This window comes from Equus caballus, chromosome 2 (assembly GCF_041296265.1).
Source record: "Equus caballus isolate H_3958 breed thoroughbred chromosome 2, TB-T2T, whole genome shotgun sequence".
NCBI lineage: Eukaryota > Metazoa > Chordata > Mammalia > Perissodactyla > Equidae > Equus > Equus caballus.
The window spans coordinates 58,919,593-59,063,771 of record NC_091685.1 but is presented as its reverse complement, the minus strand read 5'-3'; the positions used below and the strand labels follow the sequence as shown (position 1 = coordinate 59,063,771).

The window sequence follows — 144,179 nt, the reverse complement described above, 5'->3', positions numbered from 1 at the left end:
ACATGAAATAAAACTGCTTCTGGGGTTGGGGGGCTTATGGACAGGTATGGAGAAAAAGACATTTGCCAGATAAATAGCTGCATACTAGATACCAGAGGATGTGTTAACTTGCTGAAGAAATAAAAACACATCTGGTACAGCATCTGCAATTGAAGTCACCACCTGGTGAAGCTCACGATAATCCACTTTTATTCTCCAAGATACATCTGTCTTCCACACAGGCCAAATAGGAGAGTTGAACGGGGATGTGGTGGAAATCATTTCCCTTGCATCTTTCAAGTCCTTGATGGTGGCACTAATCTCTGCAGTCCTTCCAGGGATGCAGAATTGCTTTTGATTTACTATTTTCCTAGATGGTATAGACTACTACACTCCTAGGCTAAAAGGTACTAATCTCACGGGACCACCATCGTATATGCGGTCCATCATTGACCAAAACCTCATTAGGCAGTGCATGACTGTATACATAAAATTTACTCTATTGGTGTACATATATATTTACACACACATACAGTGGACCCTTCATATTTATGGGTTTTGCATCCACAGATTCAACCAACTGTAGATGAAAATTTCGAATCTTCAGTTAGTTGAATCCACAGATACAAAACCCATGGATACAGAGGGCTTACTATATTCATTGTTCTACGCCATTTTATATAAGGGTGATAAACAAGTGGAAAGCAATAGGATATATTAGCCATTGAGCATGCATTGTATATCTACTTTAAGTATTCACTGTGTCCCAAAGATAAGAACAAATAGCCTCAAGATAAAGATGCAACTTTCCCCGCACTGGCATTTCCTTAAGGATAAACATCTCTACCTAAGAAGGAATTGATTGCTGCGCCCAACCTGCTGTGTCCACCAAGACAGCAGACCTACTCCCTGCTGTGTGAATAGCTGTGCTGTGCCAGCTGGCAATCTCATGACTATTGTAAAAACGGACATTCCTATCACATGTGATGTGTGCTCTTTGTTCCAAGACGGTGTATAACCACTCTGTATATCCCACTTCTTTGGTGCCCTTCCTTCCATAGGGAAGGAAGGCCCCGGGCGAGGCTAGCCCTCAGATCTGGCTCATAATAAACTCATCCCAATTTTGATGTATAGGTTGGTTATGGATTATTTGTGTTGAGAAGCAACTTGGGCATCTGTGGATTTTGGTATTCTCAAGTGTTCCTGGAACCAATCCCCTGTAGATACTGAAGGATGACATATGTATATGCATATATATATGTATTTTACAGGAATTGACTCACACAATTATAAAAGCCAAGAAGTCCCACAATCTGACATCTGCAAGCTGGATAACCAGAAAAGCCAGTGGTGTGATTCAGTCTAAATTCAAAGGCTTGAGAATCATGGGAGTCTATGGTGTAAGTTTCAGTGGGTGTTCAAAGGCCTGAGAACTAGGAGTGTTGATCTCTGAGGCCAGAGAGATGGATGTTTAGGCTCCATCAAGCAGAGAAAGCAAATTCTCCCTTTCTTGGCCTTTTTGTTCTATTCAGGCTCTCAACAGATTGGATGACACCCTCCACATTGGTGAGGGTGATTTTTACTCGGACTACTGATTCAGATGCTAATCTTGTCCAGAAACACCCTCAAAGACAAACCCAGAGATAATGTTTTATCAGCTAACTGGGCATCCCTTAGCCCAGTCAAGTTGATACGTAAAATTAAATATCACGGGGGTAAACAATTTTGAAGAAAAGTGATCATTTCAACCAAGACTTTGTGACAATGGAAGAAAAAATTCTAAAGAGAATGAAAAAAGGAGATATTAAAGAAAACAATGAGGTGGTATGGCGACATCAATAGAAAGCTGAGATTTTCAAAAGGACACAGGAGAGAGATGAAAGACATGCTGAAGATATTTTTCTGTCTACCTTAATCTGGAGAAGGAGTTGAGGACCCCCTGCCACTAGAAGGGCAGAAGGGGAGTGAGGCCACTCTTTCAGGATTCTTTAGTGCAAGAAAGAACCAAGATGATGAATACTGCCCTAGAAAACGTCGAAACCATCAAAACCACCCCATGACATCAGATGAAAGAGACCAAGTTCAGGGACAGCTCTCAACCATTAATATGCTGCCAGTGATAAGGAAAATATTCCCCCTAATTGGCGTCTATAATGCTGGCCAACAGGATAAAGGAGAAACTTGAGAATCTATAATCAGAGGAGCTTAATTTTGAAGCTGCAAAGTGTGAAACACAATTAAGAGAAAATCCAGTCTCTAGACAACAGAAACAAATTGCGGCTCACTCGGAACAGCAGATTTCACTAACACCGGGTCACGCTAGGTTAAGGTTAGTGCCAGAAAGCAACAGGTTACAGTTCAGGTGGGGGAGGGCAAGATATCCAAGGAAACCTCTGATAACAACTGCTTAAAATGCTGTACATAATCAGTTTCCCTTTCTTAATTGCCAGTAGAATTATGAATGTATGTTTCTAAAAGGTATTTTGTATTTAGATGCAATATAAAGAGAATTTGACTAAGCAGTCTTAGGATTCCAAATTTACAACGTGTAAGTGAATAATTGATATTTTAAGTTTCAAAATATTATGAAATTAATATACAATTATAAGTTCAGAGATCTTTAGAGAAAAATTAATTTATTAGATTATAAAATCTACTTAAGAATTTGGGAAGGTTTGTCAGAAAATCAAAGTACTTGAAATATATTAAAATCATAAATGTACGTCCACATAGTTTTTAAAACTTTAATGAACTAAGTTTATATGAGTTGCCAAATATTAATCAAATGCTTCTTAAATAATGATTTTCTAAACTCCTAAACAGCAAAAGAAGGGGTGAGGTCAGCTAGATAGTGGTACAGAGAGCCCCAGATCCTCCTTCCCCAGTGGAGACACCAATTGAACAACAGTACATGGACTAACTCCTTTGTGAGAAATTCAAAAACCAGTTAAGAGGCAATTGCACCCTAGGTGAGTGTGAAACCAGTCACATCAAAGCTGGTAGGAAAATTCATGGAATTCACTCACCACAGTCCCTCCCACCAGCACAGTGCAGTGGAGTTGAGAGGAAACTCCCAGCTCCCAGCTTCTTCCTGAGGAGGAAACAAGAACAGTGGACTGTACATCCAATGTTCAGACATTTTGAGGGGCTGCGGGAGGAACTGACTTCTGCCTTCCCTGAATCTCAGTGATGAACAGAAAGGGTTCCAAGCTGGGGGCCAGTGAGAATGAAAGTGACATTCTGCACTAGCATGAACTTACTCGCCATAGTCCCTCCTCTTGGCTCAACCTGGAACAAGCGGGAGAAAACCCCTAACTCCCAGCTTCTCCCTGTGGTGGGAAAGAGTTGGAGCATGTGTCCAACATTCTGGCTCTTCAGCACGCTGCCTGAGGGACCAGTCTCTTTCTCAGAAGTCTGAAGCATTGCTGGGACCTGGCATAGTCTAGAAACCTGGGGATCACTGAGAACAAGAGAGAGGTGGGAGACTTGCGGCAGCTCCAGACAACCTGCAGTACCATAGACCGACATGAGGGGGAGCAAGAGATTACAAGTTCCTGAAAGAAGGAATCAGCAAACGCCTCAAATTGGGAATTTACACACATAAGTTCAGAGAACACACATCCGCAGAAAAGGCTCACGAGGCCCCTGTAATCTCTAGGCAAGCTGATTGGTGAAGGTCTTTCCTGGTATTGAAACCAGTCCATACAGATTGTGAGAGGTGGCTTTTTTTTCAAATACGCAGATCCCGAAACAAAGTTATAATGCACATGAACACATAAGAAAATATGTCCCTTTAAAGGAACAAAATAAACCTCCAAAAACTAACTCTAAAGAAATGAGGGTATATGAATTATCTGACAAGTAATTCAAAATAACCTTCATAAAAATGCTCAAAAAGCTCAGGAAAACAATGCATGAACAAAAATGAGAATGTAAACAAAGAAAGAGAAAATATAAACAAGAGCCAACCAGAAATTTGGAGCTGAAGAGCATAATAACTGAACTTAGAAATTCACTAGAGAGGTTTAATATCAGACTTGGTCAAACAGAAGAAAGAATCAGTGGACTTGAAGCCAGATTACTGGAAATTATCCAGTTGTAGAAGCAAAAGGAATGACAAAGAGTGAAGAAAGCCTAATGGACTTAAGAGACACCATTAAATAGAACAATACAGTATCCCCCTGTATCCGTGGTTTCACTTCCTGTGGTTTCAGTTACCCATAGTCAACTGTGATCTGAAAATATTAAATGGAAAATTCCAGAAATAAACAATTCATAAGTTTTAAGTTGCACACCATTCTGAGTAGCATGATAAAATCTTCTGCCATCCGCTTTGTCCTGCCCAGGACATAAATCATCCCTTTGTCCAGCATCTCCATGATGCATATGTTACCCACCTGTTAGTCACTTAGTAGTCATCTCAGTTATCAGATTGACTGTGTGGTTGCAGTGCTTGTGTTCAAGTAACCCTTATTTTACTTAATAATGGCCCCAAAGTGCCATTAATCTTTTACTATGTCTAATTTATAAATTAAACTTTATCATAGGTATGTATGTATAGGAAAAGAACATGGTATATACAGGGTTCAGTACTATCCATGGTTTCAGGTGTCCACTGGGAGTCTTGGAATATATCCTCTGTGGATAACGGGGGACTATTATATATATATTATGGGCGTCCAGAAGAAGAAGAGAGAGAAAAAGAGGCAGAAAGCATATTTAAAGAAATAGTGGCCAAAAACATCCTTAAAGTTAAGGAAGGAAATGTACATCCAGTTTCAAGATGTCCAGTGGATTCCAAGGATGAACCAGGAGTCCACATCCAGACACATTATAATCAAATTGTCAAAGACAAAGAGATAATTTTGAAAGCAGCAAAAAGAAAGCCACTTGACAAATACCAGGGAGTCTCCATAAGATTATCAAAGGGTTTCTCAACAGGAGCCTTGCAGGCCAGAAGGGAGTAGGATGATATATTCAAAGTGCTGGAAGAAAAAAACTGCCAACCAAGAATAAAATACCTGGCAAAACTATCCTTCAAAAATGAAGGAGAAATAAAGACTTTTACAGATAAACAAAAGCTGAGGAAGTGCATCACCACTACACCTGCCTTAAAATAAATGCTAAAGAGGGGCCTTCAAGATAAAATAAGAGGATGGTAGATAGCAACATGAAAGCATATGGAGCTATAAAGCTTCCTGGTAAAGGTAAACATATAAACAAATACAGAATACAGTATTATAGCAATGGTGGGGCATAAATCACTTTTAATTCTGGTACAGGTTAAAACTACTAAAAAATAACTATAATGATAAAAGTATATTAATAGATATACAATATAAAAAGATAGAAATTGTGGGGCCAGCCCAGTGGCATAGTCATTAAGTTCACACACTCTACTTCAGTAGCCTGGGGTTCACAGGTTCGGATCCTGGGCGTGGACCTAGCACTGTTCATCAAGCCATGCTGTGGCAGCATCCCACATAAAACAGAGAAAGATTGTCACAGATGTTAGCTCAGCAAAAATCTTCCTCAAGCGAAAAGAGGAGGATTGGCAACAGATGTTAGCTCAGGGCCAATCTTCCTCACACACACATAAATATACATATGTATATAAATTGTGATATCAATTAAATAAAGTGTGGTGGGAGGAGGGAAAGTAAAAGAGTAGTTTTTGTATGTAATTAAGCTGTTATCAGCTTAAAATAAATTGTTATAACTATAAGATATTTCATATAAGCACAATGGTAACCATGAAGAAAATATTTATAGAAGATATAAAAAGAAAAGAAAAAGGAATCAAAAAATATCACTACAAAGAAATCAACACAAACACAAAGAAGACAGCTAGAGAGGAAAAGAGGGACAAAAAAGCTACAAAAACAGACATAAAACAGTTAAGAAAATGGCAATAGTAAGTCCTTCTCTATCAGTAATTACCCTAAAGGGAAATAGATTAAACCCTTCAATCAAAAGACATAAAGTGGCTGAAAGGATTTAAAAAAAATGAGATACAACTATATACTGTCTACACGAGACTCACTTAAGATTAAAGGACACACACAGGCTGAGAGTGAAAAGATGGAAAAGGATATTTCATGTGGATGGTAACAAAAGAGAGCAGGAGTGGCCATACTTATATCAGACAAAATAGACTTTAAGTCAAAAACTGTCAGAAGAGACCAAGAAAGACACTTTATAATATAATTCACCAAGAAAATAAAATAATTATAAATATATAGGCACCTAACATCAGGGCACCCAAAAATATAAAGCAAACATTGACAGAACTGAAGTGAGAAATTCACAGTAATATTACTAGGAGATTTCAATAACCCACTTTTAGCAGTGGGGAGAACATCCAGACAGAAAGAAAATCAATGAGGAAACTGAAGACTTGAATACCACCACAGACCACCTGGACCTAACAGACATTACAGAACATTCTATCCAGCAGCAGCAGAATGTAAGTTCTTCTTTAGCACACACAGAATACTCGTAATGATAAATCACATGCTAGCTCATAAAACAAGTCTTAACAAATTTAGGAAGATTGAAATCTTACCAAATATCTTTTCTGACCACAATAGAATGAAATTGAAAATCAATAGCAGAAGATAAACTGGAAAATTCACAAATATATATGGAAATTGAACAACACACACCTGAACAACCAAAGAGTCAAAGAAGAAATCAAAGGGGAAATTAGAAAATATCTTGAGACAAATGAAAACGAAAACACAACATACCAAAACTTATGGGATGCAGCAAAAGCAGCACTAAGAGGGACGTTTATAGTGGTAAAAACCTTCATTAAAAAGGGAGAGAGATCTCAACAACATAACTTCAAGGAGCTAGAAAATAAAAAAGAACAAACTAAGTCCAAAGTTAACAGAAGGAAGGAAATAATAAAGATTAGATATAAACAAAATAGAGAATAGGAAAACAATTTAAAAAATCAATGGAACTAAGAGTTGAGTTTTTAAAAGAGAAATACAATTCACAGATCTTTAACTAGGCTAATAAAGGAAAAATAGAAAAAGAATAAATAATAAGGAAATGCAAAAGGAGACACTGAATGTTTGTGTCCCCCCAGAATTCATTATGTTAAATTGAAATGCTCAACGTGATGGTATTTAGAAGTGGGGCCTCTGGGAGGTGATTAGGTCATGAGGGCTCCACCCTCAAAATGAGATTTGTGCCCTTATAAAAGAAACCTCAGTGAGCTCCCTGATCCCTTACACCATGTGACGACACAGCAAAAAAACAGCCTTCCAAGAACCAGGAAGTAGGCTCTCACCAGACGTCATATCTGCTGGCACCTCAATCTTGGGCTTCCCAGACTCCAGAACTGTGAAAAATAAATTTCTGTCATTTATAAGCCACCCAGTCTCTGGTATTTTTGTTATAGCAGCCATGACAGACTAAGACACATTACAACTGATGCCACAGAAATAAAAAGGATCATAAGAGATTACTATGGACAATTATATGCCAACAAATTGGATACTCCAAAAAAAATGGATTAAATCTTAGAAATAAACAACCTACCAAGACTAAGCTAAGGAGAGAGAGAAAATGTAAACAAACCTATAACCAGTAAGGGTATTAAATCAGTATGCAAAAACTTCCCAACAAAGAAAGTCCAGGACCAAATGACTTCACTGGAGAATTCTACTAAGCATTTAATGAATAATTAATACCAGGTCTTCTCAAACCTATCTAAAAACATGAAGAGGAGGGGACACTTCCTAATTCATTTTATGAGGCCAGCATTACCTTGATGCCATAGCCAGACAAAGACACTACAAGAAAAGAAAACTACAAGCCAGTATTACTGATAAGTATAGATGCAAAAATTCTCAACAAAATGCTAACAATCAGGATTCAACAGTACATTAAGCGATCATACACTATTACCAAGTGGGATACATCCCTAGGCTACAAAGATGATTCAACATACGAAAAAAAAAATAACAGAAAAAAGGATTAAAATCTCATAATCATCTCATAGATACAGAAAAACCATTTGACAACATTCAACACACTTTCATGATAAAAATTTCAATGAACTAAGAATAGAAGAAAATTACCTCAATATAATAAATCTGTATTTAAAAAGCACAGAGCTATCATTATACTCAGCAGGGAAAAGCTGAAAGCTTTTCCTCTAAGATCGAGAACAAGGCAAAAATGTCCACCCTCACCACTTCTATTCAACGTAGTACTGGAAGTCCTAGCCAGAGCAATTAAGCAAGAAAAAGAGAAGTAAAAAGTATCCAAATTGGAAAGGAAGAAGTAAAATTATGTCTGTTTCCAGATTACATATCTTATATGTAGAAAACTCTAAAGACCCCCAAAATAACTGTTAAACTTACAAATGAATTCAATAAAGTCGTGAGATACAGAATCAGCATACAAAAATCAGTTGCATTTCTAAACACTAACAATATAATATCTGGAAATAAAATTAAGAAAAAAATTTACAATAGCATTAAAAAAAAATAACAGAGAGTAAAAACTTAACTAAGCAAGTAAAAGATTTGTACACTGAAAACTGCAAAACACTAATGAAAGAAATTAAAGATGATACAAACAAATGGAAAGACATCCATGTTCATGGGTTGGAAGATTTGATATTGTCAAAATGCCCATAGTATCCAAAACAGTATAAAGACTTAATGCAATTCCTATCAAAATCCCAATAGCATTTTTGAAGACTAGAAAAAACAATCCTAAAATTCATATGGATCCATAAAGGAAAAATGACCCCAAACAGTCAAAACAATCTTGAGAAAGAAGAACAAACCTAGAGGCATCACACTTCCTGACTTCAAAACATGGTACAAGTCTACAGTAATCAAAACAGTATGACACTGGCATAAAGACAGTCATATAGACCCATGGAACAGAATAGAGAGCCCAGAAATAAACCATACATATATGGTCAAATCATCTTCTACAAAGATGCCAAGTCTACACGAAGAGAAAGGGATAATCTCTTCCAAAAATGGTGTTGGAGAAACTGGATAGGTTAGGCTATTTTCTACAACATCCTTTCTCACTTTACACAGGCTCTTGGAGAATACCATCCTTGTCCATGGGGAAATCTCACCTTTGACCATGGTTTTATCATATATATGAAATTGCCTTTCAAATATATAGCTCCCAATTTACTGTTTTTCTGAATTCCAGACCTTTCAGTTCCCGCTGGTTTTCTTCATTCTCATTCATGTTCTACAATAAAGCTTAAACTTCAAATATCCCAAACTCAACTCATTGTACTCTCAGAAACATGATCCTCTTTCCTAGCTAATATAACAATATCAACATCTCCACATATGCTCAAAGGAGAAACTTGAAAACCAACCATGGCTACATCTTTTCCTTGCTCACAAAACCCACCCTATCACCAAATCTCTGGTTACTTTCTAAATTTTTCTTTAATTTCTCTATTTGCTCTTTCCTCAACTTTTTTACTACAAAATTAATTATTTTGGATTCAGATGTTCTATAAATCTCCTGAAATTCTACATAAAATATGTTTAAATCTGTATGCTTTCTCTCTTTTTATTTTATTCTGTTGTATTTCAAACATATAAAAATGTGCGATATGTGCAATATTTGGCAAAGGATCCAGAGATGCTACCAGATTGTAAAATGGCTCAATGATCTCAAAAAGGTAAGAGCCACCTACTTAGGGCAATCCAATGTCCAAACTTTATTTTCACACAACTCTCAATAAAATAATTTGAGTATACACACAAATATATATTTATTCATAAAGTATGCATAAAGTTCATCTCATCTGTACATTCAATATTACAAAAGCTTAAGTTCTTAATTTAAAAATAAAACATTAATAAAAACATCAGTTCTAATATGTTCTTTTCTTATGCTAGGAGACCAGGGTTAGTATCTTGGAGATCCCGACCTAGATAAAACATTCAAATCTAACTATCCCACTTTTTTCAGAGTTATCTTTTTACTCCCTTCAATGTTTGCTTAAATTGTTAATGTCTACAAGACAAATTAATACTCCTTATTGTCGCATATAAAACTGCCCTGAGATCTCTAAACCAGCTTCCTAGCTTTATCCCTTTCCCATTTTCCCTTTGCACTTTCTCTTTTACTCACCTGTGCTCTAAATACACTGAGAATTCTCACCCAGCTGTGATTTTGTACATGCTACTCTGGCTGCTTAAAAATATCCCTCTTGGGGACAGCCCATGGCTGAGTGGTTAAAGTTCCACGTGTTCCACTTTGGTGGCCCAGGGTTTGCAGGTTCAAATCCTGGGTGTGGACATACTCCACTTATCAGCCATGCTGTGGAGGTGTCCCATATATAAAATAGAGGAAGACTGGCACAGATGTTAGATTAGGGATAATCTTCCTCAAGCAAAAAAAGAAGAATGTTGGCAACAGATGTTCACTCAAGGCAAATCTTCCTCACCAAAAAAAAAAAAAAAAAAAATTTAAAAATTTTACTCTTGCCCTCAAAGGGTGCTGTATATTAAAGTGTTCAAGCACACAGGCTCTGGGAACAGACCACAGAAATTCCAACTCAGCTTTACCAGTTGCTAGCTAGTGATGGGCTAGTTTCTAACCTCTCATTGCCTCATCTATAAAATGGGGATAGAAACAGTACTTTAGTTAGTAGAATTAATTAGAACTGTGCTTGGAATAGAGTCATTAGAATACTAGAATATTCTAACACTAGAATTTGTACACTATAACTATGTACATTAGTTAGCAGTCCTTCTCTTTAAGGCCCAGTTAAATGTGCTTTCTTCTGTGAAGACTTTCTTGACTGTTCTAGCTGAATTAGCATCCCTCAGGCTCCCTAACCTTTCATGGGACTGTTTTCACCTATGCCTTCTCTTAGGCTACGCTCAACTTAGTGGTTATTTTGTTTATTTCCTTCACTAATATGTAAGTTTCTTGAGGGCAGAAACCATGTGTTGCTTATTATTTTTGTGTTTTGGCTCCTTCGCAGTGGACAGCAGAGAATGTTTATCACCTGCGTGTCCTCACCAGCTGAGACTGCCGTCCTGAGGGACATAATGGACACATCCCTCACCAACCCCATCACTCTACCTGTGGTTATGTGCATTTTCTGAGATGTGATATGACAACTCAAGGAGACATATCAGAATTCTCCTGAGTGAAAGTGATGTTATTTAAAGACAACCCTGAAGTCATTTCAACCGATCAGAAGATATTAATGCTTCATCAACTGTCCAAGGAAGGAAGGAAGGGAGGGAGGGAAGGGAGTGGGAGGGAGGAAAGGAGGGAGTAGAGAGAAAGAGAAAAGCAGGAAGGCAGAAAGAGAGAGAGAGAAAGGAAAAGAGAGAGGGAGGAAGGGAGGAGGGAGAGAGGAAAAAGGAAAGGAGAGGAGAGAGAAGGAGAAGCAGGAAGGCAGGAAGGAAGGAAAGAAAAAAAGAAAAAAGAGAAAGAAATAAAGCAAGAAAAGACAAAAAAGCAAGAAAGAGAGAGAGAGAAAGAAAAAAGAAAGAAAAAGAAAGAAAGAAAAAGTTATTTGCATTAGAAGAAACTGAGATTCAAAAAAATGATTTGTTCAAGTTTATGGAGAGCTAGAAAAAAGTAGTCTGGATTCAAACAAAGATCTGACTCCTAAGCTAGTGTTCTTGCCACACCACTCTGCCTCAGAAGTAAAGACCTCTAGTGATGTATCTTAGGGCCTGTTGCCTTTCAATAAGTTCTTGCCTAAAAAAGGAAAAAAAATATCATTCATGTTTCAGTCATTTGTATACGTACCTCAAATCCTCACAACAATGTTATAAATGAGATGATCTTCATTTAAGAAACGAGGAGGCTGTGGCTTGCAGCAGTCAAGCTGGTCTAAAGTTATACACTGGAAAGTGCAAGGCCGGGTTTGGGGTCTTCTGAGTCTGGTCCTCACTCCCCTGCACTCCTGAGGCCTCTGGCCCTTCCTATTTAGTTGTTTGGCCTGTTTGACAGTGTTGCCTGCTGTCTTAGTCTACTCTGTCTGCCATAATAAAATACCATAGACTGAGCAGCTTAAACAACACACACTGATTTCTCACAGTTCTGGAGCCTGGGAAGACCAAGATCAAGGTGCTGACAGATTCGGGGGGGGGAGGGCACGGGGTGGGGGCCTGCTTCCTAGCTTGTGGATAGCTGCCTTCTTGCCATATGCTCACATGGCCTTTCCTCAGCCTGCGAGTGGAGAGAGGGAGGTTTGTTGTCTCTTCCTCTTCTCATAAGGGCACTAATCCCATCATGAAGGTCCCACTCCCATGACCTCATCTAAACCTAATTCCCTCCCAAAGGCCCCACCTCCAAATACCATCACACTGAGGGTTAGGGCTTCAATGTATGAATTGAGGGGGAGGGGACACAAACCTTCAGTCCCTAACACCTGCTCTCTATATCAACTTGTCAGATCTTGGTCAAAGATTCTAACCATCTCCAAGTTCCCAGCTTCTCCTCAAAGCTAGAAAGCAGGAGTGGTGCTGATCATCAGCCCATAAAAACTCTCTATCCATCTCATGCCCCTTTGACTAAACCAAGTGTAATGATGATTTTATAGATTTCTTTCCATTTCTATGTGCTAGTACATTTTATTAATACACATATCCAATAGATTCTTAGACTGTTAGTGCTGGAGGTGAGCTTAAAGAACGGAGAAATCAACACCTTCATTTTTACAATGAGGAGACTGGAGCTCAGGGAGATCCAAGAACTTACTTGACTAGTTTATTTAGTTGGTTTATTTCTCCCATAGCATGTATTATCAAATGAAATCATATCATTTCTGCATGTTTTCTATTACTTATCAAGCTCATAAAATAGCCTCAATGAAGGCAAAATTTTTCCTCTCTTGTCTTCTCTCCTGAGAAGATTATCTCCATGAGAACACGGACTTTTGTCACTGTTATGCCCTCCAAACTGACATCAAATATTTGTTTTTATTTTTTCAAATGTACCCTCAACTTAAATAACAAGGTTTTTTGGAGAGAAGAAAAACTGTATTAAGTATAGACATATATTTGAGACCAGCAATAGCAAACATGCGTTCATATAAATAAATATAAACTGCTTTTTCTCATGTCCAAAAGCTTGTGTCTAAATGTTTTTCACATTCAGAGATTAAAGTCTCTTGAATATTTTTGCCTTTCAGTGGGCATGTGGATCATCAGACCTATAATCATGACTTTGATCTCTTAATTACTCTTGATCAACAATGTAATTTCATGATGTACAAAGAATTCTGGAATTTTCCCCTATTTTCTATTTGGTTATTTTTTTTCTTTTGTATCTCCCAAAATTCATTCAGAAACACCTGACAGAAAGCTTGTTGCTATTTTGAATCTCATATCATCACCTCCTTGTTTTGTTTGTTTGCATTTTTTGCGTATTCCATGGGTCTAATCTAAGAGACTTCGCGGTTTCTACATGACTTTTCTGTATTCATAATAACTTGCTTTAAGATACTGCCACATAAGTCTATCTTTTCATAAATATTTCTTTAGCGGGTGAATAAAGGCAAGAAGAATTGAACTGTAATTCCTAATTCAACTTCTATCCCCACCAGATAATGCTGAAGTGCATCTGAGAGCATAAGCTCATATAGCAGTGATGGGTCTTATTAAATTGCTTTGTGTTCTGTGCTTTATATGTCATAATACCTCAGATAAGATTATAATAAAGATTTTATTAATATTAATAAAGAAACCTAAGGGGTAAGCTTGTTGCTAAAGCCCTAAGGAATCTTAATGCCAATCAATGACAAGATGGGAAACTCACAAACTCCCAACAAGTTTATTTATCTTAATTCTTTCATTCTGAGGACTCATACTAAAGTAATGGCATATCTCAGATTCTACTGACCATTGGTAACCTCCCCAGCCAAAAAACATTGTGGAATCAATAAATGTTTAAGGAAAGAAAGAAGAGGTAAAGAAAGGAAGTTGGGAAAGCAAATTTCAGCAAAGAAATGTGTTTATTAAACATTCATGTTTATTTTATTGAAATTTATCATTGCCTATAATTGATTACTTTTAAGGTTTCTAGCATTTGTACCATATCCAAATCATAAGCTTAACCCAAAACCCACACATTCCAGTATAGTATGAATAAAGAATATAAGCACAGTGGGAGGCAGAGACAGACACGTGAGAGGGCAGGAAACCAGGAAAATGTGATGATGGACGCATGTGTCACACCAGTACCCACGCCATCTCTCAAAAAGTTTGGCTTAAATCAAGTTGTTTTAGGAAAGCATTCCTTAGAGATATTTGTCTTCAGTTATTAATTGCCTCACATGGGCACTGTCAGGCCATCAGTAACTCCCAAATCTAATTTCAGATGAGTAGGCAAAGGGAAAGTATTTCAATGTCATCCAATTTCGAAATGAAAGGTGGTTTCCTGGGTCTTGACTACAAACACAAGTGTGCCTTTTGTGAACTGCTATCACACAAGGGACATCAAAAGATTCAAGATGCTGCAAAACATAGATTTTATGAGCAGAGACTTTGACTTCTTGTAAGTGCACATTATTAAAGCTCTGTTTCACTTTCTGAGAGGATTTAAAGTGCCATGGTATACTTCTTCCCTTTACATCATTTTGGGGAAAAAATCACCTCTGTCCAGGTAACCAGCTAGTTTGCTGAAGGATGGAAGTAAACAATACCTAACATTCAAAAGTAAAAATATATTGACTATTGTCAGTTAAGTGGAGAGAAGCTATTAGAAAGGAACTGAGGGGGCTGCAGCCAGGCTGTGACAGAGGAAGGCAAATACACCAGCCTGTCATTTTGACATCAATTGACTAATTTGCTCCAGGTTTTCTTGAGGTTTCTTTTAGTGTATTTATAACCACAAAAGCATTTATTTTGGTCCCAAGATAAAAAGCCTTTTATGCAATGCCGCATATTTCTAAGGTAACAATGTTTCCATTGTCAAAACTGCCATCAGAAGGGGGGCAGGCAGGGAATACTGCCTACCTCATTTATTTTGTTGGCATCAGCTTTACCAAAGCACTGGTTTGGAACTTAACCTAATTTTTACTGCACAGTTTCTAGTTGAAAGAGGGGAAAAATGCTTTTCAAGTGATTTCATCTTTTCTGATATCATGAAGAAGGAAAATATCTTAGACACCAATGTCCTAGGACATTCTATTCTCTAACCTGGTACCCAGAACTTGTGCATGCTGGATTAGACACAAGGGAAGAGGCAGATGTCCAAAAGATAAATGAATCCAGATGTTTTTCCTGCTCTTTATTAATGCTGTGCTCCAGCTGTTCCATCTTTACACTGGTAAAGTCTCAATCAGCACAAAGGTGAAATAGCCGAAGGTAGAGGTGTTCTGGAACACTACAGGGCCAAAATAATATTTTCTACAAAATTTAAGATATATCAAAACTGGGGCCAGAAATGTCTACATACTGACAGTTTTCAAAAGAAGCAGTTGCTGAGACTTAGCCTCCCATTGGAAAACAACACAACAGTCTCATGACTCTACTGGCCAATGGGCAAATCCCCAATTGTCCTCAATTAAGACTGTCCCTAAGAAAATACCAGAAGAGAGATAGAGTGCAAATATGTGGGGTTTTTTTAAGCCTTTCTCTCTCACACACAAATGAAGTAGACCACAAGAATGAACAAAGTTTAACAATAGCAAAACAAATTAAAAGTAGTACCAGCCTTCAGTTTGCTGGAAGCTACATGCAGCTCAATGATGACAAGTAAGATGTTCATTCTTAGTCTAAAAAATGTTTTCCTGGGAAGCTGGAGGGCATGGCTCAGTGGTCTGAACATCTGGTTTGATGTACCTAGACTCCTTGGAGCCATGGGCTGGCGTCCTGGTGGGATTTACTTACTTAACTCTTTATCTTTAGCAGAACCAAACAGAATTCCCAACTCTTTAATGTGTGGTTCTCAGGAAGTTTTGGGAAAGATGTACCCACCCTGCCTCAGCTTGAAGACAAAGGAATTCAAAGGATTAAACTTGACACTTCAGCCCCAAGTTACTTTCTTTCTCTTGTTTACTGCCACTGGAATACCATATTTTTTGTTTATGTAGGGTCTTTCATTTAAAGATTTCAAAGTACTCACTGACATGGTCTGATGGCAGAAAAGAGTAATGTTCATGTTTTAAGGATGAGAAAAATGAGACTCCAGTATCCCACAGTAAGTCAAAGAAAAGGCAATAATGAAATCTGTTCCTTACATTGGAATGGACAGTCATTTTATATGAGAGAGTTTTCTGGGCAGAGGGCAAAGGTCAGATCAATGTGCATCTTAGATCATAAATAAAGAATTCAGTACAAGTGATATCCCCTGTAAGGACACTGATCAATCTGAAACGAAAGAAATTTAATAGCTTCTTTGAGCCTTAGTTATTTAATCTTCAAACTGACAGAAATAATGCCCACCTATCCAGGTCCATGTAAGAATAAAATGAGATAACATCTGAGAATGTGCTTAACACCTGATGGGTGATGCAGATATGTCACTCTCTCTTTCATTCTGACCCACAAGGATGGCATTATAAAGAAAGCCTTTAACAACTTTCTATCCCCACAAGAGGTATGGAAGAGAGTACTCTTTAAAAGTCTTAATGTCTGAACCAAATAATCTGGAAATGGCAAGCCAGCAGAACTTCCTTCGCTGGTGTTGTTCTCTTTAATGCAGTATCCCACCCATTCACTTCCCCACTCCTTTACACATTCACTGTACATTGAGGTGCTTGTTATGTGGTAGGCACTGGGGACACCAAAAGCAATGAGTCAGACCCACACAAGTTGTCTAAGAGTCTAGTGGAGAAAGACAGACGTGTACACAAATAGTTAAGATGCAGAAAGATGAATGACACAACAAACCATCTCAACAACTATTTAAAGACAGCCAGTGTGTGATATAATTCCTTTTATTTCCCAGGATATTCTGCAAATATCAACTGTTCAGGAATATTTTTTTCTGTACTCAGGTATCACTAATACTGACTATTAGCATATAATCTCCCCTACCTGCTACACAATTGTTATCCTCATCCATCGCAGAGTGTTGCTGAAAGAATTGTTATTTTATATAAACCACTCAGCACAGTGCCTGAACATCTAAAGCACTCACTAATGCTCTTATTATTATTATTATAATTATCATAGTAATATCATAGTCAGATCATTACTAGAATGCCATCATCAAGGATAGGAAAATGGCATCTCCCAACAATCCTAAAAATGGGGCAAGGTCACTGGTGATGAGGATGCAGGCAAAGTTCAGTCTCATGTATACGATCAAAAGGAGTCCTCAGATAACCCATAGATGCTTGATTTACTCAATCTCCCTTCCAGCCCCAAGGAACAAGAGTCTGAAATAGAGCTGTAGTAAAAGGTAAATTAAATAAACAGTCACCTTAAAAGCATTTCAAAGGACCTCCTAACAAATACCTCCTATTATACCTATTACAGGTTCTTGAAATTCCTTTAGCAGGAAACTCAGCTTGCCTATCCTTGGAGAAATCATACATTTCTCTAAAGCACTGGTCTTCAACCAGAAGGATATTTTCTCCTTCCCCCTCAGGAGGTATTTGCAGTATCTGGAGACATCTTTGATTGTCACAACAGGGTAAGAAGGAGTGGCGAGAATAGGAGTGCTGCTGGTATCTAACAGGTAAAGGCTAGAGCTGCTTCTAAACATCCTACTATGCACAGGATAAACCCCACAACAGAATTATCTGGTCCAAAATATCAGTAGTGCCAAAGTTGAGAAATCTTGACGTCAAGGAACATATTGTTATTTAGACTGCCTTAGCAAGGCATCCCATTCATTATCCTTTTCACCTCATTTCAAACTATGATGTAAATGATTGAGCTACACCTTCCTTAAACAAAGCGATGATGGCTGAAGAAAGAGTAATGAGAAACGAGGCATTTACTCTGTAAGGAAGAGGAAGAAAAGAATCTAACAGATGTAAGATTTTCCTATTCTATATTTTATTCAAGGGCAGTCTCAATGCCTTTCCTTGCTACAAACATTTTTTTAAAAAACGATGTGGAAGATACTCATATGAGGTGCTCCATAAATTGCCGATGTATGATTAATTTCAATTGTAAATCTGGCTTGCATTCTCTCATGACCCTGAGGAAGATCAAACCAGACTTTTGAAGATTCAAGAGTTTAGCAAACGATTTAACAAAATATTTTGAGCACCTGTTATATGTCAGACAACGTTCTGGATACTTGAAATACATCAGTGAATGGAACAAAGATACCCATCCTTGAGGGGCTCACATTTAACCAAATTTTGAGTAACGTTCAAGAAATACTTCAACTGGAATGTGTCTACATGTGGCAATATATTTTTCCTACCTATTTATCTCTCTCAATTAAAAAAGAAAAATTAGTTTTAAGAGAGCTTTTATCTACATTAGAAATGAATAGATTTCCAAGGCAACAAAGCAAAATAGATTGTAGTAGCAAGCCAGTCTTTAGCAGATTGTTGTTTAAGAAATTAAGGCTTATCGTGTGTAAGAAACCAATACAAGGAAGACATCCAAGCCTGGATACGTTTCTCTGGTCCAGGTGAAAATGGAGATGGAAGACTGAAAGATCAGTTCTATGACTTGCCCTGTTTAGGAGGAAGGCTTCCGCAAGAAGACACTGATCGCTTTTGGAATACCCGCCATGATTGTGTTCATAACCAGGTGTTTAGGCATTTAGTTTGGGTCTGCATTACACTTCGAAGCACAGGGCTGTTTACCCTGAATTCTCCCTGATAAGCTTTAGTGATAGCACTTAATCACTCCTCCACTAGTCCCAGTCTTAGAAGACTAATGACAGCTTGAATTTGTCCTATTTCTGCACTCTTAAAGCCTAGAAAATATGCAGACAGATAAACGTTACCAGCTCGACAGCTCTGCTAAAGGTCTGTCCCCTCAGAGGTAGCAACAGCTCTGGGAGGTTTTGCTGGGTCCTCCTTCCCCTGTATTTTTCTTACAGGTTTTTGTTCATCCAAATATTGCTACTTTGAATAACAGAGTTATTTTCATGTCTCCCAGCCTCCCCATGACTTGTAGGAAGAGACTGTGTTCAAAACATCTTTCCTAGGCAGCACCTAGAATAATATCAGGTTTCCAAAAGTGTTAGGCGAGTAAAGTGAATGGATGGATTCATGAGTACTTGGATGGAGTGTGGGGATGGCAGTTCAGGAACTCTCACAAACCCTAGGAAAGTAGAAACAAAGTATTACAGAGCTTTTTGAACATTTACTTCAGGCGGAAATCTAAAGAAAGCACCTCTCGCCTCACACCCCTCACCTTCCTTATCCTGTTAAACATTAACTGGAATTAAGACCCTTTTCTTTCTTCTGCTTCTAAAAGCTAGATCCTTAATATATTTACAAATAAATATTTATTTGTTGAACTCATAAGGTGCGTGGAATTCCATGAGGAGAAGCAAAAAGGATTTGTATTAGAACCTGAAAATAAGACCCTCACCACTGAGGCATATGGCACCTCTGCTTCTGTTTGCTGACTTCCCACAGAGATGTCACAGATCAGTAGCCCCAGGGACACCTGGAGCCACCAGCGACAACAAGCCTTTAAATTCCTTTTGGTTCTGGAACTTGGTCTGGGAGGCAAGTTCAGCAAAGCATGCCACATGTGTATACTAACATTTATGCAGGCCGATTTCTGCCTTACAGTTCACCTTTGTATTTAATTATTATATTCACTTTGCAAACTAAAGAAACAGAATGATGAGGCCAATGTTAAAGGCTGCTTATAAATCGTTAAAAAAAAAAGAAAAGAGATGAGGTGACATCTTGGACCTTCTGCCTCACAATAAGCTTCATGGTACAATTTGTGAATTCTAAGGCTAATACCCAGGAGCTCTAGATACCTCTGTGACTATGTAAAATAGCTTCAAGAGGCCATCACTCAAGCCATGGAAGTTGCTGGCTTCTGTCCCATTTTGCAGCGTTCCTACCCATGCAGAACATCCATCAGGCATCTTCAAGTTTGAATTCCACAATATCTTCCAGCAAGGATTCAGAGTGTGCTATGCACTTTAAGACCCCGACATGAGGAATCCATGAAGTTAAAACAAACCAAATGCTCTACATTTTATTATGATTTAATATTTGGCTCTGAGAGGTCAAGTCCAAATTGTAGCCTTTCTTTAGGGGAGTCCAGGATTTAACTTCTACCAAATATACCCATGATGGTGAAAGTCTTCAGTGAACAGAATAGGCTGAAGGAAAATTGGATTGAGCAGTTAGATCTTGAAATTAGGAGTATCAGTGAGAGGTCAGAGAAAGTCGGAGAAATAATTTAAAGTATTGAGTGAAGGCAGTGGTTAAACATTCTTTTTTTTCACTTTTGTGGTTTGGGTAGTGGTTTTTGGATGGCAGATCACTATATAAGTGATCATGAATCAATTCAGTGGTGCACCAGCATTTCTCTAATGAAACAGACAACTTTGAAAAATGGTTCGCATGTGTGTGGTTATGGGTCACAATATAAAATGCATTTCTAGGGCCAGCCCTGGTGGTCTAGTGGTTGAGTTCGATGAGCTCCGCTTTGGCAGCCTGAATTTGGTTCCTGGGTGTGGACCTACACTACTCTGTTAGTGGCCATGCTGTGCTGGTCCACATACTAAAAGAATAAATAGAGGAAGATTGGCACAGATGTTAGCTCAGGGTGAATCTGCCTCAGGTAAAAAAAAAAGTGTTTCTATAAAATGTTTGAAGCCCAATGACCTAGAGGAATGCTTACTGTGTCATTATAAGGTGGCAGAGGCTTTTTAAACTTTGCTTGAATTTTTTTCAAACGAGCAAACATTATCATCACCTGGTCTAGATTAGTTCAGCACCTCCCTCCAAAGGAGTCAACTAGTTCAATGACTAGGTCTCTATTCTGCAGGACTGGGCAGTTGCCATATGAGTGTTTGCCATATGCCAAAGAGTGTTGCCATATGGCGTTAGCAAGTATCTTAAACTTCCTGAGCCTCAGTTTCCTCATCTATAAAATTGGGAATACTATTACCCACTTCACGGAGTGCTAAAGTAATAACTAATGACAAATAAAAGCATTTGATACAGTTCCTGATATGGAGTAAGACATAAATGTTTCCTTTCCTTCCAGCTTTCATTCAGGGAAAAAGACACCTTCTTTCACTCCCTGTTCTCCTGTAAAGAGACGGGGTCACCTCTCACACGCTGCCCAGAGTTGGGACGCTGTGACATTGTCAAGAGATTTTCTGCTGTCAAGTTAATGAAGGATTACGCCCGCCCCCTCTCCCTGGTCAGCACAGCTTGCTTGGAAAAATCAGAAAATTTCTAAGAGCACTAAGCGAGAATCAGCTCTGTATAAAAGCAATTTTCTTCAGTTTTATGAGTGAGGGCAGCTGTAAATCACTCAACCCATTTGCATTTATACTGCTTTAAAAAGGGGGTGGTAATGGGGAGACGGGAGAGGTATTTACCCAATAAGAAATGTTACCTTGAAAAACAAGAGACGATGTTTCCAAAATCACCCCCCTGTTTGGCCAATGATGGGCTGTTTGTGCCAGGAGAGTAGGAGTGAGGGGTAAGAAGAGGTTACATCAAACTCTGTTTCATGGAGTAAACCTCAAAATTGGAATACCTGTTCTTAGAATTAATATCTAATCATTAGCTTTACTTGATTTTTCTTTGCAAACGGAGAAAAAAAAGTTTATTTACGATAGCTTAATTGTTTTGTAATGCCTGACACATAAAACCAAATGGAACACTCACAGTGTTACTGATGGACCTCTTGGCTTTTACCATCTCAATGACATTTACTTTATCCCTGAGCAATTTTAGATAAGCTAAGCCAGCAGCTGGGGAGACCCCAGCTGTAACTAAGCCTGATGTCCTTGCTTCATCTAAGAGAAAGCCCAAGGGGCCGCATGCAAGCATCCAAATAGAAAGAAAATATTTTCTGCTACCAAGGACAGATAATCTGAGCTATGTTAAACCCAGTCTCTGTGGAATTCCTGCTTGAACATTCCTTGCTTGGAGGTAAACCGAGGTCGCTCGGAGAATGTCACAGGAAATTGATTGAGAAGAGTCTTCCATTTTCAGCAATTATTTTACCCCAGAAATAAATGCATGCAGTCAGTAAAGAGAGCGCAAGAGGCCTAGGAGGGCAGGCTTGGCCTGTGCCGGTGGTCGGTGCTGTGATATGACCACAATTGGTGCCCCATCAGGATTGCTTCTCCAATAGTAGAATGTTTCCTCTTCTTCGGAAACGTGGGGAATCATCAGATACATCAAAAATGAAAACATATTTTAAGTTTAGGTGAAGGGAGGGAACGATTGTTTGGAAAAGTAGATAGAGTCCAACACCAGACCTCCTTATCTTTCCAGACTCATCTTCTGTACATTGAGGGAACACGACAATCACAGCCATTTCACCACTTGTGTATGAATGTTAATTTTCAACTATAAGTTTAGACTTCTCTTTGCTTTAAAACAAGTTCCTCAAATAAACATTTTATAGTTTTAATATTCACTGTCTTTTTTGAGCCACCCATTAATTCTTGCTAGTCAAATTCAGTTCTACCTATCCACCTCTCCACCTCTCCACCTATCTATCTATCTGTCTGTCTGTCTGTCTATCTATTCATCTATCTGTCTGTTTATCTATCATCTATCATCTTTATAAGTCTGAATCTTTCCCACTCTCTCTTTGATCTCTTGAACTCCCTTTTGCACTTCTCTTTGATCTTGGCTTCTTATTTATATAATATTAACTTGTTACTGCATGATCTTACCACTTCTACCACGTTATTCAACTGTAAAATGATGTCATAAAACATTACACTTCTGGTTTTTCTTCTACTCCCCAAACCATTCCATTTGTTTTCTTCCTTAACTACCTCCTTGTTTTCAGTATATCCCTTTTCTTCATCCTTCATATCCAAAGCTAAATCTAATGAAAATTAATGTCCTAAAATTTTTCCAAATGCCATTCCTTCTGTCTGGACTGTCCCCTTCTTCCTCTAAAGACTTGGAGACTAGAATTCAAACTTGTTCCTTAAGATTCAGTTCAAGGATTGTGACATTTAAAAACTATAAACAGTTAAATTTGATTCTTTTGTCATGTGAGGGGTAAAATAATGATATTTTTAGGTATATACTACCTAAATACATTTCTGGGGAAAATCCTTGAATACGTGTCCCAAAGAAGCAAAACTGAATCTGATCCACACTTCAGGAAGGGCGAGGATGTGCTATGGCAGCAACAACAGGAAGTTGCAAAGGGGTAAAATTGAGCGTAAATCTAAACAATTGCTGACGATGGCTGTGAAATTAACTGCTATTATTAGAAAAAAGTTATTCAAATAGAAGTGGGAAGTATAAAACACGGGTAATAATAACAATAGCAACCTGAAGCTAAAATTTCAGATTATTTCTGCAAAAACATATATATTTTGAGAAAAGAATGGGAGAAAAGCAAAGGAAATTAAAAGAGACTAAAATCTTATGTTCGAAAAGGGAAGGCTATTAATACTATAATTCTTCATTTTGATAGATAATTCAAATAGGTCTGTCAAAATTTGAAGTGTAACTATTACTAGAATATACATGAGATGTATAGTTTCCAAACAACTTAAGGAACAGAGAAGAAACAAAATGTATTTAACTTACTAGTAAGGAAAGGGGGAGTGGGAGAGGACATTAAATTTTAGAAGCACAACATACAAAGTAAAACGAAATAATATCCCCTGAAAAGAACCAAGCAGATCAGAAGTTATAATGAATGTGACTAAGTACAACTTACCTACTAAAAATCAAGAACATTCTATTAGGTAAAAAAAATAGCTTGTCATTATTTCCCAAGAAAATATATAAAACAGAATGACATAGAAAGGTTAAAAATGAAATCTGGAAAAAGCGTATCAGTAATATGAAATAAAAAGAAATTAAAAAATGGTAATATTAACACTAGCTCAATATCCAGCTCAAAGAACATTTCAATCCACATATAAAAAAACACAAATGGCCAAGAAATTTGAAAATATTCTCAACCTCCCATGTTTTAAGAAATTCAAAAGAAAGTGGTGAAGACATGCAACTTTTCATATATCAGATTGGTGAAGGTGTGTTTGAGAATGTTCAGTGTTTGCCAATAAGGAAACAGGCCCACTCAAACATTGTTTTAGTGACTATAAACTGAAACAGAGTTTGCAATTTGGCAGTAGCTTCAACATTTTTTACAGGTATACTTGGACCCAGCAGTTTTGCTTCTAGGAATTCACCTTACAGATAAAATTACACAACAGTGCAAAGGTCTATTTGCAAGGATATCCTCTGCCACATTTTTATAGGAGCAAAAACCTAGAAAGAATGTATATGTTCATCAAGAGGGGGCGAAATAGGCACATTTTTGTATCTCCCTACAATAAAATCTTAGAAAACACTTTAAAAGAGTGGATTATATCTGTATGTACTGATATACAAAAAGTTAAAGATATATATGGGGTGAGAACAGTTAAATTTTGTAACAATTTATAATGAAATTCCATTTGCAATTTTAAGGGGAAAATACAGATTTTTATCTATTGTGACTATCTTTCTTGATTAGGGAAACATATATAGTCATATCTGATTTATTTTTTCAATCATCAAACCTCAAATGTCCTACAAGGTGAAAATCCAGTATCTTCCTGAAAGTCTTTTCACTTTCCTAACTTTAAATTCTATAACAAAATCTGGGAAGTCTTTCTCAAGCCCACTTCAAATACCAGGCTGAGTAAGGGGACTGGAAAGTCTGAACGACTGATCAGCGTCATGACTTTTGTCCCTGCCAAAGGGTCTTGCTCTTAAACATCGACCTCTACCCAGTCTGATGATTGTTTTTCCACTGCTGCATTTGTGCCCTGGCTGGTTCAGATGTCTCCAAGTATAGAGTGGCAGCTGCCTTGTCTTTCAAGGTTGCCTACCAGTTTGTGTGCACTCACATGATCAGCTCTTACCTCCAAATCAGAACACTTCCCCTGCACAGTGTTTCAAGAGGGTTCCAGACTCAGCCACAGGTGGTATGAGAAAGCGCTCCCCATCCCTTCTGTCAATCCAGGCTGTGCTGTGGAGTGCTGGTCACCAATCCAGAGGACCCCACACGCTGGCCACCTCCTTGCCAGTGAGCAGCCTCGAAAGTTCTTGGTGTCCTGTGATTCCAACAAATCTGAGTGGGACCATCTCAAGTTATCTGAGACGTTATAACAACATTGGGCTACAAAAAGGAAGGGGTTAGAAGTCTGGCCTTTCCTTCCATATATTAATTTAACAATATTCCGACCAGCACCTTTGCACACCCTTCCACCAGGGCAATGGGTCACTTACATTTATGTAACTAATGTAGCCCACCTGAATGATATTTCCTGTAAATAAAAAAAAAGGTCTCCCAAGTGTCACATTGTCCTTATCACCACATATAGAAGAGGCTAGCACACATACACACATACACGTGCACCTTTATCATAAATGTGAGTCTATTTCTTGACTCTCTTTAGTTCTGTCACAGTTTATTACTGTGATGATTCCACATTGCTTTAATTATTACAGCTTTATGATATGCTGACATAAGGTACATTCATTCATATTTTGATGTTGTTTTCACATACACTTGCCTTCTTTGTCCATTTTATCTTTTTTGTAGAACTTTAAAAACCTGCTTATTGAGCTTAATGAAATATCCTCCTAGGGACTTTAACTTCATGTTGCATTGAGTTTTTAAAATAATTTTGCAAGAATTGGCATCTTTACAATATTGAGTCATTCTGTCCAAGAACTTGGTGCCTCTCTCAGTCTTTACGTTGCCCTGCAGTACAGTTTTACTGTAGTCTTCGTATACAGCTTGTACATTTCCTGTTCAGGATTTTGTAGTTCTGTTACTATTATGAATGGGACTGTTTATGCCATTATTTTTTCTACTTGATTGTAAATATTGATTAGGAAAGCTGTTGATCTTTGTACATAGATATTCTAACCAGCTACTTTACTATTCTCTTTTACTCTAATAGTAGTTAAATTTGACTTTCTTGAATTTTCTAGGCAGACATGTTGCCTGTTTATGATGAAAATTTGTCTTATTGCCGTTGCCTATAGTTTTTATTTGATTGCTCTCATCTTGCTACATTGGCTATGAGCTCCAATACACTAAACAATATTGGATATAGTGGTCATTCTTGTCTTATTTTTGACTGTTTCAGTTACAAATGTGTTCAGCCAAGAATAATTCAACTAAAGTTTCCCTCCCCATGAATAGTTAGGAGTTCACAGGCTGCTGGTATGGTACACCTTCTCAAGAAACGTGCCACAGTGAGGGACGCTCTTTATCTTTCCTGCATCTTCCTTAGCCTGTTGGGTTTTCCTTAGCCTCACTATTTATGGGTCGCAAATTGGTTCCTTCCCATGAGCAAGGCAAAATGAGGAGGGGCGATTAGGCACAGTCTGGTACCTCCTTCTATAAAGAAAGCAAAAGAAGCTTTCTCAGATTGCACAGAGGGCTTCCACATACCCCTGAGTGGACTGAACTCTGCTGTACGACCACCTCCATAAGCAAGAGAGGCTTAGAAAATGAATATTTAACTGGGCATGTGGGTCCCCAGAAAAGGCACCCATGTTTTGTCAGCAAGGAAGAAGGGAGGAATGGATAATGGGGAGAAAACCAACAGTGTCTGCCATACTCACTTTCTAAAGGATGTGTCTGACGTTTCAGAAATTATTAGGATGTGTGTTGTAATTTTCTGATAGAGAGTTTTATCAGCCTCAGGAAGCTGTTTTCTACTCTTAGCTTGATGAGGTCTTTTAAAATCAGGAAAGAATGTTAAATGTTATCAAAACTCTTGTGGCATCTGTTGAAAAGATAATATAATGTGTTTGTTTTTTCAATTAATATGTTAATTTAGAGTAATAGACTCCAATTGTTGAATCATTCTTGCAATCCTGAGATAAACAACGCTTGAAATGTGGTTATTCTGTTAAAACAATACTGTATTTAATTTGAAAATACCATACACATATTTTTTGCATTAATGCTTACAAGTGAAATTGATCTATAGTTGTCTTTATGCTATCCTTGTCCACTTATTTTCTTGAGGATTCTGTAACTGCATACAAGGAGTTAGAGAACTTCTTGTCTTTTTCAGTTTGAAGAGTTCAAATAGAATTAGTCATCCCTTCAAGACTGGGTAGGATTCTTTTCAACAATATAGGCTTGTCGCTTTATTAAGGCAACATCTATAATTATGTATTCTGTTTTCCCTTGACTATTAATATCTTCAGGTTTTCTGTTCTTATTGAAACAGTGGTTAATTTTCTAGCTTGTTGAGTGATACATGCTATCTTCAATATTTTGTTAAAACTTGTTATTTTGTTATATTTTGTTATGTATATTTTGGTAAACATGTATATTTTGTTAAAAATATACAGTTTAAAATATACAGTTAAAAACTTGACTGTCAGTATTACTTTAGCAGTTTCGATGTTTTGCTCACATTTTCATTCCTTCACAAACAGATTGTCATTTCAACATTGATTTCTTCTTTAATTTGAGTTATTTAAAAGAATTTTTTAGAAAATATTCATGTGAATAGTAGGGGACATTTTTAATTTATTTTTGTTGTTGTTCTTGTTATCCCAATAGTGGATGCTTGCTGCTTTGTGCTACCCAGCATTCAGCCACCCCTCTAATGTTGAGGTAAACCTGTGTTGGCTGAGTCTCCGTGGAGACTCCAGAGAGGAGAGTGGCAGCAAGATTCCGGTGTCAGATGATACAAGGGCACGAGATGACAGGGGACTGGACCTTTGCTGTGATTTCTGATGTTGGGCCTGGCCTTCCTGCATCTTGCTTGGTTCTCCTGTCTACAGTCAATTCTGTAGGCTCCCTACAACCCTTTCAATACCTTTTGTTGTTGCTTAAAAGAGCCATAGTTAGTTCTGTTGCTTGCAACCAAGAAGAACTGTTACTGGTAATTTATGCTTTCTTACTTTAGAGCTAAAAAATGTTGTGCATAAAAGTTCTGTTTTATGGAAATTTATGGATATTTTTTCTTTGATACCTAATACACAAATTTTGCTAATAGTCCATTTTTGCTAATTCCCAGTTTATTAGATACAACATTTTATGTATCAAAGTTGTTTCTTACATAATTCAAGTCTTTTTTTTTTTTTTTCTATTTGGTTCATTAGCTTCTGAGATAAGTGGGTTTAAGTTTTAAATTGTTGTTATAAATCTGGTCAGGTCACAACCATTTTATTGGTAGACTCCCAAATGTTGGTATCTGTAGGTGTTTCTCTTGGGTCAGATTCTCCAGAGAAGACTTTTCCAATCCTTTGCCAAGAGAGAGATAAGCCCGGCTGCCAACATACTAGCTGAAGAGTATCAAAAGATGGCCAAGAACATCCCCACCAAATGTGTATTTTCTCTTGAAGTACACTCTTCTCAACTGCTTTGTATACAATGCTTAACCTCTGGCCTAAGACACGGTGTTCCAACCTCTCCATAGAAACAAGCCTCTGTCTTCTGAATTGTTGCGGAAGGTGGGCAAGTAGTTGTTCGGGGCAGTGGGAGGGGTGCTAGGGTTTAACTAATCCTTACACAGACTTCCAACACCCAGATTTCAGTTAAGTCCCTTGCTCCTTCCTGCCCAGGTAACCTATTACCTTTCTAGGGTTCTGTGATTCCTGACTTTGCTTCTCATTTGCATTTCTTCTATAAGCCCTTAGCTTTCAGCTTTCAAAAATATGCTAAACAGGTCCCACTCATCCAGCCGCTTTTCTTTGTTCCAAATTTGCTGATATCTCTGGTCCACAGTCTCCTTCTCAGCTCTCTTTTTCCATGTAGAGATTATATAGATATTCATAATATATTTATATTCTTGTGTATCTATATATAATTGATTTTTTAAAGTAAGTTTTTATTAGAGAATAAAGATATTCCTTTGATTTCTTTCCCTCTCCTTTTTATCTTATTTTGTAGTGATAGAGGTACTATTATTTTCTCTTTCTATCTTTTTCTCTTTTCTAATTTATATAGCTTTTTCCCTGAAGGTCAGGCAGGTCTGGGAATGAGATGAGGAAGCGAGGTGCCCCTGGCACAAAATATAAGGAGGTACTTGCTTCCAAGTACCGACCCTGCATTTTCATGACCCAGGTAGTGAATGCCTTCTCTAATACTGTATCCCAGATGCCTCACTTTCCTTACCCTAGTGCTGACTCTGCTGAAGGCATTCCCTTGTTTGCACTGCATTCAAAGATAGAACTCAAACAGAAAGTCACAGCATTCTTGGCCTCAGGAGTCAACAGATAGAATTTGGGGATGCCAGATGGCTGGAAATTAATAGAGGAAGTTCCAGAATGAAAGGAGTCACAGAAGGGGACTTAGGAAATTTGTGTATAAACTTCTCTCTAGTTATTTGCTGATCCCTGAACTCCAGTGCATGAGACTCCAAGGAGCCTAGTACAAGTCTCAGCATCCATCAGAGGGTGATAACAGAATCCAAATTCTCTAGAAGTGTTCTACAATATGGAATCTAACATAGTCTATAATCTTTAGGTAAAGTATTTTTAGATTCACAAAGAAACTTTAAAACATGACCTATGATGAAGAAAAAAATAGTTATTAAGAACGAAAGTACAAATGTCCCAGATACCCCAGATTGAGTTAACAAATAAGGACTTTAAAGTAACAATGACAAATATATTAAAGAATATTATCCAAAAAAAAGGATTTAATGGCAAAAAGGTGGAGAATTTCAAAAGAGATACAGAAAGAATTTCATATATTGAAACTATATTTCTTATATTGAAACTATCAGTAAAAACCAATGAATATCCTAAAACCAAAAAATACAATAACTGAAATGAAACATTTGTTGGCTGATGATGGTAACATCAAACTGGACACAACAGGAGAGAAGACCAGTGAACTGGAAAATAAGTCAATAGGAAATTTACAAATTAAAGCACGGTAAAAATTTTTTTTTGAAAAAGAATGAAGAGTATTTCAATGACAAGTGGACAGAGTTAAGTTGTCTAATACAGTCGAGCATCACTTAACAACAAGGAGACATTCTGAGAAATGCATTGTTAGGAGATGTCACCATTGTGTGAACAGTGTAGAGTATATATATACAAACCTAGACGGTATAGCCTACTACACACCTAGGCTACATGGTACTGATCTTATGGAGCCGCCATTGTATATGCAGTCCATTGTTGACCAAAACATTGTTATGCGGTGCATGACTGTACACGTGTAATAGTAATCTCAGACGGAGAGGGGAAAGGTAATGGGGAATAAGAAATACTTGAAGAAATAAATGTTGGTTGAAATTTTTCCAAAATTCATCAAAAACAGAATCTTACAGATACAAGAAGTTCAAGCAGGATAATCACATCTACACAAAAACCCATACTTAGGTATGCTGTACTTGAACTACTAAAAACCAACAATAAAGGGAAAATCTTAAAAGAGTCTGAGGAACGAAGCACATTACATTTAGAAAAACAATGATGGCAAAAGCCGGCTTCTCGGAAATGATGGAGGCCAAAAGACAATGAAAAAATATTTTTAAAGTCCGGAAAGAAGAGAACTGTCAACCTAGGATTCTATATCCAAGAGAAAAATACCTCAAAAATGAAGGCAAAATAAAGTTATTTTCAGATAAACAAAGCTTAGAGAATTTGTCTTTCACAGCTCTACACTACAATGTGCTAAAGCGAGTTTTTCAGACAAAGGTGAAATGATGGGGCCGTCTGGTGGCGCAGCGGTTAAGTGCACACATTCCCCTTCTTGGCAGCCTGGGGTTCGCCGGTTCAGATCCCGGGTGCGGACATGGCACCACTTGGCACGCCATGCTGTGGTAGGTGTCCCACATATAAAGTAGAGGAAGATGGGCACGGATGTGAGCTCAGGGCCGGGCTTCCTCAGCAAAAAGAGGAGGACTGGTGGTAGTTAGCTCAGGGCTAATCTTCCTCAGAAAAAAAAAAAGGTGAAATGATAGCAGATGGAAGTTTAAATCTATAGGAAGAAATAAAGAGCAGTTAAAATGGTAAATATGTGAAAAAACATAAAAGACTCACTTTCTTTCCTTTCTTAAATTCTTTAAAAGTCAATTGACTTTTTGAAGCAAAAAATAATGGCAACATATTATAGGGTTTATAACAGATAGCAGTAAAATGTATGACAATAATAGCGCAAAAGATGGGAGGGGTATAAATGGAAACACACTCTTGTAAAACTCTTACATTATAAGTGAAATAATGCTGTATTGATTCAAGGTAGACAGTGGTAAATTAGGATGCATTTTATAATCTCTAGAGTAAATACCAAAAAACACAAAATTTACATAGAGGTCCTAGGGAAATCAGAAAATCACCCTGGAACCCAAGGTGTCAGCCAGCAATGCTCTTAACAGCAGTGTTGTCCTCCCAAGCCACTAGCCCAGGACTCTCCCATCCAAATAATAGGCACTGACCTAAGCTTTTCTCCCATGTTAGAGAGGCTACAGAAAAAAGCATGTATAAGTAAAGAGGTAGAGATATATGAAGCACGTAACCATCTTATTTCAGTCATTCTGTGAATGATATCTAGCTCATGTTCTGATGGCCCTCTGTGATCTGCATAATTGTGTTACCCTGTGGTGGGTATGTAATTTCTGGAGGCAACTGGGAGAATCAAAGAAGTTTTGGACACTGCTGCAGTGGTGTATGTGGACCATTCAGGTCTACCCAGAGTAAGTTTGCTCTGCTGGGCCAGCTTGCATGTCTTGGTGATTAACCAGTTATATTCAACCTCATACAAGGCAGTAGTATCTAGGCACCTTCTGCACATATGCTTTGTGCAGCAATACATAGAAGGTATCACGGTAAACTTCTAATGTGCCTTAACCAACTGGCTCCCAGATAGAAAGGACCAGGGAAGCTAGTGAACACAGTTTTTAGTTTAGGGATTCTTATGCACCCAGAGAGAGGTTACAATGAAAGCTATGGTCTAGAAAAGAGTGCTCTTTGTTGTAGAATGGAGTGGCACTGAAATTAGTTACAGCTACCTTAAGTTAACCTTAGGAACCATTACAGATGCATGGTCTGTCAAAGATCAATGAATTAAGGAGTCTAACTATTGCAGGTTCTATATAGGTCCATAATTAAGATTGTATGTGTGAATTTTAACATTTGTGGATTAAAACATGAAAATATGGGTCAAGGAGGGGAAAGAAATGAACATTTTATCTATTTCAAATTATACCCATGGTGACTAAAGCCAGAAAAGGAAAGTGAAATTCTCTTTTCCTCCTCTCTCCCTCCCACCTAGAAAGCATTGTCTGACCCCTACTCCCAAGACAAAGCACTCCTGCTTGCCCATTATGGAACAGAGTAAATATTCGGATGCTGGTCATTTGTAGCTGTCATTGGCAGTTATCAACCGTAAAAAATAAACCAGTTCCCAAACTGCATTCCCTAACTGGGGGCTTTTGATTTTGGCCTTCTCAGGAATAGTAACCAGAACCCTAACCTGAATTTATATGTCATCTTCCTTGAGAAAAATTTTATAAAACTTCCTTTTATATGTGATATTGGAGTCAGCAGTATATCTTAGAAAGAGCACTAAAGGAAATGAAAAACAAAGTCTGAAAATATGGATTACAGCTCCATACCTCTGCCTTTACCTGTGTGAGTTTGGGCTATTCCCTCCATTTTCCTGAACATCCATTTTCTTATCTGTAAAATGAGAGATTTTCATTTAAGCAGAGACTGTTAAGTCCTTTTATTACATATATTCCTTGGAAACTTTCATAAAATTGATAGATTAACCTCCTCAACAGAATAATGCACAAAGCTGAACAAACGTTTCTCCTCTCACATTTTTCCATTTTCCATTTTGGCACCTTCCAGGACCCAGCTAACAATAAGATTTTTTTTTTTTTTATAATTTAATCCCCCGGCTGATAAGGAAACTTGTGTCTGATTGTTTTGAGATACTTCATCCGGAGACCAGGCCTCCTATGTCTTTCCTTTCATACTCCTCTACACACAGGACCTGAAGATCCCCCTGTCCTCTCCAGCAGGTGAAATCCCAAAGCACACAAGGAGGCAAGACCTTTGAAGAAAGGGAAGAGGTCAAAAGACCAAGTGACTGTGTGGAAGGAGAAATAGGAAGCAAGTAAGGAGATCACTATTGAAGAGATACGTCCATACGGGGTGCCCCAGATATCTGAAGAGAGAGCCCTTCCCTTTGTGGATAAGGAACAGACTCACCAATTTCTGCCCACTCTTTGGACTCCATATGAGTTGAACTACATCATTTGAACATGAATGAAAGACTTAGTCTGACATGAATCTGCTCTTCTGCTCTCCAGGAGATCCCTAGATTCCTGTGAGGAAGATGGAGATTCAAAGAGAGTTCCTCATGAGACAAGCCACCTCCTCGCCCCACATGGCATACATTGGCAAAATTTATATTTAATTTCAGAGGTTCACAAACCCCTAATATCCATCCACAGCTCCTGGGATAAGAACGTTTAAATTAGATAAGAACTAAGTTCCTTCCTTTGCTGATATCTGGAGTCTATACCTATCTTTGCATATACCTTTTTGAAGTAGAGAAGTTATGTTTTATATTGGAGAAAATAAAAACACAGAGACAAGGGGCCTGGCCTCATGGCATAGTGGTTAAGTTTGGTGTACTCTGCTTTGGTGGCCCGAGTTCACAGGTTCAGATCCCAGACATGGGCCTACACCATGCTGCGTGTGGCCACGCTGTGGTGGTGACCCACATACAAAATAAAGGAAGATTGGCACAGATGTTAGCTCAGGGCTAATCTTCCTCAGCAAAAAAAAAACAAAAAACAAAAAAACCCACAGAGACAAAATAACTCTGCTTAATTGCACAGATTATCAGTGAAGAACCATTCCTAGTGGTAGGTCTCTCTCGTCCTCACTCCTGGAAATAAGTCTGACACTTCTGGAAGAGAATGAAGAAAATAAATGGGGATTCATATTGGACAGAATTTACCCAACTAGAATTCAACCAAAGAAGCAATGAATTGATTATTCAGTAAAAGTTCCAGATGATAGTCAAGGTTTTTTCCAAGTAGATCAACAACTCCAGGCACCAGAAACTTCACTAAGGTGCCTAACCTCTCTCCCTGCATGACCCTGCACATTTTATCAATGCCCATGTGTTCCAAGGTCAATATTCTCCTCATGAATTAACTAAATTTCATGCTGAAGGATTTCAAATGCAACAAAAGTTGATCCGCTGAAAAGATGAAAGAGTTGCTTAACAGCTGTGATAAAGGAAATTAAAACAATTGAATACTCTCTCTGTTGGGAATTAAACTATTTTCACTAAGACCCACACATACCAGTGCACTGGAAGAGCTGACAACAAACAAATTGAAATGAATGATGACAAAGCAAAACCACTCTTACATTTGGAACTTATAAAAATGGCAAAATACCTTCAGAAAGAAGCTAATTTTCATTTTTAAAAGTCTTACTTCTCTCTTGAAGCAAATCTATCACTCTAAAAATACCTATAAAACTCCTCAGCAGACTTTTTGGCATAGAAACACAATAATTTTGTAATGTCAATAGTATTAATTTGTATAGGTTTACTGGAAACTTTTCATAAAATATAGTCAAAAGTCAAAATAAAACTTGTGGAATAACTGATTAGTCATCATGGCTCATTGGATTGGACATATGTATCAGGCAGGGTCCTACTTCACCAAAAATGCTAATTGAGGAGAGTTTAAAAAAGGAGTTATTTACAACGTAAATTAGTAGTGTTCTCCAGAGAAATAGAATCAATCAGGTGTGTACAGAGAGAGAGAGAAGGAGAGAGATTCATTATAAGGAATTGGCTCATGCAATTCTGGAGGCTGAGAAGTCTCAAGATCTGTAGTCAGCAAACTGGAGACCCAGTATAACCAACATGTAGTTCCAGTCCTAGTCCAAAGTCCTGAGAACCAGGAGGGCCAATGGTATAACTTCCAATCTGAAAGCCAGAAGGAATCTAAGAGGTGATGTTTCAGTATAAGTCTGAAGACTGCAAAGGACTGATGTCCTAGCTCAAGCTATCAGGCAGGAGGAGTCTTATTCAGCCTTTTTGCTCTATTCAGGTCTTCAATTGATTGGATAAGGCCCCCCACATTAGGGAGGGCACTCTGCTTTACTCAGTCTACTGGCTCAAATGTTAATCTCATCCAGAAACATCCTCACAGACATACCCAGTATAATGTTTGACCAAGTGTCTGGGAACTCCATAGTCCAGTCAAGTTGACTCATAAAATTAACCATTAAGAAAGATATTGACTGAGTTTAAGAAAACGATGTCCCTAAGGCTAGAAACAGTATCCCTATCCTGGGCTGGCAAGAGCCAAGAGCCACTACAACCTTTACGCCTGGAAGAGAGAGTCCTTAGCACATCCCGGAAAGTGTAGAGGTTGCCCAAAGATGGAAACCATTGGTAGGAGGAAGTAGTGGAATAAATAGCCTAGAGATCAGCTTCCCCCATTATAGAACAGAACAGAAAAGAGTGGATACTGAACATGGATGAGCAAAAGAAAAACATCCAGGATAATATTATCTTTAAAATCAGGGAAAACAATGAAAAGTATAAAATCATGGCCTACAGCTATAGTCATGCATGCATGCTAGAATCCACTTGGTAGCTTGTGTGGTCTGTGAATTGTATCAATATAGCTGCCATCAAACAAAATACAAATACTGAGGTGCCACCTACACCTATCAAATAAGAACCTCTAAGGCTTGCTCTCAGGCGTGAATATATTTTTAAGTTTCTCCAAGTAATTCTTTCCCATACAACCAACTTAAGATACTTCCTTGAAGGATGTTTGTTTACATCTTTCATCTAGTTATTTTGAAATCATATTCCTGTTTCCAAAATAACCTGTAAGAATTATTTTTTTCAAAGATAAAGTGTTTATAAGATGCTTAAAACTCATCTGACTTTTATTTTCACTGAGGTGGCTACACTGATGATTGATGATCCTGTATGTACAGACAGTCCTAGTTATACCAGCCTAAAATACATGATGGTAGATATAGTGCATCTACATACTTTCTCCATTGTAACGATACTTCCAGTACAGCAGGAAAGAACTTCCCTAGAGTAGGAAACCAGATCAGAAATCAGTGGTCACATTCAGGGAAAGTTTCTCAATCCCATCATTTACCTTAGAGTCTTTTACCCTAAAATGACATCTCCTGTTAATTCCTTCCTGGATCTTGTCTTTTTTATTAAATCTTTTTGGAGGCTGCAATTTCATCTTAGAGCTTCTAAGAAGTGAGACATTTTGAGAATGTGCTCTGCGCACACGTGACGATAAGAGTTATAATGAGAGGATAAACAGAAGAGTACATTTAATATACAGAGAGATGGGTGCTTTATATGTACTATCCCATTAAATCCTTACAACTATCCTATATTATAGGCATCATTATGTTACTTTTAAGATGATAGATTTGTGAGATTAAGTGACTTGCCAGGGATCACATAGTTATTAATTGGCCAAAACCAGGTTTTAATTATTCCAGAGACTGTAGTCTTTTGGCTACCTTATACCTCTGTCCATTAAGTCAGAAGCTGCAGAGAAGGCTGCATCAGCCACTGACACAATCTTTAGGATCTGGGAACCATTTTTCAACATCTCCACACCGATTAGACTTGTTTACAAAATCTGTAAGGAGTGACAGGCAGGAAAGTTTTGTGTTTGGGGCGCAATTGATTTTAAAATGGGTTTCATGAATTACTCACACTGGGGAACACGGCATCAAGGCACAGAAAACTCCATCTACTGGGGTTATGGCTCGGCACATATCCCCCAGCTGAAAAGGTCGAGGAGATCTTAAGTGTCAGGAGGAATGGCAAATCCATGCAACATGGTGGGGTCAACAGGTGACAAGAAAAACAATGAAAGGGGAAATTAGCATAAAGTGCATCATCTCAGTGCAGGTAAGTAAACATTTACAGAATACTAATAATCCTTTCAAGTGCATGGTCATTTGACATTTTTATCATTATTGAGAAGTGACCATTTTGAAGAACACATTGATCATTGCCTCTTTGAAATCCTGCAGCACATGCAGTTATAATACAAATATAAGTTTGTAATATTTATCTTGAGGAATAGTCAATGATACAAGAAAGATAAGGACTCTAAAAATAGATAAATTTGCTCTGAGTCATGGGGCTTCCATGTCTTTGCTGTGTGACCTTCAAAAAATTACTTGATCTTTCTAAGTTTTTTCATCTGAAAGATAGTTATAGTTAAAAAACAACACTTACATACTGTGTATTATGTGCCAGGAGCTCTTTTAGGTGCTTTGCATGGATTAATTCATGCAATGTTCATAATAACCTTATAAGGTAGATCCCATTATTACTCTTACAAGTAACAGAGTCAGGGTTGAAATATAGGCAATCTCCTCCAAAGCCCAGCTCTTCACTGCTCTCCGACACTGGCTACCTAAATGCCTATACTATTTGGTTTGTGTAATTGTTAAGTAAGATAATATGCTTTAAATGACTAATGATGATCCACAATGATCAACAAAGGTGAGTTCCTTTGGCAAAAGTTTGGTTGTTTTCCCTGCCCCATGCCCACCTCATCCCACACGGAAAGAGAAGTAGTGTTGCTGTGGATTAATTAATTTCAAGGACAATCATTGGAGTTTATTTTCTAAAATAAGACCACTGTGGAGGGTATATAAGTAAGTCCATTTTAGGGGGAAATCACACTTTTTCTTGCTGGTTGACATAGTATGGGGTAGCCTTTTTTTATCGTTGAAGAAGTTGACCGAATAAAATAGCTTTGAGTCTGCCTGTCTCTACATTGTACTATGTTTCATAGCACATCAAACGACCAAAACAAAACCGAAAGAATCTGCCAACTTCTAGTTCAAAATGGCATCTCTTTAGTAAGCCCTGGTAAGACTTCTAATTCTTCACACTAATAGCAGAAAGATAAAAATAGATTAAAAATCACTGCAACAACAAAAGAGAAAGCTGATAATGCTCACTGGAGGCAGTAAAAAAGCAGATTTAATGCTGTAGAAAAATTGAAGCAATGATGTGGAGTCAAATTTATGAAATTCTGAAAGGAAATTGAGAGATCAAAAGGTAAAAGAAAGTGAGGGAAATGGTAGAAAAAAAGACATATTCAGTGGTCGAAAATATCAGTGCTGCTGGATGATATGCAGTCAGTTCTCCTTATTTGTGGTAGCTGTTTTCTATAAAGTCGCTCCAAACACTGAACTAGTGAATATTGAACTATTGCTCCCAGGAGAAACACAGGGTTATGCTCCTGTGAGCCTCTGTCACAACATTTCATCAACCAATCAACACATAACCTTTTTTTATGTGTATTTCTGTTTAAAGACACCCTTTTAATATATATATATACATATATATATATATAGTTGATTAATTAACCTTGAACTGAAAGCCAACAGCACTATAATTCACAACTGAAGGAAGCTTACCTAATACACATTTTCTCTACAAGGCACATCACAGTCTTCTTGCATTTAGGAACGCTAAGCAGCACTTTCAGCACTGTGCTTGGGAGCCATTTTAAACATGGAAGTCACCAACAAAAAGAACAAAAATGTAAAAACACGTGGCACTAAATGCAGTGTGAAAAGGACATTCCTTTACAGTATGAGAGTAGACAAGAAGGCAGAGTTCTCAGCTGAGAACTTACATGTCATGGGGAACTGAAATTTTTTCATGCTTTGTGCATGTGGATGTCCGTAAATGACTGCAGGGGTGTCACGAGTATTGATTTCCGGGTTAAAAATAAGTGTTAGCAAGTAGGCAAATGCCCAAATACAGAATCTGTGAATCATGAGGACTGACTCTATAAGAATGTGTGGATCTTAAGTAACAATGAAAGACATAATAGAGTGAAACTTACTCAAGCAAAGCATTACTGTGTGAAATTGAGAAAACTTACTACATTCCACATGAAATCAAAGAAGACACTGTGCAACACATTCTGGCAAAATATATGAGCTACAGTCATGTAAGGAGCATCCAAAACAGAAATAAAGATAGATTGGCATGAATACACAAAATGCTAAGAAAAAGTACCCCCAACAAGATAATGGGCAGATTGCATCAATAGTGTTCACAAGAAGAAAAATAGGTCATCAAGAAGCACAAGGTGATTCAAACTCAATAGTAATCAGGGAAGGCAAATTTGGTGCTCACAAAATTATCAGTTTCGAATTAATATCAAACATCAGCAAGGCTCTGGAGAAATAAGCATTCCAATAATTTTTTGGTTGGAGGGTCAATAAGAACAATAGTTTTGGTGGGTAATTTAAGGATATGAATTAAAAAACACAAAACCTTTTGAGCTAACAACATTTTTTACAGATTCCTACCATGAATGAGCATATATCTACAAAGATATTCATCAAATTGTTGTTTACAATGAAAAAGTAGAAATTGTGTAAATGCCCAACATTGAATTAGAATACCAAATAGAATTAGAAATAGAATCATAAGATAAAATGTTACATAACCATGGAAATGATATTGTACAGCATTCATATATAAATATATCCTAAATGAAAATATACTGAAATTACACCCAGCAAAACTGTGAACATATGTATGTGCACTGCATACTGATCTATAGGTATACCAATATAAACCAGAATACCAGTATAAACAAATATGCACAAAAACATTGCTTCCTAGAGTGGATACATACCGTGAATACACATATCAAAATGTTAACAGTGATTATTTCTCAAATGTGGGTAACAAATGATTATTTTCTTCTTAATGTAATTTCTGTATTTTCCAAATGTCCTGAAGTAAATGTGTGCTACTTTTTAAATCAAGAGGAGATGTGTTTTAAAAGAGGGTCAGTCATACAGAAAAATCATTCGGATTTTTCAAGAAAAAATTGGACTGAGGTGACGCGGCTCAAACTTCAGCCTCCTGTGTAAAATTATCACTTTTGTTTTTAGGTCTTCCTTCAACTTCCCTGTGTGCTGTTAAGAACAGCACCAAGCCAAACTCTCCCAAGACAAAGTTCAAATGTTGAACCATTCTCAAATCAGTCAGATCTGCCCATGTGCCACAGAAAATGGTGCTACCAGAGCTACAAATGTGCTCATACCTTCTCAGGTCTCCTGCCATTCTTAGCTGATTTTAAGACTCCAAACACACTGTTTGTTGGGATGTTGTAATTGATGTGGAACAAGGCACAGCCTGTAGCATCTACAAATACTGTCAAATCCAAATTGAGCAGCTTATGTTCAAGTCTTTGTGGGGCTAGGGGCCCGAAGGTGTATCTTTGGGAGTAAATGGGAGGAGTTGCATTAGGGAAAGGAAGAGGGTGTGCAAAGTTATCCTTGGTAGGAAGATTAGATTCATGCTCATCAGATTTACATGCACATGTATACAGGCACATTGTTATATGTGACAGATCAAGAAAATGGAAGCTTTGAGTAACAGGTAATTATCGCTTCAAAGAAAGTTGCTCAAAAAACCGAAAAAATTGAATTTGAATGTCGATCTGCAACCTTAGGCAACAAGGACTTAAAAGTGTGCATGTGTGTGTATTAAACCTTAATTTTCCTAGAGTGGAGCAATATAGACTCTGAGAAACGGCTGGGCACTTGTTTCTAGGAAGTCACAAAGAGGCGAAGAGCAGTCCTGTTTCTGCTGGAACAGTAAAGAAGGAAGGGGCTAATAGCCAGGGAAATAGGCCAGACTGTGGATATCAAACCCAAAAAAAGCACAAACACATGTCACCCTGAAAATAGTACTGGCTGGACAAATAGTGGACTGGACCAGCCTGTTGAGAAAGAAATTGCTGACAACATTTTAATCCTCTTCAACTATGTGACTTCTGCCATGATTGTAAAACCCACAACAAAGGGAAAGAGGCTTACTCCCCGTGGGAGAGAGGCTGTGCAAAGAAGTTCACCCCGGAGAAATTTGTGCTACTGGACGGACATTATCATCTATTATTCTTCTATAGGCCTAAGAAGTTACCCCTCCCATCTAACTAGAATTCAAGATTTTCATAATAGAAAGGCCCCTTGGATTGTTCAGTTGTGAACAGAAATAGATGCCCCTGTCTGGTCCAAGGAGCCTGATGACTAGTCCCACTTTTAACTCTGTGCCCGTTTAATTCGGCACGATGCTATCACCCTTCCCCAGAGGAGGTAAGCTACTCTACTGCAGGCTAATTACTTGTGACTCAGAAAACTTGAAATCCACAGGCTCTGCTAGAAAAGGGAAGACAAGGTGAGCCCCAAACCCTATAGAGGGATGTCCTTGGCCAGATGATTCCTGACAAGTGTTTATCAATAATCTCTAACGTAAGGAGGAAGGAGATGCACATTTTACAGCAGCTTTGTATTAAAGTGCTTATCGAGAAGACATGAAGCTTTTAATTCAAAGTGGATGAAAACTCATCTCTACAACAATAGAGAATGAGAGATTAATAAAATGCAAACTTCCTGGATCACCCTAAGCTTTTGGCCTATTCTTTTCATTCAGACATTCCTATAGCAACTTCTCCACCAAATCGCATTTTCACTTGGGCAGAAGTAGAATAGATAGGGAAGTGTTCCTATTTAGGAGGGAAAATTCATTTTAAGTAATCATATAGCATTACAAAGATGAGTAACGCATTCATCAGAAGGAGATAAGCCCATCACAGGGAACAAAGTAGAACTAGCCATCTACTTGGGATTATTCAGAGCATCTGTCATGCCTGTGTGACCCAGAGCGTGGGGTGCCACCTGAATGCATGTTATATCCATTATGGAACCCGGCAGGGAGGTTTCCTTTCTTTCTTCTATTCACTCTTCTAGCAGTCATGATAGTAGGCTGCAATTTAGCCTTCTGCGACTCTTTATTACATTTACAGGTATTATGTACTCACAAGGGAAGTTGGATTAGGTAGTTGACGTTCAAATCGATAAAAAGCCACTTTTGCATTTTTTATGGACGCAACATATACAAGAAAAGAGTTTGGCATTCTCAACACTGCTTCCAATTGCCAGGTTAATTGTTTTTCAATGTCATGGCTGCTATACTGTCCCAAATTTTTAAAAATCATCATGTATTACATACTTTTCAGAATATTGATTTTTCCAACCAACTTTGAGGAAAATATATGTCTTCAGATTCTTGCCTTATCCTTACCCGTATATGCCCTTATTGGGGTAGTTTTCAGTCTCAAGATTAATTCACAGCAACAGATCTCTCTCTGGTTTCAGTCTTTCTCTTTCCCAGCCAGAATTATCCTGACTGCCCTGAAGAGAGGCACCGTGACAAAAGCATGGGTACACGGCTGTGTTGGAGGGCAGCGTAAATCTTTCCACGGGTTTCCATGGCTGATTCACGGATAGCCACGATTCACTGGTTAACATGCTCCCCAAAATTACAATTTTGAAATATGTAGGGAACTAGGGATTGAGAAGGGAGCATTGGAAAGTGGGAAAAGACTGTATACTTTCTTTCTCTTATATTATCATTGAGCTCACTTGATAATTTCTTTATAACAATTTTATTCATGTGGATTTCTAAACAACAGCCTATGGTATTTCTAACATTAAATCCAAACCCTTAAAAGTTAGCCTCAGAACCTACTAACTCCCACCGCTTTTTAATTTGTTTTGAAAATATAACTATAATGTAGCAGGGGAAAAGCAGTTTTTGGCCATCATTCACAATCTGATCTTCTCAACTAAATTATTTTACTTTTTCATATTTTCTTCCAGACTCACACCAACTTATGCCATATATATACATACACATATACATGCACACACACATACACACACATAGAATATTCTAACAATAAATCAAATGATTCATATGCTTTTATATAACTGCATAATTCATATGAAAATATTATATGTACATTATGGACATCCACATATGTAATTTATATTTCTTCATTATTACAAATATGAACATTACCCATGTGTTCATTTAGTGTTTGATACATGGCTATTTATCTATCAATTATTTCTCTCATTACTATGATCACAATTGCCACTCATTTTGGCTTAATCACCCAAACTTTCTAAACCTCAATTTCTTCCCCGAGAAAAAAAATCTGAATAATAACCTGCTTCACTGGAATATCAGGAACCCTTTAGAGACTCAATGTGAAAATGCACTGTGAAGAGATAAACCCTTTGAAATGCAAGGTGCTGTGGTCATGGCCATTATGTCTGTCTTGTACCACTCCTCCTCAGTGAGACCTTTCCTCTCCAGGTGAGGTATTTCTGCCATGTCCTCACCGTCCATCAAGCTGTATTTCTTACCTCAAGACCCAGCTGACAATTCAGACTCCACCAGAGGCTTTTGAAATGCATTCTACTCCACACTGTCTAAAATTTCAGACTATATCTTCTGAATGCCTGTGTGTTTGCGGGAAAAGTTTGATGAAAAAGGGCTAAATTCTCATCTTTTCTAGTGAAAAGCCAAAATACAATGCCTAAAACTAAAAAACAAAAATAAAAATCCTTAATTAACATTATAAACATCTTATTCAAGACATATACTTTGGTACAAAGTGAAAAAGCTAAAAGAATTGAAAGCAGTTGCCTATGAGGAGTGGGAGGTGGAAGGAGGTAGGGCAGAGGAAACCTTTGCTTTTGTAATCTTTGTAGAACTATTTGACTCCTTAACCCATATGCATATGTAATTTTTATAAAAATGCAAACTTTAAAAAAAAGGTTACGTTGGAAAAAGGTTTATAAAATATCTTGCAGAATGCCTGCTACATGGCTCATGCTTAATCAAAATTTTATCATGTTTCATACGAGAGACAGAGCTGTATTTAAAGAAGAAACCAAAACTAAAAACAGGAGCATTTGCTCTGACTCCTAATTGCTCTCCTTGCTTAATGATCGATTTGCCCTTCTTGATCATGGCCTGTGTCCCAGTAACCTGACCCCGTCAACTAATCCTAACACATTAGCTCAGAAGGAAGTGCCTGTTCAAACTTCTTTTAGCGACAATGCTCTGGAATCCCATCATTCCATGGCTTTCAAGCCTATCCATACTCTGATGAATGGCCTAATTTATAACTCCAACCTCGAACCCTGCTCAAAGCCCCAGATGTATGTAACCTGCACTCTAGGGCTCCACTTGGAGGTCTTGGAAGCTCAAATTCAATGTTATTCAGGCTGAGCTATGGTTCAAACACACCTGCTTCAGTGTAACTGAGTTGGTAAATGGCTTCACCACAAACCCAGCTGCTGTTCAAGCTGGAAAGCTGAGACTCAACCTTGACTACTCCCTCTCCATCATTTCTCACACCCAATTCAGAACCCAAGCCATGTGGATCCTGACTTCAAATATATCTCAAAACTGTACACTGCTCTCCATCACTCTGTCACCAAATTAGTCTACCTCAGTTACAGGAGCTTTCTAGGTCTCCTTGCTTGGATAGTTTGCTCTTCTTGAACACATTTCCACACAGCAGGCAAAGTGATCTTTGTAAACATAATCTGATCAGTTTATTCCCTTGATTAAACTCTTCCATGGGTCCCCACTTTGCTTAGGTCCATGAGGGCTCCGTAACCAAGAACTGACTGCTTCTCTTCATCAGTACCATTCTCCCTCATATTCATTGTGTGCTGCCATACTGGCCTCATTTCAGCTTCTCAGATGCACCAAGTTGTTTCCCCACTTGAGGGACTTTGCACACGAGACTACCATTGACTAAAACACTCATCTATGTTCTACAGCTAGCCAACTCCTACTTACTCTTTAGGTTCCAGTTCAAATGTCCTTCCTTAAAAAGTCTTCCTCCGATGCACTAATATAAACTAACATTTATCACACTTTTTACTTTCATATTGATCGTATATTTGTATAATATATATATATATAGTGTGAACATTTGTTGATTGACTCTTCTTCTAAACTATGTCTGGGAAGTCAGGGACCATGTCAATTTTGCCATTCACTTTACCCCAGGGCTGGCACATGGTAGGTGCCCAAGCACTATTTTAAAGCATCTTCTATAAAAGGTCAATTCATTAAAGAATTATAAAGTTAAATAGACTGCAAGGAACTAGCCCATGGACAATCTGTGGGGCTCTCACTGAAAAAAGCCCTTGGAAAGTGGTTCTTCCCACCCAACCTTCCAAACTCCACAGGTTGAGGGCACAGCAGGATTCTTGACAACTTATGCAAACTCAGCTCGGGAACGCCAGACCTGCTTCTTCCTTTGGCTCCACTCTCAAATAATATGAACATTTTCTTATTAAAAAGGAAAAGAGCATCTAAGGTATTTTATTCTGAATATTTGTTCAGTGAAGAGAAGTTTACACAGCTTGTGGAGAATTATTCAGCAGGAAATTAAACCTCCGTAATTCTGAATTTTCACTTTGCTTTCAATTGGCAAAGCTTCCTGGCAAACCACACTCCCCTTTAGAACATTCGTAATACCACATCCGCCACCAAAATGTGCTTTCTGGGGCAAATCACAAAACGGGTTAGACAGGACAACTCTCTGGAGGTCTGAGACATAGACAGGCTATGAGCACACAAGGGCATTCAGATGTGTCAGTAGTTAATACCTAAGTTTTGCATAGTAATTTGAAGTTTGCAAAGGACTTATATAAAATAATGGATTATCAGAGAAAGCTCTCTTGTGTTATCTATGTGAATATACTCTCTAATTTGAGCCTCCCAACAATTTTATGAGACTGATCTTATAACTCTATTTTACTGATCAGACAACTGAGCAGCTTGGAGAGGTTTAAACGACTTGCCTAAGGTCACACAACTAGTGCCCTAAATGCAGAACTCAAAATTAGAGCTTTCAACAAATATTTTTTATTATCCTGTGGTGCTTCTCTTCAGCAGGAATCTGATTACTTGGCTGTTTCATTTAGAGAAGAGAATTGACTTCACCTAAAAACACACAGCTGTAATAGAGAGTGGGTTTGTATGTTAAACAAACAAACAAACAAATAAATAACTTAATCCTTTCTATACTGAGGACAGCCAAATGGATATTTGTTTTTTTAATTTGCTCCACTTAACAAAGAAAAGGTAACTTTTTTTTTTAATCTCGACTAGACTAGAAGATTTTAGAGGCTTTTGTATAGGGAATAATTGGATAATTATTTGCCTCATTTCATTATGTGTAAGACTCCATAGATTGTTTCACTCATCATTATTTTTATGCCCTTAGAAAGAAAAAAATACCATGCCGATTAAAGTAGGATACACCAACTGTAAAATGAACCCCAATTTCAAAAATGTTTTTAAAAATTCTAAATGTGCATTTAGAATCTATGAAATATATAAGATAATTTAGATCAGTATGGTAGGGAAATTATTGTCCCTTAGATATCTCTTTAGAAATTTATTTCTTTTTTGTTTCTTCTACTAAAATCTTAATTTAAGCCTTCATCATTGTAGGGGAGGAGGACATTTCCTCTACCTTCTCTGAGTTCTTCTGGCCAGGGAACGAATTAAATTCACATGAGACAGAACAGCAGGAGAAAATTAAACAAAGCTTTATAACATGTATACATGGGAGAGGCTCAGGCAAACTGAGCAACTCACCAAAATGGCTGAAGCCCCCACCTTAAATACCCTATTCAGCTAAAGACAAAGGAGGATGTTGGGGGTGGGGGGAGTCAGTTACAGGAGGTTACCAGACAAGCACAATAAACAAATGCAGATTTAAGTCCTTGCCTTCCCCATTGATTAAGAGTTTCTAGAGATAAAGTCATCCCCCCTTCTTCCTGGTACAGAGAGGGAGACAACTTTACAGATGGAGATTTCCTTTATAATGTAAATGTTTCCCAACAAAGGGCAAGCAAACTCTGCTCCTCAGAGTTGCTGTTATTAAAAGTAACCAGTCCCAAACAATCCTCATGCTGAAGAGACATATCTTGGGGTGGCCAATTCCAGGCCCCCACATCATCTTTTGCCTGGACTATTAATATGCAAAACCTATTGTTTTTACCACCCCACTTCTCCTCCTTCCAATCCATCCTCAGTAATGCTGTCAGAATAATTTTTTAAAAATACAGCTCTGGGGGGCTGGCCCCATGGCTGAGTGGTTAAGTTCGCGTGCTCTGCTGCAGGCGGCCCAGTGTTTCGTTGGTTCGAATCCTGGGCGCGGACATGGCACTGCTCATCAGACCACGCTGAGGCAGCGTCCCACATGCCACAACTAGAAGAACCCACAACGAAGAATACACAACCATGTACCGGGGGGCTTTGGGGAGAAAAAGGAAAAAATAAAATCTTTAAAAAAAAAGAAATACAGCTCTGGCAATGACTTCCACAAATTAAAGACTTTCACTGATTTCCTACATACAAGATTAAATCCAAACTCCTTGAATGAGCATAAGGTACTTTACAACTGGTCCCAAACTACCTCTGTAGCTTCATCTCTCTTCACATTTTAATATGTACTTTACCCACACACTTAGCTTCTCACCAGTCTCCATTCACACCAAATCTATAGAAGTGAACATTCTGTTTTCTCTCTCAGTAACACCATTAATCTCCTTCTTTGTTGGTAAACTATTGTGCCTACTTCAAGACTCAGATCAAGTGGAATATCCTTTATAAAGCATTCTCTACCCACTTTCAGGCAGCTAGAAGAGCTGTACCCAGGAACTGGTAATCATTTAGCCCAAGTCAGTCCTTTTACAGATGAGGAAAAAGAGGCTCAAGCAGGTAAAGTATTTTGCACAGTATTATACAGCAAGTTAATGACAATATTAGCACAGGAATTCACGGTTTCTCACTCCCAGTTCACTTTTTCCTGTACTTACATGGACATAAATGAAAGAATAAAGGAAAGTAAAACCTAAGACCATGCTGGGTCAGCAGATCTCCATAGTTCCTCTCCTGCAAGCCTATCTGGAACTACCTAGACCACCAGGAGGCAAAATGATGTTCTGAGAAGTCAATCGCAAGTAGATTCCAATCTCTGTGCCCTTCCTTGGGTTACTTTACCCCTCAGAATAATAATACCTACCTAACAAAACATTGAGAGGATTAAATGAAATTTGTGTATTTCAAAGGCCTATCACAGCACCTAGCACAATTAAGGCTCAATCAATGTTATCTCCTTTACCAATTTCCTACTAGATGGTTGTTTGTAGGTTAAATCCATTGTTAAACCACCAATGTAGTTAAGGAATATTTTATTTACTACATCTTAAAAAACACACATGTTTATATAATACACACATGTGCCCACTTTAAGAATGGAGTGAGTGGCACTGCCACCAAATGTCAGAGCTTTTGGTTATTGACCCCCAGCTGAACATGGATCAATTGGGCAAATAAAAGGAACCAAACAAGTCGACAATTACAAATATCAACACACACACCCAGAAATAAAGAGAGAGATCAAAGGCAGACCATAGCTACCCAGGAGAGACACCAAGAAGATTCGCATTGGGGTAGCAAGATCAAGGCCCCCAGAAGACCTTTTCAGGACTTCCAGCCATATCTGGAGAGAAATCAAAGGCTGAATCCTTGGCTATTGCGTTTCAAAATAAATAAAGACTCCTCTACTTCCTTCGCAAAAGATCAGCCAAGCTAAATTTATGTTCTAGAATATTACCCTGGGAGCTGTCCCTGGACGAAATCATTTTAACCCTAATACTGCTCTTTGTTTTGCATCCAAGTATTCTGCCTTTGCCCACACAGCCATTAGCAGACAAATTAGAAAAGCATCCAATCAAAAGATATTTATAGAGCAAAATGATGCAAAGTGCTGTACTAGGGGAAGTGCCAGTCTCCAGAAATTATTGAAGCATCTCTCTTAAAGTATTCTAAACTTCCTCTAATATTAGTTCCTTCTTTAGGGTTAAGCACTACCTTCTTTCTTTTGAAGGTCTCCCTTTAAGTGTCAAAATTCTTGGTGTGAGGCTAAAATATTAGACTGACAAAATCTTTCCAGAGGGGAAGAATGACTGACATATGAGAGCATAAGACTGGGAAGAAGTCAGGAAACATTAAAACAGAAGAGGAAAGAAAGGTAGAAGGAGAACCAAGAAGTCTTCCTACTTCAGTGTAGTTATATATTGTGTGATATAGAGCCAATTAAAAATAGATTTTATCTGTATGCTAACTTCTTTTAATTCATCATGGCTCTTTGGAGCTCTGTGCTGAGGATTGTGAGCCCATTTCTGGACAAGGGAGGAGAGTAGGACTGGTGGTTCACGTAATGGGTATTTTCTACCCTTGAGCACAGCATTGGAGCTCAAGTATCTAGATCTGAATCCAGGCTCTGCCACTTACAAGTTCTGTGATCCTGTGCACATCACCGGCATTCAAGTTCTTTATCTATGAAACAAAAGTTGAAACAATAATTACCCTATAATTGACTAGGGTACAGTTGCAAAATATTTAGCCTGTGGCTAAATTAAGTAGAAATAATTTGTTATCAGGTATTAAATGGCTTACAAAATCATAGGAAATCTGGAAGAGCCAACTCTAGGATGGCTTCCTGGAATACTTCCCAGTGCCCAGCATCACACTGCCTCTGCCATGTTGGCAGAAGAGCTGTCACCAAGAGTGCAAGAAGGTGCCACATTAGGAAACTGCTGACTGAAAAGCCACCATGCCTGTGCCACAGCCCAATCAAGCAAAATGAATGTCTACTCATTGCTCTTTCCTCTACTTAACTCAGTTCTGAATCAGTCTCCCAGGAGTACCTCTGATTGTGAGAATCAAAATCACATGCAGCTCTCTAGCTGCAAGGGAGTGTAAGACCCTGAGGTTTTGGGCTTCCAGCATGTCTAGTTTAGGAGGGCCCCTTCAGGACTCTGCCACCTTACACCAGCTGCTGAGATTACTGGTGGCTGGCATCTTTCTGCTAAGTCTTTCTCTGGGAATTGCCGTCAATTGAAGAGAGCTACCACATGCAAGATCAGGCTCACTCCCAGGGGCACACTGCATGTAATTACTGATCCACTTGAGGGTATGAGGAACCAGACCCTTTGCCTCAAGGCAGGATATCTTTGAAGGTCATCCCAGCTCCAGAGATCTTCATGGAATTGATGGAGTCCTTTGTTGTGACTGCCTTAGAGTTCAACTCCTTTCTCCGCTCAATCCTATGCTGTTTATTTCCCACAGCTATTGGTCTGGTGGTCATTCCCTGATATAAACTTCCTACGTACAAGTATTCACCTCAGAATCTGTTTCCTGAGGAATCTGACCTGAGACAGACACATTAGAAGTAGGTGGAACATTGAGGTTGAGCAAGCCAACCCTCAATATTCACCACAGCTTTTATGAGTAATGAAACTATATAATTTATATGAAAAAAATCCCTAGGATCTCACACAGTGCCTGAGCCAGAGTGAGCCCATAGATGTCTGCTTAATGATCATATGATATAGCTAGCATTTATCGAGCACTTCCTACACTTCCAGATACTATTCTAAGTTCTTTGTATGAACTTATTTAATCCTCATAATAAGCTTGTGAAGTAGGTACTATCATTATTTATTTTACAAGTGAGGTAAATAAGATACAAAGAGGTTAATTTCAATGTTAAACAAATTGCACGTGGCAGAGGTAGGATCTTAACGCACATAGTCTAATTCTAGAGTTTTTAGTCTTGACCACTTTTCTGTCTCAATGTTAAATTTGCAGCCAATGAAATCTTTCACCCACACACAAAAGTCTCTGCTTTGATACTTCAAAAATGTGGTGGGATTAGGACAAGGGGACTAAGAGCTTTTTGCTGGGGCCTGTGGTAGGCTAAATAATACCCCCCTTAAAATGCTTGTGTGTGAATCCCTAGAACCTGTGATTATGTTACATTACATGGCAAGGGGACTTTGCAGATGGGATCAAGTGGAGCATGTCGAGATGAGGAAGTTATCCCGGATTACCCAGGTGAGCCTTAAATGTAATCACACGTGTCCTTGAAGGGGAGAGGCAGAGGGAGATCCCCTACATAGGAGAAAGTAATGTAATGGGAGAAGCAGAGATTGGAAGGACACAGCCACAGGGCAAGGAAGGATGGCAGCGACCGGAAGCTGGAAGAAACAAAGAAAGGATTTTCTCCTGGAGCCTTGGGAAGGAAGCAACTTGCTGACATCTTGACTTTCACTCTGTAAGACTCACTTCAGACTCCTGGTCTCCAGAAATGTAAGAGAATAAATAGATTTGTTTTAAGCCAGTAGATTTGTGTTAATTTGTTTCAATAGCAGCAAGAAAATAGTACAGAGACATACAAAATTATATTGTATAGTACGGTATTTGGATAGTACGTATTTGCAGTATTATGTGGAAGCACCCACTGGAGGATCAGGAGTTCGATCTGCCTAGCCGGTATAGGTTCACAGGTAGAATCTAACGAACTCTGAAATACTGGCCTTGGACTTGGACTCTTCCACCATGTACTTCAACTACGTGGGACAGTCGCCAGGTGGGGAGTGAGATTCAGAGATATAATAAATGTGTACTTTGTCATCAGTATTAATAGGTAAAGCTTCTCTTCCCAAAATTTAATTTCTGGAAGTTATAAATTGCACAAAGACCAGGTCAACTAGTAAATAATACATAATAAGGCTCATACTTAATTTTCAGAGCAGCTTTTTGTGTGTTCCATTGACAAGTGGCCTTACACATAGTCAAAACGAGAAGCAGAGTTGAGACTCACGGACCCAAACATGAGAGAGACAAGACCAGCTCCCATCTGCTAATCATTTGTCAGAGGGTAAGAGAAGGGGAAGGAGGCCCCCCATCCAAAGGCCATTAGAACGTTTCTTTGAAAACAGAAAATGCATTCCAAATTTAGAGAGCCTTGCTTCATCTCAGCATTCTTAGCCCCTGAGCCAGCCTCCTTAAATCCTTTCTGGAACAAAGTGGATATGCAGAAATAAATATAAGAAATAGCTCCCTTAACCTCACTGTCTGGTTATAAACAGGCTTGGCAACAGCTATGGTGTGAGTCAGGAAGCTGCAAGACTGGTCAGTTTCTGAGTAATCCTAAATCACCATCTCAAGGAAAACTGTAAGAAGAGACGACTATGAACAAGGTGATCTCGGCAGTGCTTCTCAAACTGCCTGTGGTGAGAGAACAGGTTTTTAAAATTTCCAATCCATCATGGTCTAACCCCCTTGTAAAATATAATCAAAATGAATTACTAGAAAAGTGAAATGGAGAAAAGACACAAAATGCAAGCCAAATTTATTTTACTTATCACATACAAGAAACATAAAATTGCTTTTTCAAAATGTTATCAAAGTTTCTGAAAGATTACTCAGTTTCTGTACTTATTCTGTCACCAACCAGTAACAAACAGTTCTAGGCTGGGCATCGGTCCACAGAACACACTTTGAGAAGTGCTGGACTATACCACCACTCTCTAGGTTGAAAATTTAAGTTGAGTTATTGCTGGACTAAATGTGCAAGATGCCATTCTCTAGTGTCAGTTACACTTCCAGGGAACTTCAGTCAAGTGTGTCTGACTTGAACTTATTCTGCTAGTTCTCAGCAGTCTCGCATACAGCATTTTTCTTAATAATTGGAACATTTCCATACATTGTAAATAAAGACGTTTACTATTTCTAGAATTTTAAATTACCTTGCCTTCATTCTTGCATTCATTCTTAACTTCATCTTGAACTCCTGGAATATGGAAACTGTGGAAAACTGAAATAATAATGATTGAAACAATTTAGAATTGTAGGGTAATAAGGCAATTTTGTGAAAAGCAAGTGGAACTAACTTTCTCAAAGACCTTTGCACCAAGAAAATTCCATTCCCCAATTGTTCCACAAAAGATAGCATGAAGACTGAGATTCACCTGCAGGCTTGCTTAAAAGGCATATGCAGGGACACCACCACAACGCCGCTGATTCAGAAGCATTTTAGTGAAACCTAAGAATTCACATTTTAAATGAAGCAACCCATCTAATTTTTAATGATTAAGAACTAATACATTAGTTAACAAAAGTACATTTGCAGCACAAAATTATTCTCTTACTTCTAATAAAAGGCCATTAAAAATTCTCTTTTTTCATTTTTACATTCTTTTAGAGCATCATAACTACTTAGTTATTAGATAACATCGTGTTATCTGTGTACTTAGTATGTACTTCAATCGGATGTCTTACATCTTGTCTTCTTTCAATTAAGGTAGCTTGAAATATTTTGAAAATAAACACTTTTTCATTTTTTTGTAATCTCTTTTACAGAAATTGGCAGGAAAAATGTGAGATACACATCAGGAGAAGAGGTGTAACGACTGGTTTAAGGAAAATGACACTTGTCCTAGAATAGCCAGAAATCACTTGGGATTCGTTTAGTTCTGGCTTAGTGGGAGAACTGATCAAATGAATCTAGAAACTGAGTTATCAGCACTGAGTTGGTTCTGAAAATTCAGTGTGATGGGAGCATTAAGTCACAGTACAATTTCATCCTACCTTGCTGAGATCCTGTGATCAAAAGGGCATGTCTTTATGTTGACATAGCAGACTCTGAATTCATTTGACTCTATTGGGAAATACTGAGGTTTGTTTTTGTTTTTGTTGTACCCTTTCCTTGCTTCAGAACAAAATGATTACATAAGAATTACATCTTTGAGATCAAGATGGCATGAACCAGGACCAAAAAAGAGAATACTTAAAGCCTCCATTTTTTGAATGACTGTTATGTATCAAATATTTTATGTACATTATTTTGTTTAATCTTCACAACTCTGCAAAGAGGGTGTTAGGATCTCCATTTTATAAACAGAGAAATGGAAGATCAATGAGGGTAAGGAGCAAATCTGAAATTCCACAGCAAGTCAGAGACAGAGTCAGAATTGAAACCAGCTCTACTTTACTCCAAAGTCTGTGCTGGGTCCATAACATAGTGAGGACTCCTAAGCGAGATGGGTTTTACTAGTATTCCTTTGCCTCAGCAGTGCTTACTCATACATAGATTTAGGAGCCTACTGATTATTACCTATGCTCTATCCAGAATTATACTGCCTAGATATAAAAGAGCTTAGATACAATCACAAGAGCTGGGGTACCAGGGAAATCAACATAGCGTATTTGTACAAGAGCTCAACCAACCATCTGTTTAGGCACCAGAGAGCCCAATAAACATATCTGACATTCAGCTACTTAGCCTGATTCCATAATGGCGGTTCCCTATAGTTCTCACTAATTGAAAGAGACCTGGTAGAAAGAAGGCTTTCTAAGTCAATGAGATTGTTTCTGGATTTTCACCAGTAGAATCATCTATTTCATGAGGCCAGAAAAATCCTGAGATATAGGTCAGTGGCACTATCTCAAAGCATAGAGCTGTGCAGTTGGGCAAAAAAGAATCATCTAATACTTCTTATTTTTTCCTTGACTAAATTCAAAGGCAAGCTTCAGGACACGAATTGAGTGAGTTCCTTGAGTATCAAATGCATTAATAAGACAGTGCTCACATATGCAAAACCTAAACTGCCCTTAAAACTTTATTCTGCCTTAGACTTTTGCATTGCCTACCCTACAAAGATATGCCTCTTGTCTCTCAGGGGTCAAGCAAGAGAAATGGAATGGACCGGCACAACTTGACTTCCTTTAGACAAGACTTGGCAATGAATACTTCTTTAGGCCACAGGTAATCCTAAACATTTTACTACCAAATATCTCTTTTCTTGTTTTCCCCCCAGAATGCGAAAGTCCATCAAACTGCATTTAATAAACCAGTTTTCAATTCCTTATGAATAAGATAGGACAGCCAATCAGAGTTTAGTCAGAGTAAAGAACTGTTGCCTTAGATAGCCCGCATGCAAGGAAATAAACATTTTTCCACTGGGCTCCTTGGAAAAGTGGAGTGGCTCTCTGTCCCCAACTCTCCCATCATCATCTATTACCTGCCTCAGCATGCAAGGGAAACAGCATCAGACGATAAGTCATTATGTTCCATATCATCTTTCCCTCTTTTTCTTGGCCAATAGAAAGCCCAGAAAAAGCCCATGTTGTGCTCAAATGCTATAGTTTTCCTCAATTAGGAGATTTTATGGTATTATTTTTCAATTAGTTTTGGAGGCTTTTCCTCTTTAGGAAAGCAATACATTAAATGCAATGTGATATTCTGGCTTAGATCCTGAGATAGAATATTAGTTAATAAACTGGTGAAATCCAAATAGAATCTGTAGCTTAGTTAATAGTAATGTATACGCATGTTAATATTTTAGTTTTAACAAATGTAGCACCGCTATATAATATGTTAATATTAAGAGAAACTAGGTGAAGGGTATATGGGAACTCTACTTTCTTTGCAAATTTTCTGTAATTCTAAAGTTATTCCAAACTAAAAAGTTTATTTAAAAAATGCATAATTACTTTAGAAAATACAGATAAGTAGAAACGTGAAGAAGTAATAGCTCAAAGATGACCTGCCAAAATTTTGGCACTTCCAGATATTTTTATATGAAGAGATATCTTTAATTCATGTTCCACATATTATCTTCAACTATGTTTTTTACTTAATAGTATGTGGTGAGTATACTTGCATGTCAAATATTAATGTAGAACATTTATCCCTTCAACGTTCAATCATATTAACTGCGTATTTCCTACAAAATATCTACATGGTGTTGCATTGCTCAGATCTATCTTAATTTTTTGGAACATTTGTAGAATTGAAATTTGAAACAATTGTAGATTTTTTATATCGTTATTTTTAATTACTTAAAAATATGCCATGGGAGGACAAATTTCTGTTTACAGTTATAATTTTATTATCTTAAAAATTCCCATGAAATTATGCTTTGGGTTAACAGGTATGCCCATTTTGCAAAGAAGTATGAGAACGCCAATTTTTCTATATCCTTTCCCACATCAAGTATAATTATTTTATATGAGATAATTTAAAAATATTTTTCAATTCAACAGGCAAAAAATGGTATATCATGCTTTTAACTCAGTTTTCTTGACAATATACTGAGGTTAGACATATGTTAGTATGTTTACTATCCATTTGTACATCTTCTTCTGAATTTGCTGGCTTAACTTTTTCCACTTGTATTACTGGGGTGTTTACCATTTTGATTATTGACTTGTAAGATGTATATGTATATATATATCATGTTAGCCCTTTGTCTAACACATATGTGACAAATATTTCCCACAAAATTTTATTTGCAAATTTATTTTCTCCTTTACGCTTTCTGCCCTTACCATGCGTAAAAAAAATCCTAACCCACATCAAAAATACATTTACACATATTCACGCAAAGGCACAATTTTTTTTTTCTGATCGTATTTTGTGGGAATTTTTTACATATATGTCTTTAATTCTTCCATCTGGAACCTATCCAAATGAATAAGGAGCAGGGACATCCCAAAGGGATAAACCAGCATTAATTTGAAATGTCACCTTTGATAACATTAAATTCTTATATATACTTATGTGTGTTTCTTAACTTTCCATTGTGTCTCCACTGATACATTTGTTGCAATAATTATTGTAGGTGGATAGAAGGTTTTAATACCTTCTAGCAGTACTTTCTGTACTTCATTCTTTATCAAAGTGCAAGGCCCTATTTTCATAACTTTGAAGTCTCTAGATGAGGGTTAGAAGCGTTTTATCAAGTTTCAACAAATCTTATGGAATTCTGCTGAGAATTGACGAATGAATACATCAATAAGAACAGGCTGGACATCTTTACAATTTGAATCTTCCTGTCTAAGATGAGAATATGAATCTCACTCCATTTTTTCCCAAATCTCTATTAACGTCCTCAGTAAAGCTACATATTTTGCTTTATATGATTCCTAACCCATTTTAAAATCTTTTCTTATTGGTGTGAATTGGACCTTTATCCATTCTATTGACAACTATTTCTACTCTTGTCCTCATGCGGTCTTCTGTCACCACAGCAGCAGCAAGAGTGATCTTTCTGTAAAAGAAATTCAAATCATGTCGCTTGAAGCAGCTGTACTCAACCCTCACTGTACGTTAGAGCCACGAGGAGCATTTAAAAATCCGCATGCTCAGGCCTTACTCTGAACCAACTAAATCAGAATCTCTGGGTGTGGGAGTAAGGCACCATTCTTTTAAAAGCCCCCCACATTCTACCAATGTGCAGCCAACCTTTGTCCCCCGAGTAAAAGCCAAAGTCTTATCTGGAACAGTGCTGTGTAAACTTTAATGTCTGAGAATTGTCTGGGGACCTTGTTAAAGTGCAGATTGTGATTCAATAGGTCAAGGTAAGACCTGAGATCGTGCATTTCTCACATGCGATCGTGGAGGCTGATGCTGCTGGTCCTCACATTGCACCTGAGTAGCACAAGGCCCCCTGTGTTCTGGTTCCCTGCTATTTGTCTAACTTCCCCTACTGCTCTACCACTTATGCACTCTACTTCCGCACTTCTTACCATTCCACATGCAAGCCAGCCACACACACACTCCTCTCCATTCTCAGCATTTGCACTGGTTGTTCTCCCCACCAAAAAATTCCCTTTCTCCAGGGCCAGCTGGGTGGTGGAGGGGCTAAGTTCACGTGCTGTGCTTCAGTGGCCTGGTTTCACTGGTTCAGATCCCAGGCACGGACCTACGCACTGCTCATCAAGCTATGCTGTGGCAGGCATCCCACATATAAAGTAGAGGAAGATGGGCACGGATGTTAGCTTAGGGCCTGTCTTCCTCAGCAAAAAGAGGAGGATTGACAGTGGACGTTAACTCAGGGCTAATCTTCCTCAAAAAAAAAAAAATTCCTTTACTCCAGCTGCTGCTGGTTACCAAGCACCACTGAGGAGGTGAATGGATCCCAGGCCCTTTCCATCTCTTACCATCAGGAATCTGTGCACCAGTTAATTGTGGTGCTTACTATTCAAAATTGACTATATATTCATTAGTGAATTTCATCTGTCTTTCTCTTCGTCATTCTTACCTCTGCCAAAATAGTGTCTGTATTATAATGATTTGGTAAAATAAACAGATTAAGTACACGGACATTGTGTCTTCCTTAATGTTTTGAAAAAATTATAAAATTTTCTGGACTCAACACCATTCTGGAACAAATTAAATTTCTTCTATAAATTAAAGGTCTTTTCCTCATCTGCTGGTGTAATGGATGGCCCTCTCTCTCAGATCTAACAGTGGGAGTGTAGATTGACTGACCAAGTCGCTAAGCCCATCCTCAGTATCTAGCAAGCTTATACACTGTGCACTTCTGCTTCTTGATAAGCTTATATGTCACTTTAGTTTTCAAAAATTGGAGCTGGAATTTCTCACTACCCTGTCCTTTTACACATCTCACTCTCTACGACCTCTTCTCTCTGTTAAGACTTCCCTTAACATTTGTGTTTACCTAATATTTCGCGCCTACAATAGTTGGGGTGAAAAAAAGAAAATATTGGGGTTTCCTGAGGGTTCCGCACCCCGGTAAGGCATTGTCCTATTTAGTAGCATCTGCTTAATAGACTTGGCTAAAATGCATATCTCGAATGCCTATTAGGATTTAAACAATGGTGTTGGGAAAACAAAGAATCAACAGGGGTCAGTAAACTTGCTTTCCAGTTAAAAAGTACATTTTAGGTAAAATGACCAATGATCTCATCTGTGAATTTTAATCATAAGCATAAATGCCTGTGGTTGCTAAATACCCTTGAACATAGAGAAAACAATTAACTGTCACTTGAGCCTAATAAGGAAAGCTAAAATCACCAACAGGTTTCTGGAATGCTCAGCTCTGCTCGTCTCTCTAACGTGACTGAGAGGTCTGTGTCTCACGCGCCACACGTCGGGGCTGTGAGCAACAAAGCTTCAGAGACAGAATCCGTGTAAGTTTAAGCATAGCGATTCTCCCTAGAAGCTCATGGCATGAAAGAATTTAGAAATTCTCTTTTTCCTGTCCCAAGGTCCACACTGCCCCCAACCCTCTCCTCTGTGCCAACAGACCAGGCATATTCTTTCTCCACCAAAAGATCTGTAAACATTGAGTCATCTGTATGGATAACTTTCCTTACATGTCGTTTTATTTTTTTAACCAGAAAAAAGTAAAACCACAATTTAAACTAGTAGCAGCAGCCCAAAATTAATGAAAAACTGAAGAAGAAAAACTAGAATTTGAGAAAATCTGCGGTGACAAATCACCCCACACAGAGTGGAGATGAAGGGGAGAGGATGTTATGAGGAATTACAAACAGAGGTAAGAACTATTTTTAAGAGAACCTTATGAAACACCTTATAATTCATTTCAATTGCCTCTAATTTTAGATAAGAAGTCAATATGAGATCCATGGCACTTTGGTCAGAAAATTGTGTGGGAATTAGGTCCAGTGAATCTGGACATGTTCCGTCCTTAATTTAGGAAATAATTAAAGATGTGGACACCCACACACACACATTTGATCATATAACTGCCATCATAATAGAACATCATAGCCAAAATAATGAAAGCATTTATTCTGGTCTACTGGGTGTTTGGAGAATAAATATACACAATAGCTGTGCAGGGCCCTGTGGCTCAGGGGAAACAGAAAGTAGTAAAGAAAGCATTTCCGCCTACTGGCAGTAAGAGAGATCAGTGTCTGATTTGCAACCCACGTCCCCAACAACATCCTGAGATGGAGAATTACTCTACCCCTTTCCATTCCGCAAGGCCTTCTCAGAATGAATGCATTAGGTTGCATCCATTAAATTGTTTTCAATTTCACTAACAACAACAAAACTTTTCCATGAAGGGCAAGATAGCAAATAATTTAGGCTTTATGGGCCACATGGTCTCCATTGCGACTGCTCTGCTCTGGATTGTAACTGGACAGAAGCCAGGAAGAATGTGTAAATGAATGAGGATGGCTGTGTTCCAATAAACTTTATAGACACTGAATTTAAATTTCATATAATGTTTTGTGTCACAAAATATGCTTCTCCCTTTTTTTAACCATTTGAAAATGTAGGAGTTGTTCTTAGCTCATGTGTCCATACAAAAATAGGTGGCAGGCAGGATTTGGCTCATAGGACCATAATATGCTGACCCATTCTCTAGCAATACTCAAAATTTATCACATTAACAACTGCCAAGCCACTTAGCAAAATGCAATTCCTCCTTATCATTTTTCAGTGTCATTAAAGCAAAGAGGGGATGAGGGAAGAAGAAGAGAGAAAGAAAAAGAAGAGAGAGAGAGAAAGAAAGAGACATAAAAAGAAGGAAGGAAGAATAAGGGAGAGAAGAGAGGAAGAGAGAGGAAGGGAAGGGAAGGGAAGAGAAGAAAGAGCAGGAGAGAGGAAGGGGGAAAACTCCAGAGAGCAGGAAAGTTGCTCATATTTCTCCTCAGCCAAGAAACCTAAAGTCTTAATCTTGGTCATGGGAACGTGTCCTGGTTTTGATCACTGGTTGTACTTCTCTTATATGCTGGTAGATGAATGTAATCTACTCTTCTTTGTGGTCTTGGTATTAAAAAATTGCACTTATATTTGCCATTCCAATTGAAATGCTCACTGCCTCCTGAAAGCTACTGGCCTTCTGCAGAGTGAAATGATCTGAGATAACTGGCATGGCGTGACAACTTGGTTCATATGTCAGTTCTGCTGACTACTAGCTGGATTATCCTGAGTAAGGTAGTTAATCTCTAGATAGTTTTCTCATCTTTAAAATGAGATAGTGATGCTCAAAACAATCCATCTAGCCATACTGGGGTGGAGCTGCTGAATCGTGGCCCTGTTAATGCTCTAACTTAAAAAATTGTAGGAAAATTTAAATGAGAGTTACATAAGTAAAATTTCTAGAAGAGCAGAGTTGCTTAATAAATTAGGACCATCGTTATTGTCCTTTTAAAGGTACATGTAAAAATCTGACATTTTACAAGCAAGAGTACAATAGAAGTATGATTCCTGTAACCAGAAAGTTAGAGACTGAATACTGTTCAGATCAAGTGTTGCTAAGCTAATAGACAAGTAGGTGAAACTCCTATTTCTTAAAACAGTGTTAATGTTATTAATGGTGCTTCCAGAGATGGGGAAGTAAATTACATGGAGCCATATTGGTGGGTCATTTTCATGAGACATGCAGAGGAGGGAGGAAATATCAATGCCTGCCAATTGCTTTGGATTTATATCAAAATTGGCATGAAAGTCTTATTTGAAAAGAAAAAAGAAATAATATCAAATAAATTTGTGGTTTTAAGAGAGAATAAGAGCAAAGACAATCTTGTTCGTTTTCCTGGAAGCTTAATAACTAATTTGGCTCTTGGTTTGTATTAGAAAAAAAGCACTAGTTAAACACAAGGTAGTTCGTATCTGTGAGTCATAGGAAGTTCTGTAGTACAGGAAAATTATATCATGTAATTTTATGATCTACTGGGCAGTAATTCACTTAATAAAGACACAGATGTATACTTTGCCACATAGAAAAAAGTTTCAAGTGTTCCCATCATAACTTAGAAAGTTTTTAGATTTTAGTTCTTCTGGACTGTTTCTCCTTTATTCCTACAGCAAATTTAACTTTTATAGGATAAAAAAATAAACTTTATGGAAAAACCACTTTACTTAGTTACCAAAATCTGTAGCCACTTCCTAGAGCTATAATCCAAGCCAGAGAAGCATATCAAGAGGGGGATAAAGGTTTTTAACAACTTGGAAAACATCTTGGATATAAGTATTTCAGTTCAAATAAAGGTAACATCTAAGTGTACCATTTGGGAAGAAAAGTAGTGTCATTTTTTACTAAAAATCATAAACCAAACTAAAACATCTAGTAAAAAATATTAAAGATACTGTATGGTAACTCTAATTCCTTAGGATAGATAATATATTCCTCAGGGAATAAAAACACATTTACTCAGCATTACTTTGTAATATCAATAACGATAAAAATGTGGGCAATTAAACCTACATGGCCACAACTTGCATATTCACCTATGGCATGTAAAGAGCTTGGAAATTGTCACTCTCATCTTTACAACAATTAAAAGGTGAACAAACTGAAAATCAATGTTTTTTCTTGGATGCACAAGACAACTTTTATGGCAAACTGCCACCATGAAATCTGACGAGACAGGCAACTGCAGACAACTACAGCGGGTATCTGCTTACGCTGAGCAGAAGTCTCCGGAGCCATGAACTGGTAGGAGCACTTAAATGACAACTTTGATGAATTCCTGGAAGCTAAATGTAGACTAGCACGAATGAAAGAAACTCCTGGAAGCCACAGTCTCATGGGAGTGCTGCACTTTCCTGGGCTTTTTTTTTCTTTCTTTCTTTCCAGAAAACACACAAGGCTGTCACTGTGAACATCCAAAGAAGATGGCTCTGTCAGGGGTCAGGAAAGAATAAACGTTGCAAAATACACCCAGGGCCTTCTCCATAACAAGGTCTACCCTCCAGAAGAAAAGACTTTACCAGAGCCTTATCCCATGTGGAGTAAGGCCATTTCTCTGACTCAAGCCCTCCGAAGCCCCCTGTCTAACCTAAAGAGGGGAAAGCTAAGACATTTTTGAAGGTCATTGCCCAAGGAGACAAGCCCATTAAAAGACTGAGTTTTAATCAAAAGACTGTGGAATGCTTGACCTCCTCCATATCTTACAGAATACCAACAGGTCTCTAATGTAATACAGTGGAGCACAGCTCAAAGAGCACTAAGAGATGGTCTGTAACTCAGAAAGAGTTCTTAGGGAGGCCCAAACAAAAGAAGGGAGATATAATCAAGGACACTACAGGAATTTGAAACCTCTGGCAGCTACAGCTATAGAAAATATCAAACACAATGCAGCCCCTACCCAGATTAACATACGAGAACACAATAGAGGCCTATTTACCTCAATTTCTATTACTCAATAAATTGTTGGTTTTCAACAAAAATTTAGAAGGCATGCTAAAAAGCAAGAAAAAAAACCAGTCTGAAGAGACAACCCATGCATCAAAATCAGATTCAGATAAGACTCAGATCTTGGAATTATAAGACAGGGAATTTAAGATACCTCTGATAAAAACAGACAGCCTGTGAGAATTGACAAATAACAGAGAAAGAAACTCTAAGAAGAATAAGAGGAAATACTAGATGTCACAAAAACTCTACCTAAATGAAGAATGCCTTTGATGAGCTTATTGGTAGACTGGACACAGCAGAAGAAAGAATCAATGAGCTTAAAGATAGGTCAATAAAAGCTTCCCAAAAACAAATGTAAAGAGAAAAAAAATGAATAAAAAAAAGAAAAGAATATCCAAGATCTAAATAAATGGAGAAATATTCCATGTTCATAGACTAATAGACTCTATTATTAAGATGTCAATTTTTCTCAACTTGATCTATAGATTCCACACAATCTCAATCCTAGAAAACTATATTTTAGATATCAAAAAATTTATTTTAGGGGCCGGTCCCGTGGCCAAGTGGTTAAGTTCATGCACTCCGCTTTCAGCAGCCCAGGGTTTCGCTGGTTCGGATCCTGGGCGCAGACATGGCACTGCTCATCAGGCCACGTTGAGGTGGTGTCCCACATGCCGCAACGAGAAGAACCCACAACTAAAAATACACAACTATGTGCTTCGGGGGATTGGGGGAGAAAAAAAAAAGCAAGGAAAATAAAAGAAGACTGGCAACAGTTGTTAGCTCAGGTGCCAATCTTTAAAAGAAAAATTTCATTTTAAAGTTTATATGAAAGGCAAAATGTGTAGAATAACCAACACAATTCTGAAAAAGAACAGAATTGAAGGATACACGCTATACTATTTCAATGGTTACTATAAAGCTACAATAATAAAGGCAGTGTGGTATTGGCAGAAGAAGAGACAGATAATCAAAGAAACAGAATAGAAAGAGAAGAAACAAGCCCACGCAAATATAGTTAAGTAATCTTTGACAAAGCTGCAATGGCAATTCAACGGAGAAAAGATGACCTTTCAATGAAGGCTGCTGGAACAATTGAATATCCATATACAAAATTGTTTTAAAAAAGAAACATAGATAAGGACCTTACGCGTTTCACAGAAATTAACTCAAATGGATCATAGGCTAAATGCAAAACTCAAAACCATAAAACTTCTAGAAAAAAACTAAGTGGCCCTGAGTTTGGTGATTGTTAAGGTACAAAGCAAGAAGCATGATCCAAGAAAGAAGAAATTGATAGGTTGGACTTTATTAAAATTAGAACATCTGCTCTGTGAAATACAATGTTAAGAGAATAAAAATACAAACCACCAACTGGGACAAAAAATATTTTCAAAACACATATCTGATTAAATACTTGTAGCCAAAATATGCAAAGAACTGTTAAATTTAACAATAAGAAAATAAACAACCCAATTAAAAAATGGACAAAAGATCTGAACAGGCATCTTAACAAAGAAAATATACAGATGGCAAGTAAGTATGTTAAAGATGCTGAATGTCATTTTTCATTAGGAAGTGCAAATTAAAACAGCATATCTCTTAGAATGGTTAAATTTTAAAAATACCAATTTCCGGCAAAGTGTGGAGCACAGGGAATCTCATTCATTGCTGGTGGAAATGCAGAACGGTACAGCCAATTTGGAAGTCAGTTTAGTAGTTTCTTACAGAGGAAACCATAGTCTTATCAAATAACCCAGCAATTGCACTAAAATATATTTACCCAACTGATTTAAAAACTTATACTTACCTGAAAACCTCCACATGCATGTTTACAGCAGCTTTATTCATAATTGCCCCAAAGGAGAAGCAGCTAATCCATTCTTCAGTAAGTGGATAAATAAACAAACTGTAGTGAATCTATATAATGGAATATTATTCAGTAATCAAATGTAGGTTTTATTAGTATTCAAGTATGGCAAGGCCAACAGATTAGCAGATGACTGCCATCGGAAAGATAGCTTGTTATACAGATCTCAAGAGGAAGGGTCATGGCACACCACTCAGGGCCAGGTGGGGAAGCAGCAGGGTCAGTCAGGAGGCAGAGGAAGTGAGGGGCAAATGTGAGCAAGAGCCTTTATTGTGGTTTTTGAAGGAAGGATGAGCAAGCCAGGGTAAGTAGATTAAATAGTTGGAGGATAAGCTAATTTGAATATTTTCAGCAGGCTCTGGGGTGTAAGCCTGTCCCTTGTTGTCTGGGACCTGGTCCTGGTACCAGGTTAGGGCAAGGAGATAGTGGCCTGAATGTGAGAGCCCAACAAGGAAGGTGGTTGAGGGTATGGGTTCTGGATTGGTTAGTTTGCATATGAAATGCATGCTCATAGGCGATTTGTTTTCTATCTCTAGGAAATAGCTAACCCTTGGAGGGGCACTCCCGCCAGAATCAGCAAGCTTCCAAGATGCCAAAGTATCACATATGGAAACTAGGAAACATGGCTATTAAAATATGAAGCCATGCAAAATCATGGATGACTCTTAAATACACATCGCTAAGTCAAAGGAATCAGCCTGAGAAAGCTGTATGATTAAATGACACGACATTCTGGACAAGGCAAACTATAGAGATGGTTAACAGATAAGTGGTTATCAGAAGTCTCTGAATAAGTGAAACAAGGGATTTTTTCGTGACAGTGAAACTATTCTGTCTGATGCTGTAACTGTGGAGACATGACACTAGGCACCCAAATTTATTGAAATTTACAGCACAAAGAATAAACCTTAATGTATATAAAAATTTTAAAATTATTCAACATGTTGAGGAATCCTAGGGTGGAAAGCAGACTATGACAAAAGAATCTAAATTTTCACAATGTATGAAATAATTCCATCCTTCATTGAAGAGAGTAAGGAGGAAAAATGCTCACCTAAGTAATTGTAAGACTAAAGCAAAAGAAAGTGTACATAAGCACTGCACTAAAGTTGATAGCATTGTGTACCACAGAAATACGGGTTAGCAATCCTGAAACCACTATACATATGTTAGTTTACTCAAGCTTCCATAACAAAATCCTACAGACTGGGTGGCCTAAACAACAGAAAGTCATTCCTCGTGGTTTTGGAGGCTACAAGTCCAAGACCAAGGTGCTGTCAGGGTTGGTTTCTATTAAAGCCTCTCTTGGAGCCATCTCATTGTATCCTCATGTGGCTTCTTCTCTGTCTGTGTCATGGAGAAAGAGATCTCTGATGTCTCTCCCTCTTCTTATAAGGACCTATCCTATTAGATTAGGGCCCACCTGTATCACTTCTTTTAACCTGGATTATCTCCTTAAAGGCCCTATTCCCAAATACAGTCACATTGGGGGTTAGAGTTTCCACATGTGAGTTTTGGGGGGACAAAAACATTCAGTCCATAACCCATATATGGTGGAATAGAATAATTGGGTAAATGTATGACACATGGTGCAAGTAAGGTTTCTTTTATTTGGAGTGGGAGCTAGGGAAGAAAGCTAAAATGATCTATGTGGTAATGGTTTCAGAATTCATTAATATGAACTCATATGTGGGTTGATACAGATGTAGATGGTTACATATAGAAATATTTATGAATATGTGTATAGACACAGTTTAGTTAACACACACATATTTTCTTGCTCTGTCAGCTGGGAGGGCCTAGAGACAATGACACTACAGAACCATTGAGGACACCTAACACCCAGATCTTGACTTCTAATACCATTCTCCAATAAAAGGAACCAAAGCCTTGGAGAAATGCCTGATTCTAGGAGTAAGGCAGGAAACATGCAAGATGAGCCAAGAGCTCTCGCGGTGAGGAAGTACTCAAAAAACCCACAGTGATTGTCGTACGTCAAAGGAACCTAGAGGTCAACTGAAAGAGCTCCTAAGGGCCAAAGATGGAACAATTTGAACAACAAAATATAGTATTGTATTATAACCCAAAGTACAAAGTAAAGAATCATGAACACATAGTTATCCCAATGAAATACTGAAGGAATAAATAAACAAATGGGGAGAAGAGAGAAATCTCTCATGCAGACAGAATTCCAAATAATTATGTAGATCCTCCACCTTCAGGAGGGGAGCATAACTCCACACTCTGTGTGTGCTCTGCATAGTGACTTCCTTCCCAAGAGTGCAGTATGGAAAGAGGGTAAAAGAGTAACTTTACAGTGGAGAAACCTGACAAACACGACCTCAGCCAGATGATCAAGGTTAACGTTGACAGTGATAAGTCAAGCTGATGGATGTACTCTTGAGAAGATGTGATGAGGACGGCATTTTACCCCTATGGTCTTCCTCCCAAGAGCACATCGTCCCAACCTACTTATGAGAAAGATACCAGACAAATTCCAGTTGGAGGACATTTTACCAAATACCTGAGCAGCATACCTCAGAACTTTCAAGGTCATCAAAAACAAACTCTGAAATACTGTCACAGCCAACAGGAGCCTAGGAAACATGACAACTAAATGTAATGTGGTATCCTGGATGAGATCCTGGAATAGAAAAAGGATATTAGGTAGAAAACTAAGGAAACATAAAAAAAATGGACATTAGTTAAGAATAATGTATCAATGTTGGTTCACTAATTTTGACAAATGTACCATACTAATGGAAGATATTAATAATAGAGGAAACTATATGTGGGGTATACGAGAATTCTCTGTACTGTCTTTTCTGCAAATCTAAAACTATTCTAAAAATGAAGTTTATTTGAAATATATATAAATGGCTAGTCACACGCATTCTGTATAATGGATACAAATTACAATTTAAAGAAAAACTGAATAATTTCTTTGGGTACCTAAGGGTATCAGGGTTTATTTATATAAACTATGTTCTATATTTAATCCATATCTTCTACCTATTCATAAAATATGAGCATTTGTCTCATTTATTGGCTCATTCTTTGTTCAAGGATTAATTCAACAAATTTATCAGACTGACAACATGCCCAAGGTTTAGGAGGACTATACAGATTCAACTGCTCTCTTTGTTGTTAGTCTTCATCTTAAAAAATGCTCTAAGGTTTTTTAGTTGCTAGAAAATGCAAACATCATTGAAAATAATAAAAGAATAACTCTCAAAATGATCAGAAAAAGTAACATGAGTATGTCATGGGCAAGTTAAAAGCTGACTAGCTATTTTTCTTAAGGCTTCATAGGTATCCATAACCTGCTGAATTTTTAAAAATCCAGTTTTGTCCAGCAGCCTAAGCTCAGAAGATTTTTTATTTGCCGGCATGCTGAGTGGGGCACAGAATAAGAAAAGGCTGTACAGCATGCCCCGGCTGTCAAGCAAACTGCTCTGTCAGTCAGGCTGTATCATCCAGCAGATATGATGGTACTTGAAATGTCTGAGTAGATGGGCATGCTGCGAAGAGACTCTGACAGGAATCTCTAAGTGAATCATAGTGCAGATCTGTAGGATTTGGGAGTAACGATATGCAATCCTCTATTAATAATTTTTTTTTTGAGAAACAGTTTCTGGCTTACTACTGGACCCTGGTAGAGACTGAATGCTTAATCATGGGCCATTAAGTTACCACATGCCTTGAGCTCCCCATCGTTTATTGGGGCTGTCTGGCCTACGAAGCCAAAAAGTTAACTCTGAACAGTAGCATTCTATAATCAGATGAAAGTGATGTAAAAGAAGAAATTTAAGCATATCTTGAAAGCGTAAGGAGAGATGGCCAGAGATACCTGATTTACAGTTTAGCTGGATAATCAGGAACTTTGAGAGAACAAGATTGGAAAATCGGCCATAGGATATCTTGGGAACAGGTGTGTGGAGAGAATATCCCAAGTGGGCAGAGTATAGAGACATTTGTTTTCCATATGAAGGGTCACCAAAGAATGCCCTCAACAGAGGAGGACCTTAATAAGCAGGTGGATAAAACTATCCTCTTTTATGGACATTGATCCAACCACTACTTTCCTTGCCTAGTAGGCTGATAAACAAAGTGGTTATGGCAGCATCATGTAGATTATTCATGTACTTAGCAAAGTGGATTTCCACTCACTGTGAGGGTTAATTTTATGTGTCAACTTGACTATCACAGGGTGCTCAGACATTTGGCTGAATGTTATTTCTGGGTGTGTCTGTGAAGACACATCTGGATGAAATTAGCATTTGAATTGGTGAACTGAGTAAAGCAGATAGCTCTCCCTAGTATGAGTGTGCATCATTCAATTCATTCAGGGCATAAATAGAACAAAAAGGTGGAAGAAGGAAGAATTTGGCCCCTCCTACCTGATTGTACTACTTGGGACATCAACCTTCTCCTGTCCTCTTTGCTCCTGGTTCTCAGGCCATTAGACTCAGACAATTACACTATGTATTGCCCTGGATCCCTGGCTTGCAGACAGCAGATAGTAAGACTTCTCAGTCTCCGCAATTGCGTGACAAATTCCTTATAATAAATCCCTTAGTATACAGATATCCTATTAGTTCTGTTTCTCTGGAGAATTCTAACTAATACACTCACCAAGGCTCATCTAGGGACAGTGCCCAACTTGCCAACAGCAGAGACCAACAATATCCTCCAATATTGCATTCCCAGAGAGGATTAGCTGGCTACTTGGGAGCCAGCTACCAGGCTGATTACATTGGACCAATTCCATCACAGAAGAGCAGCGCTTTGTTCTCACTAGAAGGTAGACACTTACTCTGAACATAGATTTGCCTTCCTTCCTGCAGCACTTTTGCCAAAACTACCATCCATGAACTTATAAAACACCGTATTCACTTATAAACACTATACTCTTGATAGCATAGCTACTGAGCAAAGAGATAATTTTACAATAAGTGAAGTGTGGCAATGGACCCATACACGTGACATTCACTGGACTTACAATGTTTCCATCACTCTGAAAGTCTGATAGAAGAGTAGAATAGCCTTTTGAAGACTCAGTTCACAGTGCCAGCTGGGTGACAACATCTTATAGGAATGGGATAATGCCACTAAAATGTGATCTATGCTCTAAATCACTGGCCAATTCGTGGTGCTATTTTGGTGCTATTTCTCCTATTGCCAAGATCCATGGATATGGGAATCAACAGGTGGAAAGGAGAAACTACTACTTCAAAGATCTACCCATGAACAAAATATATGCTTCCCATTCTAATGATTTTGAGTTTTTCTAGATGAGAGGTCTTCATTACCAAAGAAGGAGTGATTCCATCAGGAGACACAGCAACAGTTCTGTTAAACAGAAAGTTGAAACTAGCACCTGGACACTTTGGACTCTTCATTCCAGCGAGTAAACAGGCAAAGAAGGAGGTTACTATCCTGGTCGAAGTCATTGATTTTAACTCAAGGGGAAGTTGAGTGCTACAACATAACAGGAATACTGAGGAGTATCTTCTGTAAAACATCCCCTTGATAGTACTTCCATATGCTATGATTAAAATCAATGGAAACTATAGCAATCCAATAGAGGCAAGACTGATGGCCCTGACACTTCAGCAATAAAGACTAAAGTCCCCCACCAGTAAGGAACTACAGCCAACTGAGTTTCTTGCTGAGGGCAAAATGGTTAGCGGAAAAAGAAAGTTATAAATACCAGTTATAACTACATGATCCATTACAGAAATGAGAACTGCAATAATTGTGATATTTCTTTTTTATTTTAATGTGAATATAGTTGTGTATATATTAACCAATTCTTTTTTCTTCCTCTCCTCTATTTTCCCAACATCTAATATATGTAAATAGTAGTTAGTTTAAACATAAGAAATAAAACTATTTGATATCAAATAAAGGAATAGAATTCAGAAAAGAGATGAACATAAAGGTGGATAAAAGAATTTTGCATCCTTTCTTGGGGACAAGGTTAGTGTGTTTTCAGTTATATAGGAGATAGTTGCATCATGTTACGTGAAAGCATAATTTTTCTGTTGTCTTTATTTTACAGTTAAATATGGTTAAAATAAGTGTGTATGGGTACCAATTTGACAAATGGTAGCTTTGTAATGTATCAAATTAGCTTAACTAGACCTGTATTTCTCAGAATTCCATCCGTATATGGCTCTGGGTAAGGAGTGGCCAATATTTACACAGGATTTGGAAAGTAGAAGTGAAGCCACAGTCATTTTGTTACACTCTGAAGGTTGGCCGTGAGAGGTCTGATGCTGCTACAGCTCATATACACTGTCAGTGATAGACATTGTCATGGATCGCCTTATTGGTATGGGGCAGCACCTGAATCCACAGCTACTCTTGATCCTGATAGATCTTCTGTTGCTCCAAGTCCTGCAACAAGAACATGCACAGCCCAAGGCAACAGGTGCCAGCTTCTTCTGTAGGTCATCCATGAGAACAGCACCAAGCTATGAGAGACAGACACAGGTTTCAGTTTGTTCTTATGGTCCTCTCTGGTTCCAGTTTTCCTTGCTCTTCTGCATGTACAGCTCTTCTTCCCACCTCTCAGTCTGGTTGACCCACAGTGGTTCCAAGACCAACCCAGACTCAGAGATGCCAGCATTGCATAGACTCCTCCACCAGCTCTCACCATTGCATAAGGTCTAAACCTTATAATAAGTCTCTTACCCTTTATCACTCATAGTTCTACTTCTCTGAATAAACCCTAACATTACATCTTACTCTTCAGTCTGAAAAGAGGAAGGTAATAATCAAATACCAAAAAAAATTTTAAAAATATATGTATAGAATGAATGTGAATTTAACTATTATAAAATGACATGTTCATCCTCCCTTTTTCATAGCTTAGAAATAAAATTTTAATCACTTTTTTCTTAATACGGCTCTTGTTAAAACCACATGACATGCTGGACACTTCCAGCCAAAAGGAGAGAGCAAGCTGGAACTAGTTTTAGGTGAAACTAGGACACTTTACTAGGAAAGAAGGATTGTCCCCATCCAGGAAAAGATCATCAGTCCAAATTAACCAAACATGAATCTTATCTGGAATAAGCATCTGTTGGGCTCATTGAAGGGATTGGTCCATGATTGGGCAACAAAGGTTGCTGGTAATCTGGCAACATCAATAACACATCAGCAGATGCTTTAATTGTAAATTAAGGAGGCCCATCTTGTCTAGATATGGAGAAGAATCAACCTCTTTTGTGCCTATTAGTTGCAAGACTTCAAAAATGGCCATATCTTATTTATCTTTGTATTCTAGAGCCTAGTTCTGTGCCAACAATGTAGTAGGTACTTAGTTATATTGTTGAATGAAAACAGTAAATGAATGGTCTCCACCAGCCAGGATAGGGAAGGCAGGAATTGACAATGTTAAAGGTTATTGGTATAAATACCTGCTATCAAGCAGGGTGACTTAAAATGTTTCTTTTTTCTTTTTGGTGAGGAAGATTGGCCCTGAGCTACATGTGTTGCCAATCTTCCTCTTTTTGCTTGAGGAATATTATCCCTGAGCTAACATCCATGCCAGTCTTCCTCTATTTTGTATGTGGGACTCCACCACAGCATGGCTTGATGAGCAATGTGTATGTCCATGCCCAGGATCTGAACCTGCAAACCCGGGGCCACCATAGCAGAGTGAGTGAACTTAATCACTAGGCCACCAGGCTGGCTGCAAAATGTGTTTCTTAGATAATGTAAGTGATATCATTCTCTCTCAATATATATTTTTCCATAATATAGATATTTGCATATAAATATATGGATAACTTTTATATTTATGAAACTTTTATGCTTATGAAACTTAAAGATGTCAGTAAGATCTCTTCTAGCTCTAGATATCTAGATATCTAGCTTTCTCTCCCTCTCTCTTTCTTTATACACACACATACACATTCATGTCTATCTCTATCTCTCTTTATGTATATATACATACATATAGATAGTATGACTATCTCTATATATATATATTTATGTGGACATAGATGTATATATATAGAAAGAGAGAAAGAGAAGATCTCAGAGAATAGGTGTTTAAAGCTACATAAGATCTTATTAATATTTATTAATTCAACCCTTCTATAAGATAGATGAAAGTCTTAACTTTTCACAGGAAATTGTTACCATCAAAACACAATTTAAGCCAAAAATACAAAATATAAAGATATAAAAGGAATAAAGACAATAATTATGAGGAAAATTAGATATTCAGGTAGCACTCTCTTTTTTCTTTTGGCGTGAGCACTCAGAGTCAACTTCTGGCTGCCTCACCTCCTCATCTGCAGGCCTGGTTCTGGTTAGTTTCTAAGCCAACCTCAAACTGGAAAGAGACTGCATCAGCAATAGCCACTGAAAGTGGTCTCACTCTCATAAAATGGTATCTAACATGCCTGGGGAGTTTTGTTCATATACTCGCATTCTTCCCTTCCCTCAGTCCCACTGTATCTACATGACTAGCCTTTCCCTAACCATAGCCCCATGGAGCTAGTCCAATCTTGTATATTTTGCTTTAGGCTTCCTGACTCCAGCTTACTCACTCTTGACACCCTTCCTCCCCATACCTCCAGTTGCTGACCATCTGACTTCAGATGTCCCAGGGGAGATATGGACTCCAGTGCTAGTCCCACCCTGCCAGATTAAGCCATCTCAAATATCGAGGCCTGCTGATACTGTGCAGTTTGCCTGTCCGCTTAGCATTGGTTTTCCTAATTGCACCTGTAGTGCCAGCAGCATGGCTTGGTCTGTTTCTTCTCTCTTCAATCTGATGATACACTCCCCAGCATGCATCCCATCTGAGTGTGATGTGAGGAATGACATCTACCGGATACATTTCAGGAGGTTATTAAGGAAGAAAAGTCAAAATGGATGAATGCTAAATCTGATTCACAATAGTGATTTACGTGTTTTTTTGATGGAAAGACTCCATCTCTCAAAGTGGACTTTAATTCAGATGTTGCTGCCCCACAGCCCCCAGCAACCAGTCTGGAAGAACTTGGCTTATCCTTGTACCCCTAAATTTATACTGCGCCAGAGTTTCAAAGACATATGCGAACTTAAACATCTTGATGTGTTCTCCATGAGAAACTATTCTCAAATGTCCTAATATCCTCATATAAATTCTGTCATAAGCCTAATGCAATTGGCTTTCTCATTACTATGCCTCAGGAGGAGGCAGGCTAACTTAATCTAATGTGCCCAAAAGAAGAAAAATAAGTAAGGGGGGAAAGCGGGAAAAGGGAGCACAGTAGTTCATAATCTGACAACAGAAAAAATTATCTGAAACCAGTCCTGCAATTATTGGGCGATCCCTTCCTACTAAGTCAACATCTGCCTGTTTTAGATGACTAGTAATTAAATAAGAACAAATCTCTCGCATGCCACGAGGGCACTAAAAATGATAATTAGTCCTCTCGGGGTAAGTATAATTGAAAATATTTTTTCCAAAGACCCAAAAAGTAGAATATTAAAATTTATATTTAAAAAGTGCTACTTCCAAAACACATTTAGATGAGTCAAGTAAAGTAAAATAATGATTTGCTCCATAATATCAAGAAAGGAAGAAGAAAATTGGTAGCTAAGGAAGAAAATAGCATCATGTCCTTTTCTGTCAGTAAATTGCAAATAATGAGTAATCAGTCAAAATAGAAATATCCTGGTACATTGTGTGACAAAGGCTTCCAGTATTAGAACTAATGTATTCACTAGGAAGTCATTACAGGGCTTGCTAATTGCTCTATTTGGCTCCTGAACATTTCACCTATATCCCTGATACCAGAGATAATAAGTACAGTTAATTATTTACATGTCTGTATTCCCAACCAGAAATTAACACTGACAAAGACAGAAGACACGTAATAATCATCCCCGTATGCTCAGTACTTAGTGCAGTGTCTACCAAGTAACAAGCACTCAATACATGTTGATTGACTCAGTAAAGTGCTTAGCTGATACAACGGCTGAAATGTCTCAGAATATGTAACCCCAGAAGGTTTTGAACTTGCTCAGAATCGCTGGTTCTATATTCTCCTTGAGGTGTGGACACTCCCCATCCACTTCCTTCCAAGTCATGTCTAGGCTGAAAAAACAAAGGGATGCAAAAATGAGGGCCAAGAGAATCAGAACTATAAATAACAGAAGAGGGTAATCCACATTTACAAGTATCAAAAAATCTTACCACATATAGTACAAATGGGATCAAACTGAAAGCAAGAGCCCCATCACAGCTTTGTTCTGTCATCCAGCTAAGGACATCCTGCTCTTTGTCTGCCCAGACCGTCTAACTTCCTGCATCCCTGTGTGTGCAACCCCATATTGCAATGTCAACCCGACTTGTCTTCTTGTCTCTCTCTTAGTTTTCTTCCCCTTGCCACTCTTTTATTTTAATTTGGAAATATTATAAGTTCTGAGCTGTGCCAAAACCCTCTCAGCCTCTCTCTTCAGCCTAAAATTAGGATCTGACAAGAAAATACTCCTTTAGAAAATCAGGGAGAATATAATGAGATACGTTTCTTAATCAAAATTCTTTAATATGACTAGAAAATGTAAGCATCAAGAGTACTTTCAGCAGAATAAGTTTCAAGATGGGCTTGTGGGAAAAGGTGAGAGGTGAAAGCAAAGCAGACAACTTTCCACTTAACGTTTAGAAGTTTTTATAAGCTCAGAGGAAATAATGTTAAAGATTTATAAACTTTAAAAGTATAAACTTTAGTTTAACTTTAGTTTAACAAATGCCATAGTGAATAATGACTTCCAAAGTCTCGACTTGTAAGTAAAATATACATGAAGGAACTCAGATGAGTAAAATCTATTTTTTAAAGGTTAGAATCCATTCCCTTGTCATCCTGGTAGACAGAGAATATTGATATCATTGAGACTTTGTAATTAAAAAGTACTTAAGGAAGTGACTTCTGTTCCCAGGTATGATGGAGTAACAGGGACCAGATTCATAGACCAGCCTTTAAAAACAGACAAAATTTAGGACATAGCAGTTTACAGATATTGGACAACAGGTGAAATCATGACAATGATTCCCTAAGAGTCCAACTGCTAAACCAAACTAAAAGGGTCGTTTGATAACCGCATCTTACTGCCTGGAGAGAGTCTGCAGCACCATGTGGATGAACCCAAGCAGCCGCCTAAGTTGAAGAAGCAGAAGTCAGGTTTCAAGGATGCTCTTCTCAAATTCATGAGGCAGGCTAGTAGAGAGGAGAGAGTGAGCATCAGAGATCATCAGAGGGTTTCCCTCGAGACGTTTTTACTGAGTACTGATCTTTCAGGCATGTAAAATAACTACTAGGGCTTGGGAAGAAAGCAATAGAATGGAGCAGGGAGAATGATCTGTAGAATTCCCAAAAGGATGGGAGTAGTTCATGTTCCCAACAGCCATAATGGAAAGATCTCCTGACACATAGTATTGTGTAGAACAGGAGCCAGCAAAATGAAGCCATGGGCCAAATGTGGCCTGCTACCTGTTTTTTTGTAAATCAAATGTTATTAGAACACAGCCATGCTAACTTATTTACATATTGTCTATGGCTGCCTTTGTGTTACAATGGTAGAATTAAATAGTTGAAACATACACCATTTGGTCCACAAAGTATAAAATATTTACCCTCTGGCCCTTGAGAAAAAAATATTTGCCAACTTTTGGAGTAGAGTCCTCAGAAGTGTATTGCCTCAGTAGTCAGGCCGAGTAAGATCTAAACTAAAAGCTATTCTTGATCAGCATAACAAAGCTTAAAAACAAACATCTAAGTCCCAGAACCATGTCCCAGAACATAGATCAAAAATATCCAAAGAAATAAAAGAAAATTTAGAATCCAAAGACTTAAAATTCACAATCCCTGGAATACAATTACACTTTACCAACCATGAAAACCAGCAGAAAAATACGGCGAATAACAAGGAAAAAAGTCAATCAGTGGGGACAGATCCAGAAAGAACACAAACAATAGAATTAGAGGATGTCAAAATAGCTGTTTTAAATATAACTCAATATGTTCAAGAAGGTGTAGGAAAGCATGAGCATGATAAAAAGATTAATGGAAGATTTAAAAAGACACAAATTGAACTTCTACAAATGAAAATATAAAGTCTGACATGCAAAGCACTCAAATAATAAATTAGAAATTGCAGAAGAAAAAAATTATGAACTTAGAGACAGCAAGAGAAGCTATCTAAAATGAAACACAGAGATAAAAAGACTGAAAAATAAAGAGAGAACTGTGAGCTATGGGCAATATCAAGCAGTGTAACAAATATGTAATTGGCATCCTAGAAGAAAAGGATAGAAAAAATTTTTTGAAGAAATAATTGCTGAAATTTTCCAAATTTGAAGGCAACTATAACCCCACAGAACCAAGAAGCTCAAAAAAACCCCAACCTGGGGCCAACTCAGTGGCATAGTGGTTAAGTTCACATGCTCCGCTTCAGTGGCCTGGGGTTTGCTGGTTCAGATCCCAGGCATGAACCTACACACTGCATATCAAGCCATGTGGTGGCAGGCATCCTATATATAAAGTAGAGGAAGATGGGTACCCATGTTAGCTCAGGACAGACCTTCCTCAGCAAAAAGAGGAGGATTTGTGGTAGATGTTAGCTCAGGGCTAATCTTCCTCAAAAAACAAAACCCCAAACAGAAAAAAACATGAAGAAACCACAAGAACGCACATCATAACCCAGTTGTTGCCAAACAATGATAGAGAGAAAAATCTCAAAAGCAGTGATGGAAAAAAGGCATTATATGTAAAACAACCAGGGTAAGAATGCTGGCAGACTCCTAAGCAGAAACAACACAAGCCAGAAGACAGTGAAGCAACGTGGCTAAGGTGCTAGAAAACAAATTCAACCTAGAATGCTTTATCCAGAAAAGTATTTTACTATCTTATAATATGCATGGAGAGGTATACCATTATTAAAATAAGACCATTGTAAGTTAAAGATTATATGTATTTGTAAACCCTAGACGAAAAAAAAGCAATAAGGGGAAAAAAAATAAAGTCCTGAAAAAATATTCAATTGATGCAAAAGAAAGCAGAAAAGGAAAATGAAAAAGGACTAAAGAACAGATGGGACAAATACAAATAGCAAGATGGTAGATTTAAAGCCAGCATATAAACAATCCCATTAAATGCAAATGATGTAAACATACCAATAAAAATGCAGAGTTAGACAAAGTAGATGAAAAAGGATGACAAAACTATATTCTATCTATAAGAAACTGACATTAAATATAAAGACACATACAAGTTGAAATATAAAAATGTATATCATGCATATACACACACGTGCACACACACACACGTACACACAAACAGGAGTAGCTACATTAATATCTGGAAAAGAATGTTCAGAGCAAAAAAAAAAAAAAAAATTACCAAGGACAAATATATTGTTGTGTAATGATAAAGGGACCATTCAGTTAATCAAGAAAAGATAAGTATCCTAAAAATTTTTCACTTACTGACATGGCTTCAAAATACATCAACAAAACCTGAAAGTACTAAAAGAAAGAAGTATTGTTTTAATCCACAACTACTGCTGGGGATTTCAAATTCCCTCTGTCAATAATTGATAGAAAGAAATATGGGAAAGGTCAGGAAATTTATAGAAAGCTTGAACAGTACTATGAAGCAACTTGGCTTAATTGATGTTTACGGAACATTCCGCCTTCCAAAGCCAGAAGAACGCACATTCTTTAAAAGAGCACCTGGAATATTTTCCAAGATAGACCATATTCTGGGTCATAAAGCAAGTCTTGATAAATGCAAAATTTTGTTATTATAATTTTACAAATATAATTGAACATCATAGAATTAAATTAGAATCCACAACAAAAAGAAATCTGAAAAATATTCATATATTTGGAAACTTAATGCTCTACTTCTAAATAAAACATGGGTCAAAGAAATTACCACAAGGGAAATTAGAAAATATTGTAAACTGAACAAAAAGAAACACACAACATCAAAATCTGTCAGATCAACATAAAGCAACGTTTAGAGAGAAATTTGTAAACATTAAATACTTATGTTAGAAAACTTGAATAGATTAAAACCAATGACCTAGGTTTTCATGTAATAAATTGGAATAAGAATAGCAAATTAACCCAATGCAAACAGAAGGAAGAAAATAATAAAGATTAAGCAGAAATCAATAAAATTGCAAAGGTAAAACAACAGAGAAAACTCATGAAACTAAAAGCTGAGTTTTTTCAAAGATCCAAAAAATATCAACCTCTAGTCAGATTGACCAAAAAAAAAAAGGCATGAATTACTAATATCAGAAATAAAAAAGTAACTCACTACTGATCTCACAGACGTTATAAGGATAATAAGGGCATTCTACACACAACTTTATGACCATAAACTCTCCAACTTAAACGAAATGGACCAATTCCTTGAAAGAAAAACTACCAAATCTCCTTCTAGAAGAAATAATTAAATTAAATAGTCCATAAATCTATTAAGTTAGTCTATAAACCTATTAAAACCATTGAATGCGTAGTTTACAACATTCCACAAAAGAAAACTACAGAGTCAAATATCTTCACTGACAAACTCTACCTAATCATTAAAAGAGCTATAATGCCAATTCTATACTTACATTTCTATGCCCTTTTATCTTTAGGTAAAGTAAGGACAACTTAAGTAATATATTAAGGGAGTTATTACAAATGACCAAGAGATTGCAGACATCAGCAAGATGGCAAAATAGGTGGTTCCCGACTGCAGTCCCCCACACAGGAGGAGCAACTAGCAATTAACCATAGACACAATGCCTTTGTGAGGATCCTAAAACCCAGAGGTGAGGCAGAAGAATGCCCTGGAATGCAAAACCAAGAAAACAAAATAAGAAGGGTAAGAGAAACAGTTTCACTTTGACTGCATCACCCCTCCCCCCAGGCAAGTATAGCACCACACCAACTGGGTCTCATTGGGCCTACAATTTCTCTAGTGAGAAAAGGAAAACAAAGGTGAACATCTAGCTTCTCCAGAATTCTGAGATGTTTCCCAGGAGGCCCCATTAGATATTGCATCCTGGGAGTCAGTGGGGGAATCAGCTAAAGGTGGAAAGGGCAAGGGGCTCACAGCAACCAGCACATAGACCTCTGCAGATTGTGTTCCTGCTAGCAGTAGTGCCTGAGTCGAGATCTCAACCAGCAGCTTTGCTCATCTGCAGAGCTGAGTCAGTGGACCCATCTGGCTGAAGAGCTTGATTGACAGTACAGCTTGATTTGGGTCTCCAGATGGCAGGACATCCTCACCATGGAGCCTATTCTAGAACCCCACCTGGACAGGGAAGCAAATCACTGCTTCCACCCAATGCTAAGCATATCCTCCAGCCTGCCAAATCAAGAAGCCTAGCTATGGACATCAGCAAGCTGCAGAGCACATCCTACCACCTACCAGCAAAGGGAAGCAAGTCAGCAGCCCCACACAACTGCTGAGAAAGGTTGAAAGAAAAAACCACTTCCTCAAGTGAGCAGGTACTAACAATACAAGGATCACAAAGAATTGGGTAAATGTGACACCACCAAAGGAAGCTAATAAAAGTCCAATAACAAACCCTAAAGAAATGGAGATCTATGAACTATCTAACAAAGAATTCAGAATAATCCTCTTAAAGAAATTCAGTGAACTACATTAGACACAGATTGACAATGAAACAAAATTAGGAAAACAATGCATGAAAAATGTGAGCTCAACAAAGAAATGCAAGCCATTAAAAAAACAACAACAACAAAACAGAAATCCCAGAGCTAAAGAACACAATTACAGAGCTAAAGAAGTCAATAGAAAGCTTCAACATCAGACTCAACCAAACAGAAGAAAGAATCGGTGAATTCAAAGATAAGTCATTTACAATTATCCAGTCAGAGGAGAACAAAGAAAAAGGAATGAAAAAGAGTAAAGAAAGCCCCTATAAATTATGAATACATTAAAAGAAACAATCATACATTATTGGAGTCCCAGAAGGAAAAGAGAGGGAGTAATGGAAAAAAATGCATTTAGGTATACAATGGCTGAGAACTTCCCCAAACTGGGAAAGGGTCTGGATATCCAAGATCATGACTCTCAGATGCCCAAAAAGTTTCAACCTTGAAAGATCTTCTCCACGTCACCTTATAATAAAACTGTCTAAAATCAAAGACAGAGAGAGAATTTTGAAAGCAGTAAGAGAAAAAAAGTTATCCCATTAAAATAGACTATTATAACTATAACATGTTTTATGTAGGTCTCATGACATCTCAAAGCAAAAATCCATAGTAGATTCATGAATGTAAAGAGAAAAACCTCAAACCATACCATTGGGAAAAATGATCAATTTACTAAGGAAGACAACAAGAGAGGAAGAAAGGAAGACAGAAACTACAAAACAGTCAGAAAACAATCAATAACATGGCATTATTAAGTCCTGTCGGGGGTTGGAATTGGCCACCCCAAAATGTGTCTCTTTGGCAAAAGGATTATTTTGGGCTGGTTACTTTTAAAAACTGCAGACATGAGAGAAGCCCTGAAAAGTAGAATTTAATCCTTTGTAAGAGATACTTACATTTGTAAGGGAAATCTCCATCTGTAAAGGTATCTCCCTTTCTGTACCAGGAAGAAGGGGGGATGACCTTATCTCTAGAAACTCTTATCAGTTTGGAAGGCAAGGACTTAAATCTACATAATAACCCTACTCTTATTTACTGTGCTTTTCTGCTAATCTCCCGTAAATGACTTCCCCCACCTCAACATCCTCCTTTGTTTGTAGCTGAAGATGGTGTTTAAGGTGAAAGCCTCCACCATTTTGATGAGTTGTTGCTCAGTTTGCCTGAGTCTCTTCCATGTATACATGTTGTAAAGCTTTGTTTGATTTTCTCCTGTTATTCTGTCTCGTCAAGTTAATTCACAGTTCAACCAGAAGGACCTAGAGTGGGTAGAGTGAATGTCTTCCTCCTCTACAGTCCTTACCTATCAATAATTACTTTAAATATGAATGGATTAAGTTTTCCAATCAAAAGATATAGAGTGGCTGAATGGATTTTTTAAAAAAAGACATAACTGTATGCTGCCCACAAGAGACTCACTTTGGCTTTAGGACACACATAGTCTGCATGTGTGCAAAGTGAAGGGATGGGAAAAGATATTTCATGAAAATGGAACAAAAAAAGAGAGAAGGGGTAACTATACTTATATTAAACAAATGAGATTTTAAGTCAAAAGGTCATTATGTAATGATAAAGTGGTCAATTCATGATGAAGATGTAACAAATGTAAATATATAAATATTTAGCATCAGAGCCACTAAATATATTAAGCAAATACTAACAGATTTGAAGGAAGAAATACACAACAATACAATAATAGTAGGGGACTTCAAAAGCCCCCTTTTAACAATGGATAGATTATCCAGAACATCAATGTGAAAATGTAGGACTTGACTTTAGACCAAATGGACCTAACAGACATATACAGAACATTCCATTCAATGGCAGAATACACACTCTTCTCAGGAAAGCACAGAACATTCTCCAGGACAGATCATATGTTAGGTCATGAAACAAGTCTTAATAAATTTAGGAAGACTGAAATTACACCAAGTATCTTTTTCAACCACAATGGTATGAAAGTAGAAATCAATAACAGGAGGAAAGTTGGAAAATTCACAAATATGTGGAAATTAACCATCATACTCCTGAACAACCAATGAGTCAAAAAAAAAAAAAATCAAAGGGAAAAATTTAAAATATCATGAAACAAACTAAAATGATACACTATTTACCAAAATGTAAGTAGTTGGATGCAGGAAAAGCACTTCTAAGAGGGATGTTGATAGCGATAAATGCCTACATTAATAAAAAAGAAAAATATCAAATAAACAACCTAATATTATACCTCAAGAAACTGGAAAAAGAAGCAAAAATTGAGCGCAAAGATAGCAGAAGGAAGGAAATAACAAAGATCAGAGCAGAAATTAATGAATTAGAGACCAGAAAAACAACAGAAAAGATGGAAAAAATTAAGAGCCAGCTTTTTAGAAAAAAAGTACACCAATGTTTCGCTGGACCAACTAAAGGAAATAATGAGAGAGGAGTTAAATAAAATCATAAATGAAAAAGGAGACATCTTAACTGATACCACTGAAAGACAAAAGTTCATAGAAGACTGCTATGAACAATTTTATGCCAACAAATTGGATGATCCAGAAGGAATGGATAAACTTCTAGAAACATACAACCCACCAACACTAAATCAGGAAGAAATAGAATATTTGAACAGACCAATAATTAGTAAGGATATTGAATCAGTAATTAAAAATCTCCCAACAAAGAAAAGCCCAGGATCAGATGGTTTCCTTGGTGAATTCTAGCAAACATTTAAAGAATTAACTCCAATTCGTCTCAAATTTTCCGAAAAATTGAAGACGAAAGAACATTCACAAACTCATTTTATGAGTCCATCATTACCCTGATACCAAAGCCAGATAAGGACACTATAAGGAAAGAAAACTACAGGCCAATATCTCTGATGAATATACATACAAAAATTCTCAACAAAATAGTAGCAAACTGAATTCAACAGTACATTGAAAGGATTATACACTGTGATCAAACCAGATTTATCATGGAACACAACGATGATTCAACATACACAAATCAAAAATCTGGCACATCATATTAACAGAATAAAAGATAAAAATCATATGATCATCTCAATAGATATCCAAAATAATTTGACAAAATACAACATCCTTTCAAGATAAAAACTCTCAACAAATTGAGAATAGAAGGAATGTACCTCAACATAATGAAGGCCATATATGACACACCTCAGCTAACATCATACTCGATGGTGAAAGGTTGAAAGCTTTTCCTCTAAGATCAAGAACAAGATAAGAGTGCCCACTCTCACCACTCCTATTCAAAAATAGTACTGGAATTCCTAGCCAGAGCAATTAGTCAAGAAAAAGAATAAAAAGGCATCCAAATCAAAAAGGAAGAAGTAAAACTGTCTTTGTGTGCAAATAATATGATTGTATATAGAAAAAATCCTAAAAACTCTACGAAAAAACTAAAAATTGTTAGAATTACAACAAATTTAATAAAGTGGCAGTATTCAAAATCTGCATGCAAAATTAGAAATAAGCTCCATTTCTATACACTAAAAATGAACTATCTGAAAAAGAGATAAAGAAAACAATCCCATTAAAATTAACATTGAAAACAATAAAATACTTAGGAATAAATTTAACCAAGGAGATGAAAGATGTGTACCTGGAAACTGTAAGACTTTGATGAAAGAAATTGAAGAAGACACAAATAAATGAAAAGGTATCTCATGCTCAGGAATGGATCAGGAAAATTAACATGTTTTAAATGTCCGTGCCACCTAAAGCCATTTATAGATTCAATGCAATCCTTATCAAAGTTCCAATGGTATTTTTCACAGAAATAGAGAAACAATCCTAAAATTTGTATAGAACCACGAAAGATCCTGAATAGCCAAAGCAATTCTAAGAAAGAAGAACAAAGCCAGAGGCATCATACTTCCTGATTTCAAACTATACTACAAAGCTATAGTGATCAAAACAGTATTATACTGGCATAAAAAAAAGAAACTTAGACAAAGTAACATAATCAAGAGCCCAGAAATAAACCCTCATGTATACAGCAAACTAATATTTGATAAAAGAGCCAAGAACACTCAATGTTGAAATGATAATCTCTTCAACAGATGGTTTTGGGAAAACTGGATAATCAAATGCAGAAAAAAGAAATTGAACCCTTATCTTACACCACTCACAAAATTAACTCAAAACGGATTGAAAACTTAAACACAAGACCTAAAACTGCTAAACTCATAGAAGAAAACATAGGGAAGAAGCTCCTTGACACTGGTCTTGGCAATGATTTTTGGATGCAACACCAAAAGCACAGTCAACAAAAGCAAAAATATAGTAGGATTACATCAAATAAAAAGCTTCTGTACAGCATAGAAAAAATCAACAAAATGAAAAGGCAACTGACAGAATGAGAGAAAATATTTGGAAACCATATATCAGATTATCCAGAATACATAAGGAAGTCATACAACTCAACAGCAAAAAAACACAAAATTCAATTAAAAAATAAACAGAGGACAAGAATAGATATTTTTCCAAAGAAGATATGCAGATGACCAATAGATACATGAAAAGGTGCTCAACAACTCTGGTCATCAGGGAAAAGCAAATCAAAACCACAAGGAGATAGCACCTCACACTCATTAGAATAGCTATTATCAAAAAGACAAGACGTAACAAGTGCTGCTGTGGATGTGGAGAAAACGGGACCCTTGTGCACTGTTGGTGGGAATGCAAACTGATGCAGCTACTGTGGAAAACAATATGAAGGTTCCCCAAAAATTAAAAATAGAACTACCATATGATCCAGAAATCCCACTTCTGGGTATATATTCGAAGGAAATGAAATCCCCATCTCAAAGAGATCTGCATCACTATATTCACTGCAGCATTAGTCACAATAGCCAAGAAACAGAAACAACTTAAGTGTCCATTGATGGGTGAATGGGTGAATGGATAAAGATAATGTGAGATAATGTATACATGTGCATATGTATATTTATGTGTGTGTATGTGTATATACACACAATGGAATACACAATGGAATATTACTCAGCCTTGAGAAAGAAGGAAATCCTGCCTTTTGCAACAACATGGATGAATAGAGGACATTACGCTAAATGAAATAAATCAGAGAAATATATGTATATATATAGTGTGATCTCACTTATACGTAGAATCTAAAAAACTCAAACTCATAACACAGAGTAGACTAGTGGTTGCCAGGGGCTGGGGGGTGGCAAAAAAGGGAAGATGTTGGTCAAAGGATACAAACTTCCAGCTATAAGATGAATAAATTCTAGGGATCTAATGTACAGCATGCAATATAGTTAACAATATTGTTTTGTATACTTGAAAGTTGCTAAGAGAGTAGCTCTGAAGTATTCGCAACATAAAAATGAAATGGTAATTATGGGAGGCGATGGACGTGTTCACTAACTTAATTGTCATAATCATTTCACAGTGTATACATGTATCAAATCATCACAGTGTACACCTTAAACTTTCACAATGTTATATGTCCATCGTATCTAAATAAAGCCAAAGAAAGAAGAATGGCCAAAAGTGGAATGCATAAAATAAAATTAAAGTTTTAAGAGAGTTTACTGAAAAATCTAAATCTCTATTCTATGCTGTCTGGATGACACAAAAATCTCCACTGGGCATGTGCACAGGCAGATATATGAAACTCCTGCCTAAAGAGCTCCACATCACGGCTATCATTCAATTCTTCCTTCCTTTAGAAAGTGGGAATAGAAGGTGGTGGGAGACAGTGGTATGGAACCTCCAAGAAGAAAGTTTGAAAAACACTCTTTTTAAGTCCTAAAACCTTTCACAAACAAGCCTCCTCTCAGGTCCAGGAGTATTTTAGAAACTTCAGCCTCAGCTACAAGAGAAATCTAAGACTTTGTCATGCTCCTAATATACGGAATAGCTGCCATAGTCAGTGGAAGATTTTTCTTCACTAGATTTCCACTTTAGAGTCCCTACCTGTCACTGAAGATCCCTGTTGGGCCTTGAGATCTGTCTTCATTTCCAGCTGGGTTGAATATTGCTTAGACTCCCTACCAAGCTGTCTTATCAGTGCCTTTCTCCAGAAGCTGTTTTTAACTTCTCCCTGATGCTGCTCCCAGCATTCTAAGTACCTGGAAACAAATGCTGCCATCTATGCAATTAAAAGTATTGCTAATACCATAAGTGTCTCATTGTCATATATCCCACGTTAGATATAAAAGCCAGAATAAAAAAAAAAAAATTCGTCATGATTTGTTGTTGACTCTCTTGGACAAAGAGACATAACATTTGAAGGCCAGTCTTATATCTTTATAAATGTTTCTACCCCTTCTCTACCTAATCATTCTTTTCTTCTCCTCCCATTGACCAATATTAAGCTTCTATAATAGTTTAAGGTTAAGATTATTTATATGTGGAGTGCTCTGTTGACCTCTCCTTTCTCTGATCCCAGATAGTCACCAACTGCCTTCTGACCTGATTATAGTTTTACAAGTATGATTGTGGTGGAGAAAATGTTTCTCTGACTATAAAGTAGTCATTTAGCTTCCTGGTCTAAAATAAATCCATCCAGAAGGGTCTGGATAACATAACATGTTGAACATAATGGTTCTAGAGTTTAGAAATCATAAAACCAAGTCTTGCAGTACAGAGACCATTTCTAAAGAGCTAGCCTACGCTGTGACCTTTTACATTACCAGTTCTGGCTCATTATGCTAATCTTGAAGGGACCATTTTCCTAAGCAGAGGAAAATGCAGTCCAAGGATAAAGGCACATTAGCGTACCGATCAAATTCCTTTGCTGCTCACTATGAGATACCCCAAATTACTGCCCGGAGGCAAAAGATTTCTGATAGAGCTTGAGAACAGAGCCACTAGTGTTGAAATTTTCCATTGAGTTCTTCCCTTATTATATGGGTAACTTTACACATTGCACTACAGTTTGTTGCACAGAAGTGTGTATTGTAATCTAGGGACTTTTATTTGTCAACACAATGCTAGGCATCCTGCCAAAAATGATTCTCTGCTCAAAGAAAGCCTCCTGGCTGATCACTAACAGGGAGAAAAAAATCTATGCAGAAAAATAAGTATTTTGATATTTGTGACACTCAGTCCCGTGATAATATGATGTGACTATATGAAGAAGTAGGTAAATGGATGGGCTAACCTCAAGATTGCCATTATCTCTCTGTCCTCCAAATGTTGTGATTTTGCTACGCGAGTTTTGACAATTCAATAAGGGATAAGACTACATAGATATTGGCCGAGAATAACCAATAACTCTGCTCACTACTTAATTTTATTCTAAGGACAACCCAGATTCATCTCTCAATAGTTAATTTTCAGGGTGGGCATAGAATATAAAGGAGAGCTCTGAATTCTAGACCTCTTCCCCAGCCCATGTTAACCTTAACCATGGTCAGTCAGAGGACCCTGTCATTGACTTCAAATGCTAGCTTTCACTAAACCAAACATTTGAGGAGATGGGCACTGTCCCAGGGCCAACACATGTAAAGTGTTTGATCCTGGGACTAAGGCTAGCATAACAACAGCTCACAGAGCAAAAATGTTCTCTGGCATAATGTTAAGGAAAAACTACTTCCAGGCATCAGATAGTGGCTAGAATGGATTTTGCTGTTGTTGTTGTCCTAAGAATTCTGGCTACTTAAGAAATCTCAAAAAGATGGTGACAGTGTTCATATCTAAAGTGATCACAGTAAAAAGCAAAAGCATTGTTTCACCATATTTTCTCATATTACTGTAACATAGCACATTCTGGCTGAAACGAAGAATAATGTTGCAAATTGTGCTTTTCTCATCTGAAAAATGGGAGCAATAACATCACCTATGGTTGTTCTGAGGATCCTGTGAAGAAAATATGCATAAACGCAGCTGCCACTCCATCTAGCATCTACTATAAGCTCTTTTTCCTTTCAAATTAGGAGAGACACAGTTCATTTCAATGAATGTTGTATTTTTGCCTTATTTCACTCTCTGCTGTTACCCTAGTTTCTCAAGCTCCGTTTTCTGACCTTCCACCAGAAAGCTTAGCCTCTCCCAAGTTCCCAGAGCATCCTCATGTCCCCTCAGGTACGCCATCACTGCAGGCTCCAGTTCATTGAATTAGGGTTTAGTCTTAGCCTCCATGGCAAGTTCCTATTCTAAGCTACTGGAATATAATAAATAATAATGTCTATTCATTCCTTTCCTATTTGAGAACCACAGTCCTTTCTGGTTCCTATCAGCGTCTGCCCCTATCACCTTGTGTACTCGAGTTCTCCCTCACTCTCAATACCAGCTTGGTGTCTAAGCCCCAGCTATCCAAGGGCTTATACCTTCTCCTTCTGTCCATTTTAAATTGTTTTCATAAAAGTCAAAGAGGAGAAAAGAGACACCTTAAAGAGTTTTGATACTTGATCCTGGCCCCAGACCAAGGAGGATAACTTTTCTTCATACCCTTATTCAGCCTCATTGATCTGAAGTCCACACCAGATAACTGAGGCGTGAGGCCAAGGAGAAAAGAGGCTGGATTCAGGACTTGGTGGGGATGGTGAAAGAGGGGAGCACATGGCTGAAGAGACTGGGGTCCATGGAGGAAGGGAATTCCACAGATGAGAGGCTTCGTCTCTGGAGAGAAGGTGACCTGTTGATGAGGAGTAGATGGGATAGAACACAGCAATTCCCCACCCAAAGTGTACTCTGTATGGATTGCCAAAGGCAAATTGAGCCAGGAAAAAAGAATGGTTTGCATTACCCTTCTGGATAGCATGTAGAGATGGATTTACCTTGAAGCTGATGAAAATAAGCTCCACTTACACCGTCCTTTCTAAGCCTTGCTTTCTTTTATTCCATGGAGATGGGGAGGAAGTAGCAGTCACAGCTTGTCACCAGAGGCAGCTGGGTCACCCTCTGTGCCCTGATAGTGTTCCTGGCCACCAGTACCAGCTCCACGTCCTCTCTACTTCCACCAACAAGCTGTCTCTGATGGACTTCAGCAAGTGACCAGACCTTATATTTTACCCCTCAGAGGAATTGCTGGACAGAGTTGCTGCTCTGTTCCCTGCCAGGAAACACTAAATTGCAGCTTCACACCATCTTGACCCACAGAACAGACTCTGAGCAGGTGGGGGAGAGGGAAAAGGATTAGAGTGGAAACTGACCAGTGTGAACCAGCTTCTGTGGCAAGAATCATGCTCAGGGATGTAAACAGGCTGAAGTGCTCCCAGGGTTTGTCTCTGAGTAAGAAACTTGGATGAAAGTTGCAGAGGTTGTTTGGCCAATAATAAACTATAAAGCTGAAATAAACTTTTCTAACCTATCAACTAGAAAAAATGAATTCTGACCAATCACGCTAGAGAAAACACTAAATTATCTTTCTATCTTCCTGTAGAAAAGATACATTACAAAACCCATTTTCTAATGGTCAATGGTATTCACAGATATGGCTACAAAGGCATATAGTTGAGTACAATAGTGCTGAAGAAATAACTCTACAGTCCCTGTAGGAATTAACAAATTCTAAACCAGTGTCATTTTACAGTTCTTGTAGTTTTTCTTAAAAAGTACCAAAAGAGTAAAGAGGGAGACAAAGACAGAGACAGAGAGAGATGGAGACAGAGACAGAGAGAAGGAAACATCATTGGCATGGATTGAAGGTTAATAATCTAAGTCCTAGTTTCCCTACAAGCTATGTGAACTACAGCAAGTCTTTCGACCCCTCTGAGCCTCCATTTTAACAATTTCGAAATCAGATAACAATCATCTTACCTATAACTTGTCATCCAAATACAGCCATTATCATTCTTTGAAACAGCCCATGTGAAACTATAACAAAACAATCTTTTTCCCGTTTTGCTAGCTCACATGACGTGTGTACAAGGCCAGCTGTGTCTAAAAAGGGAAGCTTAGACATGGATTTTGTACCTGGCATGCTGCTCCCCCCAACAAAACTCTGAGCGTTATTAGTAAAGATAAAGGGAGGATTGATGTCAGGTTAGGACCTAGCAGCCTCTGTCTCATGTACACACTGAGGGAAATAAAAGATAAATAAATCAGGGGCCGGCCCGGTGGCACAGCAGTTAAGTGTGCACGTTCCTCATCAGTGGCCCGGGGTTCACCAGTTCGGATACCGGCTGCAGACATGGCACTGCTTGACAAGCCATGCTGTGGCAGGCATCCCACATATAAAATAGAGGAAGATGGGTGTGGATGTTAGCTCAGGGCCAGTATTCCTCAGCAAAAAGAGGAGGATTGGCAGTAGTTAGCTCAGGGCTAATCTTCCTCAAAAAAAAAAAAAAAGATAAATCAGTTTTGTTGTTTTATTGAAGCGAAAAGGAAAATGTTCATGAAGCTAGTGTTTCTCATTCTAGTTCTTATGTCCATTAAACTGTATGTAAGCAAATTTACATAAGCAGACAAGTAAGTAACATAATATAGTGGAAACAATAAGTTTGTCCAGGAAAGGGAATATCCAGAATATTTGTCAATTGCTGTGTGATTTTGGACAAGTCAGCTAACTTCTGACCTACAGTTTTCTTAACTGTAAGATATGAGTAGAACCATCAATCATACTAATTTTACAAAGCTATTATTACATGAAATTAGGTATGTGAAAGTGATTTATAAACTGTGCAGTTTGATAGACATGTTAAAGAACGTCACAGGCATTCAGTATAAGGAGATATTGCTGTTAGCTAGAACCACCAGGAAGAGCAGAGGGTTGTAGAGTTGAGCTTAGAAATGACGGCATTGAGGAAAGCTGTATTACACAGTGCTTAAGAGCAGTTTTAGGGATCTCCGAGACCTGAGTTTCAATTCCAGCTTTGCCATTTATTGGCTGTGTAATAGTGAGCAAGCTGCTTAATCAATCTAATTTGCCATTTCTTTATCTATACATTACATAAAACATAGACTATCTCATATTATTGTCTAAATTGAGTGAATTAAGATGGATAAAACTCTTAGCAAGAGACTGGCATATTGCAGGGCTCAGAAAATGAGAGCCGCCGTGATGATGATAATGATGACGATGACGATGATGATGATGATGATGATGGTGAGGCACATACATGTAAATTCATGCAGAAAAGAAAAGGAGCACATTTTCCATCCTCCAACTCCAAGAGAAATAAGTTCTCAAGGGCAAAATATTAATATTGAGTGCCATGGACAGAAGTATATATGATTTTACTCTGCTCAACCAAAAATCTTGGTCATTCTACTCTATATAGGAAAGGACAGGTAAATTGTTAGAATATCGATTTGCTCCTAGTATCTTCGCTCTTAGTTAGAAAGTAGAACGCATATCTTTGTGCTGCTCTAGGCTTTCTTCCATATGTTGTCCACATATATACATATACACACACACATTTATTCCACAAGTATTTTTAGAGCAACCTCTATGAGCCAAGCACTACGCTAGGGATACAGAATTCAACAAGACAGACACTGTTTCTGTTCCCACAGGGCTTGTAGTCTAACTGGAAAGTCATAAAATTAAACAACTAAATACAATAAAATGCACTGGGGCTGTCCTTGTGGCTGAGTGGTTAAAGTTCCATGCGCTACTCTTCTGTGGCCCGGGTTCGCAGGTTCTGATCCTGGGCATGAACCTACTCCGCTCATCAGCCATGCTGTGGTGGCATCCCACATACAAAATAGAGAAAGACTGGCACAGATGTTAGCTCAGGGCTAATCTTCCTCAAGCAAAAAAAGAGGAAGATTGGCAATGGATATTCATTCAGGGCTAATCTTCCTCCTCAAAAAAAAAAAAAATGCAGTAAGCATCAGAACAGAAGAAGTTCATGGTACTATGGGGACATACAGCAGAGGTATTTTATTGTTTTACAGAGGGGCAAAAAGATCTCCTTGAAGTAATAAAGTCTATGCATATTCTTGAAGTTAGGTAGAAAGACAGAGGAAGCATTTTCTTGGAAGAGAAAATAGCATATATGAAGGTGTCTCAAGTGAGAGAGCATGGTATGTTGGAATAGTGAAGGGAGTATGGAGAAACAAAAAAGAGAAAGAACACGAGATCTTCTCAGGAATGTTAAGGTTTCATTTTTTCCTAAAGACAATAGAAACCATGGAAGCTTTTTTTTGGTTTTTGAGGAAGATTAGCCCTAAGTTAACATGTGCTGCCAATCCTCCTCTTTTTGCTGAGGAAGACTGGCCCTGAGCTAACATCCATGTTGATCTTCCTCTACTTCATATGTGGGACGCCTACCACAGCATGGCGTGCGAAGCGGTGCCATGTCCGCAGCTGGGATCCGAAACAGCGAACCCTGCGCAGCCGAAGCAGAATGTGTGAACTTAACCACTGTGCCACTGGGCCGGCCCCCATGGAAGCATTTTTCAAGAGGAGGAATGACATTATCAGAGCTACAATTATGATCACTCCTATTGATGCCTCTTCCACTTTGTAAATATCAAAAGGTTTACAGATTGTAGTTCCCAACTTGTGACACTCTCCTAATCAAAATCCTTCAGGAGCTCCCTACCTCCCCACCATGCACTGAAGAAAATCCACCTCCTTGCTTATATTCAAGGCCTTTCACTATCCGGAATACCTTTCAAGAGCTATCTCCCTCTACTCCTTTTCATGCATTCTATAATGCAACCTATCCTTTCCAAAAGTCAGCCTGGGCTTTCCTATGTTATCTTTGATCTTATTATTCACCCAGACTAGGAGATTCTTCCACCTTGTTTTCATTTGCCTGTGTCATTCAGAGTCCCATTCAAATATCTTCTTCCCTCTAAAGTCTTCAAAGATTCCCTGAGGTGGTATTACTCTCTTTCCACAGAACTTCTTCAATACTGCTTTAGTCTTTTCTCTCTTCCTACTAAATATTTAAATTATATATGTTTATGTCATATATATTTTAATTTCAAATATAAAGCATTTGATAGAAAAGATAAACTTTATTATTTTTTACGTCTTCTGCAGGTTTAAGGCCTGTTCCTGGACTACTATGGAAGCACCATTAATTAGTGAATGGGTGGGTGAATGCCAGCTTTACCACTAGAACAAGGGAAGGTGTCCATTTCAGAGCTATAAATGGCTTTGCAATTTAGGATTTCACTTTCCCAGAACCTTGTAATCAAGTTTCTGTATTGCGAAATGTCACAAAATTCTTGAATTTATGTCTATTCTTAGAATATTTACAAGTTAATAAGATAATAAAGGAAGAATAAGCCTCAGAGGTTGGATTATTGCGAGAAGCAACTGAGAAAGTTGAAGCACTTTGAAAAGCACTAAGTGCTATATAACTATGAAAATTTGGTATACATTTAAAGAATATTTTAACATCATTTCTTACATTGAGTATTGGATACCTGGTAAGGGTACCTGTAAACAGATTTATGCAATAGGTCTGTTTCAGATAAATCACTTGTACATCTTTCTGTTCCTATTAATTATACTACTTACAAATTGAGCCTTAGTATAATGAAAAGAACAGGAGACTTTGAGTCAGTAAAATTGATGTGAATAACGAATTTATGAATTACTTCTTACTTATACAATGTTGGGCAAGTTATTAAACTCTCTGGGCCTCAATTTTCCCATAATGAGGATGATAAACCCACCACTTCATATTGTAATAAGAACTAAGTGAGATGATGACTATAACGGTGCTTTTGTAAATGGCAGCATATTTGCAAATTTAAGTTTATTATTTCTATTGATCTATTGAAGGTCACAATATAAATAAATGATATTACAAATATTTTATCAAAAGTAGAAAATATCTCCCCTAATCTGTCTATTGTGTAAAACAAAGTCTTCATCTTCTTTGAAGATGAAAATCACTTTTGGCATGCCTGGAATGGATTTAAGATCAGGATGGGCAAAACTTAAGGTAAATAGTAGGCTGAAATGTTTCTTAATAAGAAAAGTAGAAAGTATATTTACACCAGGGACACCAAATCAATCTCTCTCTGGTAGATTTCAATCTAACCATAAAATTTCCATGAATATTACATTCTAGTCAAAGCTCTATTGCATATTCCAACTTCTGCTCAATATTCCGATTTTAGAGAGCCAACATAAACAAATTAGTTGTGATATATTTATTTATTCTATAGATATTTATTGAAAACCAGCATGGGCCCCCTCAAGTATAGAGGCTTGAGAAACAATGATAAGGTGTGATTCTTCCTCTTAAGAATCTTGCAAATACAAAAATATATAATACAATTTTCCAAGTGTCAAAATAAAGGCCTGTATGGAGTGTTATAAGAGTATGAAGATGTAATGACATCAGCAACATGATAGAGTGAGCTGTTCCCTTTGTTTCTCCCCTTATGAATTACAACTAAATGGACATTCCTTGACCACTGGAGGATACCCAAACAGCACAACAGGATGCTGGAGAGAACTACACAGCTATAGATCTTAAGGCAGATGAACAAGATCCCCAGGAAGCAGTGGAGATAGGTGAGTGCAACCCTCTCCATCCTCAGCAGCAGGGAGCCAGATCAGAGAGCTTACACAGTAGCTGGCACAACTCTAAGAGGAGGCAGGGACAACAGACACTTAATTAAAACATAAAAGATAAAGGGGAAATAAGCATAAAAAATAATAATAAACATTTCAATTTAGTCACAAACTCACAATACAAAACGGAATAATTTGTGACAACAATAACTCAGAAGGGGAAGAGGAATGGGGTGGAACCTGTTTAGGTCAATGGAGGTAAGAAGCTATCAGAAAAAGGACTATCTTATCTACAAGATCTTTTATACAAATCTCATGGTAACCACTAAAAAAAAAATTAGAGCAGAACCAAAATTCATAAATAAAGAGAAAACTGAGAAAACCATCACAGAAAACCACCAAACTGAAATGGCAGTCAGAAATACGAGGGAAGAGAAACAATGGAAATATAGAACAACTGGAAAACAAGAAATAAAATGGCAGTAGTAACCCTTCACATATCAATAATCACTCTAAATGTAAATGGATTGAATTCTCCAATCAAAAGAGACAGAGTAGCTGGATGGATTAAAAAACAAGACCCAACAATATGCTGCCTCCAGGAAACACATTTCTGCTTTAAAGACAAACATAGGCTCAGAGTGAAGGAATGGAAGACAATACTTCAAGCAAATGGCAAACAAAAGAAAGCAGTTGTTGCCATACTTACATCAGACAAAGCAGACTTCAAGATAAAAAGGACAATGAGAGACAAAGAGGGGTAGTATATAATGTCAAAAGGGACATTCCACCAAAAGGACATAACACTTAAGAATATATATGCACCTAACACAGGACAGCCAAAGTATATACAGCAGCTATTAAAAGTCTTAAACGGAGACATTAACAACAACACAATAATAATAGGGTACCTCAACACCCACTTACACCAATGGATAGATCATCCAGAGAGAAAGTCAATAAGGAAATAGTGGATTCAAATGAAGCAACAGATCAGATCAGATTGACTTAATAGAAATATACAGAACATTCCACCCAAAAACAACAGAATACACATTCTTCTCAAGTGCACATGGAACATTCTCAAAGATAGACTATATGTTGGGAAACAAGGCAAGCATCAATAAATTTAAGAAGATTGAAATCATATCAAGCATCTTTTCCAACCACAGTGCTATGAAACTAGAAATCAACTACAAGAAAGAAGCTAGGAAAGTCACAAATATGTGGCGACTAAACAACATGCTACTGAGCAACCCAGGATCAATGAAGAAATCAAAGGAGAAATAAAAAAACACCAGGAGACAAATGAAAATGAAAATACATCATGCCAACTCATATGGGACACAGCAAAAGTGGTTCTAAGAGGGAAATTTATAGCAATACAGCTCAATAAACAAGAAAAATCTCAAATAAGCAATCTTAAACTACACCAAATAGAACTAGAAAAAAAAGAACAAAGCCCAAAGTCAGCATAAGGATGGAAATTATAAAAATTAGAGCAGAAATAAATGAAATAGAGGCTAAAAAAACAGTAGAAAGGATCAATAAAACTAACAGTGGCTTCACTGAGAAGATAAACAAAATTGACCAACCCATATGGCAACAAACTGGACAACCTAGAAGAAATGAATAAATTCTCAGACTCATACAACCTCCCAAAACTGAACCAAGAAGAAATAGAGAATCTGAATAGAGCAATCACAAGTAAAAAGATTGAAATAATAGTCAAAAACCTCCCAAAAAACAAGAGTCCAAGGCCAGATGACTTCTCTAGAAAATTCTACCAAACATTCAAAGAAGATTTAATACCTATGCTTCTCAAACTACTCCAAAAAATTGAAGAAGATGGAACACTTCCTCGCTCATTCTATGAGGCCAACATTACCCTGATACCAAAACCAGACAAGGACAACACGAAGAAGGAAAATTACAGACCAATATTGCTGATGAACACAGATGCAAAAATCCTCAACAAGATAATGGCATATCAAATACAGCAATGCATTTAAAGGCTCATGCACCAGGACAAAGTGGGATTTTTACCAAGGATGCAGGGATGGTTCAACAACTGCAAACCAATAAATGTGATACACCACATTAACAAAATGGGTATAAAAATCACATGGTCATCTCAATAGATGCAGAGAAAGCATTTGGCAAGATATAACATCCATTTATGATAAAAAACTTTCAATAAGATAGGTATAGAAGGAAAGTACCTCAACATAATGAAGACCATATATGACAAACCCACAGCCAACATCACGCTCAATCAGGAAAAACTGAAAGCCATCCCTCTGAGAACAGGAACAAGACAAGAGTGCCCACTCTCACCACTCTTATTTAACATAGTACTAGAGGTTTTGGCCAAAGCAGTTAGGCAAGAAAAAGAAATTAAAGGTATCCAAATAGAAAAGGAAGAAGTGAACCTCCTGCTGTTTGTTGACGACATGACTCTATATATAGAAAACCCTAAAGAATCCACTAGAAAATTACTAGAAGTAATCAATAACTACAGCAAAGTTGCAGGGTACAAAATCAACTTACAAAAGTCAGTTGCATTTCTGTACTCTAATAATGAAGTGGCAGAAAGAGAAGTCAAGAATACAAGCCCATTTAAAATCTCAACAAAAATAATAAAATATCTAGCAATAAATTTAACCAAGAAGGTGAAAGACCTATATGCTTAAAACTGTAGGACACTATTGAAAGAATCAAAGAAAACATAAAAAAATAAAAAGATATTCCAGCTCATGGACTGGAAGAATAAACATAGTTAAAATGTCGATATTACCCAAAGCAAACTACATATTCAATGCAATCCCAATCAGAATCCCAATGACATACTTCATGGAAATAGAACAAAGAATCCTAAAATTTATATGGAACAATAAAAGACCCTGATCAGCCAAAGCAATCCTTAGAAAAAAAGAATAAAGCTGGAGGCATTATAATACCTGACTTCAAAATATACTACAAAGCAATAGGAATCAAAGCAGCATGTTACCAGCACACACACAAAAAAAAAAACCAGCACACAGATTGATGGAACAGAATTGAAAGCCCAGAAATAAACCTACACATCTATGGACAGCTAATCTTCAACAAAGGAGCCAAGAACATACAATGGAGAAAGGAAAGTCTCTTCAATAAATGGTGTTAGGAAAACTTGACAGCCACATGCAAAAGAATGAAAGTAGACCACTATCTTACATCATAGACAAAAATTAACTCAAAATGGATTAAAGACTTGAAAGTAAGACATGAAATCATAACACTCCTTGAAGAAAATATAGGCAATACACTCTTTGACATCAGTCTTAGCAGCATCTTTTCAAATGCTACATTTACTCAGGCAAGGGAAACAAAAGAAAAAATAAACAAATGGGACTACATCAGACTAAAAGCCTTCTGCAAGGCAAAGGAAATCATGAACAAAATGAAAATACAAACCACCAACTTGGAGAAAATATTTTCAAATCATATATCCGATAAGGGGTTAATCTCCAAAACATCGAAAGAACTCATAAAAATGAACAGCAGAAAAACAGACAACTCAATCTAAAAATGGGCACAGGATACGAACGGACATTTTTCCAAAGAAGATAAACAGATGGCCAACAAGCACATGAAAATATGTTCAAAATCACTAATTATTAGGGAAATGTAAATCAAAACTATTATAAGATATCACCTGTCAGAATGGCTATAATTACCAAGACAAAAAATAATAAATGTTAGAGAGGCTTTAGAGAAAAGGGAAGCCTCATACACTGCTGTTAGGAACACAAACTGGTGCAGTCACTGTGGAAAACAGTATGGAGATTTCTCAAAAAATTAAAAATAGAAATACCATATGAGCCAGCTATCCCACTGCTGGGTATTTATCCAAAGAACATGAAACCAACAATTCAAAGAGATTTATGCACTCCTATATTCACTGCAGCATGATTCACCATAGCCAAGATGTGGAAGCAACCCAAGGGCCCATCAACTTATGAATGGATAAGAAGATGTGGTATATATATGCAATGGAATACTACTCAGCCATAAAAAGGCAAAATTATCTCATTCGCAACAACATGGATGGACCTTGACGGTATAATGTTAAGCAAAATTAGCCAGACAGAGAAAGACAAACACCATATGATTTCACTCATATGTGGAAGATAAACAAACACATGGATAAAGAGAACAGATTAGTGGTTACCAGAGAGGTGAAAGGAGTAAAGGGGCACACATGTATGGTGAGGGATACAAAATAGAGTGTTGGTGGTGAGCACGATGTAGTCTATACAGAAACTGATAAATAATAATGAACACCAGAAACTACACAATGTTATAAACCATTATGAACTCAAAAAAATAATTTTAAAAAATAAAGAGTATGAAGAAAGATGAACTCTGGAGAGAAATTGGGAAAATCTTCAACATATGATAAAATATTTGCTATGTCTTAAAGAATAAACAGGAATTTTCTAAGCAAATGAGCAAAAAGGTAGATGGAAGGAGATTCCAGGCCAAAGAAATAACATGTGGAACCAAATCCTAACATATCTAAGAAAATGGAAATCTTTTCTTGCTATCTCTTTCTCTAATAGGAGTCAGAAGCTACCAAATGATGATTATGGTGTAGATAGACATAGTTCTCTTTCATCCTTCATTTTATTTATCGTCCAAGTCTTAAATCTTCCCACCATCCTTAAAAGGGAGAATGACTAAGTATGACAGAACTGATGATGACACATATTCTTTGCTTTGATAACTTAATTACTACAACGACTTATTAATTAACTATATTATATGTAAATTTCACATGTACAACAGGATATTAAATGGGATGTTTTCCCATCATATTAGTCTTGGCTGATGCCCCAAGCCTAAAGCCAAAGGTAATGAGTACCCTAAATTCTAGAAAGAGATACCAGACCATCTTACAGGTGGTCCAGCAAACAGGTTTAGCAAACATTGGGCCACCTAGAAGACACAACCAGGGATGCTTGACCACTGAGGAAGAAGTGCTGTATATTAAGCATTTCTCTAGCAAGAACATTTCAAGATGCATTTTCCCTTTCCCACCCCTCATCCAAATAAACCGGGTTTCAGAAATCTTGACATGTATCCTCTAAAGCTGGGGAGGGAAGCATTGGGCCTGGTACCTGACTTATAATCCCCCCACAGAGAAACTTCTAAAGGCAAAAAGCTGTTTAGAGCAGCTTGGCATGACAGAGAAGAGATGGGGTCACATTAAGAACACCTCACACTTTGAGAATTTCTAGAGCTTCAAGACAAGAAGAAAGGTAGGCACTGGAAAGAGGAGCCAGACATGAGCTCACTTGAAAGGAACTCTGTCCAAAAGGTAGTCTTGGATGGATAAGGCACCTCCAAGGAAGTTGTTTGGAGTAGACAGAAGTGGGCAGAGGGAGCCCCAAAGCAGCCAGCTGTGAAGACTCAGGGAAGAGCAGAGGGGAGGGGCCCAGAAAAAAGATCCTCTGAGAAAGCACCCAAGGAAGAAACGGCCAATATTTTTCTCTGCCGCATCAGAAACGCACCAGTACCAGCTGCAAACTATGCTAGCAAGAAGATCTTTTCTGTCTTTTGCTGTCTTCCCTTCCCCAGGCTCCACCCTGCAAGAGCAGAAGGGAAGCAATGAACGAGGGGAGGAGAGAGAGCAAAAGGGCGAGTGAGACAACACTGCACAAGTTCACCCACACCTCTTCCCTAGCATGGTTTTTCTAACCTGAGGCAACCACAAGCTGGGCACAAGAAAAAGCTCAGAATTAAATGAGAAACAAAAGTTCTGAAATTAAAATGGACTGGACTTTTTAATACCTGAAAAATGAGACTATACATTAACCTTTAAGAATAATCAGAAAACCTATGGTTATCTGCTAGAGATTTCATCCAGGGAAAAGGAAAGAGTCAACAGGATGACTTTAAAGGAACAATGGAAAGAAAATCACATGTAGATTATCTCATGTAATTGTCATGAAATCCTATGAGTTACGTGTTATCATTCTGATTTTATAGATGATGAAACTAAGTCTTGTGTAGTAAGGTAAATTGTTGAGAATCACCGCCTGTAAGGGTAGATTTGAACACAGATTTGCCTAAACCCAAATCTGGCACTTAGAGTCTCAGCTATTTTGCCCTGTCATTATACACATTATAAACTCAAGTTCCCAAAGCCATTAAACAGATCTTTCTGTGAAGGTCCTTAATATTTTACTTAAAACCCACACTCCAGAAAAGAATGTGATAGAAGTGTAGGAAGAAAGGACTAAGAATAGCTAAGGGGAAAATAAAATCTTTGTCATAATTGAGCCAGCAGTAGTTTCACGAACCCTTCCTGTTTCTTCTTTAAGACACAGATCAGGTGCATTAATTTAACAACTATTTATTGAATTCCTCCTATATGCCAGGTACTATGTTTGGCAATAAAAACACAGAAATGAACATGGTTTCCACTTACATGGGAATGCAGGAAGAGTGAAATTACAATCAATAGCAGCCCAATTTATGATGTTTGCTATGTTTTATAATGTAACTGTGCACACACACAGAAGGGGACCTGACCCTGACTTGGTGGTCAAAGAAAGCTTCCTGGGAGAAGTGACTTGTGAGCTGAGACTTGAAGGATGAGTAGGCAAGGCAAAGCAGAGGATGTAGAAGTGTTTTCCCAGCAGAGGGAAGAGAACATGTGTGGGCCTAGATGCAGGAGAAGATATGGCAGGTTCAAAGAACTGAAAGAAGCTGAGAAGTGCCAAGTCACAGAGGGCAAGGGGAAGATGGTGAGAGATGTGCAGGCAGGGGAGGTGAGACCGAATGGGCCACGTTAAACAGATTTGGACTTTATTCTAAAAGAAGTGCGATGAGAAGGAGGCTGCAGCAAACAGCTCATGGGTTTACACAAATTCCTGAGATTATATAAACAATTCAACTTCTGAAAAACCTCTCCCTCTGAACTTAACCCAAACCACAGCTCTGATCCAAAAAAGAGAAAATGGGAGGAATGAAATGAATCGAATTTAATTGCCAGTTTTATAAAAGCTTTCGTCTTTCTCTGGTCTACACCTTATGCTGGAGCGTTCTCAGGGAGAGTTTCAGCTCCATTGAAAGGACAACCGATGCCTGCGTTAGGCATCTGGAGAGATATAGAACTGCCATAACAAAAACCAAAAAAATCTGGTCATTGAAATTTCTAAAATTATTGCAATTAAAATTGAGATGCCCTTTGTATTTTGAATCGTGGAAATAACTTATCACGTTGACTACAAGGCAAACTTATTGTTTATCATTATTGAATATTTCTGCCATGCTACAAAGCTTTCTGTGTGTTTGTGTTTGTAGTTTGTTTTGTTTTGCTTTGTTTTGTGTAGAAACAGAAAATTGCTGAATAAAGACACAAGTCCAGGATTCTGCACTTTATCATCAGTCTAAAGATAGAACAGCTAGTTCCTTATGATACCTAACCTGCTTCCCTTCACTTCCTTCTTTCAGATACTTTTGTGGGCACTAAAGAAAAAGAAATGGACTAAAGGAACTTGTGTTTATTAGTAAACAATGATAAAAACAATAAAAGCTGCCATTTATTGGGCTGCCACTTGGTAAGAGGCACAATATTGGGAGGTTTGCACACATTATCCCATTTAATCCTCTCAAAAATCATCTGATATGGGTAATACTGTCTTCGCTTGACAGATGAGGAGCCCAGGCAGGCTCAGGAGGCTGTGCCCGAGGTCTCCCTGGCTGCGGGAGTCACACGCTCTCAGTTACTCTAGTGTAGCAGGAAATCATCTTCACAGTTTTACTCAGGGCCAGTCTTGGAGAGGCTGGAGAGGAATAAAATAAGGGTACTCTTCTTCAAGACGTGGAATGGGTTAAGTTCAGAGAACATCTGTAACATTCAAGAAAAATATGCAAAATTACACCTTTATTCTCTATCCATCTTCTTAATTAGGGAGAAAATAAAAATTTTCTTTCACTTCACAAATCTATTTTTCATTAAAAGCAGACATTCCCTCAAGTAATATTAAACATTGGGCAGCCAACCAAAATATATTGCCAAATTCCTTCTTAATTTGGTCGTGTGAAGCTATTTCTAATTTTCTCTGACAGCAAGTTTTCCAGGCTGACAATTACTCAGCAAAATTGCATTGTAATACATTCTCCAACCTTAAGAGCTTTTGCAATAGCAAAATTTGAAATTTTAGAGCTTTATCTTATGAACGATTTCACCTAAAGTGAGATACATGCAAAGAACTATTATAAACTTTAGCACATAGTGAACACTCCATAACACTTGCATTTCTAGTGATAATTATCAAATATTCAGGTTTTGCTTAGACATTGTCTCAGGGTATATAATAGTCTCAGAACACAGAACTTTTTGCAAGATACATGTCAGTTTGTAAGTAAGAAGACAGGTAGATGTACATAAACTGAAATCTATTGCTTTGTGGATTATAATCTCTAACATTGATGAGGCTGCTTAATTAGTCTCTGAAATTTTTAAATAAATTTAAAGTATAGTATTCATCAAGTAATCTGAAAATCCTCAAACATGGGATTTAGCCTAGAAACTAGAGATAAAAGAGAGAAGATTTAAAGATCAAGATGGAAATCTCAGAACACTGGATTAAAAACCATCCTCCTCTGTGCCCACTTACAAAGTTTTCTAGAGTAGACAAGTGGAAATAAAGGGAAATCTATATGATTACAGAAAATCAGAGAACTATAGACCAAATAAAAGCCGAGAGATGGAGAGTTGACCAATCTCAGATTAATCATAGGTGAAGATTAAACATTCACTGGGAAAATAGATAAAATAAACCACCAGCATAACATCTTTGCTACCTTAAATTTAGAGTGATAATTTTATGGGGTATCTGTTTGGGGAAAATATTAGTGTTTCTAAGGTCTTAAAGAAGTATCAGAGAAACTAGAGTTTTAACAAAGCAAAATTCCTACTCCAGGGGTTACTTCTAGTTTATCCCAGGCAAGCATGGCTGTTTGCTAAATATGATAGAGGGTTGACATGGCTATCTCTTAACAAGAGCAGTCCTGGTACTTAAAGAAGGTTGCCGTCACAAACACGTTAAAGAAATACTTTGTCCCAAAGACAAAAATTTGTATTTAGATACTGCTAATTATAGCTGGCTCCTTGCTTCATAACCATAGCTGAATCCATATTCCAGCAAAATAAGACAAAGTTTATCTGCACAGATTCCAATAATGAATCACAAAGCCTCTGACGGAACTCTCTCAACGAGCAATTAGACCAGCTTAGACCCTCTTTGTCAGGATGAGTCAAGAATAAGAAAAAATGTTGCATTTTCAGCTAAAGGACCACTCTGAAAAATCAGAACTAGAATTTCTTTTATTAAATAATTACGGTAAAATAGAACATGTAGAACCTCTTTAATCTTTATTTTTAATGAAATTCACGAAAGCATTAAAATTCTCAAGCAGATGGAGACAATGATTTAAATGAAAAATTATGAGATCAAGAAGTACATTTTTTGGAAATTTAACAAAAATTAAGAACACAATCTTGAAAGTATAATTGGGACAATTAAAAGCTAATTAATTATTACAGAAATTATATTTATGAATTAAAACAAAAACTTGAGAACATCTCTTAGAGATAATAAAAAAAAGTAAAGATGAAGACCATGAGTTACTCAGGAAAGAAAAACTCCTCATCCCCCTCTTCAGCTTGTGCTAAGCAGTAGAAACCTTGGCTCACGATAAGTGTCAGTGGTTCAACTTCAGCAAATAAAGACCTTAGAAGTCATCACTCCCATCTTTACAATAACAACATGTTGGACAAAATAAAAATCAATGACTTTTCTAAAACCCATTAGAGAAGTGAGGTTTCAGGGAAAATCACCACCTCAAAATTCTGAAAAAGAAGTGCATTCAGTGAGTCACAGCTGAGATTTGCTAACCTGCAGCAGAAGATGCTGGAGCCATAAACTGGTAGGAATCCTTAAATGGTAATTTTGATGAATTGCTGATGTCTGGATGTAGGCTAGTGTGATAGTAGGAAAACTACGGAAGAATGCATTATTAGGGGACCCTCCACAATTTCATGGGCTTTACTGCTAGGAGCACAACCAGAAAGACCTCCATGTGGTTCTATCAGGGGGAAGGAAAGAGTATTCACTGTAAAAAAAAAAAATGCCCAGATTCTTCTCCATAACACAGTCCTACTCTCTAGGTGAAAAGACTTTTCCAGAGCTTGATCCCTAATAGATGATTGTGGGGCATTCCTTCTGTTCTAGCCCCGTCTAGCCTTCCAGTGTCACATAAGTGGAAAATCCATTGTTAACATACATCAGGGCTTCAAGGAAATAGACTGGGAATACTGTACCCAGGAAAGGAAAGTAATAATGGCTAAGAATTTCCCAAAATTGATGACATACATCAAACCACAGATACAGGAAGCTCAGGGCACATTAAGCAGGATAAAGACCAAAAATATCTACACTTCGGCGTATTATATTCAAAGTGCAAAAAAACACTAAAGACAAAATCTTTATAGAAGACAGAGTGGGGGAAAAGCAACTCTCCTATAGAGGAACCGGGACAAGAATTACAGTGAGCTTCTCCTCAGAAATCAAGCAAGCAAGAAGAGAATGAAATAAAATAACTGAATTTTTCCTAAAAAATATAAACTTCTATGTCCAGCAAAATTTCCCATCAAAAGTGAAGGAAAAATAAAAACTTTTTCAGAAAAATTCTGAAGTAGCATATCTGCCCTGCAAGAAATGTTAAAAACAAGTTTGGGGGGACAGAAGGAAAATGAAATAGGTCAAATATTGGGTCTACATAAAGAAGGGAAGAGTATGGAGAAAGAATTTAAAAAAGTAACATAAAATTTTTATTTTTCTCCATGTTACTTGATCTAAAAGATAACTATTATAAGAATTAGGTTCACAGTGACATTAGCATCACAGAGGCGTAAGATGTCCCTCCTTTTCCCCCCCCCCCCATTTTAACAACTAATTAAGCATCCGTCCATGAACAAAAAAGCATCTCTGGGGGTTGTGGGGCCAAGCACCACACACCAAGGAGCCGAGAAGGAGCCTCACCCACCTGCGAGTCTGATAGTAGGCAGACCTCAGTACAAACTGCAGAACCAGCAGGAGCCAATAAACCTGCCCCCATCCCTCTTGGCCATGGTCAGGGGAAGCCTGGAGAGTGCCGAACTGGGCAGACACTCACTGACAAGAAAGACGTTGTAGAAGTCTAACCTTCCTGAGGGAAGATTCCAGAATGTCTTTGAAGTAAAAAGAAAAAAATACGAGTTTGAATGCATTGGAAAGGGTTAGAGGATCTTTGCTAACACTACCCCTCCACCAAGGTGACGTTTCACAGGGCTACGCTAGCCAGGGGCAGCCTCTCCCACGGGGGAAGAGGAGAGCGGTGAGTGAGTGCCAGCTACCCCAGTTTTCACCAGCAGCACCCAAAGTACTGAGGTGGGACTTCCATGACTGGGAGAAGGGAGGAGATTGGGAAAGAGGAAGATAAGAAGATCAAAGGGCATTAAAGGGATGCGGCTCCAGCTGACTGCGTTCAGGACTCCAGTAGGAAGCCCACTCATGAGCCTCTAGGAGAATCTCAACCACGGATCTCCCCACTGGGCCTACAAATACCCTCCAACACCCTAAGTGCTAAAACCCCCATCACCCCTCACTCTGCAGCTGACTCCTTTTGCACACTTTTGAGTGCCACAGTGAACTCAAGGACCGGTAAACAAAGCACTCTCAGAAAAACAGAACAGGATCTGTGGGCGAGGGAGAAATCACAGACTTCAGCTGTCGTTCACTTTCTGGAAAACAAAAGAGAGGTTTCCAGCAGCCAGCCTGGTGATTAATTAGAACCAAAGAAGACATAAAAGCTTAAAAATTCTGCCACAAGAGGGAGCAAGAAGTGTGGAACAGGTGTATCCACACAAGGTTGGAGAAAACGCCAGATATAATAGAACAAACCAACAATATATCCCACCTGAAGGCAACTAGTAAAGATTTGGGAAGGAATCTGCTACTTCAAATGTGAAAGTAGCAATGCAAAACTACAAGAAACATGAAGAATCAAGGAAACATGTCATCAGCGAAAGATAACAATAACTGAAATCAAAGACAGAATTTTGTGATTTAAGTGATAAAAAAAATTTTTATTTTTTAAGCTGTTTTAAGGAAACTCAGGGAACTACTAGAAAACACAGAAAGACAATTCAACAAAATCAGGAAAACAAGACATAAACAAAAGGAGAAATTTAACAAAAAGAGAGATCATAAAAAAGAAGCAAACATAAATTCTGGAGTTGAAGAATTCAATGACTGAAGTGAAACAATGCAATCGAGAGCATCTACAGCAGAGCAGACCAAATGGAAGATGAAATAAGTGATCTAGAGGATAGGAAGTTTCTGGTAAGAGCTAATGAGAGCAGAACGAAAAGAAAAAGGAGAAAGAAAAAGAGTGAAGAAAGCCTACATAATCTATGGGACTACAGCAAGTGGACAAATATTAGAATAATTGGAGTTCCAGAAGAACAGAGGGAAAAGGGAACAGAGAGTTTATTCAAAAAAATAATAGCTTGGACATGTAAGTTCACAAAGCTGATAGATCACCCTATTATCTCAATGGAAAAAGACCTTCTCCAAGACACATCAAAATGAAACTGCAAAAACCAAAGATAGAGAGAGAATCCTAAAAGCAGCCAGAGTAAACAAAGATTGTAACTTACAAAGGAACCATTAGATTATCAGCAAATTTCTCAGCAGAAACCCTACAGTAGACCAGAGAGTAGAATGACACATTCAAAGTGTTGAAAGAAAAAAACTGCCAGCCAAGAATACTTTATCTGGCAAAAGTATCCTCTGGAATATGAAGGAGAAATAAAGACTTTCCCAGAAAAAACAAAAGCTGAAGGAATCCATTACTACTAGACCTGCCCTGCAAAAAATCCAGAATGGAGTTCAAACAAAAATGAAAAGATACTAATTAGTGATGTGAAAACCCATGAAAATATACAACGCATTAGCAAAGGTAAATATAGAGTCAGATTTAGAAAACTTAATTCTGTAGTAGTGTGTTAATCACTTAACTAGAGTATAAAAGTTAAAGAAAAGGAGTATTAAAAATAACTACAGCTACTATAATTTGTTAATGAATATACATACATAAAGAGGTAAATTGTGACATCAAAAATATAAAGGGAGGAACAAAAGTGTAGGGCTTTTGCATACAATTGAAGTTAAGTTGATATCAGCTTAAGATGGACTGTTTTATCTATAAGATGTTTTATGTAAGCCTCATAGTAACCGTAAAGCAAAAACCTGAAGTAGATTCACAAAATAGAAAGAAAAGAGAAACAGAGCATACCACCATGGAAAGGCACTCATTTACAAACATAGGCAGAAACAGGAAAAAGAAACAATGGAATACAAAACAGCCAGAAAGCAATTAAGAAGATGGCATTAGTAAGTCTTTATATATCAATAATGATTCCAAATGTTAGTGGATTAAATTCACCAATCAAAAGTCAAAGAGTGGCTAGATGGATAAAACAAGATCCAAGTACATGCTGCCTACAACAGACTCACTTTAGATTAACGGACCTTCTTAGGCTGAAAGTGAAGGGATGAGAAAAGACATTCCATGCAATTGGTAACCAAAAATAAAGTGGAGATAGCTACACTTATGTCAGAAAAAAAAGATTTTAAGCCAAAAATGGTAACATGAGACAAAGAAGATCATTCTATCATAATAAAGGGGTCAATGGTAAAGCAGTCAATTCATAGAAGAAATTACCATGTAAATATATACAGACCCAACATCAGAGCACCTAAATATATTAAGCAAGTACTAATAGATCTGAAGGTAAAAATAGATGACAATACAATAACAGTAGGGCACTTCAGTATCCCACTTTCAGTAACGGATAGATCATCCAGACAGAAAATCAACAAGAAAACATTGGACATAAACTGTATATTGGATCAAATGCATCTAAAGACATTTACAGAACATTCTATCCAACAGCAGCAAAATACACATTCTTCTCAAGTACACGTGGAACATTCTCCAGGATAGATGATATGATAGGCCACAAAACAAGTCTTAAAATTTAAGAAGACTGAAATCATACCAAGTACTTTTCTAACCACAGTGATATGAAACTAAAAATCAACAACAAGAAGAAAGCTGGAACTTTCACGAGCATGCAGAAACGATTAATACACTCCTGAACAACCAATGGGTCAAAGACAAAATCAAAAGGAAAATAAAAAGTATGAAACAAGTGAAAATCTAAACACAACACACCAAACCTATGGGATGCCATAAAAGTAGTTCTAAGATGAACGATTATAGCAATAAATGCATATCTTAAGAAAATAGAAAGATCTCAAACAAACAATTTAACTTTACGCCTCAAGAAACTAGAAAAAAAAGAATAAACTAAGCCCAAAGTTAGCAGAAGGAAGGGATCAACAAAAATTAGATCAGAAATAAATGAAATAGAGACCAGAAAAACAATTGAAAAGATCAGAAAAACTAAGAGCTGATTTTTTGAAAAGACAAACAAAATTCACAAACCTTTAGGGAGACTAAGAAAAAATAGAGATGATTCAAATAAATAAAATCAGAAATCAAAGACAAGACATTACAACTGATACCATAGAAATACAAAGAATCATCAAGACTACTATGAATAATTATAAGCAAACAAACTGGATAACCTGGAAGAAACGGTTAAATTCCTAGAAACATACAATCTACCAAGACTGAATCAGGAAGAAATAGAAAATCAAACAGACCAATAATAAGTAAAGAGATAAATCAGTAACCAAAAATCTCCCAACACGGAACATCCGAGGATCTGACGGCTTTACTGGTGAGTTCTACTAAGCTTTTAAAGAAGAATAAATGCTAGTTAGAAAGTGCAGAAATAGATCTGTGTATATATAACTACTTTATTTATGTCAAAAAAGCCAATTCAACATGGAAAGAAAAGTATTTTTAACAAATGGTGCTGGAACAACTGAATATGCAAATTTTTTAAAAATGCATGAAAAGTTTTGACCCTTTCCTTACTCCATATCTAGAAATTAGCCTGAAATGATCATAGAATTAGATGTAAATGTTAAAATTACAAAACTTCTAGGAGAAACATAGATGAAAATATTTGCAACATTGGAAGTAGGCAAAGATCTTCAGATAGGATACAAACAGCCCACAATATAAAAGAAAAAAATTATTAAATAGACTCATCAGAATTTAAAATGTCTGCATTTCCAACAAAATTGTTAAGAAAATAAAAGCAAGTCAGAGACTGGTATAAAAATCTGGCAATATATAAATCTGACAAAGAACTTTATCCAGAAAATATAAAGAACTCTTACAACTCAATAAAAAGAAGAAAAAAACCCAATTTTTAAAATGGGTGAAGATGTGAGCCAATACTTCACAAAAGAAGACATAAAAATTGCCAATAACCAACCACATGAAAATCATTAGACATCAGGGAAATTCAAATTAAAACTATAGTGTGATATAAGGCATCCATTAGAATAGCTAATTTTTTTTTTCAAATAACAATACCAGATGTTGGTGAATACGAAGCAACTAAAACTCTCATTCATTGCTGATAGGACTGTAAAATAGGATAATCACTCTGGGAAACGGTTTGGCAGTTTCTCATAAAGTTAAACATACACTTTCCATACGACCCAGCATGTTTACTCCTAGGTAATTATCCAAGAGTAATGAAAATATATGTCCACACAAAGACTTATACATGGATGGCCATAGCAGCTTTATGTAAAATAGCTCAAAACTGGAACAACACAAATGTTCATGGATAGATCAATGGACAATAAATGTTGATGTACCTATACAATGTAATCTTACTAAGCAATGAAATGTAAATCAAACCAGACACAAAAAGTAGTATTATATGGTTCCATTTATATTAATCTCTTGGAACAACTAATCAGATCAATATTGGTAGAAAGCAGATCATTGGTTGCCTGGGGCCGGAGATGTTAAGAAATTTTCTGGGAATAGACACAAGGGATCCTTTTGGCATGAAGAAGATGCTCTATGTTTTGATGGTGGTGGCTATCTGTGTCAAACTTTATAAAGAATGTCCCATTTAATAGCATGTAAATTAGACATCAGTAAAATTTATTCAAAATCCAACAAGTATAAAAGGCACTAGTCTCATGAATTTAGTAGAATATATTGCCTAAATTTCAAGGAAAGTTAAGCCTTGTGGCATATAAGCACTTGTATATGGCAACCATATACGAGCCTTGAAAGCAAGCTGCAGAAAAAGGTTGAATGGATTCAAATAACTCTAAGTTTAGTAGCAATCTCAAATTCAAAACGGAATGAAATGTATACAAAAAGAAAGAAAGAAAACTAAAGTCAGAGGCCGATAACAGTGGATCACAAACGGATTCCTGCCAGCAACCATGTTTTCTGCCTGCAGAGGATTTGTAGGCATGTTCAAATCATTAGCTGTTTGTTTGTTTTAATTTGAATTTACTATCAACTTATAAAATTTAGAAAATTTTACATAAAACTCTGGATTTCTAACTTATCATGAAAAATGATATTATCTGATAATTTGAGAACCACACAGCAGTGGTGAGCTGACATGAGTCAACGTTTCCCCTGCTGAGTTAGGAGTCCCCGCCATTACTTCCTTTATTTATTTATAACTATCTTGTCACTAAGGGCATGAAAATTGTTACTGGTATTAAATATAAATAAAATATCACTTAGATGCAAACAAAATACTAGCGAATAGAATCCAATTTTGAATTAAAATTGCTCATGTGTTAAAACCAAGTTAGTCTTAAAAGCAGAATATAAAGATGACTTTACATTAGGAAATACATAAATGTAATTTGTCAAATTAAGAAAATAAAGGGGAAAAGATGTTTATCCCAATAAATCTCATAAATTGTTAAAGAATAACTGTATTCCTTAAAAAATTCTTAATAAACTAGATAGATATATTTTCCATATAATAAAGTGCTTCCCTTGTAATGAAACAATGAATATCCTTTCATTTGGTAAAGCATTAGAAACATTTCCGCTATCACAATTTCTTTGCAGCATTGATTGAAAGTCTAACCAATATAATAAGGCAAGAAAAGTAAATAATAAGTGTATGTAATTGAGAGAAATGACCAATCTTTTACAATTTAATATAACACTTTTTTTACCAAGAAAATCCAAGAGTATTAATTGAAAAACAACTGAGAGTTCTATAAATTGCCAGACTTAAGGTTGACATATCAAATTAACAGAATTATTATATAACAAAAATAAAAAGGATTTCATATACGATGATTTCCAAAATGATAAACTACCTAGATATATATCCAATAAGAAATGGATAAAATCTATGTGAAGAAAACTATACACGCTACTAAAGGACATAAAATGAAACAGAGAAATATTTCATGTTGCTAAAGAAAAATTTTCAATATTATAAAGATGCCAGTTCTTCCTTAATATATAAATTCAATATTATCTCAATTAAAATCGCAATATTTTTTATGAAAATAGAGAAGTGGAAGTTCACATAGAAAAACAAATGTGCCAGAATGTCTAAGGACATTTCTGAAAAAGAACAGTAAGAGGAGACTTGCTCCGTCAGCTTTCAAGCTACTCTCTGACGTTCTATAAGTAGTCTGGTATCAGTACATGAACAGGTGAGTTGATAAGTGTATTCCAGAAATACATGTAAACTCAGTGAATGGTAAAAGTAGTATCTCAAATCAGTTGGAAAGCAATTAAATATATGATATGACCTATTAAGTATATGATACTATGAAAATCGGCTATAAATCTTAGGGAAAAAAATTATTTCCTAACACACATGATACATACAAATAGACTTCAAAGGGATTAAAGACATAAATATAAATACTAAATTATTTTTAAAAATAAAATTAAAAAGCATATTTTATGGGGAAACATATCATTTGGGTCTTTCGCATGATGAATCACCCCAACATTTAGGGGCTTAAAACAATCATTTATGATTGCTTATGATTCTATGGGTCTGGTGGGCAGTTCTGCTGGTACGAGTCAGGCTTGGCTGTCCTCAGCTGGACTTGCGTACATCTTCAATCAGCTAGCTGGTCTAAGGTGGCCTCACTCATGTTTGACAGCTAGCCCGCAGTTACTTAAAGCAACAGAGGTGTATGGGTCATGAGTCTTCATTGTCCAGGGGTCTAGCCCAGGCTTACTTGTATGGTGGAGCCGGTCTCCAAAACGGTGAACAGCAGGATGCCACACCTAAGGCTTAGGAACTGGAAAAGTGCCAGTCCCCTGCATTCTCTCAGTCACAGCAGGTCACAAGGCCAGCATAAACTCAAAAGGTGGGGAAATGGGCTTCATCTCTTGAAGGGAGTATCTGCAAAATTACATGGCAAAGAGGCATGGATATAGTGAAGATAATTGTGCCCATTTGCAAACACTCCACCACAGAAAGTCTTTTCCAAATTTAGTAGCTGTGTATATTGTTATCCATCTTTCATTTCTAGCCTGTTTTCTCCATTTCTTCATCTATTATAGAGACTGTAAAAATGAAAACTCCATTTGCTGCCTTTCTGTTTATATGAGACACAATTGCAGCCAATGAGATGGACACAGAAATCTGCTGGTCCTACCTCTTGCAATTCCTTTTTTTTTTGTTTTTGCCTGAAGTATGAACCTAAGATAGAAAACTACAGCAGCCGCCTGGCAATCATATACAAGCCTAAAAACAAGAGCCCACATTAAAGATGACAGAACAGAAGAAGTGAAAAGGGATTGGAGTTCCTGACAAAACGAAGTCCCACCACCAGCCCCAGACTGCCTACCCGCAAACACCCTGTGATGCGACGGAACTGGGGTCTATTTGTTTAAGTCAGTGTTTGTCAGGTTTTCTCTTCTCACTGAAAACCCTTCTAAGTGATACACTAAGTCTGGCAAAACGGAGAAGGTAAAAAGTCAGAAAGGGATGGACTGCACTTCAAAAGTTTAAGTTAAAAGATACATGCTGTGCCAGCCCCGGTGGCTAGTGGTTATGTTCAGGGTGCTCTGCTTTGGCGGCCTAGGTTCATTTCCTGGGCACAGACCTACACCACTCGTCTGTCAGTGGCCATCCTGTGGTGGCAGCTCATGTACAAAATAGAGGAAGACTGGTACAGATGATAGCTTAGGGTGAATCTTCCTCAGCAAAAAAAAAAAAAAAAAAGTACATGAAAGTCTGAGAGAAAATAATCTGCTCAAACAACACAAGCTTAAGAACCAAAATATATATAAGCGCTCATGCAAATTGATTAAAAAAATGCAAACAGACAAATAAAAATTAGGAAAAGAATATGAGCAAGCAAACTCACAGAAGAAATGTAGGTGGCCAAGATATATTTGTCTGTTTTGTTTACTGCTGTATTCCTGGTGTTAGTACAGTACAGGTAACTAACAATGGTTGAAAAATGAGAAATAAATAGAAGTATTTGAGAAGATGGTCAACAATATTGGTAAGCCGGGGAAAAAAAGCAAATTTTAAAAATGAGTTTTCTCCCATCCAATTAGCTTTTTTACAATATTTACAAAATAAATGTGAGATGTATCATAGACACAAAGTTTAAATATAAAACAATATAGTTTCTAGAAGAAAACCTTATAGAATACCTTTATGAACTTGGGATGGGCAAAGATAAAGTACTAATCATGTAAGAATAATTGATAACTTGAAATTCATTAAAGTTAAGAACACTTATTCATCTAAAGGCATGATTAAGTGAGAAAAATAGGTAAGCCACAAACTGGGAGGAGATATTTGCCATACATATTCTAACACAGTGCTTACATCCAGCATATAAAAGCACCCCCACAAATCAATGAGGAAAAGACAAAGAACTCAACTTAAAAATGTACAGAAGACAGGCACAAAAGAGAATTTCTAACTGGTCAATGAGCGTATGAAAATGCGCTCACCATCAGTATTCATCAGGAAACTGCAAACTTAAGCCGCAGTGAGATACCTCTAAAAATAGAATGCCTAAAATTTAAAGACTGGCAACAGCATAAGATGAGGAGAAGGTAGAGTAATTAGCACTCTCATATATGATTGGCAGGAATATAAACTGGTTCAAACACTTTGGAAATTTGTTTGACGGTATCCACTAAAGCTAAACGTATGTCTACCCCACAACCAGCAATTCTGCTCATTGGTATATACAAGAGAAATTAGTGTATATTCCACCAGAAATCATGTTCATAAAAGTTTTATTTATCTATTTTTGCGTGTGTGCAGAAGATTGGCCCTGAGTTAACGTCTGTTGCCCGTCTTCCTCTTTTTGCTTGAGGAAGATTGTCCCTGGCCTAACATCCATGCCCATCTTCCTCTATTTTGTATGTGGGATGCCACCACAGCATGGCTTGATGAGCGGTGCGTAGGTCCATGCCTGGGATCTGAACCCAAGAACCCCGGGGTTCCAAAGTGGAGCACACGAATTTAACAACTACCCCACCAGGTTGGCCCCATGGAAGTTTTATTCACAATAGCCAAAAACTTGAAATAACTGAAAGATCCATCAATAGTAGCAAGTGTTTAAAAATTATAATATATTCATACTATAGAGTATAATGAAATACTATATAGTAATAAAAAAGGAAAGAACTATGAATTTGAACAAACACATGGAGGAATCTCACAGCTACAATGCTAGCCAAAGAAATCCAGGCACAAATTGCAATATGCAGTAAGATTCAATTTATACAAAGTTCAAGAACATGCAAAACTAACTTAAGGTGTTAAAAGTCAGAATAACGGCTACCTTTGTGAGGGTCAATGTGAGAGAAGGGAAGGAGACATCAACTCAAAAAGTGTGTGACGGAGCTTTCCGGACTGTGGAAGTATTCTGAACTTTAATTTGAATGATAGCTACAGGATATATTAAAATTTCATCAATCTGCACACTTAAGATTTGTGCACTTTATACACTGTATTGTATATATTTTAGACTCTCATAAAAGGAAAAATCAATAACAAAATTTCTTATTTCCACTTTAAAATGTATACAATGTAACACTTTTAGAATCAGAATAAATACTTTTTAGAAAAATAAACTGCACATATAGCTCTAGGAAGCAGTGGATGTTATAGAAAGATGAGCATTTGTGGTCCAAAGATCCAGAGCCTAGGGCTAGTTTGTAGTAGCCAAGTGACTTGAGAAAGCCACTCCTCTTTGCCTCACCTTCTGTATCTATGCAATGAGGTAACAATCCTACACTGACGGGTGCAAATCAGACAGGATAATGGGTGTGACAGTTTTATATATTCTAAAACCTTATTAACATATATTTTGTTGTTGCTTATGTTTCTCAGAAGTTCATCACTGAACAAGCAAGCAGAACTGTAAAATAGATTCTCATTTTAATCAAGAAAGATTATCTTAATCTTTCTTTAAAGGAATTATAACAGGTGATTTCTAATACTTCCCTGTAATTAAACGTTATAAAGTAGAAGAAGGTCCCATAAAAAGTTATACATTATTATTGGCATAAGTTCTGTCTTTATTCCACATATTAAAGTATGAGCTGTTTGAGAAAAGGAACCATATCTTATTAATATAATATTCCCACACAGAACCTAACGCAGTGCCTGGAATTCAGTCAGGTCTTAATAATTGTTTGATGATGAATAAAAGAATGAAAAAAGTGAATGAACCATTTCAATCTGCCTTTGACTTTCTTATTTAATCTACTTGTTCTCAGACATCTTTCTAACTCTACCTTTTTTAAAAAAGATTACTTTTTACCTTCTTTTTTTTTTTTAAGTCACTCCTGCCCTTTCCATTTTCACAATTAATTTAAACCAAGTAGGACCATTTAGGATGCTTATCTGTTTGATTTATCTTAAGACTGCCCAGTGACATCACTAAGAACTCAAGAGCTTTTTTCTAAATATCTCCAAGAAAATGCGGAGTCAGACATTTAACATCAATTTAAAAGAAACTTATCCTTTTGCCATAAAATTATACTTCACCTAGGTAATGACGTCAAACACGGAGCTTATGAACAGTGGAGTTTGGTCAAGCCAAGTTTGGATGGGGGACTACGGCCTGGTGTTTTGAGTTCACCAAAGTGCACACGAGGTTTACTTGCATATCTCTTGAAGTAAACACCTATTGAACTAAAACACTTCTTAATGATGAGCAGGTTTCCTTCCAAGTAACCTTGTCCGATTCTGGGTTCCAAGAAAAGTAGGTTTATATCTTGGATTTCTCTTTCATTCTACTCCCCACACTTGTGCGCACACACACACACACTCTCTAGCCCTCTATCTGTACATATGACAGTGGGCACAAGGTGGGTGAGCGCTTCTTGAACTTTCTGCTGCCTGCTCATTGAATTCCATAGAACTCAACTCAACTTTTCGTTACTTACAGAGCATCATCCTTATTTTACAATTCCTATGGCTCTATTGCACATGCTTATTTTGGTAAAACACCCTGTGAGATGAAAATCTTTGTGGATCCTATTGAGGTTAAGAAGGAGGTGGATATTTTCAAAGTCAAAATTTTAGGTGTGCTGGTCCTATCTGTATGATTTAAGCTTGGAATTTTGTGGACACCTATTCATAAATGTGTTTGGAAATGGCTCCAGAAACAGGCTGCATATAGACATCACCACGCGTTAAATGAAAGGCTTAGATTACATGACCTCTAAGCAAAAATCTACTTCAACAAGGTAGCAATCCAGATAGCATAGCTCTGAACTGATGACCTCTTTTATTCTGGGAGAGGAGAGGATGGAAGGGAAGAAAATGTTTATTGATGCAAGTAGATCTTTTTACAAGCCAGGGCAAGGGAAGGACGAAAGATCGTCCATGTTAGATGTTGTATATAAAAAATTGTATATAAAAATGTATATAAAAAATTCAACTTTCATTGGTGTAAAAAGGAGACTTACTTTATACTAATAGAAAATGCCTTTGAAGTTATATTCTTTACTTTTTTGGTTAAAAATTAGAAGTTAATTTAATAAGAAAGTTAAAAATAATCTTTCCAATATTTCATGATTTAGCTGATTTATTCATTTAAGTAACTCAAGACTCACTGTGTTAGAAATGAGTAAAAGAAAATGTGTCAAATATTCTCTAGGAACTTTTTTTTAAGAAAGGTGAAGAGTTACGCAATTTTTGAAAAAGCATATCAATAATTTCCAAAATGACTACATCTACGGTTATTTTATTCCATTAATAGTAAGCATCGACTGCACAATAAATCAAAAGATGATTTTCAGCATTGTAAATCTGCTCTAAAGCATATTACCAATGAAAGGGATTAAACTTGAAAACTGCTATAAACTTCGTGAAGATTAATGGAAAATTAACAGTCACTTCATCTTCTTGCTTGTGCGCTCGGCAAAACAAAACTCACAGGAGAGTCTAGGATCCCTTTAAAGTCCAGCTAATTCTTTTCTAGGAAGGGATACAGAAGCTTGAACCCCTCCTCCCCACCCCGCACGCCCCAGCCTTTGCTGTGTTCCCTGCGATAAAGGTTTAGAAGTCTTCAGGCTGCTTGAAGCCACCCCTCCCCCAAGCATCCGACTTGTTTGTGCCTTTCTTTCCCTGCGCTGTCTCTGTGTGTTCAGCCAGCCCGGAGCAGCAGTTTCCTTAGCAACAGGCTTGCCCTTTAGAGCTCCAACTACGCCAGCAGTCCGCGGCACGCGCTCTCCCAGGCCTCCTTGCGCGTCGCTCCTCTGCCTCCCTCGTGAATGCTCAAAGGTCAAAAAGGAAAGTTCGTGTTGTTTCACTCTTTTCAAACAAAGGGCAGGAGGCTATAATAGGTTGGGAAAGCACATTTTAACTGGAATATCTCATGTACAAGTCATAACCTAAAGTTTATATGAAAAGAACAATTTTCTCTGAACACAAAGAAGGAGAAGTGGAATCAGAAATTACAAAGTAGAGAATCTACGTGGGAAAACACAGAGTGGAAGCTCAGGATGAGTTTGTAGGGCAGCAACGTGATCTGCTTTCCCTTTCAGTAGATCTTGGAGCCGCAGAGTTAAAAGGATGTTGGGGACTGTGCAAGACCTGGTATGAGAATCTGCCCTGCAATTTAGGGTTCTGTACCTCAGGCTCTGAAACTTTTAATTTAAAAATCACGTTTTGGATGTGAATTTTAGGCATTTTAAAACTATAATACAAGAGACATTCAATAGGCATTTACTGAATTTTAATAAGATTAAAAGCCTGGAGACCGTTCTGTGCTGATAGATTAACACTAAGTGTCTTTGTCTAGAATTTGTAATTCATTCATTTAGTCATCAGTATTCTTTAAGGGACTACTATATGCCAGGTAGTCTTGGGTCAATCACTGGATAAAACATGTTGTTTTTTAATTTTCTTTCCTTAATATATTTTAATTTAAATTTTTGTTAATGTGCCACAGATTAAAAAGATTGCAGCTCTTCACTTGTCTTAAAAATTCACAGGTGAAATTGTTCAGGTAGGACTACTACTAACCAATCTGTGCTTCATAACCAGGGAAATAGCAGCAAGGCTTAGTCCCATTTGCTCAGTAGTCATCCTTCCCACTAGAGTGGACATAATCAGATGTGCAATAACAAATATCTCAACTATTTCCATGATGACATTTTTCATTTATATCCTGCTGATTCCCAAATCTCCGTTTCAATCCTTGAGTTCCAGGTCCATGCACCCTTTACTGGGTTGATCTACTCGGATGTCCCACAGGCATCTTGGATTTAACCCGCTCAAAACTGAACACGGCAACTTCTTGCCCAAATCTTTTCTTTCTCCTGTGTTCACCACATCAGTAAACTGCACTGTATTCACTCGTCACAATACTGAGACCTAAAGTCATGCTAAATTCTTCCCTCTTCCCCTTCTCCAATATGTCAGCATGTCCTGTAGCTTCTACCTCTTTAAGCTCTCTTGAAGCTGTCCACTTCCCTTCATTGGGCCAGGCCGCAACCCTAATAAAGTGCCTCTCCACTGGTTATCCTGCTCCCCTTCTTACCTTTCCTCTCCAATCCATTCTTCAGTTGAAGCTAGATGAGGCTTACAAAAAGCAAATTTGATTGTGTCCTCCCCTCTGGTTATAACCCTTCAGTGGCTCCCTACTGCCTTCAGAACAAATATTTTAATTTGACTTACAGCATTTCATGGTCATCTTCCTCTCTCTTCAAGCATACTCGCTTCTTAAAGTTGTCTTAATACCCCAGGGCTTTTACATGATTCTATGTATATGCTGTTTCTTTGTCTTGGAACATACCTTCCCCACCCGCCCCCCCCCACCCGCCCCCCCTGCATCATTACCGTGTCCTTCAGACTTCTAGGTGAGCTTCTTCTAAGACATGTTCCCTGACCTACCAAAACTAGATAAAATGTGCTTACCGTGTGTATTAAATAATAACCATTAATTACGCACATCATATTGATAAAGCATCATTTCTCCCACCAGACTGGAAATTACTTGGAGGCAGGGACCATGTATATCTTGTTCACCCTTGAATCTCTAGCTCCTGATATTTTTAGCATAAATTTTGTTGATTGATTTCTACAGCTCATGGGTTATTCTCATATGAGCTTAATTAATGAGCTCATGGATTATTCCCATATGAGCTTCTTAGCACTGAATTCTTTTTATTGTTTTTCATTGTTAGAGCAAGCCTAAAGAAACTTCTGCTTGCTTATATTTGCAAAAATTATCTCACTCTAAGCTTTCATACCATGCCTTATGGTGAAACTGGTATCTTAAAGAAATTAATTACTGTTATTATTTGTGTCTCCCAAACTTATTCATTTGGCGGAAGTTCGAAGATCAATCATAACAACTAAGAGTAACCTAAACCAAGTCTTCCTTAAGGAAACAGAAGGAATAGTGTTTTTTAGGCTCCAAAAGGGAAAGGCTTAAATATTTAGATGTCAGATAATATAGAGCTAAATATGTTCACTTTTTGGCTAAATAGTATGTTATACTACATAGTTTTTATATCCTGAGAAGAGAATTCATTACAATAAATCTGCGGAAAATATAATAAGTAAACATTTTAATTAAATTCAAGAAAATATTTATCCCCTGAATATCTTGGTATCTGCTAATATGATTTATGTAAATATCTTCAGTTCATTGTTCAAAAGGTATGGAAAACATTCAACAAAGTATTTTCATGCTGACCTTCAATAGATGTCAAGGTCACAAAAATATACTACAATGCAAACCTTAAGGAACTTAGATAAAGAAATATGATTCAAATGCACAGTAGTAGAACAAGAATAGAGTGACAATAAATAATTCTAGTTGACTCTTTGGAGGGAAAAAAGGCAGATTAGCTCTCTAGCTCACCCAGTAAAATGAAATGTATTCTAGATGTATAAAAGATTAAACTATGAAAGAGAGAAAAAAAGAATTGAAAAAATATGTGAATATATACTCTCAGTGTTTTTTTGATTTGATTACGTAAAATAACAGGCTTATGTACAATTTTAAAAGTTTTTAAAATTCAGGACATCAAAAATAGCAAAGAATGAAAAGTCAACATCTTGAAAAAATATTTGCAACATATATAATAAACAAAAGATCGATATCAGAATATCAATATATAAAGAACTCTAGCACATCAATGAGAAAACTTTGAAAAACTGGAAATGAAACTAGGCAAACCGTAGAATTCTTCTTCATCTTGAATCCAGTCTAATAAGGCTTTTGCTGCCAAATCAACGTTGAAACAAAGTAACAATTCATGGCTTTGAATTTTACCATAGTCCAAGAAAGAAACTAGAAACCACTCTAAGTGTTTCAATCTGACAGCATTTAATACAGGATATTGGTTGCATAGTGATGGAAGAGCTAAAAATCTAACCGAAGGATAGTGAAACAACACAGAAATTTAACCACAGCCAGAAGTTATGACCACCTCTAGGACCGCATGCCCAGTAGTTTTGCCATAAACATCTTTGCTGCAAGAATTTTCACCACATAACTAATTGGCTGTAAGGCAATTTTGCCATAAAAGATAAAACAACAAAAAATAAAAAATGGACATTAAAGTTAATAACAACATTAAAAGACTTTATTATGATAATACAAAAAATATTTGAATGCATTTAAAATGAGTGTAGATTCACAACAATACTGGGCAAAGAACTGATTTTATTTTGCGGATCATACCTAAGCACTTGTTTTCAAAGTCTTTCATGAATTAGTAGCCGCCTCTTTTATTTTGCCATAGCTTGGTTAAACTTTTGATTTTGACAGGTGGGAGGGATGACTGTGCTCACCAAAGGATTTGCAAACTGATATGTTATCATTATATAGTGTAATAGAAAATCTGGCTTCACACTCTCTTACTTCACACTTACAATAAGTTTTATCATTTTATTTTCTATCAAGTTGATATATATACGTCGTTATCATCCACTATTTTAAGACCATTGTGTCTACTCATCACTGTATAGACCATTATGAAGGCTAAGATTTATATACTATAAAAATGAGAGTACTGTGGGAACTTTGTCAATGGAGAAGAAATGAAACCAAACTCTCAACCAGTTATTTTATCTTTCAATGCAAAATTGCCTGATAGCCAATTAGTCATATGGCGGGAGTTTGCTGAGAAAATACTGCTGCTAACATGCTTGTTGCTAACATGCTTGTTTAACATGTTTACAGTGAAAGTACCTAGAACGCCCTAGGACTGGAGAACACAGGGCAGACCTAGTATTACCAGAAGTCATAAACCAGGGCTGTGTGGGAAGGTGGTACCCACGAGTGGATGGCCTTGGAGGTGCTCAGACTACAGAGATGGAGAGGACCATTCTCCCTCTCATGCTACAATTATTTCAAGTCCTCAGACATGCTATGATCTCTCTTCTCTGGAATACTTTCTCTTCCTGAAACTCATCTACCCTCTGATTAATTCTGGTTAACTCCTAATCAATCTTCAGGAGTCTGCTCAAAGTTCTAGGACACCTTCCTTGATTCTCCAGCCTAAATATAATCTCTCTATAAATGCTCTGTGTTAATCCTCTATTTTTACACTCCCTCAATTTTGTTGTAATTATAATGGAATTGTCTTCCTTCCTGGACACATTGTAAGCTTCATAAGAACACAAACTTAGGAATTTTGATTTGCCTTGTTCCCTGCCATATGCTTAGGGCATAAAACGTTCTGGCACACAGCAGGAGGATCAATAAACAATGGTTTATTGGATGAATTTCCAATAATAGAGATTTGATACATCCTCAGTTTTCTTTTAGAAACCCACCCCTCCCCAAAGTCCATACGGATCAGGTGGGTCTGACTCCACCACTTCCTACTCTCCCCCACTGAAGGAGTAGGTACATTTTTTAGGTATGACCAATCAGGTCCATCTCCCTGACTAACATAGGAATGGTCAAATAACTACATTGGTCGAATGGACTCTGTCTTGGGACTTTCTGAGTTAATACTTAAGAGACGTTCTTCCTCTGCTAAGATTGCCGAGCTGAACGATATAAGCGTGGAGCTGCTGGTAACCATTTTGCCAACAGGAGGATAGAATCTGCTGGTAGCCATTTTGCCACCAAGAAGGTAGAATCTGCACCAAATAGGAAATTGAGCTTTGATCTGGAGTGAGGAAAGTGAATGACTGAGTTCTAATGATGACATCATTTGAGACTCCGAATCCATTCACACACTTGATTTTTTAGCTACATGATCCAAAAAATTCTTCTCTGGTTTAAGCCTGTTTGGTTTCTGTCACTTGGAACTGAAGATCCCTGACTGATTCCTTTATCAAACACCACTAATATCTCTGACCCTCCTCTCATGAATCCTGATCTTATTTCTCCACCACTACTTAGACCTAGGCTCCATCTCATCTTCTGAATGACTTAGTACTATGACTATAAGGAACTTATTTATTCAATATGTATTAGCATCTACAGGTTCCATAATAGACTCTGGTGATGCACAGGCCCGAGATATGTACAGACCCTAGCATACCAGATGTTTCTGACTAGGGCAGAGGTTCTCCAACTTGCAGGGCATACGCAGCGTCTGGAGAGCTAACAAAAACGCTATTTCATCTCCCCTTCTCCAAGAGATTCCAATACAGTACTTCCGGAAGGAGGGGCTCAAGAATGTGAATTGTTATTTTAATAAAAATCTCAAAAGATCTTGATCCAGGCTGTCTTCAGACTATACCTAATGAAACACCAGAAGGAAAAACATACACTAAAGTACTGATGACAAAGGAAATGCTAGTGTTATGGGAGGCCACCACAGGAGGGGGGCTCATGCTATTCTGGAGAATCACAAACCCCTCCCTGAGGCCTGAACTGTGCCTGGAAAGAGAGCTTGGCAGCAAGATGGGGGAGAGTGAATGAGACAGAGGGGTCTGCATGTGTCAAGCCACCAAGCAAGAATGAGGAGGGCACATCTGAGTTGCTGATAGATAGCCAGAACAGCTGGAGGATGGAGAGTAGGGGAGAGTGGCTGGTCATTAGGCAGAAGTGGCCCACCTCCTGGAGGGCCTTTTAGGCTGTATGAGGGTGTTGGATTTTATCCTAAGAGTAAGGAAAGCCAGCAAAGGGCACTAGGCAGAGAATGATTTGTGATTTATAAATTGTTCTGGAATAACATTAGATGCTTTCATTTTGCTTTGCTCATTATATGCCTGTGCTCTTATGCTGCATGGAGCTGTTTCCTGCCTGGCCTTTAACCTTTCATTACACTTTCAGTTCATTCATTCATTTAATCAACAACCTTCTGCATAACAGCCATTGTTCTACATATTAGGGAAAGAATGGTGAAAAAGCCAGAACAATCCCTCGCTCACCCACAGAGCTTACATTCCACTTCCATGGGTGAGGCTTGATACAGGCAGGCAAACAATAGCACACTAGGCAAGGGAGGGGATTTCAAGCTGGGGTAAGTGCTATCAAGAAAATCAAGCAAAACATCAGTACAGATAGAGAAGTAATAGAGAAGTTTGGGAGGTGAGTCATTTACTTGACCTCTCTAAGGAACATACGGTTAGCTGAAATCTCAAAAATAAAAAGTAAAGATCTGGGCAAAGAGCTTTTAAGCAAAGAGAATAGAAAATGCAAAGGCCCAAAGAATTACAGATTAAGGAGGGTGAAGAGCTCTAGAAGAAAGGATGCCACATTAAAGAGGCCTCATTCGGATGACTAGTAAAATGATGCATTTGAAAAATGTTAAGAGTATGATAATGGAATATGACATAATAAAAAGAAAAAAATTTTGTAGGTTTTATAGATCTAAATCTAAAAAAGAAATAAAATTACAGCAAAACAGTTGTCTCTGCATTGAATATTTACATGGTTAATGGTATTGCTTTACCCAAAGATGAAGATCAAATGCAGGTGAAGATCGGTTCCATAGCCTCGAATGTTCTCCCACAGTGACCTAATCTAACATGATCAATGATTAAAAATAAAAAAGCAGTCACCAATAATCCTGACCTCATTTTATGCATGTTTTGTTACTATACAGTTTTAAAAAAAATGAGAAGAGGCAAGGGATTGTAAAAACTTCTTTCTTTTTGCCTGACCTTTGTAATTATAGCCTCAATAAAAGGTGGGAAAGTGGCAAAGCAACATATTTGACCTCAAATTGTCTCAACACACTATATGGAGATTGTTAATGACACAGGAGTATCATTTAGCTCAGGATATAACTGACTTTTGGCCATGAGAAAATGGTGGAATAGCAAAGGTATGGGTCAAATTACATCACAGACTTGGAATTCAAACTCCCATGCCCAATTCAGTAGTCTTCTGCTTTGTCCTAATCTGCTTTGTGGTTTCGGGAATAAGTGATTATGGCTTTAGGGTGAAGTTTGGCTGAAGCCAAGTTAAACATGGTCTAGTACTAGCCTGGGCCTATTCAAGGTTAAAAAAAAAGAATTGGCCTCATAAAAAGCTACTTTCAGGGCTGGCCCAGTAGCCTAGCGGTTAATTTCCCCCCCTCCGCTTTGGTTGCCCAGGGTTCGCAAGTTCAGATGCCGGCCTCAGACTTACACACTGCTCACCAAGCCATGCTGTGGCAGCGTCCAAGCTATTTGTAGAAGAAGATGGGCACGGATGTTAGCTCAGGGCCAGTCTTCCTCAAAAAAAACTCTACTTTCAGGGCCTAAAAACCTCCATTTAATTCCAAACACAATATTCATTTACCTTGTTCTCACTAAATATACTAATATTAATAATAATTATTAGTAATACTTTAGTGAGAGCAAAAAGGTGTCTAGTGCCATTAATAAATTAAGCATATTTAACTTTTCATTTCGTCTTTATCTCATATTTCATCTAATCTGTATTTTGAATATATTTTTGAAAGAACCTAACTATGAACACAGTTGTACACGTATCTTATTTATGAGCGATGCTGAGCAGCTGAGTCACTGCTCTGGATCATCTCAGTCATCACAAGAATGAACACTGCTCCTCTTCTCTGCCCAGGAGCTAGTCTAGCTTTTCCCTGGTGGGAGTTTTCCTTCCACAAAAATCCAGAAATTGACCAAGTGAGCCCAGAAATGGTATGATGATTAATTTAATGTGTCAACTTGACTGGGCTAAGGGATGCCCAAATAGCTGGTCAAACATTATTTCTGGATGTCTCTGCGAGGGTGTTTCCATAAGAGATTACTGTTTGAATCGGTAGACTGAGTAAAGATTGTTGTCGCCAATGCAAGTTGGCATCATCCAATCTGTTGAAGACTCGACTAGAACAGAAAGGGGGAGGAAGGGAGAATTTCCTCGCCTTGCTTGAGCTGAAACATCTGTCTTCTCCTGCCTTTGGACGTGGACATTGGCACCCTTTGTTCTCAGGCCTTGGACTCTGACCAGGACCGACACAATTGGCCCCCCATTCTCAGACTGAAGTACACCATTGGCTCTCCTGGTTCTCCAGCTTGCAGAAGGCAGATCACGGGACATCTCGGCCTTCAAAACTGCATGAGTCAATTCCTAAAATAAATCTCCCATGTATATATCTATGTATATCCCATAGGTGCTGTTTCTCTCTGTTAGAGAACCATGACTAATACAAATGGTTCATGCTCTGACTATACAAAGGAAAAACCCACCCTTTCAACATCCACAAGTCCAGGGGAGACTAAAACCCTGAGCATCTGGCAGAGTAAAGGAGAAGCTTCTAACTTAGTGCAGGTGGCAGTGGTGGGGAGGTGGCAGTGCTGAATTATCAATGCAAGATTCCTCAGAGGTGGGACAGAGGTTTAAAATATACCATGTCACTTGAGTGATTAAAAACAAATTTAGAAATTAGCAAAGCAAGTCAGAAAAAGTCTTAACCTGCCCCATGTAATGAGATTCCCTGACATACCAGGACTCCTTCAGAGTGGAGGACCAAACCTCAAAAGGGCCTTCAGCTTCAGCAACCCTCCCCATCAGCAGGGCAAGTCTGCTGCCCCGCGATGCCGATCTGCTCTCTCACGTGGCCCTGCTAAGGTTCCTTCAGGACTCTCTCCCTCTTCAAACTTTCTAGAAGCCTCCCCTGCATAATATACACTCATTCTTAGGTGATGACCTCACTTTTTCCTCCAGTGTGAAAAAAGGCAATGAAGGAAAACTGCCTCATATTCTTTTGACCAAAAATATAAACCTACCTGTACACATCCCCCTCGTCTTCGTCTTCTGTTATTACATTGGAAGAAATATCCTTCTCTGATTGAAGGCAATTTCTTCCACCTGAGACCTGGAAACGATCACCTCTTGCTTTCTCAAAGATTCAGCTTCTTCATTTACCCCTTCTTTGCATCCTGTGTTACATCTCACTCTCTCTTGGGCCCTTACAAACATACTTGACTAGCTCTCACTAACAAACAAAGCAAAAGCAAGAACCCTCAGCCCTCACATGTCCTGCCAGTGGCTGCTTGATTTCTTTGATCACTTCACAGCAAAACCACAGTTGTCTCTACTAGCTCTCACCACTTCACCTCTCCCATTTGCACTTCACCCTACTGTTTTCTGCCTTCTATTGTCTAGCGACCTCATATTTCCAAATCCAGTGGACACTTCTCTGTTCTCATTTTGTTTGCTTCTTCAGCAGTGTATGACCTAGTTCACGGTACCCACTTCTTGAAACATTCTTCTGATTTCTGCTTCTGCAGAGATGTCTGTTGAATTTCTTTCAGTGCAAAGATCCGCTCTCCCTCCTGGTAACAACATCCTGGTTTTGCACCCTTCTCCTTCCACTGGTCCTATCATTTCAGATAAGGATGACCCCTCCTCCAGCCCTCAACAGTCAAATAATAATAACACATAGTGGTGACTATATGCAAGGCATTATTTTAAACAATTTAGGAATATTAACTCCCCTAATATTCGTAATAATTTTTTGAGGTAGGTACTCTTGCTAGGAACATTTGAGCAATAACAAAACTGAACCACAGAATGGTTGACCCGTCAGCTAATAAATGATGGGGCTGAGCTGAATTGCATACTCCTAATCTCTGTTTCTCACATTCTCTGACTACAGTCATTAATCCAGGGGTGGGATCAGGAACAGAAACTCTCTTGCCGTTGGAATTTGTAAGTCTGAAGAACGTAATGTGACCATGCATAAAAAGCCTACCTGAGAATAAAGTGGAAAAAGAGGAAAACAGAGACAAAAAATAACAAACATCATTTAAGCACTTAGTTCTAACCACGACTGAAGCTGAATAATCTCTGATTTTTCAGTTGCACAGTTCAATAAATTCTTCGTTTGCTTAATTTAGCTAAGATTGTTTTCTTAAGTCATTGCTTGCTTCCAAAATGCATTGATCAATACAGTCTCACGACAGCACACTCCCTGGTTTTTCCTACCTCGCAGGCCCTTCTTTCTCAGTCTCCATTGCTGATTCCTCCTCTTGAACTGACCATCAAATGCTTGTGTTCCTCAAGTTTTAGTGCTCAAACCTCTTTTCTTTTCTATCTCTACTTTTTCCTGAGCTAATCTACCCCCATAATTCTAATGGTCAGCGATATATTGGTGACTCCTAAATTCGTGTGTCAAATTCAGTTGTCTCTTGAATTCTAGACTCATCACCAAATGCCTACTTAACTCCTCCAGTTGGATGTCTAAAAGGCATTACAAACAAACCTAATTTTTGCCCAAGCTGTTCCTCCCTGGTCTTCACTGTCTCAGGAAATGGCACCACGGTCTGCATGGTTGCTCAAACCAAACATCTAAATCATCCCTTTGCCTTCCATTTCTTTCACCCTCTTATCAACTCATGACCCCTGGGTTCTACTTCTAGATACAGTTTTTTCAAGTATCAAACTCATTCCTTTATTTCCGTCCTCATTGCCACCATTCTTGTCTACTCTTGCCCCTTTCTAATTCATTCAGCCCATGGAAGCCAGAGTGACTTTTTTTAAAATGTTATTCCCGGGGCCTGCTCCGTGGCTGAGTGGTTAAGTTCACACGCTCCGCTGCGGCGGCCCAGGGTTTGGATTCTGGACGCGGACATGGCACCACTCATCAGGCCACGTTGAGGCAGCGTCCCACATCCCACAACTAGAAGGACCTGCAACTAAGATATACAACTGTGTACGGGGGGGTTTGGGGAGATAAAGCGGGAAAAAAAAAAAAAAGATTGGCAACAGTTGTTAGCCCAGGTGCCAATCTTAAGAAGAAAAAAGAAAATGTTATTCCCTTGCCTAAAATTCTTTAATTGGTCCCCTTTGCTCTTGGGATAACTGCTAAACCCTATTTCTCTTTGCTTTGAGGACCCTCCTGATCTGAATCCTCCTATTTCATCACATACAACTTTCCCCTAACTCTCAGTACATGGCCACACTGGCCTATCTTTCAGTCTCAAATGTATCAGTCCTTTCCTGCCTCTTGAACTTTTCCCTTGCAGTTTCCTCTGCTAGGAATGCACCGCTTCTAGCTCTTCATGTGGTGGCATTATTCTCATCCTTCAAATATCTACTCAAATGTCATCTTCTAGAAGCTGTGGCAGCTTCATCGTTCCCACCGTATCCCCTCACTCTTGTTGTGCAGACCTGGCTTCCAGCTGCTTGCACATGCATTGGTTTAGCTGAGGGTTTTCTCCACATGTGCCACAGAGAGGGAACGCCAAGGAATGGGCTCCTTGAGCCCTCTATCCCCGGCAACTATCAATCAATAACTGACTGTAGTTATTTTATAAATACTCCAGCTCCTGCTCCCCTGAGGTAGGATAACTCAGAGGCCCATGTTTAACGCCATTCCAACAGTTCTGCAGGGGGATTCACTGCAGTTGCCCAAGTGATAACACTGTTGATAAGGCACCATTGATTGGCTCCTTCCCTCCTTGTCTCTCTTACCCACAATCCTTCTAGTGATTCCCCGGATTACTCCCCAAATAAAATGCTTCTGCTCAAATTCTTATCTCAGAGTCTGTTTCTGGAGTAACCCAAACTAAGAGACAGGACTTTCATGACCACTGTCTCTACAGAGACCACCCTCAGTTACTCAAATTCATTACCTACTTGATGTCCTTCATAAAACATATCACCATCCCTGAAAGTCTTGTTTATTGTTTATTTGTTTCCTATTGTTTTCCGGGGACTTCATCTATCTTCTCAACTATTGTGTCCCACTTACCTAGTCCAATGCCTGGCAGATAACAGACATGCAATAAATATTTGTTAAATAAACAAATGAGTGAACCAGAGTTACAGCTTCTTCCCTGTCACGCCAGATTGTGCAGGAATCATATTTTTATTAAAAGACAGGGTAGATTATCTTAAGAATTTTTATGCTACTTCCAGCCACATAAGGAAATCAGAACACTGAAATATTCTGAAGTGTTATGATAGTATTAAGGGAACAAGTGACAGAGAGGGACTGCAATGAGGTTTTCTAAATCCAAGTCTAGTGGGATTTCTACTGCACTTCACTATTACTAATTTGTAGGACGTATGTCCAAGTTTTCTTTTCATGCTTTGAAATGACTCTTCATCAAAACATTCACAGCTCTTGCCTGAGTGACTTTCCTTGTATCAAATCTTATGCAATTGTTAAATGATTGCCCAAGAGGGGAGTGCAGCGGTGGCCAAAAAACAAAGCCTTCATTATTTGAAACTAACTGGCCTGGATGGCAACTGAGCACACTGACCCTGGCCCTATCTTCCAGATGAGCTGCAATCAGAATCTGCAGTCCCTCTTTTTAGTTCCTCCTTCTGTTTTGCTTTAACACACTTTGTGTTTCTAGCCTGAAAAGCCCTTCACAGAATATTTTGTCCCCCTTATAGTCGTGAAGTTTATTTCCTCTCACAGTCAAATTCATATACTCATTGTCCCTAATACTCACGATCCATCACAATCTGTCTATTTCTCTTCTCTTTAATTTCTAAATTGAAGTATCTTTCCACATTAAATTGCCTGCCTACCCCTGTTTTCCTGAGATTTTTTTCTTTGACATTGCCAAGGTGAGCATGTGGTAGGAGCTCAATGAGTACCTGTGGTCTGGCTATGATAACACTCCTGCCTCTGAGGCTATATCTCTGTCTTCCTCACTATGTCCCCATCCTTGTGGAAACGTTTCCCAAAATTGTGTCCTTGGTCAGAGCTTTAAAGCTCAAGACATGACCGAAGAATCACCCACAGGCAGTGTGGCTATCATGTGTGCTATATGAAGAGCGTTAGAGGAGACGTGGATGAAACGGCTGAGGAGCTAATAGAGAGCCCGAAATACTAGGACATCAAATGTGATCTTGATTGTACCAACAAGAGGTGCCACTGATGGTTCTCCATGTATATGGCACTCTACTGAATGCTGTAGGGCTTTAAATATATATATAAACCTACATTTCACCCCCCAAGCATGCATGCACACACCCTCACAAGCATCTATCTAGTTGGAGAATCTTTATTATACAGCATTTTTAACTTCTTAAAATTTTTCAATCAAATTCTATCAATGTGGAAAAGAATGTGGAACAAAGAACCTAAATCATATAGGTGGAGGAAATTAACATCTATATTCTTTTTTAAAGTAGACGATTTATAACTGTATCAATTTTCCTTTACTCATTAGCTTACCATGTGCTAGCTATCAAAGGCTATTTCTAAAGCACTGAGTGTTTTGCAATTCCAGATGAAGTGGCTATCTCAGTTAGGCAAGATCTTTTTGCCTGATAAAGATCATAAGAACACAAATTCCGATGTTAGAGAGATTTAGCTTCTGTCCTGAATCTGCCACATTCGACATATATGACACTGGATAAGCCATTTAATTTCACAGAGGTTCACTATACATATGAAAAGAGGTGTCTGTAGGAATTCGGATTCTAGGTCTTTTTTTTAAAGCTTTATTGAGATATTTTGCCCACTTAAAGTGTACAGTCAAGTAGCTTTTACTATATTAACAGAGTTATGCAACCATAACCACATTCTAATTTTAGAACATTTCAACAGTCCAAAAAGAAACCTCATATACATTAGCAGTCCTATCCTATCCCTGCTCCCCAACACTGCTCCAGTCAGAGGCAGCCATGAATCTACTTTCTGTCCCTATATATTTGCCTATTCTAGACATTTCACATTAACGGAATCATACAATAAGTGATCTTTTATGACTAGCTTCTTTCACTTAGCAAGATGCTTTCGAGGTTCGTCGATGTTGTTACACGTGTCAATATTTTATTCATTTTTATTGCTGACAAAACCCCACCATATGAATACACCAATTTTGCTTATCCATTATTATCAGTGGATGCATAGTTAGGTACCTGTTTCCACTCTTTGGCTGTCATGAGTAAATCTGCTATGAAAATTCATGTACAAGTTTTTATGGACATGTATTTTCATTCCTTTTTCATATATACCTAGGAGTGGAATTGCTAGATCATATAAAAACTCTATGTTTAGCATTTAATGAACCGTCAAACGGTTTTCCAAAGTGACTTTATCATTTTACATTCCCACCAGCAGTGTATGAATGTTCCAGTTTCTCCACATTCTTGCCAGCACATTATTTTCCATCTTTTTTATTTGGCACTCATCATGGGTATGAAATGGTTTGCCACTGTGATTTGATTTGCATTTCCCAATGACGACGGTGCAAGTATCTTTTGGAAATTTACACATCTTCTTTGGAGAAGTGTTTATACAAATCTTTCGCCTATTTTTAAATTTGGTGATGCTGTTTTTATTGTTGAGTTATGAGTTCTTTTTATATTCTGGATACAAATTTCTTATCTGATATACGATTTGTAAATATTTTCTCCCATTTTGTGTATCATATTTTCACTTCCTTGATGGTGTCTGAAGCCCAAAAGTTTAAATTCTTATAAAGTCAAATTTATCAATTTTTTTCTTTTGTCACTTACACTTAACGCTTTCATATCTATGAAACCATTATCTAACTGAAGGTCACAAAGATTTACGCCTATGTTTTCTTCTAAGAATTTTACAGTTTTAGTTCTTACATTTAGGTCTGTAATACATTTTGAATTATATCTGTGTGTATAGTGTGAGGTAGGGAGCCAAATTTATTCTTTTGCGTGTGAATATTCAGTTGTTCAAGCAGCACGTGTTGAAAAGATCATCCTGTCCCCCATTCAATTTCTAGGCACCCTTGTCAAAAATCAATTGACAGCAAATGACAGGGTTTATTTCTGAGCTCTCAATACTATTCCATTGATAAATACGTCTATCCTTATGCCAGTACCACACTGTCTTGATTATTATAGTCTTGCAGTAGGTTTTGAAATAGCAAAGCATGAGTTCTTCAACTTTGTTCTTTTTTTTTCAAGATTGCCTTGAGTATTCTGGGTCCCTTGCATTTCCATACGAATTTTAGGATCAGCTTGTCAATTTCTGCAAAAAACAACAACAAAACAAAATGGGAAAAACTGGGATTTTGATAGAGTTGTGTTGAGTCTGTAGATCAGTTTGGGGAGGATTGCCATCTTAGCAATGTTAAGTCTTCAAATTCATGAACACAGATGTCTTTCCATTTATTTAGATCTTTCTTAATTATTTCAAACAATTTTTGTAGTTTTCAGCATACAAGTCTTACACTTCTTTTGTAAATTTATTCCTAAATATTATCCTCTTTTTGTTGCTATTGTAAATGGAAGTGGGTTTTTTTCTATTTTTAAATTGGCCCTGACCTAACATCTGTTGCCAATCGTTTTCTTCCTCTTCTTCTTCTTCTTCCCAAAGCCCCCCAATGCATAATTGTATTCTAGTTGTAGGTCCTTCTAGTTCTGCTATGTGGGATTCTGCCTCATCATGGCTTGATGAGCAGTGCTAGGTCTGCTCCCAGGATCCAAACCAGCAAACACTGGGCCACTGAAGCAGAACATGTGAACTTAACCGCTTAGCCACAAGGCTGGCCCCTGGAATTGTTTTTATTTTTTTTATCTTTTTTGGAATTGTTTTTAAATTTCATTTTTGAGTTATTCCTTGTCAGTGTATAGAAACACGGCTGATTTTTCTATATTGATCCTATATCCTGCTACATTGTTGAACTTGTTTATTAGTCCAAATATTTTTTAGTGGATTCCTTATGAATTTCTGTATATGAAATTATACATAAAATCATTTGCAAAGAGAAATTGTTGTACTTTTTCCTTCCAAATTGGATGCCTTTTCTTTCTTTTTTTCTTTTTTTCAAGGAAGATTATCCCTGAGCTAACATCTGCCAATTCTCTTTTTTTCTGAGGAAGACTGGCCCTGAGCTCACATCCGTGCCCATCTTCCTCTACTTTATATGTGGGATGCCCACCACAGCATGGCTTGCCACACGGCGCCATGTCCACACCTGGGATCCGAACCAGCGAACCCTGGGCCACCGAAGCAGAACGTGCGCACTTAACCGCTGAGTCACCCCGCCAGCCCCGATGCCTTTTATTTCTTTTTCTTGCCTGATTGCCCTGTCTATAACTTTGAGTACAAGGTTTAACAGAAATGGCAAGAGCAGCGTCTTTGTTTTGTTCTTGATCTTAGGAGAAATGTATTTTATCTTTCATCATTAAGTGTGACCTTAGCTGTGGGTCTTTTGTAGATGCCCCTTATCAGGCTGAAGACGTTCTCTGTCTATTCCCAGTTTGCAGAGTGTTTTTATCATGGAAGGACTCTGGATTTTATCATACGCTTTTTCTGCATTTAGATGATGTGTTTTTTTGCCCTTTAGTCTACTAATTTAGTTCATTACATTAATTGATTTTCAAATGTTGAACTGCTCCTGCATTTCTAGGATAAATACCAGTTGGTCATGGTGTATAATCCTTTTTATATGTTACCAGATTTGATTTGCTAGTATTTTGTTGAGAGTTTTTGCATTGACATTCATAGTGGATATTAGTATATAGTTTATCATGATGTCTTTGCCTGGTTTTGGGAAAAGGGTAATACTGGCCTTAAAGAATGAGTGGGGAAGGGTCACTTCCTCTTATTATTGTTTTCTAAAGTGTTTGTAAAGGATTGGTACTAATTCTTCTTTAAATGTTTGGTAGAATTCACAGGGGAAGCCATTTGGGCCCAGTCTTTTCTTTGTTGGAAGTGTAGTTAGGGGCTGGCCCTGTGGCAGAGTGGTTAAGTGTGCGCACTCCACTTCAGTGGCCTGAGGTTTCGCCAGTTCAGATCCTGGGCCAGTTCGGATCCTGGACATGGACATGGCACTGCTTGTCAAGCCACACTGAGGCAGCATCCACATAGCACAACCAGATGCACTCACACCTAGGATATACAACTATGTACCGGGGCCTTTGGGGAGAAGAAGAAGGTAAAAAAAAAAAGAACATTGACAACATATGTTGGCTCAGGTGCCAATCTTTAAAAACAAAAAGAAATGTTAATTACTAATTCACCTTTGCTTATTATAAATCTATTCAGATTTTTATTTATTCTTGAGTCAGTATCAGTAGTTTCTATCATTTTAGGAATTTATCCATTTCATTTCAATTATTTAATTTGTTGGTCTACAGTTATTTACAGTATTCTCTTAGAACCTTTTTGATTTTTGAAGAATCAGTAATAATGTTCTCTGTTTCATTCCGGATTTAAGTCAGTCTTTTCTCTTTTTTTCTTGTTCAATCTATTTAAAGGTTTGTCAATCTTGTTGACCTTTACAAAGAATCACCTTTTGATTTCATTGATTTTCCCTATTGTTTTTCTATTCTCTTCCATTTATTTCTGCTCTGTTTATTATTTCTTTCTTTCCACTTCCTTACTTGCTTTGACTTAGTCATTTTGTTTTGTTTTTTTTAGTTTCTTAAGATGAATGGTTCAGTTATTGTTTTGAGATTTTTCTTCTTTCTTAATGTGCTTCTTAGCAACTATAAACATTGCTTTAGCTGCCCTCCATATGCTTTGGTATGTTGTATTTTTGTTTTCATTTCTCTCAAAGTATTTTTTAATTTCCATTGCAATTTCTTCTTGACCCATTAGTTATTTAGAAGTTATTTAATTTCCACATATTTTTTAATTTCCCAAATACTTTTCTGTTATTAACTTCTAATTTAATTCTATTTTGGTTGGAAAACATATTTTGTATGATTTCAAATCTTTTTAAATATATTGAGGCTTGTTTTATGGACTAGAATGGATCTATCCTGGAGAATGTTCCATGTACACTTGAGAAAAATGTGTATTCTGCCATTGTAGGGTGACATTTTCTATAGGTGTCTGTTAGGTCTAGTTGTTCAAATCTTTGGTTTCCATTTTGACCTTCTGCCTGGTTGTTTTAACCATTATTGAAAGTGGAATATTAAAGCATTTAAATATTATTAAATTTTCTATGTCTCCTTTCAGTTCTGTCAGTGTTTGCTTCCTGTATTTGGAGGCTTTTTTTTTTCAGGTGCATCAGTTTATAATCATTACATCTTCCTGAAGGAATGACACTTTTTTTGTATTAAGGTAATACTGGTTTATAACATTATACAAATTTCAGGTGTATCTCATTATATTTTGATTTCTGCATAGAACTACATTGTGCTCACCACCAAAGTTCTAGTTGGCATCCATCGCCATAAAAATGTGCCCTTTTACCTCTTTCACCCTCCCCCCACCCCCATTCCCCTCTGTACCACCAATCTAGTCTCTGTATCTGTGTTTGTTTGTTGTTGGTATTTATCTTCCATATATTAGTGAAATCATATAGTATTTGGCTTTCTGTATCAGACTTATTTTGCTTAACGTAATACCCTCAAGGTCCATCCATGTTGTCACAAATGGCAAGACTATATCTTTTTTGTGGCTGAGTAGTATTCCATTGTGTCTGTATATGTGTGTGTGTGTATATATATATATATATATATATATATATGCACCACATCTTTATCCATTCATCCATTGATGTGCACTTGGGTGGCTTCCACATCTTGGCTATTGTGAATAATGCTGCCATAAGTATAGAGGTGTATATATCTTTTCAAAGTAGTGTTTTTGTGTTTTTTGGATAAATACCCAGAAGTGGAATAGCTGGATCATATGGTATTTCTATTTTCAATTTTTTGAGAAATCTCCATACTGTTTTACATATTGGCTGTACCAGTTTACATTCCCACAGGCAGTATATGAGAGTTTCCTTTTCTCCACATCCTCTCCAACACTTGTTATTTCATCTTTTTAATAACAGCCGTTCTGATGGGCAAGAAGTGATATCTCATTGTGGTTTTGATTTGCATTTCCTTGATAATTAGTGATGTCAAAAACCTTTTCATGTGCCTGTTTGCCATCTGTATATCTTCTCTAGAAAAACTAATCTGCTCAGATCTTCTGCCTATTTTTTAATTGGGTTGTTTGTTTTCTTGTTGCTGAGTTGTATCAGTTCTTTATATATTTTGGATATTAACGCCTTATCAGATATATGATTTGCAAATATCTTCTCCGAATTAGTAGGTTGTCTTTTCATTTTGTTGATGTTTCTTTTGCTGTGCAGAAGCTTTTTAGTTTGATGTAGTCTCATTTGTTTATTTATTTATTTTGTTTCCTTACTTGAAGAGACATATTCAAAAATATGCTGCTAAGACCAATGTCAAAAGCATACTGTCTATGTTTTCTTCTAGGAGTTTTATGGTTTCAGGTCTCACATTCAAGTCTTTAATTCACTCTGAGTTAATTTATATATGCTGAAGATAGTGGTCTACTTTTATTCTTTTGCACGTGGCTGTCGATTTTCCCAACACCATTTATTGAAGAGACTTTCATTTCTCTATTGTACATTCTTGGAAATTTGTCAAAACTTAGCTGTCCATAAAGTGTGGGTTTATTTCTGGGCCCTCACTTCTGTTCCATTGATCTGTGTGTCTGTTTTTCTTCCAGTACCATTCTGTTTTAATTACTACAGCTTTGTAATAGACTTTGAAATCAGCTTTGCTCTTTTTTCTCAGGATTGCTTTGGCTGTTCAGGATCTTTTGTTGGTTTATATAAATTTTAGGATTCTTTGTTCTATTTCTGTGAAAAATGGCACTGGGACTTTGATAGGGAGTGCACTGACTCTGTAGCTAACATCATTCTGAGCAGTCAAAAACTGAAAGCTATCCCTCCAAAAACAGGAACAAGACAAGGATGTCCACTTTTGCCACATTTATGTAGCATAGTATTGGAAGTTCCAGCCAGAGCAATTGGATAAGACAAAGAAATAAAAGGAATCCAAATAGGAAAGGAAGAAGTAAGACTGTCACTATTCGCAGATGACATGATTTTACATACAGAAAAACCTAAAGAATCCACCAAAAAAAACTATTGGAAAGAACAGACACAATAAAGTTGCAGGGTACAAAATCAGCATACAAAAATCAGTTGCATTTCTTTACACTAACAATGAAATAGCAGAAAGAGAAGTCAAGAATACAATCCCATTTACAATCGCAAAAAAAGAATAAAATACCTAGGAATAAATTTAACCAAGGAGGTGAAATATCTGCACACTAAAAACCATAAAACATTGTCGAAAGAAAACAAAGAAGACACAAAGAAATGGAAAGATATCCTGTGCTCATGGATTGGAAGAATTAACACAGTTAAAATGCCCATATCATGTAAAACAATGATACTTTTATCATGAAATGTTCTTTTTTGTCTCTAACAACACTTTTTGTCTTAAACTCTATTTTGAATGGAATTAGTATAGCCACTCCAGCTCTTTTTTGGGTCTTGTTTGCATGGTATGTCTTATTCCATCCTTTTACTTACAACCTATTTATGTCTTTGAATCTAAAGTGTATTGCTTGTAGATAGCATATAGTGGAACATATTTTCTTTCTTAAATTCATCCTGCCAATCTCTACCTTTTAATTAGTATACGTAATCCATTCACATTTACTATAATTGCTGATAAAGTACAATTTGCCAGCCATTTTGCTTTTTTTTTTGTATGTCATGTCTTTTTCCTCAATTTCTGTCTTCTTTTGTGTTAAATAGATATTTTCTAACATACTATTCTAATTTCCTTGTCAATTCTTTTACTACACACTTTTAAAAATTACCTTCTTAGTGGTGCCCTGAGCATTACCATTTATATCTTGTTTTTTTTGTTTTGTTTTGTTTTGTTTTTTGGTTTTTTTTAGGAAGATTAGCCCTGAGCTAACTACTGACAGTCCTCCTCTTTTTTGCTGAGGAAGCCTGGCCCTGAGCTAACATCGTGCCCATCTTCCTCTACTTTATATGTGGGATGCCTACCACAGCATAGCGTGCCAAGCAGTGCCACGTCCGCACCCAGGATCCAAACCAGCGAACCCTGGGCCATCGAGAAGCGGAATGTGTGAACTTAACCACTGCACCACCAGGCCGGCCCCCCACTTATATCTTAACTTAAAACTACTTACTCAAATAAATACCAACAAAATTTGATTAGTATACAAAAACTTTGCTCTTCTAGTTCCATCCCCTCCTTTGTGCTAATGTTGTCATACAAACTACATATTTGTGCATTAGTGGGCTTATAACAAATACTTTTATAGTTATTGCTCTATACAATTACCTTTTAAACATATTTAAGAAGTAGTAGTTATAAACAAAAATATCTTTATACTGTCTTTCGTAACAGCTGTCACTTACTTTGCTGGTGCTCTTTATTTCTTCATATGGAGTTAAGTTACTAACTAGTGTACTTTCCTTTAGTGTCTCTTATAGGCAGATGTGTAAGCAATAAATTCTCTACTTTTGTTTGTCTGAAAATATCTTAGTTTTTCTTCATTTTTAAAGAAGAGCTTATAAAGATTCAGGATTCTCGGTCGACAGTCTTTTTCTTTCAACACTTTTAAGATGTTATCCCACTGTCTTCTGGCCTTCACGGTTTCTGGTCAGAAGTTAGCTGTTAATCTCATTAAGGATGCTTAATACACGATATGTCAATTTTTCTTGCTGCTTTCAATATTTTCTCTTTGTCTTTGACTTTCATCAATTTGACCATGACATGTTGATGTGTAGATATCTTTGAGTTTATTGAGCTTTTTGAATGTGTAGATTAATATTTTTCAGCAAGCTTAAGAAATGTTTCATCATTATTTCTTCAAATATTTTTTCTGCCATTTCTCTTTCTCCTATCCTTTCAGGATTCCAATCATGTGTGTGCTTCTGGTTTCCCACCGATCTCTGAAACTCTGTTCATTTGTCTTTAATCTTTTTTCTTTCCAGTCCTCAGCCTGGGACCTTTATTAAAGTCCACTGCTTCGTTCTTTTGCCAGCTCAAATCTCCTATTGCTCCTATAGTAAATTTTTCTTTTCTGGTATTTATTTTTCAGCTCCAGGATTTGTACTTGGCTTTTTTTGGTAATGTCTAACTCTTTAATAGTATTCTCTATTTAATGAGACATTATTATCATCCTTTCCTTTAATTCTTTAGACATAGTTTCCTTTGGTTCTTTAAGCATATTTAAAATAGCTGATCTTTTTTTCTGAGGAAGATTTGCCCTGAGCTAACATCTGCTGCCAATCTTCCTCTTTTTTTTATGTGAGCCACCACCACAGCATGGCCACTGACAGACAAGTGATGTCGTTCCACACCCTGAAACTGAACCCAGGCCACTGAAGCAGAGCCCACTGAACTTTAACCATTAGGCCATCAGGGCAGGCCAAAAATAGCTGATTTAAAATATCTAGTAAGTATGTCTGGTTTTTCTCAGGGACTTACTAGACAAAGGCTTAATTTTTTGTTCAAAATTGGACTTTTTAAATGCTACATCATAACAACTGTGGTATCAGTTTCCTTCACCCAGCTACCCCTAAGTTTTCTTGTTACTCCTGTTTTTCTTGTTGCTTATTTGTTTAGCAACTTTCCTAGATTCTATATGCCCTGGAGAGTGAGACCTCTGAGTTCTCTGCTAGTTGTTTTGGTTTTTAATTCTTATTTTTATTTCTAAGTCCTACTTCCTAGGAGCACACCTGGTACAGTATAATTTAGTGGTTAGCAAATAGCTGATCAGAATATTTCCTTAAACGGCTTGCCTTAAAATATCCACCCTTTACCAAGGAGATCTGTGTGAAAAGGCAAGCCTTAAAAGTTCAGGCAGATTACAAGACAAGATTAGCTTTCATCTCCTACTTGCTCAGGGCCTCAGGATCAGCCAGATGTGAGTGACTGGTGTCTTCTCCCTTCCCAGATATTTTCTGAGTTTGCACATGTGCAGTCTTTTAGATACCCAGGAATATGTCTGAGCTTTTCCGAGTTCACTATGCCTGTCCAGTTCTCCAGGATTTCCTTTTAAATCCTTCAGCCAGGCTCTTGTTTGGCCAACTAAAATCACAGCCTTAGGAAACTGACATTTTGCCAGCACTTTACCATTGTATTTTTTGTTTGTTTTTTCTTCTTCTTCTCCCCAAAGCCCCCTAGTACATAGTTGTATATTATAGTTGTAGGTCCTTCTGGCTCTGCTATGTGGGATGCCACTTCAGCATGGCTTCATGAGCAGTGCCAGGTCCATGCCCAGGAACCAAACTGGCAAAACCCCAGGCTGCTGAAGCAGAGCATGTGAACTTAACCACTCGGCCACGGGCCCGGCCCCTGTCATTTTTTTCTGTAATGTCCTGGGGTAGGCTTCCGCCTACACACACACACAGACACACACACACACACACACTGAGCTGAGCTCTTGTCAATTCAAATGGCTACTACATTCTGAGAATAGAGGTTTTCCACAGTGTTTCATGTTTGGACAAAATACTGACTGTGCTCTGGGGAGGTGCTTTTAACAAATCTCAGAAAGCAGTCAGATCTGTCCATTATCTGCAATGCTGCTGACTTTTGGATACTACACTACTGAACTGGGGAGGCAGAGGAAAAGGAAATAGCTCCAAGTTAAAATATCACAGACCCTACTGTCTTACGGAGCTTCAACAGTTTCTCTGGGATAAAAGATTTCAGTTTGTTCTTTGACTTTAATTATTGCCATATTTCTGCATTTGATTTTAGCTTATGGATTTTAGTTGTTTTGCCATGTTTGTGTTGTTTCGGGGGAGAGGGAGTTCACCAAGGTCTCTACTTTGCCATTCCAGAAGTTCACTGGCTAGTTGGTTTTTCTTTCAACTGTTAGAAACTTCTGTCTTGTTATATTGGTTGACCAACTAAAACAGATATTCTCTTCGGGATGTTTCTTTCACTCAAACTGCAGGCCTTGCACATGCCACACATTGAAAAGGGCCAATGCAGAAGTGGGTGTAGAAAGGTCTAGAGAATTGTGCCAAGTATGTATATAAATATGTACTTATATATGTAGGTAGATAAGTAGGTAAGTCTGCTTTCCCTCCATGAGGGCTTTAGGTGACAAAATTGGCTAGGATAATTTGCCAGTTGATAGCAAACTTGGACCAAAAATTAAATGATTTTTCAAAGACAGAGGGCTTATGAAGATAATCATAAAGTAACTTTATTTTTATTTCCCACTGTCCTATTAATGGTATCCAGTTATGCTAGGCCTTCTTTTCTTTTTTCTTTTTAAAGATTTTATTTTTTTCCTTTTTCTCCCCAAAATGCCCAGATACATAGTTGTATATTCTTCGTTGTGGGTCCTTCTAGTTGTGGCATGTGGGACGCCACCTCAGTGTGGCTTGATGAGCAGTGCCATGTCCGCGCCCAGGATTCGAACCAACGAAACACTGGGCCGCCTGCAGCGGAGCACGTGAACTTAACCACTCGGCCATGGGGCCAGCCCCTAGGGCTTCTTTTCTGACATTGGAAGAAAATTCAGTTAGTTTTTCAAGATTCTTTATGGTAATAAAAAGGCTTATGATCAGTTTGAGTCACAACACTCTCTCAATTCAGCGATTAAAATTATCCAGCCTAATTACCTACGTTGACTGGAAGTGAGGCTTATCCCCGCACCCTTTCCAAGATAAGCTTGATCGAAGACAGGGCAACTGCCTTTAGCAAAGGGATTGCAGTAACTTTTCTCTTTCTTCCTCATTTTTATCTCGCACACCGGCTGCCAATTCTGACCCCCTCTTCTGAGGTTGGAGGAAAGGAAGAGAAAAGAAGTGAGCAGAAGCAATATGACTTGACCAGCACCATCATGCGCTGCCCTCAGCCAGCAGATCATTGAATCTGAGCCATTCCTGTGAGGCTTCCACGTTTGTTTGGGCTTTTTCTGATACACTCACTTCATTGCTGATATTCAATTGCCAGCTGCTCCGAGGACTGTTTCTAAAGACTCCAGCTTTGAAAGAAAACCCCCTGAGAGCCCACTTACACTTCTACAGCTGCACCAGCCCAAACGTCCCCATTTGCCTAACTCTGCAAGCCAGCTGTTATGGATAACCAGCTTATATTACTGCCCTTCATTACTATTTAGCTATTTGGGCATCATTCCTTGTCACTTGAATCAGATCATAAGCTTCTCACAGTCAGAAATGATGTCACATGCTCTTTACAACCTTGAATCATCTTTACTGTTATCAACATTTGAGTAAATATGAAATGCTACTCGCTGTAAAGACAACTAATAGTAGCCAGTGCTTACTGGCACTTACTATTGCCCAAGCATGCATTTATTTACTTCACATATATTGATAATTTTACATATACTATCATATGTTATCACTCTATGGGGTAGGCAAAGCAAACCATGAAGTAGGTAATATCTCCAGATTATATATGAGGAAGATGATTCCCAGGGAGATTAGGCAATTTATTCAAGGACATAACGGGTGGCAGAACCATAGTTTTAGCTCAAAGAGTACAGCTCCAAAATCCACATACATATACCCTTTGGTATTTGACCTCCTTAATATCCTAGTGACTCTGACACTAATTTTTCATGTGGTCTTGAAAAAATCATCTCATCTTTTTCATCCTCAATGTCCCTATCTATGAAAGAAGGGGGATGGACCAGAATCACCAAAGGCCACTCTCCTGCTCTGTCATTCTATGGTTCAGTGAAGACACTTTCAATAGCATCCTCTCTATAAAGCTCTAGCCATTCAAACTGCTACC

General features: G+C 37.6%; 2 long non-coding RNA genes across 3 annotated transcripts; both read right to left on the bottom strand.

Moving 5' to 3' along the window:
- Positions 1-29,712: 29,712 nt before the first annotated feature.
- LOC138923265 (uncharacterized) lies at positions 29,713-33,389 on the bottom strand. Its single transcript, XR_011436657.1, has 3 exons — positions 33,260-33,389; positions 32,671-32,722; positions 29,713-31,022 (listed from the first exon to the last, which is right to left on the bottom strand). It is a non-coding gene; the product is annotated as an uncharacterized lncRNA (long non-coding RNA).
- A 19,220-nt stretch (positions 33,390-52,609) lies between these two features.
- LOC138923264 (uncharacterized) lies at positions 52,610-127,638 on the bottom strand. Of its 2 annotated transcripts, XR_011436656.1 has the most exons (3): positions 127,433-127,632; positions 71,007-71,134; positions 52,610-52,677 (listed from the first exon to the last, which is right to left on the bottom strand). It is a non-coding gene; the product is annotated as an uncharacterized lncRNA (long non-coding RNA). The 2 variants fall into 2 exon arrangements; XR_011436655.1 differs by lacking the exon at positions 52,610-52,677 and having other exon boundaries at positions 70,422-71,134; positions 127,433-127,638.
- Between the last annotated feature and the right edge of the window lie 16,541 nt (positions 127,639-144,179).